The following is a 144179-nucleotide window of genomic DNA, read 5'->3' on the forward strand; positions in this document are numbered from 1 at the left end:
TTGTGGTTACACATCACAATAGAGATCATATAAGGCCCAAACAGGCAATTCAATTTCGCTACCACCCCTCTACTAATTACCACATGGTACCTCCCGGAACTATAAAATGGGGCTCATGTACCCTGGGGACTCTTTCAGGCCGAACACCCTGGAGAGGAGACACAGCAGAGGTAAGTGATTTGACAGCGCTATTAAACAACACTTTATATTCAATCCTTTTGGTAAAGATAACCAAACCAATAACATTTTTGCACCTCCAGGCCCGACCTTCAACAACTATACCTGAGAACATCAGAATCAGAACCACAACTGTCTGTCTGTCTGTCTGTCTGTGTGATGTTGAGGGTCTTCATTACACACATTATTAAATTTGTGGTTTTCATAACCAGAACCATTAGTGTTGTGTCGATATGGTGTCATATGAAGATAAAATTATGAAATAATTAGCTTACTGTTCAAAGGGTTGAATAGTACCGATTAGTCTGCAGTATATACGTAGATCCAGTGAGCCTCATGTGGAAGCGAGTTGGCAGCACATCAGAGGTCATTGTCAACCGGCTTCTCATCGCTGTCAGTTGTGAACTGTTGAGTGAGTCATTTTGGGCCAGAAGGGACTGACACCCCATAAGTTTATTGTTCAGATGGATGGCTTACTGTGTCAGCTTAGTGGGTCTGAAACACTTTGTCACATTTTTGGGTTTGATTTTGGAATTTATCACACCGCGTAATTACAACTTGAAAACTGAACCAAATGACTCATAATTATCTTGTTGGCAGAGTTTTGGTTACATGTCATCTCAGCGGGGGGGGGGGATTCAAAACAAAGTTCAACTCTTGCTTAGCACGACAGATGATCTACTCTGTCATAATTGACCTCATCCTGTGTTGGTACCACTTAGGACAGCAATCCATTTCTTCATGCATACAAAACCTCCCAATCTAGACCCATCTCAGTGGTTTGATCAGCTATTTTCTCGTCCTACAAAACGTGGCACCACACTGCTTTCTTGAAAGAGCATTGAGACGTTCTGCATGAAAGAGCCTGAATACAAAATTCTAAACATACTTGGTGTGAATGCTATCTTAATCAAGGGTGAGTGTTGGGTTGAAAAGCCCTGGGGTGTTGGTGTAGAGGGCTTGATTCTTGGATGACTTCTGGAGGTGCTATGTCATTTATTGGAACACATGTGTTGAACATGTCTGTGTATACCTCTGGGGTTATCAAGCAGTCTTCCAGCCCCTCTTCTACCAGCCGAGCTTGGATGGATTACTTAATGGGGCCTATAATGCACTGGCTGAGGGGCTCGACTGTGGAGACACAAGTGACTACAAACAGATGCATAACGAGCAAAAAGAGACTCAAAGGGGCACAACTAGAGAGATGCAAAAAAGACAAAACGTAGCCACGTTTGTAATTTTCTTTCAGTCTGGGTGCTCCTATGTAGGAGGGCTGGGATGTCTGTGCCCGGGGGCCCATTTTCTTATAATCCATCCATGCAAATGATTTTTCTGAGCAAGTATCACCGGATAAAGCAATATTTGCTTTACATTCTAATAGATTTGCATACTGTAATTGAAGCATAAACTCCAAGGTTGGCAGTCACCGTTTTCAGTATATCTTAGTATTTTTTTCATATTTGTATTCAAACATGAAGTCACCTGCTCACGATGTAAGACGATACCAGCAGCCAAGGTCTGACACACCATGTCTGTACACTGTGCATGAAAGGATAATACATAGAACTCTTTTATTGGGAACTCCTATGGAGCCATATAGCTCCACCTGTATCATTAATTCACAGTTATGTGACATCTGTAGGGCCTAATGGATCCGCAAGTGCCACAACATTGTCACCGATTACACAATGTTGCTGGATTGACTGCAAAGAGGAAAACATGCACAGAGCAGGTTTTTGCAATGTCAAACTAACGCCATGAAAACAATAATAACTCAGCAATGCAATTCATTTGACTCAATTTATTCATGAAGTTGTCCCCATTTTCTTTACTTGTTTACAAATGCATCTATAGGTTTGGTAAATCCAATTTAAAGGTTGACTCGACTTGTGCCTGCTGAGAAACTGATTGTCACGTAGAGCTCATTTCCCATAAAACAGTCTCCCACAGATTATAATCCACTTGATTAGAAAGTAGTTGTTCGCTCAACTACAAAACAAACCAAAGCAATCTGAAGTGCAGCCCTGTTGTATAACTACAAGTGCTGTTGACTCAACTAAATCAACCATGCGCTCCTTACTAAAATCAGACTCAAACAGCTTCAGTCTGTTTTGCTGCTCATTCATCCATGTAGTCTTTATTCTTGAGCTCATGCAATTCTATACAAAACATAACATGCAGCAGTTTGTTCACTTCAATCCATATTAAAAAAATATCCATACTATACTGAAGTTAGCATAGAAATCTTGATGAAACAAAATCAATGAAAAGTTCATGTATGTATATAACTTCCCTGAGCTTATGCACCCATTAACGGATGGGGAACTTATCTAAGAGCAGCAGAAATAAATTTACAGAAAAATAATTAGTGCCGGCTTAAGCCTTCATTCATTTGGAGCCATAAAGATTCTTTGATAAAACACAGTGTGGGTTGTCACTCATCGAGCGGAAGAGGACTTGGGCAATTAAATAATTTTGTTCATGTTAGATAGACACTGTCGACATAATGGTGGATGTGTCAAACACAGTAAAGGAGGCAGAGGTAAAACTACTTAGACAACAGACAGGACCCTGCTTATGCCAGCTATTATTATTTAAAAAAATATGAAAATGTTTATTAAAACAAAAAAGTAGCAAGAAATTTACAAAAAAACAGATCAAGTTCCCCATTCAATCCATCTGGTCTTTTGGTGGCCCTGATCAAAAATCCATTTGGCTTCTGCCTGAAGCAGAACCTGGTTGTGATCAAACCCTCATCAAAGTCTTTGGACCATCATCTTGGTGTGAGCTACACTTTAAACTACTTAAAAACAGGATAAAGGACTGTTTCAGCACTGAGCATACAGTACTTGTCCTGACACTGAATGACAATTTCTTTGATTGATGCAATTTGATGTTTTTGTTGTTTGTATTTATGTCTGTTATATTTGGTGTTTATGTGCTGTCACCTTGGCCCAGGACCCCCTTGCAGAAAAGATTAAAAAATCTAAAAGTGATTAAGCTGGCTAGGTTAAAAAAAAAAAAAAATTAAGAATGCATCGTTGCCTGTGAATTCCTTGTGCGTGTGGAGGCAATTTGAATCCTGCAAGGGGAATGGCGGACTCTGCCACCAACAATGAAAGACACGTTATCACAGAATATAAATATATTGCTGAAATACAAAAAGTGTCAAACCTGGGGTTTGGTTTCATGAAATTAAGGAATATACAAATCTTTTGTTCGACAGAAAAAAGCTTATGTCCCTTTAAAAAAAAATTCCAAAAGAAACCAGTACAAAATCTGCAGTTTTGGACTGCAGATTTTCCAAGGTGCTTTTAAACAAAATACCAATCCAAACAACACGAACAAACAATGTGGCGCTCCTCATGCAAACATCCAGTCATATTCAAATTAACAGGTGCCAATAGCTCCTCGGGCTGTATGCGGGGGGTTTCAAAGTACACCTGCGTGGAGCAGCTAGATTGTGAACTTTCCGTGACACCAACGTGTGAATGCACCTCGGCATCCATCCCTGAATAATGTGTGGGCTGCCAGCTGAAGCGGGCTAAATGGTCTCCGAGCCCTTCAGAGATGCACTCTGCTCCGCAATCTCAACTGGTCCACATTTCATGCATCTGGGGCCGCCATGATGAATGAACTGCATAACAGATTTCACAAACATGTACGTGCTTAATAAATGATATGCCACTCTATGGATGTTTTCTGCTCTGCAACCTGAAATAGTAGCACTTGTGAATATTCCAGATATCATGGCGACATTATGATTTCCTTACGCTGCCGTGGGGAGGAAGACATAAGAGCGGGGTTTTTAAAAGGGGAGCAGCGGGGGGGGGGGCTCAGCTCAGAGAAATGCGCTCTCCAGAAAACTCTCATATGAGACATTTAGAGGGAAGGATTGGTTGTCCCAGGCTAGATAAGCATTGTGTGAATTTAAATGTATTGATAGTATATATTTTACACGTAGGTAGGGGAATTTACGTATGAGGCCAACACAGAAGTGCCAAAATCTGTAGCTCTTCAAATGGCCACTTGACCCCAATGTGGAAATGCCCAACGTTACAATAGAAATCAACATGTTTACAGCTTGGTACAAAAACAGTTTTGCTCTCTATATGTCTGCATTTCCCCTCAGCTCTAAAGAGCATTTTAGAGTCTTTCAGCTCATTGTTTCGGTTTTATGACCCGCACCGTTACCGTTTTGATTCACTCTCACCGCTCTCATCAACCTTGTTCCCAGCCACAGCAGACATAGCTAATGTTTCCATTAATGACAACTGTTGGCAGGTTGAATGTTTGTACAACTAGCCCGTTAAAATGATGTCAAGTCTTAATGTTATGCATGGCTGCTTTGAGTGACAAGTGGGTGTCACCCAGTCGTCTCAGCACCACCAAAGTTCCACCTCTTTGCCCATTTATTTTGATTAACCAGGAGTTAGACTGTGTCGTCAACTGCCAAGATGGCAATGGCCAGAGCTACCCACTTTGAGCCTCTCAATAGCTCTTCCCGGAGCAGGAACAGGAGTTTCACGAGTTCCCCCTCGCAGCATACTAGATCCCTCCCTGATCACAGACTTCCACCAGGCTCATCGGGACCAACCCAGTGGGACGTCAGGAGCCGTCCCTAGAAGGGGAGGTTCTGTCACGAATTCCACTTAATATTAGATTGTTTTCATCCTGCCTGCCTGTTAATTTAACTTTACTATCATTTCAGGTCCTGCCATTCACACCCTATCTTCACTCATTTCCCGTCAACTGGTCTTCCACGCCAATCTCACCTGCAGCCCATTCCCTCGTTAATCCCTCACTATTTAAGTCCCCTCACTTGCACTTGTTCCCTGCCAGATTGTCTTGTGTGTTATTGCCAAGCTCTCCAGCGTTATCGAAGTATTGTTCCTGATCTGCCTGTTCTGACCCTGCCTGCTTGTTGTTTCGACCTTGGATTTTGCATGCCCCTTTTTGGATTTGTTCGCCTTCTTGACTGACCTCCCGGTTTTGACCCTGCCTGTACCCAAGTAAAGAAAGTTGTATTCTGTCTCTGAGTCGTGCTTTTGGGTTCCCGTACTCATAATCACTTACACTATCGGTGCTGCCACGGAGACTACGTCCATATACAGTCTCTGATGATGCATGTGTACAACACCCATCCAACCCCCACCCCCCGAAAGACACTGATGGAGAGGTCTATTAATTATATAAAACTGTGCTCTAGCCCCTGGCAAAAAAAATATCCTTTTGTCCCTCCTACCTGCATCAATAATTATCTTATCATATAAGTTGCTGAATTGTCCTTGGAAGTCTCCAGATATTTTGTCACATAAGCACAATTTCTAAAAAATAGTAGACTGATGCACAGTGCATGAAAAGCTAGAGAAGGACATTGGAAACATGATAAGACACAGGGGGTGATTTTATACAGAAATCAAAGAAAAGTGTTGGCAAGCAAGGTTGTTGAAGTCAGGATGGTGGATTGGTGGATTTCCTGGATCCTAGTTCAAAGTTAAGGATCTCTAGAGTTTTATCTCTGTCCATTTCTCAGTTAGATAGTTTTCCCTCGTCTCACCCAGTCAAGAGTTGCCTTCACCTCCAACCAAATATGTCTTTTTAGCGGCTATATTCTTCACTGTGTATACTTTTTATGTTGCTTGTCCGCTGTGGCTGGGAGCAAGGTTGATGAGAGCGGTGAGAGTGAATCAAAACAGTAAAGGTGTGGGTCATAAAACCGAAACAATGAGCTGAAAGACTCTAAAACGCTCTTTAGAGCTGAGGGGAACTGCAGACTCGGGTGATATATTTTATCAAGCGACACCTTTCACATTACATCGCACATGGATCATTTGATCTACTTATAATATAAAAATATTGACTTGTGTAGCTTGAAGCATAGCACAAGCGTAACACTAATGCATCCAATTTGTGGTATTTCTATCCACATAGACTGGTCTGTGGTGCTGGAATATAATCATCACATAATTTGTGATGATTATATTTCACATATTGAAATGTGCATTTCAGAGTTTGTGTTCAGCACCAGTGCCACCTAGACACATTCCAGTCCATGTAATGTGCTTGGTAAATAAAGTGATTTATTGATGTTATTGCAATATTCCCTTGAGGCAATAACACAGCAATACTTCATTATTGTTATTATTATTAATATACTTATTGTTAGGGAACTGTGGGCAAAATAAATAAAAGGAAAATTACTGATGCGTGAGAAGAGTGGTTATCAAAAGATTTAGGTGCCCGGCAGGATATAACTCCTTGGTAGAGTATAATCACAGGCAGTTTCATCTCCACTGAGTATACATCACAAAGACGTAAAATGCTGGTGCATTTATGCTTTGTGAATTGTGACACATTCATTGCGAGAGCCTTCTCCGCTGAGATTACTGATGCTTGCTTAACCAAGTAGGAACAATGGGGATATCAATTAGAAGAGAAGGCTTACCCACCTGTCTGGGAGCCCGATCAGCCTGGGCCATCTGTAGACTTTAGCAGTCTCACACATAGATCTTCCAATGAGCCAAAGCTTAGGGGGAAATGTTGGATTCACACCCCATTTAGCCCAATATTAACATAAATCATTTCGGGATAAACACTTCTACCAGCCAGAACTGCACTGGAGCCCAGCAGTCTATGGTTTCCCCCCACTTTACTACTTCCATATGGTTTTCCATTTTTCCTCATTAATGATGCTATTTGTAATTATGAGGAACCGTTTCACTGCTCTTAGGAGTTTATTGCTCCAATTCCACCCAATCTCGTGTCACTTAAGGTAACTATTCCAGCTCTTCCTTCGTACACACGGTTGTAACTAAGGCTTGAACACCAGTTTAATTGGCCTAAACATTGGGATCAACATTCACTCCGAATGCATTTGGCAAAAGTGAAAAGAGATGTTGCTCATCTTTTATTGAGCAAACAGGCATCTCATGCTGGCAACATATAGTATACTGCTTCAGAGGCCCCAATTCACCCAACCTAACACAGTGTAAGGCAGCGTAGGAACGTTACAGATAAACAAGACCAGACCCACTGCGTATATGGTACATGCACTGTGTACTATTACAGTACATGTGTATTACTAGGCCAGCATGCTCTGCAGACTCTACATTTACTGTATTATTAGTCTTATACTTGAAACTATACTATCCTATAAAATGTAGACATTAATGTCCTTTGCAATGCCACGTACACAATAATACATTTGAGTTATCTGACTGAAACCCTGAATTATTCATGTCACGGAAGGTCTAAATGACAACATAGTCTCTAAAAGCATATATGCATGTATCGGCTTTCCACAGGAGCAGGAATAGCCAAGGAGGAATCATGATTTTGCAAAGTACGGTTTAAAAACAATATAAAGTTCTTGTCAGGGTTCATCAATGATGATAAATAATAAAAAGTCTATAGATTATGAAGGTTTAGAGTCTTCAATATTTGATAAGACTCAGTAACCTAGCATTTCCTTGATACCATTGGTCTGAGATTTGCATGGTTTCTTTGATTAATCGTTAAATATTTCTGAGGGCAAATTCTTTTCTGTTCTTTTTCGCTGTGATTTCAGACGGCAAAGCTAAACTGTTATTTTAAATTGCGGTTTTTAAATGGAGACAAATGTCACATTCCCTCTGTCAAAGTGGATCAAAGAAAGTATGTGCTGATAACACCATTTCAATAATTCACGATTTGATTTGAAGTGTTCTTACTGAGAAGTTGAATGGTAAATGTATGTTTGGTAGAACAGATTAGCTGCCAAGTAATGGGTACCCTTTTATTTCAGTTAAGGCTATAAGTTGTTATTAAATGTATGGACATATCTGCTGATAACCTCATTTCATTCATAGATCTCTATAAACAAAGTTATAATGTGGAGCCATTATTCGGCAGAGGTATATTTTATTACCTGCCAAGAATTGCAAGCTCCTTCCTCAGACCAGGTGAGTGTTAAATGTATGAAACTAACACTGTTCCAAGATCAATGGTATATATATATATATATATATATATATATATATATATATATATATATATATATATATATATATATATATATATATATACACACACACAGTATATATGAAATTCACACTGTTCCCTGAAAACAGCCAAAAAAAAGCAGCTGCTTACATTGTTTGATCCTAACGTGTATGGAAAGGAACTTAATAGGTGGATGCATTATGTGGAAATATTGATATTCTTCTTGCCAGGATTTGCATCCCCCGGTTATTTCAGCCAAGATTAATATTACATATAGAGGTTAATAAATAAATCTAAATTAATTTCATTCATCGTTGATGTGAATAGGTGCCATTTAAAGAGGTTAAAGACACAAAAAGAGGAGGGAAGAGTAAATCATGCCTCCATGTTTGTTGACTCAGCAGAGATCACATTAAATGAGAAAAGTCTGCAGTCTAAAGATCTACAGAGAATACATATTTGAAAGCAATACAGAATGACTTAGAGCCTTACTGCATTATGTTCCATTATATTTTTAAATGTCACTTGGCACCTGAATGTAGTGTCTTCCTTAACAAAAAGACTTTTCCACCATAAATTGTTGCAGAAAAATCACCAGAGTGCAGGAAATAAACAGTTTGACGCTAAACATTTTCCAGACCCCCTGCATTATTAATATGCGTCCTTACCAATGTTGAAACTAAACCTACCCCCTTGGTAAAATACAACCTTAAAATAGATTTATTACATTCAAAGTGAATAAATAAATACAGCAGAAAGTGTTATATTGGATGCCTATATAGGTCAATAAAGCAAAAGCCACTACTTCCACATAAATAATCCTCATCATAATATGACTACAAGTGAAATGGATTTATTGTTCTGAACCGAAATGACTTCATTCCACTGTAAAAACAACACATTTAGAGAAAATATCGTCCGTCTTTAACGCGAGGCGGCGTTATCAACAATAAGCAAGATGTCTGGAGTCAGAATTACTGCCTTCATTGAAACACAAGTTTTTCAATTTCCCGAGCTATTCAATCTTGCGGGCCGCAGACTGTTATTGTAAAACCTACCACAGCTCATTGTGTTCATCGCGGGCATATTTCCTCATATGAGCACCTGGCCCTCCGTAGAGCTCTGTGCATCCGCCAGTCCTGCTCCTATAAACAAAAGGGTTCAATGCATTCAGCTCCTCATAAACACTTTTCTTATTGCTCTGCCCCGAGAAAATCAAATCCTGCCACTAATATATTCATATCTCCCCGTTTCTCAGTGGCCTGGCATGGAAAACAGAGGAGAATGGAGGACGAGGAAAAGCTGTTTTTTTATTTTCCTTTTGAAGGCCGCCCATTAAAAATAAATGGCCCTCTGATTCGGTGGAAAGAAGGCTGGGATCGGGATTGTCTCCCAGATGGAGACGGGCAGAGTGAGGCCTTAACGGGTTCGACTCAAACATCTTCTCCTCTCCCCTCTCTGTCTATTTTAGGTGTTACTGGAAAAGAGGATATGTGCTCGGCAAACCCTCTCTGGTTATAAAAATGTAGTTGCTTAGTGACGACCGCTCAGATTAAAATCTCTAAAATCTACATGTGTGCATCGTCAGTGACAAGCCAGTAGATCAGAGAGTGAGAATCTCCACAACATTGTGCTTTGATTAATTGTGCTTTAGTTTCCACTCCTCCCCAGACACGGCTTCATCTCCGGTGCAGGGGGAGAAATGCTGAAAACAGTCAAAGGAATAATCACACACTAAAACCTGGAGAACGTCAACACTGGGTAGAAACAGTGCAATATTTAAGTTTTCTGGGAGCAGGAAGGCTTGAAAAATAACAACTGACTAAACTGAAATATTTTAATCCGCAAGTTTCTTTTCCTCTGCTCTGGTTGACCTTTGGCAGGTGCAGCATGAACAAAGACCTACATGGGGAGCACAACACTGTGAATGATTTGGTGTGCAAGTATTTTCTTCAGCAAGTCCTCCACTAAAAAGATGTCTTGAGTGACGCCCTTACAAATCCCTGTTGTATGATGTTATGTTAGACAATATGGTTGAGGTTTGGTTAGGTTTAGAAACCTGAAATGTTCTATAAATCAGGCTATGAAGGCTGTACGAACAACCCCTTCAGAAAAACCTTGAGAATCGATAAGAATAAAACTGGTCAATGTAAGTGCTACTGAAGTGGAGATTTCTTGCTTAGAGTCTGAAAAATCTCAAAAATGACCAGCGCATGAAAAGACTGTCTTTGCCTGATGTGTCTCACCTTAAGTCTCTGCAGCTCAAACTACTTGTGAAGAGTAAACATATTGGTATCTATTCTTGGTCTATCACCATTTATATTAGCCATACATAAGATTATCTTTGTTCAGATCAGTACCTTAACATTCATTTCTTTGCAGATGATACAATATTTCATGCCTCCACTCCAACCCAGGCTCTTGGACATTGTCAGTTTGCCTTTGCTGTTTTCCAGGTACCATTCATCAGCAGTAGACTTGCCGAGGTGATGCAGCAGAGGAGACAGCTAGCGGCAAGCCACCTGAGACGGCACTCACCTGTCGCACAAAGCGACAGGTGAGTGCCGTGAGTGCTTAATCATGGATAACTTTAAGCCATAATTTAAGTTGAACGGGTGAGTGACATGAAAATTTGCCCTTTGTACAGTTCTCTTGAACGGGGAAACCAAATCCGTTTGTTGAACCAGGCTGCAAAACATTTCTGTTGGCCACATTAACATGGGGGTCAATGGGGATTGACTCGCTTTTGGAGCCAGCCTCAAGTGGCCATTTGGGGAACTGCAGTTATTGGCGCATTTTGAAGTGGGCGGGGAAAGGTTGGAAAAACAGGTTGTAACATATACCTCCCTGCACCAATCAATATCCTGCAACATTTTAATCAAAATCCGATAATACCCGCTCATGTTGCCAGGTCAAATGTGCTCAAACTACACTCACACCGTCCTGATGATGCAGATAACCTGAGCTTTTGATTGGTAATATCTTTAACCTTGATTGCTGATGATTTTGTCATTAATATTCAATGTTATCTATTATTTCCTTCTTGTGTGGACAGTCTCAGCATGGTGATCTCCACCACAGGCATTCAAACCTATGGTTTCTATGATGCAGAGTGAAAGTAAAAGCACTGAACGTACATCCCTCTATGATTCCTCTCGGAAACAGCCTCTATTATTATGAATGCATAAAGTGCTCTATATACCATGAACATGCACGCTCCTAAATGTTGATGCACACAGGCATAGACACACCGTATAATAACAATGACATGCTGCTATAAGGCATTATTTGTAGCTGTGAATAATTCATATATTTTGAAGATTTAATTATGTGTGCATCATGGTGGATGGAGTAGGTCCCAAGCCCCCTGCCTGCATCAGGACTGCAGCAGAATGCCTGGTGGGCTGAGGATACCGCTGTTTTGATGTGTGTGTGTGTGTGTGTGTGTGTGTGTGTGTGTGTGTGTGTGTGTGTGTGTGTGTGTGTGTGTGTGTGTGTGTGTGCGCGAGGGAGTGGTCCAAAAGATCACAGGGCGAAGGGCTGCAAGCAAAATGCATCTTTAATTCTGAAGTTGTTTATCTTTCCTCCTGTTAGAAGTGCAAAAGTCTGTATAATGTCGGAAACCTCAGCGATAATTACACCCCATTTCAGTTGCAAAGGAAATAGCTCTCTAAATCCCGAAAACAATCTTTAACGCCCTCAGAGAAAAGCGTTTACATCAAAGCAATAATTCCACGCTGAGACTAATTTCCTACAGGTTAAACTGGTGTTTGTCCCTGACAAGCTCAGGAAAGAGAGTGCAAGGGCAAATCATGCAGAGAAGCAAACCACATCCCAGAGCTTGATATATTGTTATATTTGTCTTCATCTATCTATCTAAAGCTCTCTTCTCGGGGAACTTGCACTCTTTGCATCAGCAGAAATGCTTTAAATGCGCTTGTTCGCTGTCTGTAGAGGCAGCAGCAAGCAGGGATTGCAAGGATAGAAGGCACTGTGCCTGTAACTGGATTTACCCTAAATTTGCATGAGCCTTTTCTACACTGCATTAGGCAGAAAGTGGAGGAGACCTAATAATGTAAGCCCCCTTCTTTAACGACAGTGATGAGCTAAGTTCAGCCATTACCCTTGAGAAATCTTCTTTGTTACCTTTAGGGAGAGTCTGCTGAGCAGGCATGCCCTTCTTCACTTCAACTTTTTGAAGAGTCAAACTTTGAATCATGTTTTTTTATGTTATTTTAAGATCACTTCCTGGCATTTTTAACCTTTTTTTTGACAGATGATAGCGTAAAGGCAGACTGGAAATCTGAGGGGGGGGGGGGGGGGTATGGCATGTGGTCCCAAGGCCGGAACTGAACCTGAGACTTTGCAGTTATGTCATGCGCTGTAACCATTGGACTTATGGCACTTACGTTATTCTTTCTTAGATGTTGTGAAGCAATTCCTCAACGAGCATACGCAATCTTAAAAAAAAAAAGAAACTCGATTTCAACCACATGTATTCAATTGATATTCCGTTTTTCCGTTTTGCCTCTCTGCACTCTGTGTTTCAGGCCAGACGATTAAATGTGTGTCGTCAGTGGCTATCAGACGTCATCGCATTTAAGAATACAAGAAGACTAAGTAGGCGCCAACGTCTAGTCGACACAGTAATTATGACAGGAGTAAAGGAGGCAGTCAGGTGACGTACTGTAGTATATAGAGTGAAGAAGTCCATGTAGTTTAAACAAATAGGACTTTCACTCAGGAGACTGTTGTTTGTGTCCTGTGTTGAAAGTTAGCTCGCGTAACATAACGTACATACATAAGACTTATTTTAATCCAAACCATGATCTTTTCCAAAAGCTTACAATGTGGGTTTTCTTTAAATCACACGGTTAACCGCGTGTTTAAAACTGCAACCGCTTAACTTTCATAAAGTGTGGGTAGATGTGGGGTTTGCCCTGTCTGAGGCATTAAGTGCTCTGAATGAATTGGAGTATATGTCGAGGGCTTTTATTGTGAAGAACGAAATTAGTGGATCTGGGCTGCCTTTGTCAAGGTTGAAAAGGAGCAGTGGTGTATAAAGTACTCAAAAGCCATACTTGAGTAAAAGTAAAGATACCTTACTGGAAAATTACTCCAGTAAAAGTAAAAGTCACCTATTAGAATACTACTTGAGTAAAAGTCCTAAAGTATCTGATATTTATTGTACTTAAGTATCAAAAGTAATTTTCTGATTTTAAATGTACTTAAGTATTGAAAGTAAAAGTACAAGTAAATGCTGTTAATAAAAAAGCAAAGGGTCAGAATTTTGAGAATTATGAAGTTGATTCTTTTAAGTGCTGTGGCACCATGACCAAGGACATGGAGCTGTGTTGAAAATAATTGGGTTGGCTGTGATCCATCCAGGAGCAACAATGTTCAACATAATATATTGTACATAAGTATACTTTTGCATCTACTATGAACTTATCATCATAATTCTCCGAAAAGCAATATGACACTATGAAGGAGTTGTAACAGTGCGTTTATAAGTATGCTCATTCCGACTAGAGGATGTAGAGGGCAAATGCATAATATTGTGTTCAGCAGAAAATATCCACTTGATGCATCAGGTCAGTGTTTTGAGAAAGGACACCTGCCTTGTAAACTCCTATGGGCCTGATTTGAACACAATAGGCAAAGGTTTTGCTCAAGCTGAATCTGCAATTGGGCGACTGCTACCATCATAACTCCATCTGATCATCCACTAAATGACTCAAATATCAAAACATGATCGATACTAAAGCAGCACCGAAAGTAACAACCCAGTCATTACTTGAAACTGAAAAATGTCCTGTTCATCTTCAAAAGACAATTCTACTACAATGTAGCTTCTTTACATTCTATTAGAATGTAAAGAAGCTACATTGTATAGAATGATTCTATTGAAGTTATTCCTTTTTTAAATGTTTTAGACGAGTCACTAATCACTTTAAAAGAGTGATTATAGCTGATTTAACTTACAGACATGAGATTGATCTTCTCATGTCACTCTCTTTATACAATGATATAAATTCATCCCCGTTTTATTGATATCTTACGAAAAGTTACTCCTCATTTTTCGTGCGTTTTTCCTGCAAAAGTCCAGCAACATGAGTCTGTTTTCGCTTGTTACATGCATACTGTCTTTTCAAAATAAACTTCCATCTTCACAGGAAACAACTAAGGGTTAGGCGATGAAACTACTTAGTTAGGTTTAGGAAAAGTTCGTGGTTTGCGTTAAAATATCTACGGAAGTGGCGTTGCTTAAGTACGGAAGTCACGTCATAAATAAATCAACATTGGCTTCTCGTTTCACACACGGCACAAACTGCGGCCTCCTGGAGGAAACACCAGTGTTTGTTTGACCCATCCACCTCTCCTCATCCCACCCGTCCTGTGTGTGTAGTCGCTCGCTAGCTATAGCATGTAGCATCCTGGGCATCACTGGGAATCTAAACACCGCGGCTTTGAGAGCACTTGTTTTGCGCATTAACGTGATTAACCAATGATTTAACTTGTAAACTAGGACCACTGATTCACCAAACCTGCTTGCTTGCAGTCTCTGTTCCACCACAGTCCCCGACGCTGGTCTCATGATTCATTTTGTTTCTAAAGATAGATTTGATTTTGTAGCGAGTAACGAAGGTTTCAGGGGAAATGTATCGGAGTAAAAGTATCAGTTTTCTTTGCAAAATGTAGTGAAGTAAAAGTAAAAGTCATCAGAAATATAAATAGTAAAGTAAAGTACAGATATCCAAAAAAACGACTTAAGTACAGTAACGAAGTATTTCTACTTCGTTACTGTACACCACTGAAAAGGAGTGATAAAGTTTGCCGTCTTCAGACTAAAGAGCCTCTGTGTTGCTGTACAATATAAGGTTACGTATTGAATATGTTTATTCGTGGTGACAAGGCCTCAAAGCAATTGACCTTGCTCCAAAAGAAACCCGTGTAATATTCTCGTTCAGTGTGAAAGTGCTCACTCTCGAAAAAATATTGACTTGCTACTTAATCGTGTGTAAAGGCCTTTGGAATGGTGACGATAACTGATAACATTTTAAATGGATGTTTGAGGAAAAATAACCTGATGAAGCTTTTTTTCAAAACTGCTTATTCATGGTGACATATTTTGCACTCTGCTTTGTTCATGCTTATTGCAAAAAACATGTCATCCAGCAAGCTGCCAAGTCTGCATGCTAGATCCACTTATCACCATATTAACAGCATGTCAAGGTTGGATGCGTAGCTGCAACTGTAAGGCCTCTTTGTCTCAGTACATGTGAAGAAAACAGCAACACACGAGCGCACACAGACACACAAGTGCACACATGCTAAACAACAAGTTCTTGGGCATTTTTTTTTCCCGCGAAGTGCAAGATGGATTTGGCAACAATTTACAATAAACAAAACTCTATCACTCCTGGCACAGAGGGTGCCAACACGGAACGATGGATGGATGGAGGGCTGCTCATGCGTCAGAAACTCACCCTTTCAACTTAATCGGCTCAAAATCAATCCAGGAAAAAATTATTGACAGCTGCCGCACACACATGCCCCAGGGCAATTGTTCACAGGAGTAGATAGTGGCGGCAGCGTAATAGCTGAGAGACAGCAGTATTTACCAGGAGTCACATATTTGTGCCGATATGATTTGTGTTCTTACTGGTCACAGCCGTTGTGTCTTCATCAGTCAACATGTCAATGGAGGGGGATGAGAATAGGACCCGAAATATCTGTTTGATAAATGGAATCGGTTGTTTTAACAGACTTTGCTCATCGTGAAATCGACAGATTAAGAAACTAATCCCAGCCGTTGATTGAATGTAATGGAAACTAATGAGATCCAGAGATGCGCTTATCTTTATTCACTGTGTGTAATCTTAACTTAATGCTTAATAATTGCGTCATTACATGCCATCTGTTATTGCTAATGGAAATCAAGAGGGGCTTCAAAATTCTTCGCCGAAATCATTCACACTATAACTAACCACCATGTAATTCCCCCCAAAAGCCCTCACTTGATGCAGCTCTTTTCAGATAGGATTAGTTTAGCAGGTAGAGAGGTGAGGGTGATGTAATCATTACCAGAGCGTGTCGGTAATATCCGTCCCTTCTGAATCTGCCATGGCAGTCATTTTTATGGACGTCTGTCCCCCTTCTACCCTCTTTATGATATCCAGTGAAAATAGTCCAGCTCTGACACCTCTGTGATTATTGCCAGATATTGGGTCATTTCTTTTGGGAGAGCGCTTCCTCTGTATAGTGGCGGACCATCTGCTCCAATTGCAATTGATGGCAGGGCTCAGGCCAAAGAGAGAGCTGGCCCAAAGTCTCAACTTTGGTTTGGCTGGGACTTTTCCTCTGCTTGTCCTCCTCTGCAAAGTGGACATTTGATGTCCTCTGTTGGCAGTCGACGTTGTGCCTAAGTCTAGAATAATTGCACACAGCTGATAAAACCACGTGTTTTGTGCACATACGCGACAAAGCACATGAAAAGGGGAATCTCATATTTGTCAGGCCTCTTATTTATTTAGAGTCACTTTGGGGATTTTAATGACTGCAGACAGCCATTTGATCAAGATGAATTCAAAGCTTTGTAGATGTTTGAATCTATTTAGTCTCACAACGCTTGCCGCACAATGTACTGAATGTTCAGTCTTGTTTTTATAACGTACTGTTAACTTGCCATCTCCTCGCTAAAATTCCAGCTTCCATGGAGAGACCCAGACAAGACCTAACAAATTGCTGCGGACAGCTTCATGCCTGTCAGACTTGAGTAGCCTAAGATGTAATTATTCCACTTATATAGCATACCGGCGCTGTTGTAATTGAAGCCATAATAGACGATAACTGTCGGAGAGGCCTTCCTGTCACACATTAAGATCAGATAAATACAGTGAGAGACAGGCAGCGCTGAGGAGGTTGGTGTTGTTCATCAGTGTCTCTTCTGGGAGGTCGGTGTCAGCAGCAGCGAAATTATAGTCATTCTCCTTATTCCAGACAGAATGATAGAGTTCTTTTATGGAGCAGGTTTATCAAAATGCAATAAATGCATGCGTATTTATTTAATGCCCCCATCCTGTACGTCCAAAGTAATAGTTTTTATGTTCCATTTGTTGTTGTGTATGGTTTTGTTGGGTGCACCGATATTGACTTTGTCTTCTGCAGATTGTTAAATTGCTTTACAGCACAATAAGAAACGGGAAAAGACTGTTTTATTGGTCTTTCAGTACAAACAAAGCTAAAAATCTCGTAGTGGCAGGAGGGAAACATCTTTCTCATTGATCCTCCGGAGAGACAAGGGACTAAAGGGAGACGGCAACATCTTCTTTGGGACAGGAAGCAATGGCGATCTTGCAAAGGCGACACGAAAAAAGACTGGCAAGAGACCACATGAGCCGTGGTCTTCATTATGCCTCAAGGTGTCTCACATGTTTTGCAGTTGTGATACATGCTGGACTCATTTTGTGTTGGTTTTGGCAGTCCAAAAAACAAAAGCGGTACTGTTTCCGAGGACCAGAATCCCTTTAGAAAACCTCTTATGTTACTGCTGCAGGGTCTGACAGTGTGCCCAGCTCAGTCCTGGTTCTCCCGTGTTTTCCCTTCCCTTCAGCCGGCTCAACAGTACGGCCTGGTCCTCCAGCAGCATGGTGTCGGTGTTGGCTCCCAAGCCAAGCGTATTCAGAAAATATCCATCCAATTAAAAAGGATGACATTTTGGAGCGTTTTGGATTGTGTCCGTGTTTTCACACCAGTGTTGTGCCACTTCTTGTAGAGTTATAGATTAAAGAAAATATAATGCTTGAGTGGAGCAGCGTCTGGAGCACTAACCCCCTACTGAGCTAAAACTACACGACTGTAATACATATTATAGATATTAGGGAGGAAATACGGTTATTCCACCCTGTATTTTATCATAAGATCCAGTTATGATCGGGCCTTTATGTTATTAAACTGTAGACAGTTCTCCCAGGTAATATAAGGGTGTATTTATCCAGAGCAGTGTGCACACCAGGAGGAGCAGAGGCGCGGGGGGTACTCGGGATAAATATTTGACTTTCAGTGTTTACACTGTTTATTGAAGATTATGAGGTTGAGATAGCAAACACCCCGATGTGACGAGGTCCTGTCATAAGCACGACCGTGAAAACACACTTCTGCATTCCCGAATGGTCAAATTCACTCTGTAAGACTGTATTTTCAAAGCTTTTGTGTGCAGGGCTGTGCGAGGCAGTAATGTGGGAGTGGTCTAATGAACACGCATACGAGGAGCAGACATTCGTCATTCATTAGCACAGACTCTACGCAATCCCTGAGGAATCAGACCACGGTGGCTCATTGGATGTAATTTGATTTTCACACTGTTTAACATACATCTATGCATCTTCTAACCTCACAAACAGGCGTATTTCATCTGTGTCACTTGTCTTCACAGGTTACTGACCTAAATATCACAACTGGTTATATTGCCATCTATAAAAAGATCTCTTACAGCCTAACAGGTACACTAAGAGATGAGTGCTAACTTCAGATATTAAGATAAGAAAGTCATTTCATCACCTTTGTTCAGTTTTTAAGAATATTCGCTCTATGACTCATATTTGACTTATGTGAAATCCTGTTGTTTTTTTAGGCGAAAGTTGTTTTCCTCAGCGGAGACAAGGGCTGGGAGACGGGGTTAAACGTGCGCTTACCTGGAAGAAGAAACAGGTAAGTATAATCTTTTTTTTTTTGCAACTGAGCAACATTCATAGGAGAGAACGTGGCCCCGCCTCTATCGCTGAATCCAGTTCTCATTATACATCCATGCATTGATGCCAACGTATACCAACGGTTCGTATGGTATCTTACGAAAAACTCATTTATTGTGCATTTTCCCACGAAAGTCCAGCAACACACGTCCATTTCTGCTCGTTACATGCATACCGATTTTGTCAAAATTAACTTCCATCTTCAGAGAACAAAACTTAAGATAAGTTTAGGCAACAAAACTACTTAGGTTTAAGAAAATATTGTGATTTTGTCACAGGGTGTGGTGGAGGACTCAAATGCAGACATAGCCAGAGTGAAACGGGTTTTAATGAGTCAAGAACACGACAGGAATCTTACAGGAACACAGCAGGGAATCCAAAGACGAGAGACGAAGGGGGAAATCCGGCAGGACGAGGCAGGGCAGGCAGACTGGGAAACCGGGAACAGGACAAGCCAAACGGGCGGGTTGACATGGCAATGATCTGGCAAAGAGTGTCTGAGAGGCAGGGATCTATATAGTGGCTTGATCAGAGGCAGGTGAGTGAACAGGTGAGGGGAGTTGTGCTGATGAGGAGGGAGTGCTTGATTAGTGATCAGAGGCAGGTGAAGGGGCTGGGCTGATGATGAGGGAGGCTAACAGGTGCACTGAATGAGCTAATAAGGTGAGTGACAGAAGAGAAGGGGCAGAGCTGTGACAGATTTGGGTAAAAAGAACTACGGAAATGGGGTCACTTCAGAACGGAAGTAAAAAAAAAAATCAACGTTGATTGTCAAACGCGACACAGAGTGGTGTTTTGGATGAAAGATCGTTGTTTTTTTCCGGCCCTCCCACCCTGTGTGTGTTTTTGCGGTCTACTACCTGGTTCACGATTACGTGGATTACATACAATGATTTTGTGGGATATCTATCAGCACATTCATTTTTGTAGTCATAGCTACGAAAGCTGTATGAGAACATCCTGTTCAAGCAGCTATTTCTACTCCCTCCATATTAGCAGGCACGACACAATGTAAAAACTCCAGTCACAAGCTGCCTAAGGGGCCCAACGAGGTCAGGAGGCGCATGCTTGTGTGATTATTTGACAACATAAAAAAAATTTAACTGGGTAAAATGCAAAAAAATTAAAATCCTCCCTAATTACTGAGGCATTTCTTGCCTCATTTTAATTGTATCTGCATTTTGTGAACTTGCCCTCACTGCCCATTAACTTCTGACCCTAGTCATAGGCCATTAAGCAGTATTTATTTTAGAAGATTTAAAAACTCAACTACCGAGCAGGATGACATTTTAAAGGGTCGGATAACCATATCCAAAAACATAGAGCTAAATAAGGTTCGGGTCTGGCAGAACTGAACAGCACTTAACGAAACCATGGAGTGAAGAGAAAAAAGCAGAACTTAAATGCAAACTAATCTGACGAGCGGATGACCTGTGGAGAAGCTCACATGTCAGTTAAGAGGGAAGGAGGTGATTAGGCAGGAGAACGGGCAAGGAGCCAATTGACCGGTTAAAAACACTGGGAGCAGGGAAAGGAGCCGATTGGCTGGGAGGGACTAACAATGCTGATTCAGTGCAGGTGTGTGGAGGGGCAGGACTCTGGGAGCAGGGAGGGACTAACGAGGATGATTCGGTGCAGGTGTGTGGAGGGGCAGGACTCTGGGAGCAGGGAGTGACTAACGAGGATGATTCGGTGCAGGTGTGTGGAGGGGCAGGACTCTGGGAGCAGGGAGGGACTAACGAGGATGATTCGGAGCAGGTGTGTGGAGCGGCAAAGGAGCAAATAAATTACTACCGCTTTAATATTTTAAATGTTATCTGATGTAAAGAACGATTATATGTGATGCTTCCTAAATTCTCTTGTAGTTAACTACTTTAGATTTAGCAGTGCTGTTTGGACCGCCGATCTGGTTCTACTATTAAGTCTCATATAAAATGACTACAGCTTTTACTTATAGTACAAACTCTTAGAAAAATGACACTGTTATGAGTGTTATACTGATGTACAGGACAATTTAAGATCAGGAGAATCCTGTTTGGAATTACATTTTATGTAATTTAAACTGGGAAAAAAAGCAGGGGATTAAAATTAATGTAATTGCTAAATATTATTTATTTGTATCAGACTATTATTTCAGCATTCAATGTATTGTGCATCATACAGTTTTCTCCTGTGGCCTTGCTATCCACACTTTGCCATCCATAGTTTTTGTTGAGAAATATTTAAAAGGTACAAACAGTAAAAAACAATCCACGGCAGTAGTAATGTGTCATGCTTATGGTGTATGTCTAAAAGCATCAAATATAAGTATCAGATGGGAATAAAAGAATCAAGTTGCCAAGAACATAAATACAAAAGCACCAGCACCTCAAACAGTACTTGTGCAAAACTTGATTAAATGTACTATGTTGCTCTCCACCTCTGAGCAAATGCTCCCAGAAGAACTGTGCACATCTGATAGAGGAGCAAACTGCTTTTCTCTGCAGGATGCAGTCATAAAAAAAGACCATTTCCCATTGGCTGTGGGTATTGACTGTGTAGGCCTGCCTTCACACATGATCTATAGCAATGTATAATGTCTGCTCTCCGCCGCGCTTAGTAATGAGCCCCAAGCACAGCCAAATTCTCATTTTGTTTGGCTTTGAAAGAATCACAAGGTTGTTAATTACAAAGGTTGCATTGATTAATATCCCTTCTGGCACCTCAATGGATGACTAATGGAACATGCTCTGCTCAAAGAATCGATCGAGGTTCATGGAAGTGATGTTAAAGAAATATCTGGCTGTTATCAGAGAAATTAATTAGAGGACACTCACAAGGGGGTAACAAGCTCCTGGATTTTCCAGACATCTTATATTGATTGAGTAGAAACAGAAATAACGAGAGATGTAAAGATAAATAACCAATCATGCATCAACAGTTGCTATATTCTGCCAAAACTGAAGTAGAAGTACACAACTAAAGCTTGATGTACGTAGATCTACTGTATGCAGCACCTTGCTTCCAGCCCACATCCTGCTTGTGGAAGGATTTATTATGACTCATTGGATTTGTTGCCAGAGGTGATCATTTGGCTAGTGCGTGCTGTACCTTCAGATACAACCTCTGCCACACATGCCAAGTGTGGCATATATTGTTCAGCTGTATCCAAACAAAGAATTGCACTTTTGTTTTTAGCTGGGTAGAAAAGATACATTCTATTTTTGGCTTCCGTGTGGCATCCCTCTTGAGTTGATCATCTAATCCCCACCTCCTCCCCCTCAATACGCCACTCCTGCCTGTCTCTGTGACTGAGGCCGACACCGGCGGAGGGCCAGATGGCGCGCGTTACACTTGTTTTGCTGTCATGCGACTGTTATTTATACGCTGCAGAGGCAGCAGCAGCGGGCCCCCTAGACGATAGCTTTTGTTTCCACGGAGCTTGAGGAGGAGAGGGGCGAAGATTGAGCGGGAGACAAAAACAAATGTCCCTATTAGATTATCACCTCAGCCTCTGTGGAAGAACGCTCTCCCCCTGTCTTGTGTGTGTAAGCGCGGCCCACGTGGGTGTGTGTGTGCCCCCCGCTGCCGGGGAACAGAAAACAGCGGTCTGATATCTCAATATCAGTGGTATTAGCGCGGGAAAGAGGCCATGGATCATTTTAATGCTGCATCGTGTACAGGAAGCCCCGAGTACCGGATCGATGATACATGTCCCCCAGCCACCCGTGACACCAACCAGATAACACACACATATCGCACAACCGGGCCCTGCGTTCCTGCCTTTTTTACTCTGCCGAACACACCCCTCCCCTACCCGCTCAATAAACTGTGAGAAAAAGCAATATCTCTCTTGAAGGCAGAGGAATATGATTAAAGCTTTCGCGCTGCCGTTATCATCCCATGAGCCGTTAACAGCGAGCAAAAATAAAGCAAAGTGAATTACCTCCAGCTGTCACCGTGTAGCCTGCAGACCCAAAGTCAAGGGCCTGTAATGTTCAAAGCGTTGTTGAAGCTTATAATGAGAGGTAGAAGGCAAGAAAAGCACATTGTGCCTTTGAAGGAGAAACCATGTTACTGTGGCGATAAAGTTTCTGCCATTGTTTTGATCGTTTCCACTGAGAAGTTGCAGAGGAAATACTATAAAGCCTTTTATTGTGACAGTATAGACAATATACAGTTGTGTGAAAAAGTGTTTGCCCCCTTTCTGATTTCTTATTTTTTTGCATGTTTGTCACACTTAAATGTTTCAGATCATCAAACAAATTTAAATATTAGACAAAGATAACACAAGTAAACACAAAATGTTATGTTATTATTAAGGGGGGGAAAAAATCCAAACCTACATGGCCCTGTGTGAAAAAGTGATTGCCCCCTAAACCTAATAACTGGTTGGGCCACCCTTAGCAGCAACAACTGCAATCAAGCGTTTGCGATAACTGGCAATGAGTCTTTTACAGCGCTGTAGAGGAATTTTGGCCCACTCATCTTTGCAGAATTGTTGTAATTCAGCCACATTGGAGGGTTTTCGAGCATGAACCGCCTTTTTAAGGTCATGCCACAGCATCTCAATCGGATTCAGGTCGGGACTTTGACTAGGCCACTCCAAAGTCTTCATTTTGTTTTTCTTAAGCCATTCAGAGGTGGACTTGCTGGTGTGTTTTGGATCATTGTCCTGCTGCAGAACCCAAGTGCGCTTCAGCTTGAGGTCACGAACAGATGGCCGGACATTCTCCTTCAGGATTTTTTGGTAGACAGCAGAATTCATGGTTCCATTTACCACAGCAAGTCTTCCAGGTCCTGAAGCAGCAAAACAGCCCCAGACCATCACACTACCACCACCATATTTTACTGTTGGTATGATGTTCCTTTTCTGAAATGCCGTGTTACTTTTACGCCAGCTGTAATGGGACATACACCTTCCAAAAAGTTCAACTTTTGTCTCGTCAGTCCACAGAGTATTTTCCCAAAAGTCTTGGGGATCATCAAGATGTTCTCTGGCAAAACTGAGACGAGCCTTTATGTTCTTTATGCTCAGCAGTGGTTTTCGTCTTGGAACTCTGCCATGCAGGCCATTTTTGCCCAGTCTCTTTCTTATGGTGGAGTCATGAACACTGACCTTAATTGAGGCAAGTGAGGCCTGCAGTTCCTTGGATGTTCTGGGGTCTTTTGTGACCTCTTGGATGAGTCGTCGCTGCGCTCTTGAGGTAATTTTGGTCGGCCGGCCACTCCTGGGAAGGTTCACCACTGTTCCATGTTTTCGCCATTTGTGGATAATGGCTCTCACTGTGGTTCGCTGGAGTCCCAAAGCTTTAGAAATGGCTTTGTAACCTTTTCCAGACTGATAGATCTCAATTACTTTGTTTCTCATTTGTTCCTGAATTTCTTTGGATTGCAGCATGATGTCTAGCTTTTGAGGATATTTTGGTCTACCTCACTTTGTCAGGCAGGTCCTATTTAAGTGATTTCTTGATTGAGAACAGGTGTGGCAGTAATCAGGCAGTAATCAGGCCTGGGTGTGGCTAAACCACAGTTAATTTATGTTTTAACAGGGGGGGGGGCAATCACTTTTTCACACAGGGCCATGTAGGTTTGGATTTTTTTTTCCCCCTTAATAATAAAAACCATTTAAAAACTGCATTTTGTGTTTACTTGTGTTATCTTTGTCTAATATTTAAATTTGTTTGATGATCTGAAACATTTAAGTGTGACAAAAAAAATAAGAAATCAGGAAGGGGGCAAACACTTTTTCACACAACTGTATATGGGAAAGCATATTGACATTGAATAATGGCCATGACCGCCTCCACCAGTACTAAAAAAGGTGTATACTGCACACATCGTAATTTCTCAAATTATTTAGTGTTTTCATGAAATAATTGTATCCAATCACCTTCATTTTGCCTTTTCTTGATCACTGTTGAGTCGCTGTCAATAACACTTCCTGAGCAGATATTTCAAACTGAAAGTCTTCCAGCGGCTTGGAAGGCAGAACCTTTCCCATTCCTTATAAGCTTTTAAAGGGGGAAACAGACCTAACAAGGTAGTCCAGACGTCCCTCTCTCAAGCAACATTTTCCTAGGGGATCCTGAGGTGTTGCCAAGCCAGATGCAATGTATAATCTTGCACTGTTCTGGGTCTACTTTTGGGTCTCCTACCAGTCGGACATGCCTGGAAAACCTCCAAAGGGTCTCGCCCGGGAGGCTTTCTGATCAAATGGCCAAACCACCTTGACCAGCTCCTTTCAACACAAAGGAGCAGTGGCTTTATTCTGAGCTCCTGACTCCACCTCTAAGCCCAGCCACCATATGGAGGAATGTTATTTCGGCCACTTGTATCACATTCTTTTTGTCACTACCCAAAGCTTAGCATAGGCGAGGGTTGGAACGTAGAATGACTGATAAATCAAAAGCTTCGCCTTCCCGCTCAGGTCCTTCTTCACCACAACAGCCCAGTCCAACCACAAAGTCGATCATCGATCTTTGGCCTTAGGTTTTCTGCTATCCTGGATTAAGCCCAATGGGTCAACGCCGCAAGACGTTCGTCGACGAGTTACTGTCCAAAGTCTGGCTCCTGGAGGATGCTGCAGCTCCCTCTTGGTCGATTCACGTGGGGTCTGTGATTCGTTCTTGGTGTGGCAACTCCCCTGAGACCAATTTGATTGGGAGACCCTTGCACATTGATGTTCTACATAAATCCAATTACCTTGCCATTGCTAGTAGTGTGGTCATTTAGGGTGGTTAACTCAAATGATCAAAATATCTATTTTTTTCCTCACTTACCTGTTTGTTAGTGTTGGTAGTATTTGTCCAGGTCGTGGAAGTACATTCTTAAATTTCTGCTATCGTGGAGGTGAATGGAATTTCATTTGTTCCATTCCAAATGATTTGTTTCATTTAAAACCAATGGTATTGCCTGATAGTCTTTCTTTTCTTTTGTTGGACCATTTAATGTCTATTATCTCTTCTAGTGCTGTTTTGCCAGGACAGGTATTACAATTAAGACGGTAACCGAGTATACTCAGAGCTTGCTTCCTGATATAAAGTTCAGGTCATAAGGGATGGATGGTTAGAGTTGGGAGAGATTCCCAAGACTTCAAAGCAAGACGGTTGTTTGATTAGAGAGTTGGTCGTGTGAGGTTTGAAATACATGTGCACTGACATTATGGAACTGAAGCCATTACATTTGTGGTAATTACATTAAACTCGTGGAGGTGAATGGAATTTCATTTGTGGTGATCACATTATTCAAAAGCACGTTTGATTAATTCAATGGCAATTTCTTGCTGAAGTGTCCCAAAGACTACACAGAGGAATATCTCAAAACCTGGGCAATTAAAACCAATGGTATTGCCTGATAGTCTTTCTTTTCTTTGGTTGGACCATTTAATGTCTATTATCTCTTCTAGTGCTGTTTTGCCAGGACAGGTATTACAACACATTGATTTTCATTCCCTTTGACTGACTGTCATCATCCCGGGTGTCGGGTTAACAATAAGACTGTGAGATCTGTGAGTAAAGGATAGTGTAAATCATTTTTCTGTCATAGCACTGATATATCTGTCTGCCATGCCACCTGTGGTTTGTTGAGTTGTTAAATTCCATGTGAATGAAAAAAGACATCAATGCAAGGGGAAACATATAGTTATTTCCTCTGTCAGACCCATCCTTTATCAGTTCTCTTGCTATTTCCGAAGTGCTCTTTTATGTGGTGGGGTGGAAACATCGCAGAGAGAAAGACGGGTTGTAAACACTGTCATTAGAAAATGTTCACGCTGTCCTCCTGGAAAGCCGAGGATTTTGCAATCCTTCAAAGATAACACTACGACTCACCCTCAAATGAAACATCAGCATCTCTGGCTGCTGCTATGCTAATCGGTAGCAACAGCAAACGGATGAGAGGCGACCCAGACAAGAAGAGAGAGAAAACGAGATAGAAGGAATGAGAGGAGCAAAGTGTGAGTAGGAGACTGATTGCAGCCGGCTGTCTGATCCCTGTCGGTCTCCCCATTTGATTGCAGCTCTGTCGGCGTGCCTTAGACTGTCAACGGACAACATAATGGTTTACTCTGTGATCAGTGCCGAAATGTAGGTGTCTTGTCAAACCTCAGGAAGCATTAGGATGTAAAGTAGTGCGTAGGCAGAAACCAATACAACGGCTGTCACAGTGAGCTCACACAGTGAATGGAAAGGCAGCGTGTTGATAAATTAGGACAGGGACTCATTTTGTGCCAGACTGACAATTAAAGATGCCTTGGGATTCACCCAGTGATAACATCCATCTCCTCTTTTACACCCATTAAACAGGAGCAATCATCTAGATTGACACAATGAGTGCTTACGGGGGAAAAAAACAAAGATTATATGACATCATTACTTGACTTTTCACTCACTAATCTTCAATAATCTAGTTTTCTCAAAGGAAAGAGTGTCCCAAATCCATAGTGCATTGTAATTCTCAACAGGATTTGAGTGGTGGTGTGTTTAAGACGGTAACCGAGTATACTCAGAGCTTGCTTCCTGATATAAAGTTCAGGTCATAAGGGATGGATGGTTAGAGTTGGGAGAGATTCCCAAGACTTCAAAGCAAGACGGTTGTTTGATTAGAGAGTTGGTCGTGTGAGGTTTGAAATACATGTGCACTGACATTATGGAACTGAAGCCATTACATTTGTGGTAATTACATTAAACTGTAATGTGGCATCCCCAGTTGAGATTGTGACTTGGAAGTTGATGTGAACGCTATTTATAAGTTGGAAAATTGTAATAACGATGAAGATGTGACATGAACCCACCACTAGTAATATTAGGAACCCGTTCGTTAAAAAATGTCTACACAATATTTCTAAGTTCCCACATTGTTACCCCATTACTCCTTAGCTTCACATCTGGTTCCCTTGTACACGTATGCATCGTACTGTTCAAATAATTAGACTGTGGATTGGAAGGAATTACGCTGCACATAATGTAAAGCATTACTAAATAGTATCTTACCAACAAACAATTTTATTAAACATGAGGGGATTAGCAGCCATACAAACTACTTTTAAACAGATTATGGAGAAGAAAAGTCTCCTCTCTCCCGCTATGAAGTCTTTCAAACGATTTTCCAATTTAAACTACAAAGCACAGGCCACTTGAAGGTGTGTAACCATGGGGATCAAATGAGCAGTTGTAAAACGGTTTATAAACAAATTTAATTTCCTATAAACTCTTCATAATAAAACGCCTCTGTTATCTTTGCTGTGTGCTCTTCCTCCCTGCAGTATTAGTCGATTTTATTGATGAATAGCCAATAACAAAGCTTCGCTAATTCCGTGATACAAACTAACTTATGAAGACTCCTATCAGCTGAAAGTGAACATGAAACAGTCCAATGAAGCAGCTATCTGAGAGAACAAACAGGGACACAGGAGAGAAACTAAACTTCAAACCACAGAGGGTCAGTTGGAAGCTACAAAACGTACTGAGAACATTTTTTAAAACGTCTTCCTCTCTGGTCTCCTGCACAGACGGTGCGCTATAGTCGGTAATGAAAAGGCATGGTTTGACTTGGCACAGCCAAAAGGGCCGAAAGAAAAGCCTTTTAAGACTGATATTTATATATTAACAAGGGAGTAAAAGACTTTGTGTAAAGTGAAAGGTGTTGCTCGTGGTGACGAACCAAGTCAATGGGTTTTTGGTTAGATGCCTGAAATAAGGTCTGTGGTAAAGAGATTTTAATGTTTTGATCTTTTTTTTAAGCTTTTACCTGCCTTAAAAAACCTGGTTGCTAACATGTGGCTAAATTACTACAAAAGGCCATCACGCCGAACACAAGTCCGCCTTTAGCTCCGTGGTGGTGACGTGAAGTCATGCAATCGTGGTGTAGTTTGTTTATAGCCTAAATCTTAAAAGTGGTGTTCATTTGTGAAGATTATCTCGCTGAACAAAACGTTTAAGTATCATAAACGGTTGTTTGCCACAGAGCATCTTTTCTGCAATAATCCATAATAATCTATCCCATTGGCTTTTTGTCGAGGGAACCGGCGCGATGCTAACATCCGGGTTGGCCTACATACGTCATCCCTGCAGCGCTCTTTAGTTTTGGTTTTACGGCCATCGACGTTGCTGTTTTGGTTCAGAGACAAAGCTCGATTGACACAAAAGATAACAGTTTATACTGCTTTAAGGCTGAGGAAAAGCCCTAATCGTGTTTAAAAGAAACCAGTTTACTGTTTTTAGACAGCTGCAGGTCTCCTATGTGAAGATGATCTCTTGGATACTACACCACAATCTGAGTTTTTCTAACGATCAATATGCAATTTTGAGCTTATGTAAAGTCGAAATGATGCAATTATAACAGTGGAAATGAAACAGAGTTTTACATGAATATGAAAATGTTGTTTCCATTTTGCCCTCGAAAGTGTTCCAGCAGATTTCACAGCTATACTCTCACTGCATGGAGCGAAATGTAAAACCAACTGCCACCCCCTTTAACAAACAAGAGGTGTAAGATGTAACACAAAGTGTCATGTAACAAACCAGACGAAGCTTATTCAAAAGGGCTAAAGGTAACACTTGACTGGACCATTGTCCACCGGCAGTATGAGACTGACTGCAGCCGAGCGATTCACCTTTTCATTTTTTGCTCAGTCTATGTGGATGGCATGTGGCTCGGCCCCGGAGGGTGGCCAGACGTAGACATAGGTGTTTATTCAGCATGAAATGAGGTGAAGCCTAAAAATACATGTGCGTCGAGGGGGGGGGGGGCTGGGCAGGGTTAAATGGTTGGCCTCCCCATTCAAGGAACCACAGAATGAACAGTGCTGCCTCATTAGCGGCCTGATATGGAAGCAGGTCCATCCAGGGAGAGACTGAGACTCGGCACCGAGAGAGAGAAGGCCCAGAAATAGCAAAAAGATGAACAGACTGACCGCAGCAAACACACACATACACACACACACACACACACACACACACACACACACACACACACACACACACACACACACACAATAGCACAGAAGCAAGCAGACAAAGAAGGAGGTATAGAGAAGCTCACACTCAGATGATCACTGTTAAAGTCAAAGACATACACAAACAAATACCCACACCTTGACACATACAGCACTGAGACGAAAACACACATGCAGTTTTTACCTTTTTACCTCACCACTGTCACACACATTGTCAGGGTCTACTGTATCTTTACCCCTTCTTGCATCTTTTACATTGTTGCTCAACAGCCTTTTCCAAATGTAATGGCTAATTTGGGCGAATGGGCTTTCTCATGGAACAGGACAGATGTGTGTTTGTGCTCCAATTTGTGTGGATGCATCTATATTTTAAATGCCCACAAGATGATACAGCATGAATACCGTATACTCAGTGCGAGTGTTACTGAGTGGTCATGATTGCATTGGGTATGCAATAAAACCAAGCAAACATTTGGACAGTTTGTTCATTGCTTACAGGGGTACGGCATTCATCAGATACTGCTCTTTATTACGTTGGGGGACTCTGGGTCCTACATTTCTCATGACCCATGTGTAATGTAGCCTATAAGCATAATAAGACGACTCTCCTTAATTGGTTAAAGCCAATATCTTTCTAAATCCTGCCCCAATATCTATATCTCCTGTGGACTGAAACTATCAGAAAAAGCTCATTTCATTGTTGTACCATTTAATATACACGATCTCTAGATATTCTGCTTCGATTGGCATTTTTGTTAACATCCTCCACTATTTTTAGAAGAATTTGTATTTTAACGATGCATGTCACGTTCAAATCTCAAGAACCTTTTGAAGAAAAAAATGAATTACCGTCCAACTGCTTTTTTACTTGTTTATGGAGACAGCATGCAGTAGAGAGAGAGGTCACATTTGAACACAGAGAGAACAAAGGTCAGGTGAAAGTGAATACAAATGGTTATAAATACAAGACAGCCGAAAAGGACGCTTTATGATTATAGCGTTTTTGTTTGGGAAATATGACAGGAATTATCATTTAATCAAAGATTTGATGCTCCCTTTATTCACAGTTGATGACATGGATGCAAACTTGCAGATACTCTGCACCAAAGAATGGACAAAAACAAAGAGTCCATTTACATAAAGAGACAAAATGACACTTGGACAGACTTGCAGACGCACGCAACCGGACACACACATTAGCACAGACTTGCGATCACACTTGCCGTAAGGACAAACAGTTTGTTTGCTACAAAGCATAAAGCACGGGGAGGAGTGGAGTTGCGGTGACATGTTGCAGCAGATGGCTCATCTCTTCATCCTTATCCTCCTCCTCCTCCTCCTCGTTCCTCTGCCACCTGTGGAGGAGGACGCGCTCTCTCCGAAAACTGTCCGCCCTCCCCGAAATCAAGGACCCAGGTCATTTATCATGAAGGGAGCGGGTCACCTCAAACTAAAGTTTGTTGCGCGAGTGCACCATTGTTCTTGTGGGCTGCGCACCTCACTCTGTAGTCGTCAGACTGAGTGAGCCTGAAAGTCACGATGACACCGATGGGAGTTTGTCTTTGCGGGCAAATTATCGCCAAGATCCATTTTAAACAGCTTTACTCATGACACAGATCTTTATTCAATTTAATTTCCCTTTTCTTCAGACATATTGAAAGGGCTTTGTTTTGCAGAAACTCTCAGCAGAATTGAACCTTTTTTATTTTTTTATTTTGTCAATATAGACTTTTTCTTCTGTATTCGCTATGTGAGAAATCTCAGCCTCAAAAGTCATCTGAACCAAAATAAATCTGTGTGTAAAACTGGTGACAAAGATGAAAACGTTTTACTTTTTTGAAAAAAAAAGTCTTGATTTCCATTTAATGCCGGCATCCCAGAGCACCGTGCCTTCTATTCACTCTCTGTTCTTTTGTTGTAGAGTCGGCCGAAGCCACGCATCGGCTTCACTTCTCTCCGGCTGAGTTGACGTTGTGACAGGCCTTGAGAGGCAAGGATACACAGTGTCCTTATTCTGTCACCTCCTGCCATTGGCTTTGACTGGCCCCCAACACATGCATTCAAGCCCCCTACAGCACAGCCAATAAATCACTGTCTTCTGATACAATACCAGAGAAAGTTTGCTCAAGGAGCTTGGCGCAGACATTATCGGCGTTTGGTCCCGATCTATTTCGGTCCTCTCATTTCCAGCCGCTGGATGTCTGACATGAAAGGATAGATATGCTAGCTGTGATGAAAACTGTGAGGAACACTGTAATGTTTCTCGTTGCATTAATGGTTATGGTAATAATAATAATGAAACTGATCAGGATTTGTGTGTCGGCTCCTTTTTGGCATTTCATTCACAGATACTTGCTCTCACTTCTGAGGGGTGTCTCCGAACAATTATTCACATGAGGCACTTAGTCATTCATTGTTCGTGGTGACCTTTCGTCACGTGACTTTGAGAGGAAAGTGACACTTCATATTCTATCTTCAGAACGTCACTGGGGAGACATTATGGCTGATGCATGTTCCCCCGGGTACACGTGTCCTCCTCAAAGAGCCACCCATTAATCTTTGAGCACTCCCTATCAATGCAAACCGTTCCCATATCATCGGCTCCCTCAATCAGCCTCATAATATCTGCAGTGACAAATTGACAGAGCTGCAGGATGACCTTACGTCATTTCACATCGCAATGTATCCACGGATGAATTATGAGACAACGGGCCCCAGTAGTTTCTTTGTGTGCCTTTTTGCTAATTTATTTGTCTCTTTTGTGGTTGTTTTGCGTCCGTTTGTAGCATAGTTGTTTTATACCTCTTTCTGGTTGATTCGCATATCTCTGTCAAATAGTTTTGTTCACTTTGTGGTTGTTTAATTTCTCTTTTTGGTTGATTTGCATCCCTTTGTAGTTGTTTTGTGTATATATTTGTGGCTGACTTGCATCTGTTTGTAGTTGTTTTGCATCTGTTTGTAGTTGTTTTGCATCTGTTTGTAGTTGTTTTGTGTATATATTTGTGGCTGATTTGCGTCACTTTGTAGGTATTTTGCATCTCCTTGTGGTAAATTAGCCTCTCATTGAAGTTGTTTTGCTTCCCTTTTTGGTCGTGTCTCTTAGTGGTCGATTTTCTCTTCTGTGGTCGTTTGGCTTCTCTTTGTTGTAGTTTTGTGTGATCATTTTGTGTGACTTGTGTAATTAAGCAGTATTCTTTGTCATTTTTTCGTTTCTTTGTCGTCGTTTTGCATATATTTGCAGTCGATCTACGGTTTTGTGTCTCTTCTCAGTTGTTTTGTGTCTCTTTGTTGTCATTTCTTGTCTTTGTGGTTGTTTTCTTTCATTGTTTTTTTTTTACAGGCTTTGGTTGACTTTCCAACAAGAAATGTTGCAACAACAATTGATAATCAATTTAAACTGAGTCTCTGGTCCAGTGCGCCCTTGCCCGCTTGGGCCCCCTGAGCCGGTGCCAGTAAGTAATCCATCCATGACTGTATCCCACTGCACATGCTTGTTAAAAGGTCAGGAGGGAGGTTGTGATGTTGCAAGAAACAGAATGAATGAGACCTGGCTGGCATACACCATCGAGGTGTCAATATAAAGCTCCTGTGCCATGACGGATATGGCTGAGTTAAAAGAATGGTTGTCAGACTGCAATGATTGAAGGCTTCCGGCGCTCGAACGTCACTGAGAGAAAACCGGGGACTGGAAATGATTGCATAGGTAGAAATGAAAACTGATTGGATGGCAAAATAAAAAACATTTTGTCAGCAAATCAAGCACTTTTATTCAAATTCCTGCAAGCAATTTTTCATATATTCACACATCTGTCATCTCAGTCAGACCTCAGACATCAAACATGTAAAAAAAAGGGTTTGCCAGACTGCGAGGAGCCAAAGGCGATGATTTGCATAGAAAAAGGCCACGTGTGATTGGCTGAAAGTAATACATAAACAAATGAGTTGGATGTGAGGCTTCAGAGTTGGACCTCCGCAGAAAACAATTTCTCCGAGCGAGATTGAAATTTGGACGGTAATGAGTTAATAGAATTTGTCAAGTAATTTCTCCCCCAAATATTTAGCCAGCGTAGAGCAACAACAAGTACCGCAGTGTCCGAGAACTGGCCGGCACTCTGTTTTTGTTTGTTTTACGCATCTTACAATAAAAGTCAATGGGCTGTTTTACTGAGAGAGAATAATAATAGAGGCAAAGTAGACGCTTTGTTGCGAGGGGGAAGGCTTGCTTCTAGCTTTGGTAGGGACATTCCTTGTCAGACGAATGGTGTGCACAGCGGTGTTTGGGTGTACTTGCTCTCTCTCTCTCTTTCATATGCACACAGAGCATGACTCAGCGAAACATTTACTTTTTCAATATGTATTTGGTTATATAACCTTTTTGTACATATTTAACGTTTTATTGTATTAATATAAATCTGAGACTAAAAGGAATATTTACCATTTTTATATAACTGTTTTTCAAATGTTATGTACATGTTAAAATAAGCAGTAAACAGTGTGCTACTAACTGTCGGCTGACAGTAATTTTCCAAACCTCACTTGAGACTGTCCTCTCCTTCAGCCTGCTCAAAACTCCTATGAGGATATGCTTCAACATCCACTAATATGCATAATACTAATACATGTACTCAAGTACTGTGCTCAAGTACATTTCTTAGGTACTTGTGCTTTTTTTTGCTACTTTACTTTATACTTCAACCGCACAACATCTCAAAGGGAGGTGATTTTCAGTCAACTGTTAACTAAATGTAACTTTGTAGATTGCAACTTTATACACAAAACATATACGCTCATAAGATATTTTGTATTGTTCTAGATTAAATTAGCCAACAGTAGTTGTTTAAAGCAGTTCAAATTAGCTCTACCTTACATAACAATGAACAATCCAATAATATGTAATTTTTCAGTTATGAGTACTTTTACTTTGAATACTTAAAGTAAATTTGTATTTCAATACTTCTGTTATTGTACTTAAGTTACATTTAGAAAGCAGGACTTGTGTGACTGAAGTAAACACTGAAATTAAAAGCCTGTGATGAGACAGAAAATGTCTGAAGTTCATGCACGTGCTTTGCGAATTAATTTCTGTATTACAATCAGCAATTACCTCGAGTTCACTGAGGTTAAGTGTTGAAACACTCCAGTATAATCGGTTGTTTTGTGAGGCATCCGCAGCTATGTGCTACAGTTCAGTCAGATAGAGTAACTAAGAGAAAAGCCGGTCTCACTTAATAACTTGTGATACCACGCAAAGGTATTGCTCCGTAGGGAAAGGAATGGAGGGCTTTGGAGCAGCTATGCTTTTCAGCTTTACAAACAGTTTAACACTCTCTGAGACCAAAACAACAACGTGTGAATTCTTAAATTGAGTGCTACAACCTTTTAATCTCTTTACACTGGTGAATATTTAATGTGGTCGTCGAAATAAGATCCCACTCGCACTTGACAAAAAAAAAGAAAAAAAAAAGGAAAACGAGAGCAGGACAAATGTAAATTTATTGAGGTCAGCTTGAGTTATTAATTTTTTTTCACTCTGGAGAGATTTCCTATTTTCTAGTAAGAATTCTTCCCCGTTTTAATGTGAGAACATTAGATAACCCAGGAGACCGGGGTGCCGGAGCTCGCTCCATCTGGTTAACTCGGAGCCTTTTTGCCGTTTTGTGTTGGAGAGAAAGAAAGAGACCCAGAGGGAGAGCGAAGAAAGGGTGGCGGTAGGAGGCCCGGGTCGAGTCCTCAAAGTGCCGGACTGTTCTACTTAAAAGATCTTAAATAGAGTGATTCACTAGAATGCCCGGCTCTCATCTGTCTCCGCTCTTGTTGAGGCACCACGGGATAAACCGGGGACTGAGCATCATGGGAAAGTGGGTTAGGGTGTGGACAGTGGGGCGGACTTACCCAAATTGCCCACAGGGATCAATAAAGTTTCTTCATCAGTGAATCATTGTCCTACAGAGCAACCATACGGAAGAAAAATAAGGACACAAATCTTAATAATTGACCGTCATGCATAAAACATGAGCCAAAGTCAAGCCAATAAGATAATGGATGTTTTACGCGCCGGAGCCCGGAGTTGCTTTGAATGCCGAGACCCATTCATGTGGTTAGTGGACTCATTTACCTTCCGTCTGAATTCTTCAGGATTTTCCCGGTGCGGCTGATTGCCTCTAATTTCGTCCGAGCATCTGGGGAAGGGGATTCATTGTGGAACAAGAGCGGCGGCTGAGGGTCTCTGTGTTTTGCCGCGCCGCCAGCTAAATGATCTCCGGTGGACGTCGGCTTAAATGGGAGCTAAATGGCGACGCCGAACGCTCCTCTATCTGAAGCTCATTACCTGCCTCTCCATTCCCCAGAGAGCTGGCTCAGCTTCGCGTCGAGCACTCTCCTGCCAGGAGGAGGGTGATTACAACATTTTGCTCGACAAAAGCTACCCCCCCCCCCCCCAAGCGCTTTCCTCGCCGTTTCCTGCCTCCCCCCCCCCTGTGTTTCTTTCAGGCTGCCTCTCTCCTGCACCTCGCAGGCACCTCGGGCGATTCGCACTCCGTCTGATTCGTCTTTGTGTCCTGCCAATGATTACAACACTTACAGACAGGCAATCCGTGAATGGTACGGCGGAGTGTTTGCTCGCTAACAGACAACAGTGAATAAGCAGAATTATGAATCATCACACCAAGTCCAGACAACAAGCACAAAGGCAGTAACAACAACACCAAACTGTTATGGGAATCGAGAGCTGTTTTGAAAGTGAATCACGGGAGAGCTGCAGAATGGCAAGCAGATGGGATCAACACTGATGCACACGCAGGGTTGTCATCCAGCCTCGGAGGAGCAGAGGCCTACGCATTCCTCTGCCAGGGCTCGATGTACTCGAGACCCAGATGGGCAAAGATGTCCTTTTCAGTCGTGGCTGCCAGGAACTCTTTCTAGAGATAGAGGGAGAGAGAGTGAGGGAGTGAGAGAGGGAGAGAGAGAGAGGCAAACAAACAGAAAGAGGGTGACAGTGTGCAGGAATGTGCAGGAATTTTGTCTCTGCAAAACCAGTGCAAATCCGCAAATTCTCAAATTTGAGCTTCGCTATTCCTGAAGGTGTTCATGTTTTGCAGCCTTAGCAGTGCTTGTACTCCTATCTCCACTGCAAGCTGTCAATATCAATTGAGACTGCGGCTGTGCCGATTTACATTTGAACGCCCACCTCCCTTCCGACCCATAAACGCTCCAACCTTGCTCTAAGTGATTGCACTTCTCAGCAGACCAGTATTTTCCCTGACAAACCACGACAGGGGCTCCTACAGCCGTCTACCGGCGGCCATGTGATGGGTTGTGTCTCCATAGGAGCGGTGACGAGGCCTGACTCACCTTGAGAGCGAGACAGCCTGGAGAGGACGAGAGAGAGAGAGAGAGAGAGAGAGAGAGAGAGAGAGAGAGAGAGAGAGAGAGAGAGAGAGAGAGAGAGAGAGAGAGAGAGAGAGAGAGAGAGAGAGAGAGAGAGAGAGAGAGAGAGAGAGGACTGTGATTCTGACACATCCTGCCTCCAAGTGTTAAACTGGACCTGACGCGGCTGCGAAGAGATGGCAGGAAAAAAAACGCGAGCGCGCCGGCTCCCGCTGCCAGCCGAGAGGCAGACAGAACTGAGTGCAACTAGTCAGCAGCCAGGAGAGGGGAAAACCGCCACCAGGCACGTCTCCCAACATGCCGCCTTGTTATTTAAAATGCAAATGACAGGCTAGCCAGGCGGCGGAGAGGTTCGGGGGCACGGTGCATTAGGCTTTGTTCATATCACAGGTCTTCTTAACCGCTGCATTTGGGAGTAAAAGTTAAGGTGAGCGCACTCGAAAGGTCCATAGAAATCCCCCAATGAAACAGGGAAACACGTTAATGTTGAGTGAGGTTTACAATGGACCGTCTGGGTGATAGTTTTAGCGTTGATCTTTTGTTTTTGGCTTCCAAATATGTTTGTCTAATTTGTTTCCAAGCACATTATGCAATAAAAAATAATAAATATTTTAAAAAAATGGCTGAGCGTGCGTAAAAAGAGATATATATATATATATATATATAACTATATGTAGTACTGAGCTCTAGAGTTAAAACATAGTCGTATATACTGTAACTGTACATTATTACTGCTACTACTACTATTTTGTGACCATCCCTGATTCCAAGCTGTTCTGCAATCAACTGTCACAATCTTTAAATTGAGCATCTCTGTATTCTTCACTTTGTTTTGTCGTAAAGTGCTTTGTGCTGGGAGACGAGCGAACGAGGTGACTCAACATCATTGACAGAACTTAAGGTCATATTTATCTCTGAACAATTTGCTGATGAAAAGAAAATGGATTTGGGGTGCAAAGGCTTTTTTTTTTTTTTTTTTACATTTGGGCAAACCTGCACCCTGAAAGTCTCGCTGCGTTTGGTGCTAGCCGTTCTTGTTTGCACTCAGTGGGATTAAATGAAATGAAGTAACCGGGTTACAGTCTTGAATGTCATGTATACGGTCAAACTGGTTTCTGTAAAATGGGGTAGAGAGTTATAGAAACCTGGAGGCAGATTTCTATTCCATGTATACGAGTAACAGTTTCTTGTGATGGAAATAAGAGAAAATCTCCTCAGAGACCAAGTTGCAGAGTTTTAATGTGCGATATCCGTTAGTTCTTTTTCTCATTTTCTCTTGTACACAAAACCATGCTGTCCCTTGAAGTATTATTGCTCTTTAATATAAAAAAACAAAAAACAATATTATATTTGAGCAAAACCATCCCAAGGCCCATTATGTGCTCCTCCACTGCCTGTATCTTTCATTGTGCTCATAACCCTGAACCCGTTTATTGCCCTCACCGCTCAAAACACAGATCGCTGCAATTTATGATGCAGCAGGCCGCACTGTATTGAACTTGCAGGTGATAAAAAAAAAAGTGGCGGCAGGGAGGAGTGAAAGAAAAAACAGGAACCAATGGAGACAAGGCTGATGTGCTTTGGAGCAAATCCACATTTCCAACAACACAGGACTTACAGGAGATCCAACTGAAGGAGAGACACGGGGAACCGATGAGATTCTCCACATTACCAATCTAGCCTGTCCTGGATCAGGGCGAAAGCCCTCTCTCCGCTTCCACTGTCCACTTTCATCAATTCCTACAATCCTTACGAGCCCTCGGGGAGAAGCCGCTTTATTTACTTAGCACAACACAGTGAGAGAAAAATCCCCAAGCCTTATGTACTTCTGAGTTCTGCCCCTTCAGGCACACCACACAGGGAAACTATACTCCAAATGGCTTTTTTTGGTGTATCAAAAGGAGCTTAGAGTTTACGAACAGAGCGGCGGTTAATTAGACAGAGAGGTTATCTGTCGGAGACACGGAGGTTCTCAGTGACTGGCACGCCAGGATGGAAGCCGCGCGTGTTACTGCGAGCCAGTGTCCTTGACTTAATAACCCGCTAATCAGCGACATGTTTCTCTGTCCGCCGCGTAATGACATCCCTTCGCCAACGTGAACACATATCAGTTCCTGCGGAAAACATCTGCCCCTTCTCTGCTGCCCGTCATCCTCTCTCTTTCTGCCACCCAGCCCACCGCTTGATGGATGGGGCTGATGGACATGGCTGCCTGCCCGGCTCTGGCCCGACTCAACTGACACATCAAAGAGAGAGGAGGAGGAGGAGGAGGAGGCAGGGAGACGGACAGAAAAACCTGCACCGCTGTTCAGCGCCTTCCTGCCAGTGAGCACTTGAAGGACAGAAACACGGAGGAAAGCTCAATAACAACCCAAAGCGAGCGTGACCGTTCAAATTATACTAGAAACAGGCAAAAATCAGCTCGTCTTTTGTTATCAGCTTTTATTCCAAGTTGTTTTTAGCACCATTTTTAGAACAAGCTACTTCTGTTTGAAATGATGTGATTGAATATCACCAATCTCATCAAATTCACTTTCTGAAGAAACATATTAGCTGACATCCACCTCCAGGTCTCTATAGTAAGGAAAACTTGCTCTATGCATGTTAAAATGTAGTTTTTTGCACCTGTTAACCAAAGACAATGTCTGGAGGACCAGGTCTGGAGGACCAGGTCTGGACATTGTCAGGAGTTGCCATTTAACAAATGTAGCACACAACAGGAGATTGTTTGTATTAGTCTCGTCCTCACCTACTGGAAATAGTTTTGTTTGGTGAAATAGAAGGGCGGCGCTTTAGTAGAGCGTGCGGGAGGGAGGTTTGACCTGGATTACAACGCGGTCTGGTAGCCAGTTTGAAATTTGGTCATAAACAGCCGAGTCTCTTGCCGTTCCTTGAATTTGTCTGATAAGTTGGTGAGGAATTTTCGTTGGCGTCTTTGTGTAAATCACCCCTCCTCTTGACCCTTGGATGTTTGCGTTCTTCCAGTTTTGTGTCATCAACATGGCCACTCGCGCGCTGTGAATTCTCCAGACAATGATCAGCTCTATTGACACAATCGGACATTACACAGACTTTGCGCTAGGGAGCTGGGAGGAAATCAACGGGATGGTTTATGTAAAACTTCAATCGATTTTGTTTCTGAAAGTTCGGCACGGCGGACGGCAAAAAAAAAATAATACTACGATACCCATGAGCCTCAGCCACTGTTGCCATGCAGAAAAAGGCCAGTCACATCAGGCAGGAAGCAGAGAAAAAGTCTTATTTTTTAAATTGGGAACAATACGGTATTCAAATGTGGCTGAATTCATCCTTAATCTGAAAGTAACCTGATCTAAACCGTTGAGTCTTAAGATTAGTGAAGCACCTTGGGAGTCATAGTTAAATTATCTCATTACATATTTATGTGAACACAAATCACATGTTTGACTTTTTAATCGACAAACAAGATATTGCCTACAGTTCCACAGTTGCTAATCTTTTAACGCTACAAACGGGGGACTTTCACGACATGAATAACGTCACATAAACAATGCAAATGCATTAAGATGGTATCAGGCAGAGAGAGAGAGATATCTTTAGAAACAGAAAGAAGAACAGAAGGCTGCAAAGAGAACCAAGCTAAAGGTCATGAGGAGAAGTATGCAAACACAACCTGAAATCCATGCAAATTCCCTTTTAGCGACTCTCTGGCAGTAAAATGTGTGTGAACAAAAGCCTCAGTAAGTGTGCGGGCTTCTCCCTTTCTGCTCTGCCACAGAAGCAATGACTGCATATCAAGAACTCGAGTATTGAGGTCAGACTGAAAGGCAGATGCGCATAAAGCTTTCAAAATCAGTTTCAACGTGTTGTATTTTCACCGGCACTTCATGTTTGAGGACATCCACCTTTATATAAAGAGTCCAAGGTACACTTCCATCAGATAAAGCCATACTCAAAGGCTGACAGAAGTGTGATGGTTTTTGTTTTTTTCTCACCGGAATATCAGTAAATCAAATCAGCCAATGTTCTCAGTCTCCTTTATTTCTTTATCATTATTTGGACCTTCTTCTTCTCACTGACAAGTTAAAAAATAGATTACTTTATTGCCAAGAGATCAAGAGGAAAAATCCTTTGATTGCCTTTAAGTTAATTTGTCTTTATTGCAGCACACAGGAAAAGGCTGACAGGAGCAGAAAAAAAAAAAAAAGTGGGAAGGCGATTATGCCCGTGTCTTCCTCCTGCAACGATCCACCGCACACCCACACCTCCCCTGTGATCCGGTCTGCGAGAGCTCGGATCACAGGACAGCCGGAGCAACCAGAGAGGGCACAGACACCTCACTAATCACACCAGCAATTAGTGCAAGCGTCATAAAGCACTGCCGCCTATAAAACAGCTATTGAGTTTAGTGTTATCGTCATTACCTATCCGTCCCCGGCTTGCTAATCAGCCCGTGCTTTGGGCAGAGAGGCAGACGTGGGGTGGGGGGGGGGGGGCACATAATGAATTCCTACTCGGAAAACAACGGGGTCCTCGCTCGGCGTCCCCGGCGTTATGGCTCTCTGCTCCCGTGGAGGAGTAAACATTTGCAAATCAAAGTTATTTAGTTGATTAGGCTGCCCAAAGGTAATGGGCAGACACGGCAGAGAGTCTGAGAGAAGTGTAATAAAAGCTTGGTGGTGGTTTTTTTTTTTTTTCAGCATCCTTGTGATGCTGCCAAAGCAGAACTTCTGAATGCATGTTTTCATTTGCACATCATTGTCATTGAATAAAGGGAGTTGAATGAAGCAATGACTGTCCATGACAGAGTCCTTCAGCGGGTTGCCATGCCATGGCAACCAACGGCTTCTTTCTCGCTCGCCATGAATGCGAAGAAAGATGTAATTTGTTCGCACTTTAAAAACCTCACACAAATCTCTTTTTGTTTGTGTAATAATATATATGTTTGTATTAATTCCGGTGTGTCAGTACCCCATGACATCACTGTTGGGTGTGGTTGCAGGTGCTACAGAGACGATGTGTGTTGGACCCTTTGTCACATGGGTTACACGAGTATGTTTTGTGTATACAATATGTTAACCATGTACTTTCTGCACATCCATAAGTGAAGACGAAAGCTACATACATCATATTTACTGAAGATAAATTCAAAAGTAGATCCACTGTTATTAGTTTTCTCTGAACTCCACAATGCAGATGTAACGACAATGTATTCATTTTAAGACATTACTTTAGGACAGGTACTAAAAAGTCCCTTTTTGAGGGATGTTTTGGTCCCTGCGGACAAAAGTGGTACTGTTTCCGAGAACCAGAGTCCCTTTAAAAAACCTTTTATTTTACTGCAGCAGGGTCTAACAAGCTGCCCCGCTCAGTCCTGGTTCTGGTTCTCCCGTGCCTCCCTTCCCTACAGTGGGCCAGCAATACGGCCTGGGCCTCCAGCAGCGTGGTTTCCGGTGAAATCGTTTCGCCTTATTTTGTAGAGGAACGGACCCAATGACAGGCATTAAGAATAAATATATAGAAGTAGTCAACATTTTCCCGGATGGTCTTGTTTGCTGATGTAGGTCATATAGAGGTATCAGCAAGAACCACTTAAAAGTTCCTTCCTAACTTTAATTAGTATTCCTCCTGACACACAGCATGTCGGCTTGGACAATTGTCCTTGCAAGATGTTTGTTTGTTGTCCTCATCCTTTTAATTTTCATTTATTAGCCCATCATCTTCCCTGAAGTTCGGAGGCGTCCTGTGACCTCGTGAAGTGTGAGAACGGCTGTCTGCCACCGTCGTACGAAGTCCCCTCTAATCTGTGGAGCCCGTAATTGTAGCTTGACTCTTCCTCATATGGACCCAAACAGAACGCTCTACTAATGATAACAATAAATTAACTTTCTCGGCTCCACTGAAGCCCATAAATAATTAATTGGTTTGTTGAGGAGGGGCTGGTTTTGCGTGACCAATTTGCTTCCTCGTCCTGACAGTGTGATCGGATGCTGCTGCCTCAGCACTCCTTTTCATTCTGCTCAATTAAAACGCCACATTTGCAAAATATGAGCTTAGTTTGGGAATCATAACGACGCTTATTTGTACCGAGATGAGCCAGGATCTTCGGAGTCATTTGATCGGTCACACCACTGGAGACTGGGATTGGGCGGGAGTATGCTATACCTGCAGGTTAGAAATGCAGCTTGTGACCAGAAAACAATTCCAAAAGTAAGTTGTTTTTCCCGAGTTTTGGAGACACATTTAACGGTAAAGTAAGCTGCCATTACTTATATTTTTTGCTCTTATTCTATAGGCTGTCAAAACGAATTTCAAACTACTCTTTTGAGACTGAAAAACGATTTTTATCTTTCGGAAGGGAAGATTGCTGACTCTGATCATCATCAAAATAATGTGCCTGTCTGTGAATGAATGAATTCTGTGACTTCAGTATTGGCGAGTGGTGAGAGAACACATGAACCAGCCAGCGGATTTGTTCTATAAGGGCACTCAGGTTTTCTATTTGGCATTGGTGGGCTTGATGCAGATGGCTTTATTTTCTTGATAGCAGTCATTTTGTATTTTGGTAACTCACTGTGATGGTGAATGACCCTTTGGGAAGCCGAAGGTGCAATATAGTGTGTGTCAGTAATAATCAAGCGGCGCTGGGTAATTTTGGTGTCTGGGCCCTGGACTGTGTGCTTCCAGAGAGACTCTCTCAGAGTTTCGTGGCAAAAGGAAGCAGCCCTTCTCTGTGTTTTTTTGCACGGATGCACATATCAAGAGATCCTAAAACCTATAAATAAATGGCGTTTTTTATTCGAAGTGCTTTCCTGGCTGTGCTTCTAAATATTATCATCCAACACAGAACTGCCAATATGCATCCTAAGTTAAAGGTTGGCAGATATTGTCCTTCTTCCCTATCATTGAAAAGTTTCCTACATTGGTAAATGGTTCGCTTTGGAGCCAGGAACATGTTGGCAAATGTGCCATCTCTTCCCCCGCCAATTTAACTGAAGGTACCTTCTATTTGCTTTTCGTTAGATGCTTTTGTGGCAGAGACACCTTTGTGGTGGATGTTTTTCTCTCTATCGCTAAAGTGTCAGAGCGCGGTCGCTCAAAGCAGACGGCTTTTAAAAAAGGAAGAAAAGAAGTGATCTGATTTTGTCATGAGTCATGCCAAGGCCCACACTGGCTAAATAATGTATTCCTCCTAATCGCACCGTGGTTCCAGCACAGGGTCTCTGGGGGTCACACGGAGACAAAAAAAAATAAATCTGTTACCACATCCTGTATGCCTGCACCATTACAAAAATAGCTGCGGCCTCTTGTCGTTGCTTTGCCCTCTCATATTCCGTCCAAACAAACCGGAGTTGTTGGTTCTGCAAACAGAAAACGAGTCACCTCTGTGCTGGAGGGCTCTGATCAACAGACAGTGTTCAGAATAGCTCATTTACAACCTTTCATGAACTGGGAACAGGCTGAATCATCAATGTATGACATTGACTGAAAGCAGGGTTCCTAAACAGATTTATATACAAAACATTTACATTCGCTTGTGGTTATCAATCGTAGTGGCAAATTTAATATTTTAGTTTAGTCCAGATTTGTAGTCACTGGTGCTTCTCTGTATCCATAGGTATAGCGCATTGGAAAAAGGCCCTGTTGGCATCTCCTGGTAGCCTTTTAGCGGCACATAGAATCAAATTATTTTTTCTCAGTCAATAGCATTCTAACTGGGACACAAAGAAGGCAAAACATCCTTACATTTTTAGTTTTTAATGGATGAAACCTTGACACCGTAGGAACAGTGGTCACATCACCTTTGAATCTCGCCACAACTTAACGACCGTACTTGCATTCTTCATAGGTGCGCTCCAGCAGTTCAGCAAATAGTCTTTATCACATGAGGATTGGTAAACAAGCCCACCAGTTTGTCTTCATCCATGATGCCTCTTAGCCAAATGGCAGTTTGCAAAAAAATTGTATAATCTAATGATCTGTTCTGATTTTTAGGCAAAATTACTTTCGCAAAGACTGAATGATTGACTGAACAGTAATTCGATCACTACAGACCTAAGCAGCCTGTCATTGAATTTTCAATACGGTTTCAATATGATCCTGATTTGGCAAGGGCCCTAAGATGCTGAGGACATTGTTGGGCAGCCGAGTATGAGGCAGTCGGGATGAGAGTCAGTACCTCCACATCTGAGACCATGGGTCTCTGCCGGAAAAGGGTGGATTGCACCCTCCGGCTTGGGAGTGAGTCAATGCCCCAAGCAAGGGAGATCATTTATCTTCGATAAAGAAGAAGTGATATGGTTTGATTGTTGCAGTAGTGTTGTGCTGTACCATTGCTGTGAAGAGGGAGCTGGGATGGGAAGGCAAAGCTCTTGAATTACCAGTCCATCTGGGTTCTGACCCTCACCTATGAGCTTTTGAGTAGTGACCCAAAGAATGAAATCGTGGCTGCTAGCAGCCAAAATTGGCCTCCTTTCGTAGGCTGGCTGGCTCAGCTTTAGAGATAGGAGGATTATCTTTCTCTTTTGGCTTGGGAACGCCTCAGGGTGCACAGGGAGGACCTTGAAAGGATTGCTGGGAGAGTGACGTCTGGAAAACCCTTCTAAGCCTAAACCTAAAGGTAGTTTTGTTGCCCGAAGCACATCAGGCTTGCGCTGACCCAATGATTGAACCTATTGCTGGACAGTAGTAGAAAAATGCACCAAAAACTTCGTAAGATACAATACGAACCGTTGTATGAGGATACATTGATTTTAGTAAGCCATCAACCAAGTAAGCATCTGATCTGACAAAAGTACTTAGTCCCCAGTGAGGGGAGTCACTGATTTGTTCCGTGACAGTGAGGATTAAGTACAGTCAGTTCAGTTTAAAGAGACTGTGTGAAAGACTTGTTCGTACATGAACTGAACACCTCTTGCAACATGAGCTATCTCCTTTTCCTGCTGTTCTACAGTGAGACCAGCCATGCCTTTTAGAGGACATGGCAGCAAAGAGACCACAAGATAGGCCCGAACCACCCCAATGATTGTTCAGTCGAGTGTTCCTGTAAATAAATCATGGCGCAAACTGAAACAGGAGCCCCGGACGGACGGGTGCCTGTACCACCCCAAGGGCTGTGTCAATTAATGTTACATGGCAAGCGGACACGGACCAACACCGGGCCTTTTCCTGAAACCTTCTGCCGTTCACTTTCATCAATAATGGAGCGGAATCTGTCACCCGAGTGAGCCGACACCCCCGGTTCAGTCCAACCCCTATGCAGCCCCCACCTCCAACATCTCCGTCTCTCTCATTATATTGCCTTCTTTGTCCTCTCCTTCTCAGTTCACAGAGTCAACTCATTTATTCTCTTTACACTGCAATTACAGAAAAACAGATTGCAGGATTTGTGAGAGTCTTTTATTTAATTTCTTTCTTTTTTTTGTGATGCAAAAACGCAGGCTCAATCTATAAATACTTATTATCCTCTATCTTCAGCCATTAGGCACTGGTAACAGGCACTGTGTGGGCGGATGGGAGGCTGTAGAAGTTGAGGCAGAGCTGCAGCGGGTGAGGTGTCAATGGTGAAACGGGTGACAGGGGGGGCAAAAGCGGGGGTGGGGAAATTCAAATACAGTGAGTGAATGGATAATATTCATGCAATTATCCTGAATGTCTTTCTCTTCTTTTAGAAATGTTCCCTCACCTTGCTGTGTCCATCACTCTTCTTTCCCCTCCCCTTAATTCCCTTTAATTTCAATCTATTTTTCAACAGCTCCCCATTCCCTCCTCTATCATTACCCCCCTTCTGTCAGGCAATAGCTGTCAATATGATTTATCATTGATGCTAACTGATGCAGTTGTCCCACTGTGAAGGCTGATTAGATGACCATCCTGCTGATACAGCCTCGTCAGGGATAACGGAATGGCGACAAAACCTTCCTGTCTCTTCCCGTGTCTTCATGTGTCACTCTATCTATCTATGTCTCTCTCTCTCTCTCCCCCTGTTTCATTGCCATGACTGTTTGCGTTCCCTTAGCACATTCTCACATCAAGCATCACATGCCTGCCTGCTAAAGCTGCACTCGGCAACACTGTCATGGAAAAATATACTTGTCCTGTCGACATAAATCACACATTTGCAGCTAAAAAAAACAAAACCGACCCTTTCCCTGTGATGTTTTAGATTTGCCCGATTTACCCCAGAAAAACTGTGTTGTCAGGCATGAACAGAATCTTTTTCGACTACAGAAAGTGATGAATTGAAACATAAGACTGAAGCACAAACTATCTGCCAAACAGGAATGAGAAGCACTCCTTCTACAGAAATTGGAAGTCAGCACTGTTTTTTGCCTGCTTCATCCCTTTGCATCCATCCCGCTCTCACCAAACGGCATATGAAATAGAATAGAAATAGAAATAGAATAGAAACCCTGTTTATTGTCATATATATATACACATACACGAAATTTGACTTCTGCATTTGACCCATCCCTGTATATAGGGAGCAGTGGGCTGCCAATGACAGGTGCCCGGGGAGCCGGGGGTTCAGTGTCTTGCTCAGGGACACTACGACACGTGACACATCCCAGTCGAGGATCGAACCATTGACCCTGCGGTTACCAGACAACCCTCTTAAGCCAGTGAGCCACGGTCGCCCCATATGAATGACACAGCCATCTGAAAGTGGTCCAATACGCATTTTACTTAGTTTAGGTACTTATTTTAAGCCAAACCATGATGTTTTTCCCAAACCAAACTAAGTGGATTTGTTGCCAAAACTTGACTACATCCATCACCGTAGTTCTATAGCCAAAACATTACCATGATCGTTTCACGGTGACAATGTGGGGTAAATTACGCATAAAACCTAAAATACTGAATACTGACACACTGAAATGACGGAAATGTGCTATTTATACGCCTCCCCGTGCGATCTGGTTGGAAGCATTACATACTGCCAGTTTACTGATGGCCTTTTTATATGAAACAGTTTCAGTGAAGGCTTTTTACAATAACATGTTGTTTTTTGTGTTCACAAATAACATTTTTACAACATCCATTGGCCCAATGGGGGACCGAATTTGTTCTTGGTAGCCGGCTCGAGGGATCTTTATATTAATTTGTCCAAGAGGGCTATTTGTTTCCATAGCCAGGACACAGAAACACACAGATATACATATCAGATATAAACAGTGCACAAAACCTTCATGTACTCACAACAGTGTCAGTATGGCAGATTATTGCAGAAAGAACACAACTTCTGCTGATTGGTTTCAGGGGAGACCAGTGTCATTTGATATTGTGGTTCTGTGGTTCATGTCTGATAGACTGGGTGTGGGAAGGCAGATGAATTTGGAGGCAGTGGAGATGGTTAACATGGTGGAGAAGCTAAATGGAAATGGTTGGTCCATTGCTTTGGTCAATAATTAAATATCTCAACAACTATTGGAATTGTTACCATGACATTTTGCACATACATTCCTGGTTATCAGACAATGAATCCTACTGACTTTGGTGACTTTTCCTCCACAACTATCATGAGGCTGACATTTGGGGTTTTGTGTGAAATCTCTGGACAATCTTTGGACGGTCTACCATGGAAATCCACACACGTATCTAGGGTGCCTGGAGAATGAATCTTCCAAGACTTTGGTGATCCCCTGACTTTTCATTAACCACCAACAGTTTCTTCCCTCTCCGCTGTGTGTGTGTGTGTGTGGCTCACCTTCCGGCTCCTGGATCTACACACACCTGCCATCAATCAGCTCATCAGCCCTTCCAGTTCACTCACCTGCCTCTCATCTGTTCATCAGCCTTGCGGTGTTTCGGCCCTGGCTCTTTACACATCCAGTGCCAGATCATTGTTTCTGCCACAGTGGTAGCTAATCTCCGACTCACTTGATATTCTCCGTCTCTCTCTTCCAGACTGTTTATGCAACAAAATGGAGTCACTCATGTCCATAATTGGACACTCCTCTTGCCTCTCTGCCAGTCTTGGACAACGATTGGCCTGAAGCCACATGACCATATACTCAACCAATCTATGTTGGTGCCTACAAAGCTAGGATATTCCCATCCGCCCCAGTTGTACTTCGTCTTTAGTGCTAATTAGCCAATGTTAGCATGCTAACACGCTAATCTAAGACAGTGAACATGGTAAATGTTATGTGTGCTAACCGCTAGCGGTCAGTTTAAAGCATCACTGTGCCTCACAGAGATTCTAGCATGGCTCGTATCCTTGTTTCTACAGTATTTGCTGTCTGCATGTTGTGTATTTGGTGTTGAACAGCATTACTGATGGAAGATAAAAGATATGAAACCTTCTTAATCACAACTTCAAGTAAACGCGAAATGTAAACAAAATACATGTGAAATTCAAATTGAAAAAATAAATCAAAAAAAGACCAGTAAATCAGCCAGTAAACCATTTATTAACTGGCTCTGTAACACTCGGCTATACCTCTATCACTATGCAACATTATTGCAGCAGCCCTCCCACTTCACACTCCCCGATCATTCCCATTAAAGTCCCTTAATTATGTCTCTGACCTCTATGTGGAACGACCCAATCACAAGGCAACTGTGTCCTGAAATGAATGTCCATATTTGCATTGTTCACCTGTCATGGGGGCGTCATTACTTGGGTGGTTGGAGCGAACAGGACTCTTGTTCACGGGAAGGGAGGACAAAAGAAGGGTTCTCGCACATTTGTTCTCATGAATATCTTGATGTTTTAACGACCTTTCCATCACATGGACCGACACGTAGACAGCTGATTTGAATTTTCCAACTACAACTCTTGCTTCAGATTTGCTGAACCAAAATGTGACATTTAAGCTGTCTACTATAATAGATTCTGAGGCTTTGTATCCATCCTTTTGCCACTGTTTTTGTGAAAACAACAGTGGAGCACAAATCACGACTAGGGACTGGTTAGAACTAGACGTTGCTGCACACACCTTCATATTACACTCAACGAATGTTGTCACAGTATAATCCATCATACCCACATGCTGATTTACCTGTCTGCAATCATTCCACTCGGCTTCCGTCTTACAGTCAGAGCTTTTCAAGACCAACTCGGGGACATAGCAGGGAAAATGTCCAAACTGGCGTGATCAAAGCAAATCCCTGAAGTGAAAAATTCCTTGAACCCCGTTTTGACTGGCAGAAGAAGAAGAAAAAGAAAACAGAAATGTGTGCAGGCTTTTGTGGCGAACCAGCACACCCGTCTTTGTAATACTGAGTGGCAGCTCCCTCGGAGGAGAACAGGGTTCTTAATCAGAATAAATGCGAGAAGACACTCGGACCTGTTGCGCGGTTATGGCATTAACATGGACGGAGAATCGACAGAGGCCCTCCAGTCGTGTAGAGGAGATCCTGATTATAGCGCCTGCACACAGACTGGAAGCAAATACATTACTGAGAGATAACAACCAAGCCAAAGTGCAGCAATAAATGATCAAACCAGGAGGTTTCCAACGTGTGTGGGGATTGTATGAGCAGGAATGAAAGCGAGAGTAAAAGAGCTCTCTTTGCCTTCAAACGCAGCATTTATATTGTCCCCACGGAGCTGCTTTCTTGGCAAGAATACAAAGACCTCATTTACACCTAGTAATACAATCTGGATCTGGATATGCTTTCCAGGTAATTAAAGATCTGATGGTATTTGCTGTGTTCTGTATTCCGTCTGTATTGATTAGATGCTATTTTGGGTGTGAACTGCGCAAGGCAGGTGAAAAAATGAGGACATTTAATATACATTCTTTTCCAAGGAACTTATAGTTTATCAAGCAGGATGTTAGTCTTTTGCAAGCACAGCCATAATACTGGCAGAAAAGGATCTTTTTCCAGGGAGGACCTCCATGTGTGATCGTGCCATGGTCGTTACAGTGAACAAAGCAACCAGTCCTTTCTCCGGTCTATTGTCCCACATTGTCCAGATAAGGTTTTTGTGAACAGAAGAAAGAAAACCTGTGTTCAGTGCCACTTTTGACTACCTTTGGCGCTGACATTTACTGCCACACATCACGGCAGCGACTCAGACAGGAACCAGGAGTGTCCCGCTGTTTAAACCCGATCAAGTTCATCCCAAGGTGTGCAATGGGATTGACATCGGGGGGATTGTGGTGGCCGGGGTCAAATTGGTTGCTGTATCACATAACTGCGTTGCGATGTTATCGTGCTTCTTATGACCTGAGCCAGCCGACATCTATTGTGGTCATCTTCAAAGGGCAGCTACCCACATAACCAACATTTTGAAAAAGAAAACATCTTGGAAAAGCCAAGCAGCTCTACAGTGTTGCGATAGTGTGACTGACCTTTCCGGCACACGTGATCGAGTCTTTATCTACTAGATCTGGCGCTAAACCCAGTCACAGTAATCCTTTCTTTAGTAGAGTGTGGGAATTACACGCGTTGTTGCATGTATCTGTTTATTGTACAACAGCACACAGTAGTTGCAAATAGTAAAGGATGCAGGGTTGGGTTTCTCTTTTTGGCATCTAAAACAGGACAAAGTGTCTACAGTCATAAGAGTCAATAGAGAATGCTAATATGCAGGTGTTTAGCAGATATCATGTCTACCATGTTCACCATCTTTGTTTAGCCTTTTAGCATCCTAGCATTTGCTAATTAGTGCTTGACAAACAAATTGACCTGAGTTCCACCAAATAATTCAGAGGCACAAATGTAAACCTCATGGTGGCGCGAGACGAAAAGTCAGGGCATCATCTGGATCAGACTCATACAGCGTCTGTTGCTATTCCTACAAAAAATGTATGCGCTGTAATGATGAACCAGGAAGTATAAAGTCTGCAAAACCCCATACAGGGCTGGAGGGCAAAACAACAACCGGTCTTTCACGCAGGTGATCGCTGTTCGTGCCTCGTGCGAAACGAGAAGTCAACGTGGATTTGTTTGTTACGTAACTTTCGGAGTTATTTAAACCCAAATCACAATCTTTTCCTAAACCTAACCAAGGAGTTACCTGTGAAGACGGAGGTTTCTCTTGAAAATGCATGTTAAGAGTGGAAATTGACACGTGTTGCTGGACTTATTAAGGCACGAAAAAATGAGGAGTAACTTTTTTACGTAAGATTTCATATGAACTGTTTATGGAGAAACGTTGTCTGGATACGTGAAAAACAATCCAATCAATCCACAGTTATCCCCATTTCATAGCGTTTTTCCCCGGCAGGCTTTTCTCGACATCGTGGATTGTGGCCATTTGGAACCGATACAAACACTTTTGCGTTAAGGCATGTTTGAACCACACTTTATTTCAAGCATACCCCATCATGGCATCATGAAGTAGCAAACAATAAAACTGAACAGAGAAGTCACAGCTGACACCAGCTTTTACAATTGTTTTAACAGTAGAAACCCAAAGCTCCTGGTTTCCACACCTGCACTGCCATTCTGCCATCCACATTCTCTCACTTCACTTTCCTTCCACAAATTATGACTGCAGAGATTTTCTTGCTGGCCTAGCTCCACGCTGGATTTGGGTTTGTCACAGCAGATTGCGAGAATGCACATGTTTGCAACATTCAAGACGGTCCAATTTTCCAAATCCTGTTTCCCAAATCCGAACGAATCTTGTAATCTGTAATTTCCCGTCCTCACGACTAGGTGGGAGCTTCTCTCTAAGTGAGAAATCTGGAGCGGACGGCCTGTAAATATGAGATATGTTGAGATTCCTTAAATCCTGGAGTCTGATCCCAGCTTAAGAAGCAACTCCTCATCCAGCTCTGCTCAGCGGCAAGACATCTTCATGCAGTATGTTATGAACTGCCCAATTTTCTTCTTGGAAAGCACTGACACATCGCTGTCCAACGTTTCTGTGAGTTTCTCAGGAAATGATAATCGCACCAGTTCATGAAATATGGCCAGGAATAGGGGACATAGTGTGTGTGTGTTATCACCCGAGGTGACATTTCCACCTGTAGTGATGACATTGATACCCACGGTGATGACATTTCTATCTGCGGTGGTAATGTTTGCAGCCCACAGTGATAACTGTTCAACCCACGACGAGGATGTTTCCAGCCATGATGATGACATTTCTACATTTGTTTTTGGCAAAAGACATGATGGCATTTCTCCAATCAGTGATGCCGATTTAACTTGCAGCGATGGACAAAGATTTTCCACAAAAATCCCACTTGACTTTGTGAGAGACTCCTGACCCAACGGTGCCGGGACAGAGGGCTCTGTTCTACCGGGCGAGCGAGCGACGGGGTGCTGCATGAGTAAAGATTGAAGAAGAAGTGGGGGCTTTACACCGACACAACCCGCCATGAGAGAGAGAAAAACCTGAGTGAAGGACGAGAACCGACAGACGCTCGTGAAGAGAAGGTTCTCCTTTGACACTTTCTCTCACTCTCTCTCTATTTTCCTGTGTGTGTGTGTGTGTGTGTGTGTGTGTGTGTGTGTGTGTGTGTGTGTGTGTATAAGCGCGCATGTGTGTGAGAGAAATGGCTTACGGGGAGCCAGCCTTTTGGTGACGTAATATCTGTATCGTATATGTGTGCTTCGCTATGGGCTTATAATGATTATATGACTTGTATTTGGTGCTGCAACATTCATAAAACTGCAGCCATGAGTGATGGTTGATGCACTATTTTACGCAGATTAAGTAAGTAAGGATAATACATTCATATACTGTAGCGTTTGTAACAGAAAAGTCACAAAGTACTTTCCAGGGGCATTATGCAACATACAAGACAACTCATAGAAGACCAATTAAGTTAAAGCATGGCTGATTTCTGCAGGTAGAACCAGGCAATAATTGAGTCTTGGGGTACATCCCAAGTCAGTTGGCTTTAACAGCTGGAGAGACTTTTTCATGGAGTTTGTGTCTACACACGTGTATTATATTAATATTAATAAAGACAAGCAGTTATCATCACTGCCAGAGTAGAGGTGTCTCCTCTATGTAGCCCATTACCTGTTTAACCAAAGGCATTATGTATTTATACTGTGTTCTGTGTCCTGTTTATAAGCACAGGATCGATTTCTGCTGGAAGATTGCGTTTGTCTTATTTATTCATTTTTTTGTGTCTGTATGTATTGAAATTCTGATTCTGACTGAAGTCATTATTAAATATCCCAGATTATTATCATGGTGTCTTTTGAACACTGGAAATTATTTATTAGGCTAAATGTTTGGGGGAAACTCGAAATTATGTAGCTCATCAAACCAGATGCTCGGGAACGGAAAAGACGATAAATGATGTAAAAAGTGTTTCTTGCTGACAGAAAGACTTTAATTATATCCATATCAAAATTTAATGGGAGAAAAAACAGATCATCAAAAGACAAATCTCTCTAAAAAAAATGAAGAATGTTGTTTGTGGTCCTTTTGTTATGTTCAGACCTTCCATTGACATATATTTTAACCAGATGGTGAGTCAGAAAACAAATAGAATCTAAAGAGGGGGCGTGTCAACTGTTAAAAGACTTCCGTGAAGGCCGCTCTCGTGTATATACGCTCATGGCTCCTCAGAGATCCCTCCCTCGCTCCTCCATCCTCAGAGCAGAAATAAGAGCCTCCTTGATGTGGCCCGGTGGAGGGCCTTGTAAACATAGTCCTTGGTACTACTACTAAAATGAGTACGCTTGCGTCGTAAATTGAGTACGTACGTTGTGTAACAAAAGTAAGGTAAATAAGTCGACATTGACTTGGTTCCACACAGGACACAAACAGCTGTGTAAGGTAAACCGTTCATTATGAGCTTTAAAACTGTGACCCCTCAAACAACTTGGATGCGCAACACTGCTGGCTGGCAGAGATACGATCGCCTCTGAAGGTGTCTCAACACAGTCCATTCACAACACTCGTTTTCTTACAGACGGACTTTAGTCACAAGTTGTAAATGAGCTTGAGACTGAAGCTTCACTTCCCACATGCATTTGTCCTTTATGTCAAACCTTTATACTTCCTACTGCACTGAGTTATTGACTCCTTTATGAGGATCAACATTAAAAACAAAAAAGAGCATTAATCCAATACTGAATGCACGCTCAAACCACTAACATACTGCACAAAGGCTGTAACAAAATAAACTATCAACACACTAGAGGGAGCCTAGAGGAAGGAAGGGAAGAAAAAAAAGAAACTTGAAATCAATTGCTGCTGCTGGAAATAGAACAGCCAGTGTAGCAATTACCAGTGCAATGTTCCTGGAATACTCCGCTTCCGCAGCAATAATAAACAATGACGATGATTCGACTTGTAATTCACTTAGTGTGCTTAATGAAATGCTACATATTGTTTGTACCCGTGTAACACAATGGAAAAAATAAACTTTCCCTCCGACTCGCGCTTCCGTGCTGACACTCAGCCCTCCTCAGCTACATTTCATATGAATATCATGAAGATGCACAGCAGGAATGAGTGCGTGTCTTATTGTAGCTATTTGATTTTTGCGCTCCTTGTTATTGGTTTCTGACAACATGGGCGACAAACAGGAATAATTTAAGGTTTTTCTCACTTATTATGAGCTGCATTGGATCAAAACCCTCAGCTAATGGTTCACTAATGGAAACACAAATGGTATTGAAGTAGCATGAAATTGCTGCATGTTTCGAATTAGTACGGGATCATATTTGTTCTTTTATGATCAAAGGCAGAGGTTGGGATGCTACGTTCAGTGTGACTCTGTACGCTGGAGAACGGTGCCACTATGTTCTGCTACAGCCTGAGAGAGATAACTGCAGATATTCATATTATCACCAACTAGAATCACCTCCTCGCAGTTGTACACCTCCAGCCAACCAGTCACGCTGCAGTTCACATCCATGTCTGTAAAAAATGTCACTCTTTTATCGTATTAGTGGGAAATTGGCATAATTGGCATATGAATTATTGAGCTGACCACTAAATTGCTATCAGTTCAACCACGAGAGCAAGTGGAGGTTTGTGCCAAATTTGAAGAGAAAAAAACAAAATCACTCAATGCGATTCCTGTGAATGGGACAGACGGGAGGTCACAGTGACCTTGACCTTTGACCTTTAAAATCAAATCCGTTCATCCTTGAGATCGGGTGGACGTTTGTGCCAAAGTTTGTGCCCTAGAGGCGTTCCGGATATATCGCGTTCACGAGAATGGACCGGACGGACGTACAGACAAAGATTCTTTCACCATTGCACTATATAGTATATATATATTATCTATAGTATAGTATGGCATAGTATATTGTACAAATGGATTGACTTTGGTTGAAAGCTTATGGCCACACACCAAGCACTGAATGAACTGGGTCAACTTCTGACCTTGAAAAACGTCCCAACGCAGCCCTCCCCTTTCAAGCGCACGGGTCTATTCATCTGCCTCCGTTAATTAGAATTCTCACTGTAAGAACAGACGTGCCACCAAGGTCGAGGTGAAACGTTTGCAAATGTGAACGGTAAGTGAGCAACCTTCCCCCGCCTAGTCCGCACATCACTCCATTTAAAGAAAAAAAAAAAAAGGCTAATTTCCCAGCTCTCCCAGCCTGCCACCAGGATGTTTGGAGGACGGGGGCCGCACCTTCCTCGGGCCCGCTTGTCCGTCACAAGGCGCGCTCAGGTATGTGTGTGTCTTACAGTATGTGACGCCCTGAGGGTCCTTGTGCCGCCATCCGCTAAATTAAACCTCTCCTCCCCCTTGCTCCCCTGCTTGCTGAGAGGGAGGGGGGGGGGGCTCCATTCCAGGCAGCTCCCGTCCTCACCGGGAGAGAGCCGGCCGGCCAGCCAAGGGAGCGTTCGACACCGCCGCTCCCCAAAGCCCAGTGCAATTGCCCCGTTATTGTCCACTCATCCACTGCTCAAAGGGTGGGGGGTCGAAAGAGCTGTGAGCACTCTACATCCGAGATATCGTAATTTGACAGTGAGCCTCATATTAAATTCTGCTGTTTCCCCCGGTGGACAGAGAGAGAGAGAGAGAGAGAGAGAGAGAGAGAGAGAGAGAGAGAGAGAGAGAGAGAGAGAGAGAGAGAGAGGTGGAGCACAAGAAAGAAACGGTCTTCCTTGTGATCACTTTTTAAATTAAACATTTTATGCTCGTCAGGGAAACAGCTAGCATCTGCTGTTCATTTATGTATTTTTCAAATGTTAAAAGGAATCTCCTGTGGACCTTCATGCTTCTGTAACTGTCTCTAACAGATGGCCCTTTTTTAACACACACAAAGCGTAGTATTGGTAGAAACAAACTCTATTTGAAACTTTTTTTAATGTAATGTGTCGATTTTTTTATGCGATTACAGCATATTTAATTATATTTGGGATCCCATTAACACGTGTAAACTTTATGTGCTGCTTTCAGCCCAGATATTCAGGAAGCTTTCACTGCTACGATTCAACTACACTTCACCAGCTAGAAACATTTGAATTGTTTTGCCCAGAAACTTATGAAGTCCTTAATGCAATTTTCATTTTAGCAATAAATACTATTATTAGGTTGTTAGATAAGAACAATATTGAATGCAATATGATCAATTAAAAAGGATATTGCATTCAATCTTTTGTATTTATTGAAGTGCTAAAAGGGAAATAAAATGAAAGTAATAATCCTTTAATTTTACAACTATTTAAGAATAAAAGCTATTCATCAAATTTGTCATGACCTGAAAATGCTCTTAAAATGAAGAGGAACCCTGAGGTCTCTTACGTCGGCAAACAGTAGATCAGATGACGGCAGAACAGAAACACCATCTGTTTAAGACTGATATATAAAATAATAACGTCAAGTCATGATGAAGCTATATGTATAATTCAGAATAGAGTAGATTTGTGTTTGATTTGAACACTTGACATGATGTTTCACCACTTTCTCTTTTGCATATATCAGGAGTACAACCAACAGGAAGAAAGATTTTGTTTTCCAATCACCTTTTTATGATCTTCATTCAGTCTGCTTCAGTTTTTCAGTCTTTCAGCCAATTGACAAATATTTCATCCATATTTATACATTGTAAATATAGAATGTTTTACATCTCTTATTCATTTTCTATGTCAGTTGCCAGTGGAAATATTAAGGTTTTCACACTAATCACAAGAATTGTTTTGCTAATTTAATACAATTGTTTAAAGAACAATGCGGGAGGTGTATCCTGTATATAAATCCATGTGTCTGATTTTCTATTCCTGCTCAGAGCAGACACGAGATCAATCGTGTAAAACGTTGTTGTAAGTTGCGGTACGTCACTTGATAAGTCTGTCTTTATTGCTCACATTTTTTGACTCATAAGTTGCCTTTATAGAGCAGTGTTAAGTTCAATTCTTATAAGTTTGATAATACAGGTCCTGGTTTCATTGATATATGTATATATTATACAACAAATGTTTAATTGCAATAACAAAATGGGAAAAAAACAATCAAGTGTAGAGTAGATTTGAGAATTCTAAGGTGTCAAAAAATGTTTTTTTTTATCTTCATAATTAATATTACCGGCAAAATGCTGTACTTTGTATAATATTTAGTTACTTGAATACACATCAGAGTGTGGTGTAGAGCCGGAGGAGTGTCAGGGGAGAATATGAATGGTCCTCTCATATCAGTAACTGTGCTTCAGCACTAAAGCCAGGACATCTACGCTCACTGCCTTTTGACCAGAACCTCATTAATCACACTCCTACAGATGACATAGAGTAATTACCCTCTGAGAGAGACACACACCCTCTCACACCCGCAGTACGTAGCACACAATTTATTCACACGCGGGAGCAAACGACAACGAACTGCATTTGCACGGAGTTGTTTTTAACAAGTCGTGCTTTGGTTTGCAGCCTGGGAACCAGCGGAGCCGCACCGATGAGAACTCAAACTCTGCGCACAGAAATACGCACAAAGACTGGACTTCAAGGGTAGATCCTGCCACACATGGAGGGTTTTTTTCTTTTCTTTCTAGGTGTTGGGCAGGTCATGGATCCCTCCTGCCCAGGGAGGGAGTCAGTCTGTCTGGGCATGATGAAATCCTCCACCTGTCCTCATTCATCAAGCCCGCTACACGTATTAATTATCACAAACCTTCAGACTTACAGCAGAGGACACACACTCACACACAAACCCGCCTCCCTCGCTCACCCCCCACAGCCGCCACCTCAGACCTACAGTTAAAATTCAACTGTGGAGGCCACACACTGATGCTGGCTGTAAGTGCCTGTGGCACTACAAGTCAGCGGAGTGTTTCCAGAGGACGCCTGGATGTCAGTTATTGCTCGCAGGGTGTCCCGACCCCAACCTGACAGTGGAGGTGCAGCCATATCGATCACGCCGGGGTGTGAATGATTTCCTGGTTTGGCAGTGGCCAATCGCGAGCACAAACCGACTGACTCAGTGGCTTCTTCGTTTGAAAAAAACACCCTCTTCCCCAGGAGGAGCTCTTTCTCGGAAATCCACATCTGAATGTGGGTACTGGACCACAAGACGTCATGGGTCGTCGCTATCTGATACTATGAGACTGGAGGTCATTTTTAACATGTCTCGGTAGGAAAAGCACAGATGTGAATAATAAAATCAGTCACGGCTGAATTCCATTTAGCTGCTCCAGTTTCAGGGTCCTGGTGTTACAGACACCTGAATAGAACAGAGCCAGCGTTAATGTTATCAGTAACATGTGCTTTTCCTACTATGACCAGTCAAAAATGTCTGCTGCTACAGCATTCATGCATTCATTCATACAGTGAGCATGCAGTAGTCCCCAGTGTGGCTACAACTATCAGTACTTTACAGCAATGTAGCAATGGACGATGGGAAAACAATGTGAGTGATGAGTTATCACCTGAACCTTCGGCTTCACGGAGCTCTGAAGTGAGTTTTGGTTCACTGTTCAGCTGTGCGACTCGCTGCTTTACTGTTTAAGTTCACTCTCACCGCTCTGTGTTTCTTTTGGCAAAAATCTCTAAAAACCCACGGTACACTATGTGTTTAACACCAAACAGCAGGCGGACAAAGTAAGTGGCCGGCTGGTGAACTTAGTGGAGCATATAGATGCTAAAGAGTACCTCAGGAGCTGGTTGAGACCAAAAACGGAGCAAAAAGAGAGACAATATTGGATTTGCATTCATGAGGTGGCCAGAAACACGACTGAAAATAGTTTCAAAATATTAATAACCAAAAGGCCAAGAAGACATCTTCACATTGCTTTGTCTGACCAACAATTCACAACCTGCAGACTTCACATCTCTGAGACAACGTTTGATAAATGACTGAACAATTTATCGACAGTCAAAACTGCAAGAGATTTATCTTTTTGTCAGTCGTCCAATGAATTAATAAACTAATTGTTTCAGCACTAAGTGGAAATCGTTCTTTCAAATACCAATGCAGAAATTATAAAAATGATACACAATAATATCGATTGTTGCTATTTCTGGTGTTTTCACTCTCTGTCCCGCTCTGTGTGCAACAATCGAATAACAGAAAACTACAAAAGAACAAAATGACCATGTGACAAGTGCCTCTCTGACAAACTGCCCGATCACAATGGTTCTTCAGAAACAGTGAAAACAGAAAATGGATTTTCAGTTTGTGATTTAGTTCCTTTTTGGGCCTCCTTATTACCTTGACTGTCTGGTTATAAAGGGGCCGAAGTATTGGTAACAGCCGGTTTAGAGGATTTGGCTACAGGAGGAAAAGCGGAGCAGAAAACATCGAAGGCCATACAAGCTTAGCTTAGCATCTCAATGTGACGGTTCTCTTTCAGGGGTCTGAGAGCTGTGCTCCTCGGCCCATACTCTTCTCAGCGCAGGCTGTAGTCTGTTCATTATGTTATGCGAGGCTTTACAAGCGCGAGGAACTCCAGCTGTCAACACCCGTCTCCTGACACCCATAAAGCCCCGCGTTGTGGGGTCATTCCCTGTAATTGGTTTGGATAATGTTCCCACTATGGACCAGAACCTGCACTTTCAGCTGTTTCGCTGCTGTTCCTCCGGTGTCACCTGTGTTTCGAATAACATCATTTACACCTGCGCAAGCAATCTGTATGACAGAGAGTGCTTCACACTGCAAACATGTTTGGTGCGCGTGAGCCCCGAGTCATCGTGTCTCCGTGTGACGGTTGTCCAGCTCCCTCCCACGGCGAGACGAGGACTCCCCATGAGCCTGTTCTTAATTGGGAGATCATTAGCTCGAGTATTAGCCCTCTAATCTTTTTTTAAGCATTTTATAATAAGACGGAGACCAGCTTGTATCCAGTGAGAGCTTTCTGAAGCCGACAAGATTTAAGTCCTCTAAATGACCGTCTTTTGGTCTTTAGCTGGGATGTCTCCCTTTTATAATCAGACGCCAGTCCTCATCGCTCCCCTGTCTCTCTGAGACGAGCGGCGCCCAATCTCTCCGACACCACCGGCCAATTAGACGGGTCGCAGAGAAGATGGAAGCTCCATCACCGCGCCATCGTCGAACCAATTACCGTCGGTGAGCGTCGGACGAAAAAGAAAAGAAGACAAAAAAACGGGGAGGGACACCCCTCCTCTCCTGCCCACGGAGAACAGAGGGATCGTTGAGTGCAGGCCGTGGCGGCAGGACAGTTGATTGGTCTTCATTACGTTAATTGCGACTGTGATGTGCAGCCGATGTGCGGGATTCTGTCCGGATGTACGTTAAGCTTTCTGCTGACCTTGAAACGGGCCTGTGGAAGCAATGGCCCTGGTTAAGTGAGCGAGAGAGAGAGTGTGTGTGTGTGTGTGTGTGTGTGTGTGTGTGTGTGTGTGTGTGTGTGTGTGTGTGTGTGTGTGTGTGTGTGTGTGCTTGGCCTGTTTCCCTGCACTTCTACAATCTCCGCCAGGCTAATAGCTCACTTTCAAGAATCATCTGTTCTTCTTCAAAGTGCTTGACGCGCCTTCTTACCGCATCAGACTCCAGCAAACGCGCGCAAGGTTTTTTCCGTAGGAATGTGTGTGCGTGATTTTTGCGCGTGATTTTCCTCCCTGTCCGCTCCAGCGCACGGATGGATGGCTGCACTGTCAGCAGGCCTGGCTCTGCCCTTGCATTTGAATAAACACCATCTGAGTCGGCTGGTTGTGTATAAAATCTGTCAGGAAGCTGCCACCCGGCGATCCCGGCGACTCTGACCTGTGTCCCCCCCGAGGGGACTGGCTGACGGGACACCGCTCTGACAGGGTGTCTCTCCTGTCGATCCGCCGCGCCGATACGACCCCCACCCCCCCCTTCCTCCCTCCCTCCCCGCGCTCGTAGCTCAAGACAGCACGCCGCTCTGCCCTGTGCATTGGAAATGAGCCGGGGCTAACTTGCAAGGATGCATGGAAAAAGTGGCGAGGGCGGTGGTAAAACGCGAGCCTCGGAGACACCTGCCTCAAAGATTGATGGTTCCCTGGAATTTTTGTTGTCGTCTTGTCAGTGCTATATAACTTGTCCCCCGCTAAATAATGGAGTTCTGCAGCTGAAGATGGCGCGTCTTTTTTCCCAAGTTTACTCTCACACACTGGTGCTTTCAGGAGTGTGTCTCGCTATCTGATCGCTGTAAATCAGAGAGTCGTGCGGATGAACAAAGCTGAGGCCGTGCGTCTCCAGCTGATGTACGACAAACAAACACATACAAATAACTGAGATTTAATACAAAAACTGAAAGTGGCTTCGCTGATCAACGCAATCTCAGACAAACGTTCCAGCGTTTGCTTGATTGAAACTCCCCGACTTGTTGCTCTCTGCACGGAAAAACAAACGGCTGCCGTCTTTTACTTCCCACCTGTCGTCCAAACTGGTTGGTCAGTTCCGCGCGACGTTAATTGACAAAACAGAAATAAACCCACGCAGTGGCTTGATTGAGCGGCCGATTCAATCAAACTTGCATTCTTGTGCATTCTCGGTCTACAGCTCGCTACACCAGCTCGTTAGCTACATCCTAATTATATTAACAATCACACCCCCTGACTCGCGGCTCTCTTCGTGTAGAATGCAAAAGTAGCTGCCGTCTGTCGCCGCTGCTTCACTAGCTCGTCACACCTGTTGTAAAAATAGATTTTGTCGCATGTGGAGAATGTCTTCTGTGTGTGGCTAAAATTATCTCAGGTGCCATGACTGAAGGTTTCACTTTGTGATATTTTGCCAATTATGACAGCACCTCTTAACACAGTTGCGTTACCGACCCTGCGTGAGACTTTTAACTACTGGATGACAACACACCTACAGTTCCTAAACAAAACCTAATTGGCCCTTGCATTGCAGGCAAGCAAAGACTTAATTAGTTATTAAATGACATGAGTTGTGGCGTAAAACAAATACCTTTACATCACTGCGTAAGGTAAGATGTGGTTTATTTAATTTGGAAATGTGTAAATGAACCTTGCAACTACCTTTACGCAAACATGCATCGCGCTTTATATATATAAAAAACATTAAGGTAGCTTTTGTTCACATGACTTGCTATGGTGTACTCGTGTGTACTGCTGCGATGGAGCATTGCACTGCAATCCAGCCCGCCAAACCCTGCACGCCTCCCACTGAGCGCTGTGCTATAATTAAAAAATGTTGTCCTCTCTCCGGTATCAAGTTTCTGCTTTCGCTCAGAGCGGGAGAACATTTTGCATCAAATTATTCGATGTAATTTGTGTACGTTTTCTCCTGCTGTGCTATTGTCAACACGCCAGCCCTGATCTTTCCCCCCAAAAAAACCTTGGAGGACCAAAGATTTGGCTGTAATTTACTATCCAGATTGATAAGCGCACACTCAGAGGGGAGACCAAGAATAAACTCAATGATCAGATCACTCCATCCCGCTCCTTTTCAAGATCAATGGAAGAGGAGGTTGTGGTTTTTGAGTTTCACTGGCAGTACCTCACAGTACAAAGCGTTTTGCTTGTGCCCTCCCTTGGATTGGATTAAATACCTCTCTCTGAATTGCCGCCTACAGTGCATCTCTAAAATTGTTCAGCAATTCAAATAGGTCCGGTGTCGTGTCCATCGGCTGCTTCTTTTTTCCACAGACGACAGCCGGCTGTGCGAGTTGGAACATATCCCATTCATAATGAGAAAGGAGTATTTAGATTATTCGCCATAATGTGGTAACCATCCGAGATAGACTCACCACAAACTATGACATGGTGAAACGATGGTATATGTAGAAAATATATTCTGCCGCCAGCCATGGAACCGTCTGTGGTTTCAACTTAAACCACAAAGTCTGTGTTTTGTGGCAAACTTTCAAGAGTATTTGACACAAATGCTGTTACGATTTGCAGCTCTAAATAGCCACCATAGCAAATTTTCAGTAATTCCGTCAAATGGGTACGCTTTTGTTTGAGTGACTATAACTCTTAAGGAGTAAATCTTAACTGCCTTCTTGTCCGCTATCAGTTGATGGACTCAGGAATCAGCTCCAGTGATTGTGTATCTAATGCTGCACTAAGTACCTTGGTTTTGTCGTACAGGGCGTGGTTGTCCAGAAGCATCCCTCGCTTCCCTCGAGCGAACCTCCTCAGGTCTCTCTCAAACTGCTGTGGAAGAAAAGAATCAATGGTCTGAAACCAGATATCTATTTCACTTATCTGTTTTTTTATGGCACTGAAAGGAAATAGGGTCGCCTGAATGCATATTTTCTTCCTGATAGACAAATAAGGTATTTTCATATCAGACATTAACATAACATTGTACACTTGCCTTTGCATTGACTTTTTCATATCTTTCAAATCTCCTTGAAGGTGGTTCTGTTGTCTAAAAAGTATGTCTCCATAGAGCCAGACAGACTGAAGACTACCTGGACCTCGACCTTGTTCTATTACATGGCGGTGGCGCACACAAGACATGATCGATCATAAAAGACAGCACACTTCTACATTTGTCCTGCTTTTTTTTTTACCCAATGGATTCCACCTGCAGCTACTGCTCACTGTCATTCGGCCTGTACTGTATAAATCCCTCATACCCTGGAGCCGGTCCAGCCCAGGAGAGCGAAGGCGTAATGATCCATAGGTGGCGACACCAGGTCCACGCGCACTGCCCTCCAGCCCCTGACGTCCCCCTCGGCAGTGTGGAGACCCCCTTCCACTCCGCGGCCCTCCAGCCGCAGGATCAGGAAGCACTTCGCAAAGTGGTCCATGGCCTCAAACCTCTGATTGGGAAGGTTCGCCACATCGAAGGTGGAGGCCTGGTAGTCACAGTACAGCAGAATGCCCTGGTGAGGGGAAAGTATTTTAGCATGGATATTGGAGATCGTTTTCTTTATCAAATGCTTGCTTCCACTATATCAGCCTCTCTGTTTGTCCGACACAGATCAGTCCATAAAATAATCTTGACAACTATTAATAGCAGTATTATTTGTATATAATATAAACAGAAAATTAAGTCAAAGTCACGCAATTATGGGAAGGCCTTTCTGCATGGGTCTTGGCGCGCGACTTTAAAGAGGCCAGTCTCTCAATCTTTCTCTCTCTCTCCCTCTCTCTCTCTCTCTCTCTCTCTCTCTCTCGAGCACCCCGGGGGGGGGGGGGGGGGGGGGGCCTGACAGCAAAAACCCGGTCACCTTTCATCTTTAGCCCAGACTTGAGAAGCAGCCAAGAGGAGCCCGACTGTATCTGAGGATCAGAGGCTCGCAGAAGGTAAAAAGCCCCGACGTTTAATCTGTAAGCGAGGCGTTGAGCAGCCTCATCAATTCCAAAAGACAACATCATTCGGAGTGACGTCGTCTCTTAGTCCTGAACAGAAAGCACGGGGGGGGGGGGGGGGGTTTACCAGACCTGAGTTGCGCCTCGATAGCGTTGTGGTAATCAGCATGAGAGGATTGCCAGACTGACTGGCAGGAATTTAATGTTTAAATTTGTATTTTAAAAAGACGTGATTACTGGAATACCGCTCAAACTTGGATCAAAAAGCGCAATTACAGTAAAATGTTTCAATTAATGGGCGGATGTTATAGTATTTGTTCGGCGGACTGTCAAATTCACTTCTGTCCAGGCAATTAAAACAGCTTCTCTATTGTCACAGATAAGCTGCAGAAAGTCTGATGGTATTAATATATATTTAAGTAAAAACATTTTACTGGAAGGATTGGCTGAATATCGTCGGTGTGGCAGTGATTGCCAGTCTGTCAGACAAGGACGACTGTCCCACTGTCTGACCTAGAATTGAGCCATTAAACACACCAAAGCCAGTCTTTCTTTTACTTGACAGGTTGGATGAGAGCACAGCCATGAAGGGAACCAGCTCCTTATTTGGAGCCGGGTAAAAAAAAAATGTGGGACCATTTGTGACCTAATGTTGTATGTTCTGGATTCATCCGGAGATCATTTAAATCAAATAGTTTCAGTGCTGTGGTCCTTAAAGAAGCCCGTTTTTTTTTTGCTTTCCATGAGCAACTTTCTTTAGAGCCAGGAACTTCAAAAATCTTAGAGATAAAAGGCGGCTTAGATACAGGCCTGGAGGTGTTGGAAATGGCTGAGTCGAGGTTACGTTTCTTTAAGGGGAGACATCCCAGGCAGAAAGACAGATTTTTATGCACTGGTCCATTTTGAGATGTCTTCTTTCAGACTAGTGGAAAGGAAACGTCCAAAATACACATTCACGGGTTTGTTTTACTTCTTTGTCTATTTGCGTCTGTAGATTTCTCCTAAATTCACCAAACGTTAGCATTAGATAATGCCTCCTATGCATATTTAAACATACTATTTTTGAAAAAACTTATAATAGCAAAGATTATTATCTTTATGGTGATTTCTAGTAGTTTTTTTCTATCTTAAAACACTGACTGGAGGAATTTTCCTGGGGAGGATGTAGTGGACTGGTGGATGGTCTTCTATATACTGACTTCAATTCCACTTCACGACATCTCCCCTCCCTTTACTGTGCTGTATATCTATGATATTTCTTAGTTGTGTAATATGTCTTAATGTAAAACCAAAAGCCCTCCGGGGGTAAAAATATAGTCGAAGGTGCTATGAAGCTAAGAATCTGGCTTACATTGAGGGGGTGTACTATTAACTGTATCGTATGATCACAAAGTAATTGATGTTGAAATGAAAAACAGCCTCTTTACTGAATACAAGAATGAAATCTGCTTGGTGATCAAATCAAGAGCAATATCAACTTGATTAGTAACATTTAGCGTTTAAAAAACGTGTAACTTTTGATTTGGCTGTGGACAGAGGAAGCCATATGGATGTGGATGCCAGTAAAAGGACATGGACCGCTGTGCGAACATCTGCTCAGACTTGTCATCGGTCTAATTTGGGCTGGGAGTGGTGGGGGTGGGGGGGGGGGGGAAGGGGGATGGCTGAGCATCCAATAGAGAGATGAGCCTTCAGTCAGCCATAGTAGATGGCTGAAGCCCATTCCCTGGTAAATGGTTCCACTCCTCCGATAATGGAAATCTCTGCCAAGTAAGATGTCAGCGTGTTGAAGAGAAGAGAAGGAGAGAGGGCCACTGATGAGAAACAAAGCCCTGAGTGTAGAAAAGAGAGTGAAATGGAGTGAGTCCGTTGGAGTTCCAGAATATAGCGATCAACCTGCGAGAGACAAAGTGAGAAATAGGTGGACGAGGAGATAGCGGGGAAAGACAGAAAAAGGATAGAGAGAGAGAGAAAGAAAGAGAGAGAGGGGGGAAAGAAAGACAAGAGAGTCCGTGAATTGATTTCCTCCGAGGCTCGGCCCGGCTGATTGGGCCTCCTCCCTGGATGCAGCAGCGTTAAGGAGATTAAGATCACAAATTGTCAATTTAATTCCAGCGCCCGGACGTAATTGTTGGGATGCTACTCTCCTCTCGCTGGCCATAAATCGGACGCACTCTCCTTAAAGAGCAATAATTGGGGGAGCGAGCTCGGCGAGTGGCGGGCCCTGCCCGTACGGCCAATGACTTGAGGTTAATCACAAAGCACTAAACACCTAGTCAGCATGCCCCAGAGGGCACTGGGGGAAAAAAAGGTAGTGAGAAATCCAAGGTGGCACTCGGGAAGCAGATCTCAAAGAAAATCGCCTCCTCGCTCCTCCACCTTTAGTCATCTTTGGGGATGGACTCGTTTGTTGCAGGCAAAAAAGAAAATGCTTGACGTCTGCTCCGCCTCTGCAATTACCGATAACCACTAACCTTCCGATATCGGGCGGGGAGATGGCTTCTTAAAGTTCCCTTTACGTCCGGTAATAGCCTCGCTAAAGGCAGCGACACTTCCCACTCAGATAATGAGGCCAGGAAGACGGCATAAAAAGCACTCGAACACTGACTAATCTGAAATTAAAATCCCCGCAAGCCACACATGAGACAAGTTGTGGGAGAAGGTCCGCGAGCACGAGGCCGCAAAATGTAGGTCACGTCTGGATTCTGACGGCACATATCTCCTCCTCGTGTTTCTCTGAGCCTCCGATCCTTCTGATGCCGTTAGAGAAAAGCACTAATGAGTTATGGTGACAGTTGCACAAGACCGCTAAGCACCTGAAAGCGGACGCCCTTTGTTCCACGAGCTTTGCGGCCCTCCTTCCTACACGCACGTGCACACACACACACACACACACATACAAATCCACCATGAAAACAGGATGTCATGAAGTTCCCCGTCTCAGCATCGCCCGGGGCTGTTTAGCCCTATAGTGCTCTGTAATCATCTCCCACGCAGCAGGTAATGTCAGCGAGCATCTGAGAGTAAGCTTATTCCACCAGAACTGTTTACAGAGAGAATTACAGAGGAGGACAGCGGGAAGATAATCTTTCCCCCAAAAGCTTTGCTTCTGATCGCTGGGGGGGGGGGGGGGGGGAAAGGAAAAGAGTCAAGCGAACATGACTTTTGAAATTGTGATTAAAAAAGAAAAAGCTTTCTATTCGATTATTTACTTTGTATTTGACGGGGGAGTGATGAGTGGTCGCGTCCTCCTGCGTCGGCGCAGAGGACAGACGGGAAGTTTTCAGGGACGCCAGGGGCCTCCGATCTCATCTCGCAATCTCTCTGACTCACACAGAGAGAGGAAGAGAGAGAGAGACTTCAAAAAACCCTGCCTCCGAGTCGAAGATTAGCGCGCGTTAGCCCCGGGCCGTTTGAACTGCGCTTCCACTTTGATTTCGCAGCTCCGCCAGGAATGAAAGAGACTGATTGCTGAAATTAAAGCGCAGCGGGTCCGTGCGTATGTCAAAAGCGGTCGCTGTTGCCTCGGATGTCATTCAAATCGGAGTGCGTCTGCATCGCCCGATTCAACCGGAAGAGGGGAAAACGTCTCTGCTCCGTGACTGCACAGACTCGGTCCGGACGCAGAACAATGAAGCCCGGGGCTGAATGGCATCATAATGGCGACGGTTGGCGCGCAAGGGCCCCATCCTTCAGAGAGCGGCACTTATACAGTATTTAGAGACAGCGGTGATAGATGGACGGAAGATGAAACATGGCTCTCTCCCGCTCTCCGTCGCAATTACCAGGGCCAAGCTGAATCTCATCCGTCTGCCACAGAAGCTCGGTGGCTGACCTTGCCTCTGCCCCCGAGTTATGCTTTCAGAATATCAGCAGGAGGAGGAGGAGGAGGAGGAGGAGGGGGAGGAGGGGGAGAAAGAAAAGAAGATGAACCCGTTTTTGCAAGGACGTTTCTAGATAGATGTATTTTTAACTCCCTGCAGGCTGGGGGGGTGAAGGGACTGCCTGTGATATTAGGCCTGAGTGAAGACACGTGGGCTCCACCCCAGGGTGCTTGATTGCAGATGACAAGGTTACGCGACTTAGAGTCAACCTCTAGCGACCGCCAGTTAATCATTGTCTCTTGTGTCCTCGTCCCCCGCAGACCTGCCCCCACCCCCCCCCCCCCCCCCCGTCTGCACCCCTGCACTCCATCCAGCCTGCAGGGTCGTATCTTGAAGCCTTTTCAGAAACACCTGCCCCGCCCCGCCTCCCATCCATCCTACCTCCTCCTAGTCCCCCTGCACATCCGCCCTCATCCCCGCTCACCTACAGTGAACATCGAGCGGCTGCAAGAGGCGAGAGCGGCCCGGCGACTGGCCGTGCGGCGAGTGGGCGGTAATTATCGTCAGGGATGGACCGCGGAAGGAGCGGATGCATGCGGAGGTGTGGACGGATGGAAGGATTTATTTTTAAATCCAGTTGATGACAACAACAAAAAAGCTGAGACTAGACAGCGCGGTCCTGCTCTTCATCAAACACTTGTCTCCTCTCATGACTCTTTCCAGCTACGCGTTTAGTGAGGGAGAAAACTGTGTTGACAAATCCTCTCCCTTGTTTTAGTTTTTGCCATGTACTGTACACTCTTTGTAAGGGATGTTGCCCGTAACTCATTGGCGTTGGCCTGTGGAGATCCAGCTGTGCTGTAACATTTTGTTTCGTCAGGTTCAGTGGAAAGAGATCAACTGTCTGTGTGGCAACAATAGGGACTTTACATATACCGACATGTTAGCAGCTCTATTTGATGTGGTTATCTTAAAAGATTGGTTTTAGATTTTAAACTAAATAACATATAACTATCAAACACGCCATGTGCACAGTGAGCTCCCAACCGCGCAGGGATCCACTCGAAGCGTGACGACACTGTGATAATGGGGCGTAAAATCCACGGTTCTTGTTCTGCGCAAGTTGCTTTTTCAAGTCCTGTCTTAACGGGAGGCCTTTCAGCGGTTTTTCAGGTGACCGTACGACTGAACTGCTTCTGTTTGAATCTATACGGCTGTTAAGACGCCAATGAGTTGCTTGGGCACGTGCCGCTTCGGGTACTGGCGAGGGACGATCAAAGACGATCCAGAAAGGTCCAGTTAAGAGTTACAGAGGAATGAGACTGAAGGCTGGCTAGAAGTCAAAACACTGCAGAGTGGTTTATAATACTATGAGACAGGATTATACAACTGCTGATTTTACAATGAAGTAACCATGATGAGAGGTTGTTGTTGTTTTTATAGAGTAAAATCGCTCCGTTCATGCTTCATGGCCAGTGTACACAGGAGGAATGCGTCAATGTCACCTCACTGACCTGTGAACACGTTGTGTCTGTAAAACAGCGCTGCTTTGTGTCGACGCAGTTTCAGATAACCAATTGTAATGATGAGTTAAACAATCAATAGAGAAATACAGCAGAAGCGCCTTTTGGATGCCTCTGCCGACCAATCACGTTGCATTTCACATCCATTATTTGATCCTTTTAGACACTTGGCTCCTTTGGATAGTTTCCTCAAACCTGTTACGGGTTAAATGAGATGTGATGAACATGTTTACCGAATGGTATGAATCTACTTCAGCTTCAAAGGGGGCACGAGAGAAACAGAATTACTGCTTTCAAGTCTGCTGATCTTCAAGAATCTCAAACGGCGCGGGTCATTATGGATGAAAAACAACCACTTAACATGTTCTATTTTAATCAAAAGATTGAATTCTTTACTTCTGATTCATGCTTGCCAGTTACCTAACTGCACATCCAATCGATGTTTGTATCACTGAACTTGCAGACATTAAAGTGTCTCTGCTTTTTCCTCCTCTTGCACACAACAAATCTTTTCTGTAATCGTCAGATTTTTCCCTTTCGTTTAAATGCAAACGGTGCTGATATTGAAATTTCCGTTCTCGTCTCATCTTGCAGAGACCAGAAAGCTGGACGAGGTGAAATGCGGTGGGGGTTAAAAATGAACATGCCGGACTCCTGTTTGCACAATTGTGATTAAGACCTCGGTTTAGTGTAATTAGGTAAATGTGTTTACATGCGTTGAGTTTTAATCGGACACTTCTGGAGCGCGCTGATATTTGTCCCATTACTGCGATATTAGCAGCAAATAACTGTCATCATTTGAGTGCAGCCAAAAATTAAACCATTACGTGCAAGTAAACATAAGCTGCCTTTAACATTGTCGACCACTCCGTGTGTGTCGTCTCTCGCTCAGACATTTTCTCACTGCTCTCGCTTTCCCTCTGCTTTAATCAGACGCCATCTGTCCGTCTCTCCTCCACATCCACCCTCTCCTTTTCTCTCCTCCATTCTTCACTGAGGGATCCGTGTTCCATTAAGGGGCCTCGAGAGCGGCCGGTGGTCCTTGAAAAGCCCAGCTAAAAGTTCTTAAAGTGACTTGCTAAATTGTAGCGTTTCTCTTTTACCTGATTCATTCACCTTTCCCCGATCTCCTTCCATTAAAGGCAACTAAATCAGAACCTCGGACCACTTTTCTCTCTAACTTTCATTGAAAGGCTGCTGTAGGTCTCAAAGGACGGGTCTGAATGATGGAAAAGTGACCAACCCCCGTTCGATGCCTTGTTATCGAAACATACCGAATGTTTTGGCTGTTTTGATCATTTTCATTGATTCCTTTTAATAAATATTATGGTCATTTTTACGAAACACGTCTCTGTCCAAATATCTGTAACGAATCTGTGTGCTCTTAACAAATTCTACACCATATATTAGGGTCGTTAACTCTATATTTCCCGGGGTGTAAGTCCCCAGGTGGCGTTGTTGGTTCCCTTTATTTAGCGCCATATCACGCTGCATTCTAAGCCCGCCCACTTTGTAGCAGTCCAATCAAATGCGAAGGATTTGCTTTAAATCCCTCCTGTAACTGTATTACAACTATTCCATTTCAATGGGGAATAGACTGCTACAGGGATGACGCATTTTTGTAGGCCAACCTTTTAAGTTAGCATCGCACTGGTTCCCTCAACAAAAACACAACATGCATTATTGTAGAAAATAAGATCCGGTGCAAACAAAGGTTTATGACACGTTTTGTTCAGCAAGATAATCTTCACAAATGAACATGATTTCTGAAGCGTGAATGCAATCGGCAGAAGTACAAAGCTAACGCTAGTCTATAAACGAACCACACCACAGTCGCATGGGGGTGTAATGTGTTTTGGTGAAATGTATGTAAAGATCTTCCCACTTTACATCACCGTTGAACATACTGACTGTCCTGCATATTACCTACTTTACTCTTCAATTCAAACGGGTCCCGTATTAGCACGCTAGCGTTAGCTCTGGTGGCTAGATCCTCCTAATGAAGTGCTCCGTTCATTCTATAAGGTTGTCCTTTTTACCTCATCTGTACAGCAGTTTTTTTAGTTCAGTGATTTGGATTTAAACCAGTAGTGCCTACCAATTAGATTTTATTTTCATTCTATTCATTTCGATCACAAAGGATGATCAACCTCATTACTTTCCTTAATTGCAAAAAAAAAAAAAAAAAGGAAATGACATACTTACTTTCTTTTTCAGTCCATCAATAATTTTGGGTAGCAAAGTCTCCTCCATCCCCAGCTCAGGTGTGGTCACGATAAAGTCTACATCATGACCAAACTCCTTCCCCCTGGAGATAAAGACATGGTGCACTCATTCACTGTGTGCAGGAGATAATGAAAAAAATGATCTTTTAGTCACAGCACTTAACTGATGAAGAGTGAAGGTGGCAGGCGGAGCCATTAAAAGCACAGGCCATACTAATGGCATTGACTTTCTTTTTTTTTTTTTTTTCATTATTCCAACAAGTAATTCCTCTTAAATTGTTAAGTGTAAAAAGCTCCTTTTTTTTGTTGCCTCAGCTGTCAGAGCTTTAACTTTTATGAGAATCATCATCTTCTGCTTGGATCAGTGTCATAAAACAGACCCATATGGAGCCTGGCTGCGCTCACACAATGCATTTACTCCGTCAGCACAACTAGACCGGAGTGGAAGTGATTATTAAGTGATTATCAGGCAGGAACAGATGCAATGAAAAGCAGAGAACCCCCGCATGTGCATAAGATCGTACACAAACGGCATATCAAAGCCTCTGTCTGAAATCAACGTACTGAATCAGTGACGTATAGTTTTCACTAGTGTTATTCGGGAGAGTGGTGCAGCTTGAGATGATTGATGTCTAACTATTTCAGCAGCCCGTTCACTCACAGTGGATCGATTTAAGCTGGTTTATGGTATCAGGGTTGAGATTTGTTGATCTCTTTTAAATTCATGTTGTGACTTCTTAGAGGACAACACTATCAGAGTTTATGAGGCAGAGGGAAATGTAAACATTGGGTGGTTATTAAAATCATATTCCGAAAGTCACATAAGTATGTTTTTAGCCACAGTCATGTCGGGAGGCTGCGGGCTTATAAGATCTGGAGGTGGTGCTCTGTTCATCTATGCTACCTTGTTGCACTCTCATACTGTGGTGTAACTGTAGAGCCACCCGTCTCCGAAGCTGACGTTTGTTGTCCATAACAACTAAAAGCTATCGTCATTTTCTTTTGTATTTTAATGTCCGCTTTACTTCTATTCTATTTCTGACAGGAGCTTAAACGTTTCCTATACATGGGATATCTATTGTCCTTGAAAGCATATTTATACTTCTATATTTGTGCTTTGGAGGTCTTTAGAGAGGAGCTGATTTGTTGTGCTATTACTGAAGCCCACTCCAACTCCACCTGCTGTTTATGGATTTCTCCTTCTTGCGAAACATCCATCCTGCTCCGGCCAGTTCACCAGATTGGTCCATGCCGTACCGGAGTTGCGACTGCGGTCACCCTCCAGTCATCACAATTACAAAAACAGTTGGCAACAAGCTTTTTCGACAGTCGAAAAGGGTGAAAGGGTGAAAGGGTGAAAGCGCGAGTGCGCGATGAAGTTGCCCCACAAATGACGGACGTTTCCCCCCTGCCAGGCTGTGAACTGCTCAAGGCATCATTTCAAACTGACCATTACGAAATGACAAGGAACGTTGGTGCACGGCAATGTGGCTGCAAAGAAGCCTCGGCTCCGTGTTTGAGCTGCCCTTGCCGCCTCTAACAGATGAATGATGGCAGCGAGAGCGAGGGACACTAAAAGAGGCCGCGAATGGCGTGTGGGAAAGCTTCTAAAGGTCACCGCGGCTAATTCAGGGAGCAAGGAAGTATTAGAAAACAGCCATTAGAGCTCCACAAGGCATGATAATGTTAATGGTTAGCGTTAGTGGCAGAGAGCGTGTACCATTGACAGGATGAGTGGCCGGCTTGCAGGTTCACTCAGCAGATCCTGCTCCAGCCACAGTCGTTTAATTTGTGTAATCCATTTGTTTTCTCAAATAATAGCAGACGTGGGAGTGCTCACTTGTGTTTCAGTGGTATTTATGTCGGCCTTTATGTGAAAAGTTGACACTTCCTTAATGAGTTGACTGCTAGGACACAGCTATTTGAGACTGCATCACAGATTTCCATCTGCTGACAGAGCGACTTTCCTCCGAACCCTCCAACACTTAATTGGCAAGGCTGAGCTTCACTTCCAGCTTGTGCAGGGCGCTGAAGTTGTGTAGTGAAACCTCACCGCTAGCCTCTGCTGCGCTGGCAAAACTCACTCGAGTGCACTGCATAAATGTGTGCCGTGAATAGCAAAAAAAATATTGAAATTAAAAACTTCCAATCATAGTTTAAAAACAAGCTGATTTTTAATATCAAGGAATGGGAAACATGGGAATTGGGGTTTATTTGAGGGAAAGACGCCATAGGATTGCTCCTTCTTGATCGCACCGGAGCATTAATATGTGTCGGGTCTGTGCAGATTCAACCGCAGTCAGCGGAAAACTAGACACGTTCTCTCCGGCAGAGCGGGTGTTTTTCTTCTTCCCTGCCTCTAATGGTGCACCTTCAGAACACTGTTTTTATATAGCATGAGGGCATCCACTCCTGCTCAGCGGGAGATGTGGCTGGGAAGGTTGGGCTGAAAGTATTAGCTTTGATGGTGCTGTTAGCACACTGTGCACAGTAACACCGCCAGTGTTCCTCTAAATTAAGTGCAACAAAAGAGCAGAGCACTTGAATTTAGCCAGCCTACTATTTTATTGCGTGAGGGGAAATGCTAAATTATGAATTCCTTCAGCACAAAGCCCATAAAATATACATAGTTATATACAAATTTGTGTGGACGACACGGCGACATGTATAAATAATAGAGATGTGCGAAGTGTTGCTGCTGCTGGAAATTTCACAGGATGCATTTATTTGCAGTGAGGAGAGTTGAGCGGCAGTCGAAAGTGTCTGGTCAGGGAAATGACACAAGTTTCACCTCGTATCGCACTTGCTTTCTTAAAGAGACAGTTCACCCCAGAATTTTAAAATTGATATTTCCCCTCTTACCTGTAGTGCTATTTATCATTCTAGATTGTTTTGGTGTGAGTTGCCAAGTGTTGGAGGTATCGGCCGTAGAGATGTCTGCCTTCTTTCTGATATAATAAAAAAACACATTTGGAAAACTCTACAGCAATTTGTCTTTACAGAAATCATTACCTGGTTCCTCACGATAATCCACAACCCTTGCTGTGAGCAGTTTCATGGAGGAACTATTTTCTTTCTACCGAACTACACCCGCCAACCAAACCGTGTGTCCGCGAGTAGATTCGCTTTCAGGTGTAGTTCGGTAGAAAAAAAATAGTTCCTACTTATCTTGAGTAACTGGGCCATGATTTCTGGAAAGAGATCGTGACCTTTGAGCACCACAAGCCGAGTGTCATAAAGTCCCATTACATTGGAGAGAAGGCAGACATCTCCTTGGCTGATATCTCCAAAACTAGGCAGCTCGCACTAAAACAATCTAGATTGAGTAATAGCACTATGTGTAAGGGGAGAAGCATGCACTTTGATTTGGGGTGAACTGTCCCTTTAACATTCTTGCTAACACAGAAAAACAAGGTGATAAGCAGGAAGACATGTCATAAAAATAAGAAAAAGTGCAAAGCGAATGTGGTATACCTCACGATCGGACAGATCATTTTGCTCTTTCCCCCTACAAGCTGATAATAGAGTTGTTTATAAAAATCATGGCGCTCCGAACTGAACTGATAAGGGTTATTTATCTTGGTTGTTGTTCGAGGGAAACAATGCAGCGGAGCTCAGCCCCTGTTTGAGGATGTGAGAGCAGACACCATTGGACCCCTCATCAGTGTCACTTTGAGTCGTATTCCAGACAATCTGATGTTAAATAAGATCCACTGCGGGGACTTGCCGGCTTCACGCCGAAATAAACACAGACATTCCGCTGACACCGTGTGAGCCTTTCACACGCGGTGGCGGCAGAAGCTGCATTTCCGAGCTTAATCTATTTTTAATCCTCCCCCCCCCAACAAAACCGCTTTAAGACTTGTCACCCGCCTTCCACAGCTGTCCTTTCAATAAGGCTAATGTCAGCGGCGTCAACAAATCCCCGCCACGCTGTGTCCCTCTGAAGTGGATGACAGCTTGAGTTTACTGGAGCACGGCGATTATTTCGTGGAACTTTTCAGGAGCCGAGTTATTTTCATTGTGTAGGTTATCCAGAGATGAAAGATGTGCCGGAGCCGTGTGCATCTATTTAAAGAGGTATATGGTGTGTGTGTGTGTGTGTGTGTACTCCATCTTTTGACAAGGGCTATCGGCTGGAAAGATGAAGCAAATAAGAGACTCTACATCACGCTGGAAATTAGAGGTAATTAAATCGAGCTTTGACAGGATTTTAGAAGGTAACATTTTCAAATATGTCATGCAGGAGAGAATTAGTGGGTTATTAGTGGTGCTGCTGGCATCTTAGAGAGCATATGAACTATTTTGGCGTAATAGGCCGTATAGCGCCTCCCGCTGTGTTTAAGCCATGTCTGGAGATTCTGCTTTTCGGCGAGATAAAAGTAAATTACTTACTTCCCGACTGATAACGTACAAGTCATCTTTCTTCAATTATAGCTCCGCGTGATTCCAATTAGGTCTCACATAATTCTCCCCAAGCCTGCACCAAGTATGAGATGATGTAAACTCATCTCCCTGAGTTTGAAGCCATAAAAGCTCCCTGACAGGCCCCTTTACGCTTCGCAGCAGACTCCTGGCCCATAAATCCTGCACTGTTCCTCCCTTTCATTCTTGATGTTAACATGAAGCTCTAATCGCTTTCCCCATCTCTTTTACCACATCATCCCCTTGAGGAACAGTTATTTACATAATCAGATATCATTACAGCTGTCATTTATCATTTTGGAGATTAGAGATATTGGGTGTTTTTTTTGTTTTGTTTGATACTATTTTTGCTTAAGAAAGCTGAAGACCTATAACCACCGAGACAAATCAAATATACACCACGGTCCAGGTGTTAAAGCAAGTAACTTCTGAGTAAACACAATATTCCTCTTAGAAATGACTTTTCATAAGCAGTAAAACACACCTTCATTAGATCCAGGGGGTTTCACTGCTACCTACTTGGTCTTGAATGACCAGTAGCATATGGTGGCTATAACGTTAGCTAGAGGTAAACTTAAGGTAAATATTCCTGCATAAACAGTGCTGGACAGTAATTCACTACCACTTAACACGTGGTGAGTGAAGAGTACTGTGAGCCCCAACAAATTCTAATTTAACAATTACATTACGAGTAACCAACAACGCTCCGTAACCTCGAGCTTGTTCGCTACTTTGCTGTTACAGTCTGGTCCAATAGACGATCCCCCACCCCCCCCAAAAAAGCCTCCTTTTCATTTTGTTTAGGGTGTGTGGACGGCAGCTTCACTGTAAAGGTGGAACTGCAGCGCTGTAGCCACTCACTGTGGCTACACTAAGCTAGCTGTTGGTGGCCAGTAAACCAAAACATAGACTGGGTGTTTTTTAAACCCCAACTTTGACTTGTTGTTAAGGAATAAGGTCAAGTCGGGTGTGACATCATTCCCTGTTCCAACTTTTGATCTCCAAGTTAATGAATGCAGCATTATACACAGTCTCAGTTTGACGTCATTCGGCACAAGTCTTTAGTGGTTAGTATGAAACAGTCAACTTTACTGTTTCTTGTATACTAACTGCCAAACACAGTATAAAGGTCAGCATATGCTGTCGGTAGAAAACTAAATTACTATGTAGAATGGAAGGAGACACAGCTTATGACTCATCTCCACTGCTGTTACAATAGCTTAGCATTTTAGCTTTTGCGAAAGCTAATTCACAGAGGTCGCTGTTTTGCAGGAGTTACTTTGTCTCACTTTAGTCAGTGTAAGATAATTTCGTGCCAAACTTTGACAAACTGGAATATGTTAGAATACAGCGAATAGAGAAAAAGAAGGGAATTTCACAAGATGTTTAGAGAAACGTTATGTGTGTAGCGGGCACTATTAAAGACCATCAGCTAAGCTGCGGCAGCTCTGTCACCCCTGTTGAGAGGCAAGCGCCTGTCCTCACTGCCAGACTGCTTTTGAATTATTTAACCGCACACGCCACTGGTTACGGCTGCATTTTTACAACACCACGGAGCAGAGTGCTCCGCGCTTACTCAGGCACATAAAAAAAAATAAAAATAAGAGCAACACAAAGAGGTGGCGGCGGACAGAGGCTCCGGCTGTGAGCAAATAGTTGCACTCAGTAGGTAGCTTTACAAGAGCACTCACCGTGCACTCTGAGATTGGCAATGTAATGCATTTCAGCATCTTAATGTAAATGCAATACCATGTCGGGGACTGTCTGTTGTTTTGGGTTTTTTTTACGAGCAAAGAGATGGCGACCGTGTGCTGTGTTGTCACGTCAACTCAATTGATCTACTGATTCATAGCAACTGCCGTATGCACTGAAGCGCCAGCAGCTCCGATGCTTCTAAACCACACACTGTGACTGTGTGACAGTAGTTAGTCATAAGGAGGAGGACTCAAGCAGACCTCTTGAAACGTTTCTAATATCCATTCCCATCAACAGCGGAAAACAAGAATAAATGCAGGACAGGAAGTGCTGTTCCGTACCAACAGAGCGAGAGAGTCGTGTACCTGCGAAAGCCACCTGTCAGTGCTACTACGGCGGACGGTGTGATCGCACAGGCAGCTCCGTCGATAATGGTCCTCAGGGACCGGGCCTCTGCTTTACTGACAGCCCTGGATATGTCTCCATAATGCAGAAAACCTGTGGGGACGAGAGCACGTGGTTATTAGTCTGGGAGCCAGCCATCAATCATAGCCATTTGCTCCGGAGATGTGGCGAGTCAGGGTGATTTAAAAGTAAAGTAAAATGTGATGCGTTCTGCTGGCTGATGGAGGGCGACTTCGTGGTGCACGCCTACTGCAGACACAAGAGGATTACAGCCAGTGTACATACTGAGCTGAAATTATGATTGATGGGTGTCTTTTTGATTTCATGCATCTCACTTTGTACTTTCTCTTTTTTTCTCTGCGCTACATAAAAAGCTTACATTTTCTATTTCTTCCCTTGGAACAGACGGAGTCAATTAATACCAAAATCCTTAATTATAGTTCTGTCTTCACCACAATACAATATAATAATTTCATGTTCCCGCTCTTTTAAGATTTACAGAATACAGTTGAGGGATCAGGGTTCAAACACAGTTCCCCTCGCCAAAAACAGGCATTATTTCTCGGCACGAAGCGGAGACTGCAGCGTTCCGAATGATGGATTATGACCGGTTTGATGAAGATGTCTGTCGGCCTAATACATCATCGGATGGAGTTTCTAACTGAATGGGAACCTGCGAGCAGTGTAATATAATGTTGTGAATCACCGCCTCATGCCGTGCTACAGTGTATGTATCCAGCAACATCCTGAGCAGCAGCAGAGGACGCAGACAAATGAAAAGCTGCTTTTCCTTTGAGACATTTAACCACGTACGTTAAACACTCCGGGGGATTTCTGTCACCGACAACAATTGAGGCTGATGCTATCTACATGACTGGATGCTGCTGCATCACCATCACCTCAGACAATAACCACCGCAGTTACGCTCTAAACTATAAGTTATTGTGCTGCACCTCCTTCAGTGGTGGCGTGGCTCATAGGATGACAATTTCGGTCTGTCGGTCGGTCCACCGCTTTGGTCCAGACTGAAATATCTCAACACCTACTTGATGGATTGCCATAGAATTTGTTTTTTCAGACATTCATGGTTCCCAGGGGATTATCCCTACTGACCTTTCCTCTATGAGGTGAACGCTTGTGGTTCATTGAGTGGACCGTCTCAACAACTATTGGATGGATGCAGACGTTTACAGTCTTTCTAAACTTGCGAACTATCGCTGTCATCAGGTTAAAATACTGCGTCGTGTTAACACTTTGGTTTAAGACCAAATACCTTCAGTATGATATCATCATCATCGCCTAATTAGCTAATTAGCAAATGTTAGACAACATGCTAACCTAAGGTAACCGAGGTAAGCAGTGATGAACACGCTGATGCTGATGAACTATAGGGAGGTCATAAGGCCAAATCCTCTAGAGACCATGAATGTCTGTACAAAATGGCAATCCATCCAATAGTTGTTGAGATATTTCAGTCTGGACTTAAGTGATTGACTAACCGACAGACCAATATTGCACTCCCAGGGACATGCTACTAATGAGGCTCAAAATATATCATATTTCTTACATCCCTCAAGCTCATTTTTCTCCATCTCTAGAAATGATATCATGAACTCTCACGACTCGAGTGACTCAAAATGATGACCTTTCCGCTCACCAGGCATATTTCTGTTGGAGGTTGCCAAAGATCTTCATTCTGACACCACCGTCTGGACAAGTATTACATTCACATGACTAAGACTGCTAATGACCAAATAATTCAAAAGATCAAAAAGCGAGTTTTGGACCTCAGCTTGTTATCTGTATAACGGTTTGGTTTCCTTCACATTGAGCCTCACAGAGCCGCTAGCGTGGCTGCAGTAAACATGACCGGATTCATTTACCACTGCTCTGGAAACTGTCCAAAAGCCTTCATCCAAAATCAATCTGTGATTAAACTCAATATTACACAATTCCCCACAGAGATTTGAGACAAAATCTTCCTTTTACAAACACCTCTAACATTTGAAACAAATCATAACCCTCCCACTGTAAGTCAACGACCTCTCACGGTCTCTGCTTGGATGGCCCTCTCTCTCTCTGCCCGGCTGATTGATGAGGGCTCATGGGAATTCCACAGCAAGCGTTCCCCTCCGCAGTCACTGTTCATTGATTTTTATTAAAAACACCCCTGCTGCCTTTCCCCGTTGTCTTTTCACTGTAAACTCCCTGCTGGTCACATCTCATCTCGCTTTAGAAAAAAACACTTTACAGCCAGCGCCTCGCATAAGGAGCTTCCTATGGGACCAAAGAAAGGACACAAAAAAGAAAAGATCACAAATGACACGCGGGCCCCCCCCCCGTCTCTTTGAAGCAAACTCGAGTTGTAATTTTCAGTCTGTAATTTGTGGAGTGGCAGTGTGGAAGTGCTGAGATGTTGATGTACCAGTTTCCTGCATCCGGTTTAGATGAACGCTGCGGTCTGCCAGAGCGTCGCTGAATGAGCGAAGCCCTCTGCGGTACCACTTGTCAGCCGTCTTGGGTCCAACCCCAAACACACTTGTGAACAGCTGGCAGGAAACGAGGTAAGGACATAATCAAGAAGACATGCTTTCTGAAATGACAGGCTCTTCTCAAGGGGGTGGGGGGTGAGCATTCAAAAGTTTTGAAGAGATCTGCGTCCTTAAGAGATAGCAAATTCAAATCTTGTTCGCAGCAATTTCAAAGCACCAAAAAATCGAGGGAAGCAAATCTAAGGATGGAGTTGATGTTTTTCCCGTCTACTGACCTTAAGTGTTTGATACCTCTCATCAGAGAGGAGCTTCTCCACTTCAAACGAGCGGCCACATTCAAGGACGTCCTGCAAAAATATAAAAAGGCAGATAATATCATTAAGAAAAGACGCTCTCGGTGTCAGCATCGGCGCACTATACTCTCCCCGGTTTCCGTTCTATCAGCAATTAACAAATGGCCTCAAATGGCCCATTTGTAAAAAAAAGTACCATTTAAATCGGGGGGGGCTCCTCGCGTCCTCATTTCCATTTCGTTTCAAGAAATAATGACTTTGTTGTTGTGAAACCTGGGATTAATACCGGTTTTTATGGCGTTCATAAAAAAAGCCCAAGGTAACGCTTTCCCCTCCTTTGCTGCCATTGTTTGCTCCGCAACAACTTTGTCCCGCGTTTAATTGTCTCAGCAGAGCACGACTAATTTGCCGGTCGCATTTTTTAACTGCCTCTATTTACGTGGGCGCATAAAAACGAGGCGGCGGTTATCTGGTTAATGTCAGCCGACTTCCACCGTAAAAGTCGTTTTGCAGTTGAAAATGAGCATGTGTGTTTTACAAGACGCGTCTGTGCGGCATGTTAAGCTTGCGCGCGGAGGGGTGACATCTAGTATCACCGGGCCGGTGAACTTGTGTATCGCAGTGTGAGTGCAGTGCACTTTTAAAGCAGCCTTCGCTGCTCAATGAGGCGTCCACCCGCCCACCGCTGCTTTTCAACCCCTCGAGCTAAGGCCAACCCCTCAGACGTAGGGATAATGCTTCGACACACTCCCTGCTTTAGGGGGGTGCACACACACTTTTTCACATGAGCAATGTTTCTCTCTCTCACAGACACACACACACATGTACTGACTATTCCTCCCCAACTCTGCCTCGGTGCTCCCACACTTTCATGTCAGTGGGTTTATATATCCCCAACTTCGGAGCAACTCAGCCGCCGCTGCTACCAGAGTGTCACTCCGATGTTCACAGGCACGTCATGCGTTTTGTTTTCACTCTGTTTGGTTTCACTTTGTTTCTCGTGTCATGTCATTTTTCTTGTTTTGAGCCGCGATCTGTTCAAAGAGACAACCTAGTAGAAGAAGAAGAAAAACTCACCGCTGGGTGTAGCCTACATCTGAATCATGTAAGAACAACAACAGGGAGAGGTCATTCACGGGCAGTCTAATTTAGTCTCCTGGGACGTTTATGTTATTTTGTTTAATGACTGCCTCAACGCTGACAGATTTGACAGATGTTAAAAAAACTTGCTCTGAGACCCGCCGTGTGTCTGTTAAGGTTTAATGTGTCAGAGAGTTGGCATGCAGAGCTGCACCCTGTTCCTCCTAGGGACTCTGCGTTCTCTCGGAGCAAACATTTCTCGACACATTCCCTGACAACTCGCCGTGATTTCCTGCCCTGAGCGCGACTGTAGGTGAGGGGATGATTGCCAAGTGACCCGAGAAGACTATCTTTTTTTTTTTTTTTTCTCCCAAAGACGAGATAAATCGGCTTGATGCCTGTCAGTGTGCGTGCTCATGTGTGAGCGTGTGTTACGTGAGCTTGAAAAGGACTTGAAATTTGAAAACTACTTTTGATATCTTTTGTATTTCTTTTCTTTTTCTTTTCTTTTTTTTTTTTGCCTTCAATAACTCACAGCAGACGTGTTCTTGCGAGATGAAATTCCACTTCGGCGTCGCCTGAAAGCATACGTGTATTTCTGCAGATCGGTGTTGTTAGATAGAAAGTTCAGCTGCATTCTTCTCGACAGCAACACAGGCCGCACAGAGGTTGATGGAAGAAATACGCACTCCGCGAAGAGAAGACAAGGTCAAGGAGAGCAGCTGACATTTCTTTTCTTTTCTCAAATCTCTCATGACATCTAAATGTGAAATGCTCCCGATGAGTCGGCCGATGATGAGTCGTTTCAAATTGGTGGGTAACGATGGTGGTGATGTTTTAACCGATGGCGGTTGGGTTGGGTGGTAATGGCTGGGTGTACTCCAGAATTAACGATATGCTGTCACTTGATGTTCATTGCTCCATGTGAGCTTTTTATAATGAATTTCAGCCTTTACATTACATGTCCGTCCGTGCCATTCTGGTGAATGCAACATCTCAGGAATGTTTACTTCAAGGACGAACTGATTTGATGTTGGTGGTCAAAGGTCACAACCCCGAGCCTACTGGTTCTGAATGAGGACATCAATCTTTAGAAAATGTTCCAATTTCCTAAAACAGCTATAGGCCCTCTTGCTTCATCAAACAACAGTAAAAAAAGTGCAGTTATTAGGGATTACTTACAGCGGCGGATTAGTCCACATCTGTATGTGTGTTAAGTATTTACAGCAGCAGGGCGGTGTGTGTTTGATTGGCGCCTGTGTTCATCGTATTGAATGAACACCCACTGCAACAGTGTGGCTCACTGATGTGTTTTGGGACAACAGTGGAGCTCTGGCTACGCTAAGCTATGATGAAGAAGATACATTAGGCTTTGGCCACACAGAAAATACTTGTTAGTAGGATCAATGAATTGTTAGTCAGCCAGCCTGAGAGAACATCGTCAATATAAAAACAACTTGAGAACACACTGAAGTTGATATGTTTTGACACATTTCTACTGGGACTCTTGGTCACCACAGTTACTTGCTGTGAATCCAAGCAGACTATTACTGCCACCCTCTCCGACAGGAACACAAAGTTGAGATCCTCAAGTGCATAATATCTTTAACTGATACTAATACTAACTAATACTGGTCTTAATCATTTCTCTCAGTATTGTTGCACACTTTCTATGGCAGCCTCCGATTTTAGATCATTTCACAAGAGTATGAAAATCAAGGTCAAGAGACTATTCTTGATTATCTATTGTTTACACGCACGCAGACTGATCCGAAATACTCTCCTTGTTTGGACATTTCAGAGCCTTTGGATTCACAAGCTATGTTGTCGGAAAAACAAACTTGTAGGCTGCCCAAATAAACCACTGTGGTTTCGTGCGACCGCTAGTCTCAACACATAATACAGATGGATTGGACTGGGCTCCGCATGCAGACTCTGGGCCTTACCTCCATGACTGCCTTAGTGTGTTCTCCCAGGCAGGGCAGGTCCTGTGTTTCCCCCATGCGCCGCACTGCCCAGGGCAGACTCTTCAGCACGGACGCAGCTCTCCTGAAGGCCAGGCACGGACCCTCGAGCTCGTTGAATTCGTAGTTCTCCGCCAGCACTTCAAAAGCATCCTCCAGGGAGAGGTAGAGCGAGGACAGGTCAAGGGAGAAAGAGGTATAATGTACACGCTAAAAAAAATGGTCCAGAATGGGTTCTTTCGGAATCCTTTGCTTCAGAAGAACCCTTTTTGGAAGCAAGAGTTCTTCAAGGATTGTTGAAAGCACGAGTGTTAAAAGGCAACGACCAACAGCCAGCCCACGCATTTCACATTTCTCGAGGACAAGCTGAAGAACCCTATATGGTTCTAGTTAGCACCTTTATGTCTAAGAGTGTAGGACAGAAGATAAGATAAGATGTAAAAGATATTGTCTAATAAGAACAATAACATGGGTTTATTGCAGAAATCACCAATTCTTGAACACATTAGATAAAGAAAAGATAGTGAAAACCCAAGAAAAAAAGCGAGACCTGGCACATATGTGTCAGGTGTGCATTCACGTGTGAGATGCACTGACCCGACGTTAGAGGCTGGCGAACACCAGACAGGAACCTGTCATTCCCCACTTGCTCACAGCAGGCTCCCCCAGGGGGCCAGTCTCAGGCTCTCCCTTCACAAACGCAACATGCTCAAACGCTCAAAGAGGCTGCAGTCAAGACCATGGAATTAATGGATCTGCAAGAGAGAGCACAACTCTGACAACAATCCTCAAACTTTTAAATTCTAAAGTTGGTCATTTGAAGCTGCTATAAACAATATTTTATTGTAATAATGGATCAAATGACTGTGTGTTGATTTAGAGGGGTAGCTTTCAGTGACCAGCACCAAAAGTCAGCGACTAGCTGGTGAACTCAAATGGAGCATTTAGCGGCAAAAGAGAAAGATATTTCTTTCAAAGGCTGGTGTACATAAACAGAGCAAACGGGAGAGTGACTATTGGACTGACTGTGGGTTGTTTGACCAGAAACATTACTTTTTATTGAAGACAATAACATAAACCGTGGCTCTGTTCTGTGAAGTGTGTCAGAGTAGGCCCCAAAAGAGTAACAGTGAGCCAGCATGCACAAAAGCACTCAGGCATCATCAATTGTATTATCTACACCTGTGCTTTTCTCAACATGACGAGTCGCAATGTCTGCTGTGAAAAGAGCAGCGTTGCTCTGTGTCTGCTGGGTGTGTAAAGAGGCAGCTGTTTGCTATTGTCCCTGCGGCCCCAAAGTGGTAAAAAATAATATCATTATATATTATGTCAATCTGCATCAAAATAAAAACAGTGCTAATAGTGCAGAATGTTGGAGAATACTAAGGATATACATGGAATTATGGGCCTTAGCACAATGGAGCTGTTTTTAACACTCTGAACATTGAAGAGTAACCGCACACGAAGCTATGAACTAAATGATGTAACCGATATTTCTTTCCACATATATATAAAATGGCATTTCATGGTTGAAAATGAGCGCTGGTTGCCAGCGACAGCACTGGGTCCCCTGCCGCGAAGAGACGGAGATGCTCGGGTTCACGCTGGCCAAAATCGAGTTGCTACAGCCGCGACAGTCCATCTATTCCCTCAAAAAAATTACGTTTTAAATCAGCCCTGATATTGCAAGGCTAATTCTGATCGTCTTCTAATCAGACCCCCCCCCCTCCTCGCCTCACTCCACAGCGTTTTTTATTTTTTTTGTAACCACTGTGTAGCATTACAATCACAGCACAGCAAACCCTGTTCTCTCCTTTCTGTGGACTGTACATTAAGCTCATTACAAAATGTGGTGAATCAGTGTTAATGACTATGTAAATGATTGTTTGGCCATAGCGAGGTGCTTTCCTACACTGTGAAAAGAATGTGTAAATAAAGTTGTCTTTTTTTATTGTATTTAGCAGGTAGCTTGTTAGCTAGCTCACATTAACTCGCTAATTCCACCATGTTTCCATGCTAACGTTACACTCCATGCTAGCTGAATTCAAGTTGCTACAGCAGCAATGGTCCGTCTCCGAAGCGGACGCCCGCTCTCCTTCCGGCAAACTAGTCTCCCAGCGGCGGGGCAGAGAGACCGCAGGGTCTAATTATTGTATCAATTAGGGTCCGATAAACCGTAAATCCATTAAATTCAGGGCCCCATGCCATCGTATTAGTCGACGCTGTACCGATTTAAACATAATGGCAACTTAGCTATAACCACAAGCATTTACCAACCTAAAGGGTGTTATATAAAAAAAAACTGAATAACTGAAATAATTAAGTGATTAAGTGAAATATTACCAAATTTGGTAAACGTTGGATTAAATATTTATGTGAGGAGATGTTCAACAAGTCTACAGCAATGTCAGCAGCTGATGAACAGGTATAAGTTTTGCATTATTTATGCTATCATTTTCTAAATAGCACTAAACACTAAGGACAGCTGAGGCTGATGAGAGTGTCAATAGCTTTGCAGGTATTTAGTCATAAACTAAAGTATTGGACAAACTGACTGGCCATCTGGAGCACCTGGAGTTTTCCCGATGGGCCCCTTGGTAATTTGGGCCAATACAATGCAAAATATACATATTTTTAAATAAAAAATAACCAAGTGCTGTCTGCCCACTGTGGTAGAGTATTACATCTGTCAGCCAAACACTTTTGGTCCAGTCCATTCTAACTTTACATGGACCCTTTCCTGAGACATTTGGAGAAACAGTGGAGTGGAGAGCGACAATCAAAACAAATAAAAAGAAGAGAAAAGAAGGCCCTTGAGGCGGATGCAGCCAATTGTAACATGACAAATTATTAATTTGGTGCTGTTACCAGTCAATCATCTCAGCCTAGTGAGCCTATAGGCGCTGGCAGCAGAGAGCAGAGAGAGCAGCCCACTTTCTACTCATTGTCAAAGTTTTGAAGCTGAAACGGTAAGACAGAGGATTGGGGGGATAAAACGAGCAAGGTTTGAGTTTGCATGACAGCTAGAGATTAGAGATTAGAGACGAACCACCAATGTAGAGCATTTTTCTTGCGCAAAGATTTGATGAAAGTGGGCTATTTTTCAATCTCAATCTGGTGGTGGCAGATAACCTCAAGTATGTAACATGAGTGTCTGTACACAATGCTGTGGCAATCCATCTGGCACGCCAGCGCTGCCGTGGCTAAAAATGTTCTACAACATACTCAACATATCAGAGATTCTGTGAAGGGGGAAATATGTGTGGGATGGATGGATGGATGTGTTTGAATTGAGCTTCTCCACCTTATAGTACAGGCGCTATCCTCACCAAAGCCTTTAATAGAATGAAGTGAGATAAAACACTCCATGGTCACACTGCGTGATGTTGGTGTGATGCTGTCATTAGCCTAACAGGTAATAACTCCTGTGCGGGCTAAGACAAACATTTGAAATGAGACTGCATGTCTGAATGTCTCTGAGATGGGGCAGGTTGGTGCCGTGAGGGATGAAGAGCTGCAAGTGGGCTCTGTGCCTGTACTAATATGAGAACTCCCATTATTTCTAATAGGCAACACTTTCCTGCAAATTGTTATTGAAGCAAGAAAGTGTAATTCTCTGGCATAAAGACCCAGGTACAGGATATTCTTTTTTTATTCAGCCATCAGCTTAAAAAAAAAAAAAGAACACACTGTACTGTAGAAAACTACAGTACAGTGTGTGAACATCTGACAACGCACAACAGATTTGTGCAGCACATCTAAAGTTTCATGGAACAGTGACTTGATACAATTATCACATTTCAGTCATTTATAGAAGCACATAACAGGAAATGTTAATGTGTTGCTGCATGAAATTCCTCAGGGTGTTCTTCTCGCTAAAACCCCTCAGCGTGTTGTCTTATGTGCTTCTTTACATAAGGGAAATGGAATAATTGCATTTCTTCTCTAGTTGTTGTTTTGTTTTGTTGATTTGCTATCTCAGTTTACAGTTTTAATTTGGTGTGTATTTACACTGTATGCCTACAAAAATGACTTTCCAACCTACACATTTGTCTTGTCAGCTTCAAAGAACAAACAGACGTTTTGTCGTTTGTCTTCTTAGAAATACTTTCTTTACACATTCTCGATTCTCATTCTGTGAGGTGATTTTAATAGTATGTCTGTTACTGTCCATTTCTATATAATGTAACTTAAACAATGACTGAAACAAAAATGATATTCCTGGTTGGGTCAGACGTGTCTCTTTGTTGTAATGATTCATTCCCTTCCTCCAGCTGTTCTCCCAACCTTTTCTCGCTGGTCAGGAATTGTACAATAGTCCTTTTTTTCACAGCAGACATTTGAACTTGTCATAACGGGAAAGGGCAAGTGTTTCTAAAAGCATTAATGGCTCTGTTCTATTCAAGTGTCCCAGTAAGCCCTGACAGCGTGATGGTGAGCCTGAACAACCCAGACCCCAGGAAAAAAAAGTCGAAAAGCGTTGACTTTATGTTTGTTCCATGACGTTTGTTATGTAACGTTACAAACGACACTAGTTACTGTGCTTACAGTTGTCACGTGACCTCGTTACATTATCGTTTTAACACAAATCATAATCTTTTTTTCTAACCTCAGCCTAATTTTGTTTCTTAAACCTGACCAGTCATTGAACCAACTTAAGCACGTGGCATTGTATGTTTCTGATGGTGTTATAGGAGGCTAATATCAACATTCCAACTTTTTTTTTTTCAGGCGACTGGGTTGAGCTGAAACTGAAGCGGCTAAATGGAATTCAGCCCTCTTTTCTTTATTCTTCACACCTGCGCTTTTCCTTTTGTGTATCTTAGGAAACAGCTATTAAGTAGTACGCTACACATGCCTACACTGACCACAGAACAGTTTTGCGCTGAACATTTTCAGGTGTAACTGCAACACACATCTTTGCGCTACCATACTGCGTATCAGGCTGTGAGTACAGTGCAGTGCTGCGGCTGAACGGATCCAGTGTTGCTCCCGTTAGTAGACAATGTTTGACTCTCATTGGTATCGACAGTACAAGCCACCCTTTCATCTTCCAGGGATTCATTTGATTCAACATTAGTATGAAAACATTGCTTAGTGAAGCTTTAAGAACAGAGGCAACTGAGCGTGTATCTTCCCTAAAACCTTAGATAGCACAAGGAGCTTAGAAATTAGCCGGTAATCACTCATGACATTTGGATCAGCATTTCATAGTGTGCTAAGTCTAGCATGCTGCTGCTTTACCCCTTTATGTAATGCATAAATCAGTTATGTTTAAGAAGAAGATAATAAATGGAACACAGATCGGTAAAATACCATACAGCTGACAAAAAACAGTCTGCCAGCGCACAGTGCCTGAAGGATAAAAACGGAGAGCCTCCACATGGGGCTAAAGGGGAGGAATTCTAAATCCAGGACTGGGAACTCGATGCAGCTTAGGGTGACCAGAGCTCAGGGCAGACTCCGACAAAATCATGCTTTTGTTTCCTCTCCCTTAGCCGAGGTCACTGCACCACCCGCTGTCCTGCGCAGACATGCAGCCTCAGGTCAGCGAGCAGCAGGCTTTGGTCCAGCTCACCCAGGAGACGCACTGACCCGTTTGCTACAGCACATGGACAGGGAATGACCCTTTACATCGCAGTAAACTCGCATACAACACACACACATACACAAAGATTCAGCTGGGCTCTCTTCACAGCATGCTAAATTAAGCCAACCACAGTCCATGTCTTATCTCTCTACTGAAATCAGAGTTTAAAATTGTGTTGGTTCTTATTTAAAGTTGCACTAATTAATGCATTTGTATTAACGGTCAGATGACCTTGAACCCTGAGAAAAGAAACACTCAACTCTGCAGGTTGCCTCGGCTCTACAAAGAGTTTTAGCATCTTTTTGCTAATTGTTTCGCGGGGAGCTGTTTAGGTTCAGTCTGCTCTCATCAAACTTATTTTCAAACGCACATAGCGTGCAGCTGTTTTCAGAAAAACAAAAGCTCTGATACACTCTGTTCAGCGCCAAACGGCAGACGGATAAAGTTAGCAACAAGCTAGTGGAAAAAGTGGAGCAGTTAGAGCAGAGGTATTCAATTCAATTTCCAAAAGGTCCGGAACATTACAATAATATCTAACTTGCACTATTTAGTGCCATATACAGTATATATATATATATATATATATATATATTCAAGAAGTCTAGTAGTAGTAACGTCTCTGTGTAGTCAACAACTGTCAAATCAAATAAAGAAAGTACACATCAATTATATTTTAACAATTATTATTCTCAGTTTTCAAATTTAACTGGATGGATTATAAATAATACATAGAAATACATAAATAAATGTTCTCTCATTTCATAACAGAAAGCTTTTCAAAAATGTGCATCTTAAGATAAAGTAATTCATTTTATAAAAATGAATTTCACTGAATTGTCCTGCAGCTTTAAATTCAGTTCATTCAGGTGTGAAGTGATGTCAATAAAAAAAGCCACGATATTATATTTTTCTCATCTTCTAACAAGAGAATTGTTTGTACATGGACTTTATCTGTTGTTATCAAACCACTTGTTTCAGCTCTATTCTCTCTGTTTACATCATTGTTGGACAGTGAACTAGTGTGTTATGATTCTGATCATATTGGGCTCTTAGGTTTATTTCCTGTGTTTTTTATTTCAGATGTGAGTGGGTACGTTTGCTCCAAATGAAACATATTAGTTTTAAACTGCCCGTTGGAAGAATTCACCTAAACGAGTCTGTCAATTCTTGGTTAAAGACTCTCGTCTCTCTGAACATTTTTCTCTATTTGGAAATTGTATTGTGAAATTACTTTTCTGACTCACATAATTATTCTCCTGGTCTGATATCACTTTCCTCGTCTCTCCCCCGTGTGTCACGGTGTGTGTGTACATCTCACTCGAGTCAGGAAACTTGTCAGAATACCCATATTTGATTGGCTGAGCTGCATCACGTGATGTGATTCACAACGAATTGATCGACGTGTTTCCTGCACCGCTGAACAAGTGCCGTAAATGCTGGAAAAGCTGCGCCGGTTAAAATAGAAGCGCTCCGTCAAAATTGAATAATTCTCAATTATCTATCGGTTTTAGGTCCTGGGTCCAGATACAACGCCGTCTGGGTCCGCCAATTAGTGACCCCTGAGTTAGAGGATAAAGAGCCAGATATTTCCCCCAGGAGTTGGTGGAGACCTAAACAGAGCTAAAAGGAGGAGAGTGAGTATTGGACTTGCATTCATCAGGTGGCCAGAGACAGGACTCCATGGAATGCTAATGTTTCTCTGTATCTGCTGGATGTGTAAAAACGCAACAGTTTGCTAACACATCATATCACTTGTGACAATGTTGTGCTCATTGTTAATCAACTCCTGGGAGCAAAGAAGTGAATTTCCCCAAAATGATGGTGTATTTCTTTAAATCAGATCTTTGAAGTGTAGTGAGGTGACATAATTGCATTTTTGTCTCTTGTTGCAACATCACACTCAAGCAGAACACCTAATTATAACAATCTCACCTATAGAAAAAAATTGATTTTTAAGACCTCACGCCCACACACTCTCTGCGGCCAGTCTGTCAACTGTCATGTTGTCTTAGCAGCTGCATGGAGTCAGCGCTGCGGGCCTCAAAAGCCCACCCTGCATATGCATTCATCTAATTAATGAAGCGTTAGGACTGGTGGGGGGGACTCTGTGCGCGGGGACGTTGATATAGCGCGCCGATTTACCCCCCGCCACCGGATAAGCACGGACATGCCTGCGAGTCATGTCCGCACAGCAGCCCGCCTCGCTGCGTGCGCAAAAGGACACCATAAAAGGAGGTCAGAGAGCCCACTGAGAAGAGTTTTAACATGATTAACGGCTAGGAGGTGGATGTTATCTGTCCCATATCTAATGAATAGGTAGTCATATTGGACATCACTCTGGATTTGAAGGTTCACCTCAGATGAGGAAAAGGACTTTTTCCAATTTTTGTTTCTACGAACGGCTTCAAAAGGACAGTTGACGGCATTTTAGTATGAAATCCAACAAGATGTCTAAGCAAAAGTATATAAAAACTTTCATACAGGTTTTCCAAAACCAATTAAAAGCTGAACAAGCACTTCTGATCCTGAAGGCTTTTTGTTTGTTAGCTCTTTAGAGTTGAGAATGTTAACTCTGCTGGGGAACGGAGGAAATCTATTTGATGCATTTAAGGTTGAGTGCTCCCAACCCCCCCCCCCCCCCCCCCCCCCCCCCCCCCCCCCCCCCTCACCCGTCTCCTCATCCGTGGCGTTTGCTGCTATCAATACATCGGAGGCCTTTTGCTGGGAGGAAACAAATACAAGATGTTTAGGCATTTCTCCCTGTACCTCTTCCTCTCCCTCCCCTCGTTAGTCTGGCAAACTGTGTGTGCTTGTATATGTTGGTATGTGTGTGTGTGTGTGTGTGTGTGTGTGTGTGTGTGTGTGTGTGTGTGTGTGTGTGTGTGTGTGTGTGTGTGTTAGTGTGTGTTAGTGTGTTGCCATCAGAGAACAAGCGTTCGATGCTGCACGTCAATCAGCCGAGACACAAATATCAATTTTTGTGGCAGCGTACGTTAGGCTTATAGTGAAATTATGACAGCAGAGGACTCATGGCTATTCTTGTAAAAATACAAGAGAGGGGGGGTGTAGGCTTGACTTGTGTGTGTGTGTGTGTGTGTGTGTGTGTGTGTAGACGGTGTGGATTCCCCAGTCACAGCGAGACACAACAAGAGTGAGAGAGAGCACAGTGAGAGGGGCGGGGGTGTGAGACATAACAAAAGGGCAGGAAGTAGTGATACGGGAGTGAGAGAGCGAGCGAGGCGGCGATGGCGAAGGATAAAGAGGGAGTGGGGATGAATAAATCAATAGCGCGCGGTTGTGGAATGAAGGGCCCGCTTGCTACCGGTGTGTGATTGACACCTCGCTGGGGTGCTGCTGCTGAGATGATGCTCAACCGCTCTTCCTGATCCTGACACCTCTCTGCACCACCTACTTCCCCCCCCCCCCCCCCCTTCGCCAGCGCGCCCTGCTGGCTCTGCGGATGCCCCTCCTCCCCCTCACCGTCCTCGCAGGTCATTTCCTCCTCTCACTCTGTCTGTTGAATCCATCTACACGCACACACTGAGGCTACATCCACACTGATACGCTTCCGTTGAAAGCCGGGGTTTTGAAAAACGAAAACGATCTCTGTCCACACGGGCGTTCCAGCACCGTTTTCAGAAAATGGTTTTCGTCCACGCCTGAAAATAAATATCATATGACTATTCCCGTACACTGGGCGTGCGGGAGCCAGCGTAAACAGGAAGTAGATTGGTTGCTTAGTTACAGAAAATACGACTAAATAATAAAAAGTAGTGATTTATACTTAAGATCTTCTTCTATAATCTTCCTCTGTACACTCAAACAGACACATTTCGTTGACAAAAAGTTTCATTTTTCAACTTTCAGTGTAAGAACGCTGCAGGTTTTCTTTATTTATAGAGCACCTTTAAAAACAGAGGGGCTCTATATTCACACATCAACTCATCCGCTGACTCGCCTCATTCTGTGGAGCTGGTGGTCTAAGGCTTATGGGAAATGCAACATATATATGAATTAAATAAACAACAATATTTTGGTTTTTTTGGACCATTCTTGTCTCAACAAATTGAATGATCTGCACCACCCAATAATGAGAACGGTCATGTTCTAAGGATGGAGGATTTTTTGTGTGTAATTTGCATGATATCAAATGTCCATGTGATTTTCAATGAGGTTTTCCTATTTCTGAAAATGAACTCAGACCTTCCAGTTTATTCTAGCTCTGGCTGTGTTTTTGTGAAAAGAGCTGCTTTGTTAGTACTGGGAATACTAAATGCAGTGTAATGTAAAAGAAAACACTCTTTCTGCACACATACATTTATAGAGCACGACTGAACGAAGTCAAGAGAGCTTCATTTGATTGAGCTGCCAGATCCCGATTTGACTGACTGACCTGTTCTTGCTCCCGATGAATACATCTTTTACCATCGAGGAAATAATTATCCTTCTAATAAAATGTCCCAGACAGCTTAAGGTCCCCTGTTGTGGTAGTTGTGCAGATTTGCATTCACTCTGCAGTCTGAGGTAGTTACATAAAGCGGCTCAGGGGGTCACCAGAGTCCACCAGTCTTAAATGCTACAGGCAGACGCTTGAAAGGTACAGCCTGTGAAGTTTTCAGGGATCCATCAGCAGAAAGGGAATATTAGTATACTAACTATGTTTTCATTAGCGTGTAATCACCTGAAACTAAGGATTGTTGTGTTTCGTCGGCTTAGAATGAGCCCTTCTTCAAAGTAGTGTTTTCTATGGTGAGGGTGGCCTTTGAGTGAGGTGAACAGCGTTACCACGGTTTTGCACGCGCCTGCTTACCGTCTTACCGTCCCTTTAAGAAGGGAGGAGTGAGCGGACAGGTGTTTCAGTTGGTTGCAATCTGCAACCACACCACTAGATGCCGCCAAATCCTGCACGCTGTCCCTTTAAATCTACAGGAATCTTCAAAATCTCAAAATTTCCAACAGATGTGTTTTCATCTAATAATTGTGAAAGGAGTTTCATAGCGGAGTCCAGATTTGGAGTGTAAGTGACAATGTTGGATTAGCTGGGGCTTTCTTTTTTCTTTTAAATAATATAAAAATAATAATACTTGACATATACTGGGCAACCATGGTGTGTGTGTGTGTGTGTGTGTGTGTGTGTGTGTGTGTGTGTGTGTGTGTGTGTGTGTGTGTGTGTGTGTGTGTGTGTGTGTGTGTGTGTGTGTGTGTGTGTGTGTGTGTGAGCCTGGAAGGAGTCAGAGGACAATGAACTTTTCAAGCACCTGTTATTGACAATGTTCATGAAGTAACCAGTAATCAATATCTGGCCACTTTCCAACGCCGTGTTATTCATACATGACTCTACAGCAAGGGCACCGACCAGCTAATGTCGCTATCTCTGCAAATTCACGTTTTCCTTAAGTGTTGTATCTGCACTATTGAAATAACTCATATAACTGGGAACCAGCAAATGTACAGAAAATAATGAGTTTTTGTTGGAAATGATCGGTTATCATTTGCCTTACAAGGATATCAGGCAGTGAGGAGGTTATCGTCAACCTTTTCATTTCCCACTACATCACAAAGTACATCGTCTACAACATAAAGACAGATACACACACACACACACACACAGTGTCTCTCAAAAGTGTTTTCATTAGACATGTATTCACAGGGATTGCATCATTATTGTGGCTCGCAATCAAGCAGACGGCAGGACGGATCGAGGACAGCTTTACGGTTGTGGATCAATAGCTTGCTCCTCATTAGCACCGCAACACAGTAGATCACATCCGGTGTCTGTTGGCTTGCTGTGGCTTGTATCCAAACAGAGACTTGGTTTGCAATCAAAAAGGGGCGAGGCTTAAATATCTCAAGTGGATGCATTTAATCTGCTTCAGTGGCATCCTGGTCTCCTAAAAATGATATACCCTTTTAATAAAACTGCATCGACATTTCCATTTTGACGGAAACCCTTTTTATTTTTTATTTCCTGGATTATATATTTTTTTTAATGTAATCAATACAAAGCAATTTACGTCCACAATTTAAATAACGTAACAAACGCAGTCATTTTAAGGCAAACCATGATGTTTCTACTGAACCTAACCAAGTATCCACGTTTTGGATTTCCTTTTCCTTTACAACTTTAACCACGTGTTTAGAACTGCGACTGAAATCCGGGTAAAAAATCCCCCGAAACGTAATCGAGAGATCACTTTGGTTGTATGGGAACGTACTGTAATAGGAGACGGATGGTGGAGTGTTACCTGTGGCTTCATCAAGGCCCAAACAGCCGCTCTCTCTAATCAGAAAGTCTTCTTCGATGTGGCTTTATGTGCGGATAATGAGTCAATCACGGGGATGGGGAAATTGAGTGGGATTGCTAATTATGGAGTTAATGCTGTGGAAAGAAACCAGGGGCTAAGAAACGGAACAGCAGCCGGCCCCAGGTGAGGCGCGGGTGGAGTGTGTGCACATCTGTGCGCGTCTGTCCACGTGGACCACGCACGTGTGTGGGTGAAACTGCGGCGCATGTGCGTCCGTCCATTATGTAAGTTTAGCGGCAACCGCGAAGGCAAAAAAGTCATTATGTCATAACAGATGCCTCGCAGGCCCTCGGTGAGCCGTGCTTGATAGGTCTAGAAGCTCATCAGCGGGTCTCCAGACTCCCACACAAACACACACAGATACACACACGCAGGTCTGCCAGTCACTACGCGGCAATATTACACATCTCAGACCCGCGATTTCATATCCTGTGCCAAATATGGCATTGAGACCGTGCCTCGGAGAGGGATCGAAGCAATCAAAATGGATATTAATGAAATGCAAAAGAGTACAAGAGTGTTTTTATTGCCTCTATATCTTCTTTTAGCGCGACTGTGACTGTTCCTTTCGGTGACTGCAGTGCAATTGGACTCATTGCTGTTTTAATAGTTCCGATTGTTTTATGATTCAATTCTTAACTAGATTAATTTAGTCCAGAAAAAAAGTGAGAAGTTGTAATTTCCCAGAGCCCAAAAGTGACGTCTTCAAATTGCTTTTCTTTCATGCTCATCAACACCTGAGCCAATCAGCCGATGAACCACTTCCACATTCTGTGTGGGAACTTGATGTTCTAACACACACACACACGCACACACTGCCCACCAGATGGCAGAGGGACGGATCCATCATTGCTTGTGATGAGTGTCACGTCCGTCGGCCATCTTGCCGTATCACACTGCGCCTCGGGCCGTGTCCGTGCCAGGGATCGTGGGCATGTCAGCCACAGCTGCAGATGCTGCTCATTTGCAGGTTAATGTATTTTGGGGAGAGATGTGTCAGAGCGCTGGTGAGTGAAGCCGGCCGGCCGTCCAATTAGAGCAAAACAGATTAGGAGGTGGTTTTTTTTACATTGGATCCTCAGAGCGACGGCCTCTAGTCGACCAACATGTAACAGTCATAGGCTGTAGCAGGGCTGACAACATTTTATGATATTGCATATTTTCTGGTTATTCAATAAATTAATGAATAGTCTATATTAAATAACCACATGGTTTTGTATAAAATTGTGTGAATTGATAATACTTGACACATGAAAAGTCTTCTCTTATTTAATTAAAGAACCTAAGTGCAAAATAATCAGATTTCCTGAGAAAGTTGAGCTGTTATTGTCAATTAAGACGAAGTAATTGTGCATCTGGATATATGATTTCCTCACGATATAATTCCATTGTATATGAGGAAATGGACAAAGTATATACGCTGACGTCACTCTTTGGTTTGCGGACCGCCAACTTGAAGCCCCGAGTTCGACATTTCGGCCGTCGCCATCTTGGCTTTTTTGGAACCAGAAGTGATGCGAGAGGGTGGAGCTCTATACAACTGAACTTTAGGTGACCAAAAATGTTAAAATGTACTTTCATGAACTGAAAACTCTATGTGAAAGTTGTAAGACCAAAAAACGGATAACTCACAGACCGGACATCTCCGTGGTAGCGACATGTTAATAATCACGAGGTTGCCACGCCTATTTTACTCCAAATGGGACCGTATTCTACTAATAAAAATCATGGTGCATTTTTACACATCATCTGTTTAACAAACAGGAAAAAAAACAATAAAAAAGAATCATAACAGTGAAGTTAGGTAACAGTTCCTTACTGTGAATATCTTGTTATTGTTTTCTATGCTTGTCCGTCTCTGGCAGGCGTATTGAGAAACGGCGGCCACGGGAGTGGGTGTAGAACCTTCTGGCGATGTGAGCACGGTGTCCTGTGAAAAGAACCAGAGACTTATGAACCCACACATGCACGTGTTGCCTTAAATTTCTGAGCTTTTGCAAATTGTTGACAGGCTAAACGTGTCAATGTGTGTCGGGCTGTTCCCCACGAACACAGAGCCGGGGAGTTCAAATTGAATTACATAAAAAAATGTAGCCATTTGCCTTGGAGAAGCTATTTTTATGACTGTGTGTCTCCAGGGCAACAGGCTAATGACACTCATCTCACAGTCTGGTGGCATCCAAATCCATTACGCTACCTAACCCGTGGCATTACAGATCTGCTTGCCATCATCCAATTTGCCTCCTGTAAATTGCCTTTTTTCATTCTGCGAAGAAACGGTTCCCCCATTTGTAATATATGTGTCAAACGGATTACCAGTGTAACATTAATATTCTCGCAGACAATTAGACATCACAAAAGGGAACATTGTGTCTATAAATTATACCCACGGATTGGGTGGGAGAGTGATACAGAGTGTACAGATATCGTCGGCGCGCTGTGTTGACTGGGGCTGATGCTGCAGAAGGAACGGGTGTCTCAAAAGAAAGATAATGGAAAAGAGCTCTCACGCTGCTGGGCAGAATCAATCGGTGAGGGATTTAACAAATGTTCATAATTTTCTCCAAAAAAAAAAAAAAAAAAAGCAGAATAACTTTGAATATATTTCACAGGACAATTTATTCTGCCAATCAAAAGTAAAACTGTCTAACTGTGCTCCTTCTAAATACAACAGGGGGGGGGGGGTTTCTCCAGCAGTTTTCCACGTCGGCTGCGGGTTTCTTTAATCCAATATGGGATTGTGGGTCCGTTGAGACAGCAACTGTGCATCAGCATGCGGAGGTTGGTTTCCCCCATCTGGGCTGCGTTATTACATACGGGCAAGTTAATCTACGGTGAACTTAGATGCAGCGTAGCCCCGCCTGGCCTTCTCTCCAGTGTCCTCTTCACCTTTGCTGGATGTAACCACTCCTGCTCTCCCCTCCGAAAACCAGACAGAGATGCTCCAGGTGGTGTCCAGCCTCGAAGTCAACACAGGCAGGTAGGTGCACTCAGGTGGGTTGATGAAATCCTCTCGGGCCGCTGAGCAGGGGAAAGGTGAACGAGCCTCCACCTCCTAAGGGAGGTCGCGCCTACACACCGACCCACAAACATCCTCGGAGGAGGAGGAGGAGGAGGAGGAGGAGGAGGAGGAGGAGGGCGAACAAGTGTTCACAAACCAAGATGCAAACTCTAAATCCCTGGCACTCATTCCCCGCTTTTGTTCCTTTCAAGCAGCACATTCCATCTTACCACCTCACCACTTAAACAGGCTAAACAGCCTCTCCGCAAGCCAGGGCGTAATGGAAAATATTACATTTCAACGGATTTAACACTTAAAATTCCTGTCTGACTCGGTGTAGAATATTTATGATGGTAAAACACATTGCCTTTCCAGACTATCAAGAAGCACTGCAGGCGAATGTGCCCAAGAAGTGGCCTGTTTGGGGAATAGTATATCTCTACATGGTACCTCCTTAAATGGATTTATGACTCATAAAAACAATCTACTGGAAGCGTCGCGCACATAAATGCCACGGCGCGTTACCTCGTTGGCTTCGGAGAGGAACTGCGTCGCAAAGCGACAAGAGAAGTGTCGCTCGCGGTAACCTGGGGAGATGGGTCAATAAATGTCAGCATGGCATCATTAGCCCCGTCACTTAATGATGCAGCCCACTAGGAGCGCCACGCTCACGTGGCCGCGCGGAGCGAGATGAAAGGCACATTTTGCAGGATGTTTCACGTGACGGAACGGGCAGTTAGGAGAAAAAAACGTAGATGGAGCTTGGCATAACGTGACTTCGGGACAACAACATACATCTAGATGTAGATGAAATACCTTCACTTTATTTCCTCCCTCCTCACTTGCTTCCTCACCACAAATACTGCATGTGCATGCCTACTTCCTTTCATTTTGTGGCAACATGCTCAATGAAAAGCCTCCTGTGTGGTTCGTAGTGCCATCTAGTGCTTACCCTACATCTTGTCTCTGTGTTTTATGTCTGCTTTGTGGCACACACACACACACACACAAACCTGAATGAGGTGTCTGGTCTCCACAGCAACAGGTCTCCCCTCTTTCATGCTGTCGGTGAACCAGCTGATGTCAAGCACATGCATGTCTGGTGGATTGGTCGGGGTGCACTCCTTTAGCCACTTCCACAGCGATGCAGCCTGGCTGGCCTCTGATACCACATGAGTGACCTTATCGCTGTGGACACGGAAAAAATAATCTGTCAGAAGGTTCATTGTTCACTTTATGGTTTTATTCCATTCTGTTAAAGCTCAAGGGTTGGTGGTGGGCATCATTGAGTGTAAAACTGTTCGAGTTTCAAGCATCTGTATGGGAACCACAGGAGCGCAACATAAAATCTAAATAATAAATGATGCAGTATATCAACTTTAAAGCTGTAATTATTTTTGGCCATTTGGGGGTGGTTGGAAAAGGCTGTAAACCCAACACAGAAATTTGTATCACCTTTAAAGTTGATATGACATATAGCAGACACAGAGCAACATTAGCATACTCTATGTGTCATGTCTCTGGCTACCTGGTGAATTTAAGTCCAATATTTACTTTCTTTTTGCTCTGTTTTGGTCTCCTCCAACGCCTGAGAGAAAAACCTGTTGCTGCTAAATTATATCGCTATCTTCACCAGCTAGTCGCTATCTTTGTTTGTCTGCCAAGTGGTGCTGGGCAGGTAGAGTACAATCAGTTCACCAGAGCTTTATCACTGAAAACAGCAACCTGTTCCTGTTGTGAAGCATTTCCTTCACCGCTCGATTTACCGAAAAAATAAATATCCGAGGTTTCATCTCAGCAGCCTTTGGAGAGTCCAGAGGTTCAAGAGAGGCTTTTGAAATGCAGCTCAGATCTCAGTATCATGGTCCTGCTCGTGCTGTTTGGGGATCAACTGGGTGAACAACAATCAGGACAGACCCGCTGTGCCTCCCTCCGCCGTTTGATAGCTGAACCCGCTCAACTGGCGCCTCCCCCAGCTCTGCCGAGACTTCTCTCAACACACTTTTTTATCGCGGCCTCCTCCCCTCCGCTTCCTTCCACCGAGTCTAACTACCGTACCCAATCAGGGCGCCCAGCCAAGCATAATTACCCTCGGCACGCTCCTCCTCTTCCTCTCTCTCCTGGCGTGGGTAAATCACTGGAAAGACTCTTTAGGAGAGGCCCCAGCAGAGCTCAGGCTGGGGCCTAATTGGCCAAATCACTGGCGAAACTAATCCTCTATCTGCTCAGCGTACCGGTCCGGCCACCAATGGTCCGTGTTTACAAAGGAATGAAATCCATCCCAGCACAAAGACATGGACAAAGAGCCCCTCAAACAAGACACATTTCACATTTTGCTTGGTTTTTATCTTTGCCTGTTTTAATTTATTCTCTTGTTTCTTCATTTTGAGCTACACCCCCTACCGCATTAAGGGCGCTATATAAATAAAGTTTATCATTATCGTTATTGCATTTGAGGTGTCTAAGGGACACGGCTTTTATCTGAAAAAGCTCAAAATCACTTGCCGTGAACAGTTGTCTAACCACGGTAACAGAGAGTGTGCTCTTGTGGCTGATTTTGCTCTAAAATCACAAGGAGTTGAGCTGCTCTGGTGGAACAAGATAAAGATCATAGAAAAAGAAGGGGGGAAAAAGACTCTCTCTCCTCGTGCCATGTTTACCTAGATATAATCCAGCCCCTGAAGTTTGGATCATCATCTTGCGCGTATAGCTGCACAGAATGAGAAACGGCAGATTGACATGCAAATGAGTGGGAATGCGAGCCCAGTAGCAGATTGTAGTTCCCGGAATCAGTGGGAGCCCAGACACAAGGACGGGCTAAAGTCAATGGGCTTTGATAGGGAGCGCTCTCTCGTTCTCTCTCTCTCTCTCTCGTCTCATGTCAGCAGATACCCTCCTATTCCAACAGGCAGATCAAAGACACAGTATGTCCTTTTACAGCTGGTCCCAAGAGACATCTTCACTGGGATGCTCACTGTTGGTAGTGAATGAATCATAATGAATAGATATCCTAATTAAATGACATTAAATTATCTTTAAAATCATAGAATAGGAGCTGCTTCCTGGTCAACCAAGATGTCACATCACATACAAACGACGTGAGGAATGGACCATCTGACCAGCTGATAAACCTTTTTCGGCCAACAGTGATTGTCCAGTCACAGCTCAGCTTTGGATTTCTCCACGTGTTGTTTGCAATGTGGCTGCAGTTGGATAGGCTGGTGTTTTGTTTCTTTACCCATTCCAAAACAAAAAGTAAAAGAGCAAAAGTGAAAAGAATGGATTAAGCAGTGTGTCTGTCGCTCTAACGTAAGCTGCAAACGTAAGCTGCAAATGTTAGCATGTCCAGCTAACTAGATCACACACAGTAGTACTAACGTTAGAAATAATGTTCAATGGCATTTAAACTTACTTATTATTTGGTTATGTTTCAAAATAGCTCTGTTCAAGGCTAGCACATCCACTAAGTAGTGTATATATATATATATATGTCTAGCTCTACACTGCAATACAAGAACAACACTTCTTTATTTCCTCTCCATGGATCATCAACTGTGAAGGTGCTGACTTTATGCCGGGGAGATGCAGCACTCCGATACTAATTGCCAAACATTGATGATCCATATTGGCAGATACCGTTCCCTTAATTGTTTGATTATAGCAGCTGGTCTAAACGGCTCCAGACTATTTTTTTCGCCACTGTCCCAAAAATTCTTTCAACCACTCTAAAGTCACTGTAAACCTTAAACATTCTAAATGTTATCCTTTTACTTTGCTGTAGCAATTTTGTTATGTTTTTTTTTATTTTCATCAAAACACACAATTGAAATGATAACAATTGCATGAGAGTCAATGGAGCAGAGCCGGATAGTTATCCGACTCTGGTCGGAGCTGTCCGCTACGATACGCTAGTCTGTGTTCGAGTCCGGACTAATGGCGAAGGGTCAGTTGTGCTACGAAGGCCAACGTTGTATCTGGAGTGAATGTCCATTAAATATCCAATTTAAAACTATATGTTTCACAAACAAAAAGCCATGTCAGCAAGAAGGTATTGCAAAAAAAGAAATAAAAAAGTCATCAATATTATGTCATTCAAACAGCAATTTATTGATGGACCGCGAGCTGACAGCCTTCCCACTGCCAACACGGGGTTAAACTCGAAACGAACTAAACTAACTTTACGGCAGTCATTCCGTAAAAGAGCATTCATTGCAGCTCATCAATCAGCCGGGACAAACATGTCGATATTTGGATCCATATTCATGTGCATCAGACTTGAAATTAGGCCAAGGGGAGAGACTGTGTGTGTGTGTGTGTGTGTGTGTGTGTGTGTGTGTGTGTGTGTGTGTGTGTGTGTGTGCGCGTGTGTGTGTGTGTGTGCGTGCGTGCGTGCGTGTCCGACCATATGCTCGAGGCAGTCTGCCTATACTTGTGTAGGACTAGACTGGATGTGCCGGTGTTGCCGTCAAACTGCAGCTGATATCAGTTTTGTCGGCTTGCAGAATTGATGTCAGTTTGAGGCGGGCGCGCTCCACTTCCTGTTGTTGGTTTCAAACAATGGTATCAAGCCAAGTGTAACCGTAGGAGCGCTCAAGCTGTGTTTCTGGGAATGCTGCCATGGCCAAGCTGGCGCGCGGCTGGCAGGCGCACTTAAAACACGCATTTAAACACTCACGCACGCACACACACATACACACACACGTAGGTTATACTATACCCGTGAGGACCCTTAATTAACCTAAATCACATGCTAACTTCAATCTTTTGACTTAAACGAACATAAATTTGGAAAAACTGCCTTCACTGTAAATTTCTAAAAGTAAAATTGATCCTTGCGACGATTGAAGCACAGAGGCACACACACACACACACACACACACACACACACACACACTTGAGGAGCTCAAAGTCTGAGTCTTGAGCTGCCCGGTCCGAAAACAAAGTGGACGTTTAAAAAGTCGAAGGCTGCATCAACAGTATCGCCGGCCTCAAAGGGAAAACTGACTGAAGCGTTGCGGGTGAAAAGTGTGTGTGGGGGGGGGGGGGGGACTTTATGCTGTGTTCACAGTTTGGGATTTAAAAGATGCTTCCAAATCAGAGGCAGAGAAAAAGAAGAAGAAGGCATGCTGTTTCCATAATTACAGCACACTAGACGATTCGTCGTTTGTGTGTGCTCTGTTACCTTCCTTCCAATGTTTTTTTTTGCCAATTTTTCCCCATCCTAAACGTATTTATGTAGGAGCAGTGAGTTATGGCTCAGGGGGGAAATCCACTAAGGAGTAGCAGAGAAAGGATGGATGCCCTAACCTTTTCTAATTAAGTATTCATGAGACAACAGTGGCTCTCTAATTAGATAATTGGACCTGGACTTTCTTAAGAAAACAGCACAAAGTAACACCGGATAATCTCACTGGAGATCGGCTCTTTTCAATAATGAATAAATTTCTCAGAGAAACATCCTGATCTTTGTAGGTTCAAATCCTAAATTAAATCAATCATAACATTATTTACATCTTTACAACTGCTTCTCCAGACCTAAAATGAATATTTAAAGTACGAACACGCTCAAACAGGCCTTTGTGAGTTACAAACAAGCCTTGAAAGCCGACCACAAGGTCAAACCCTACAACACAAAGACAGAAAACACTCCTCCGTCCCTCTTAGCTCTACCATCAGCACGTCGTCTCGAGCTTCAGGTTGAGAAAAAGCTTTTAGGCGCTTTTGGTCAGTGACAACGAGAAAGCGGTGAGCGTTTTGTTCCCAAACCTGAGGACGTCTTCCACAATGAAGCCCTTAGACGTGGCCAGCTGGGTCAGAAAGCTCCTCCTGCTGCGGCCCATTTTCCTCTCCACCAGGTACACTCTGACATCCTCAAACTTCACCTCTTGGCGCCGGGGAACGCCGGCTTCCGCTGGTCTCGACCTCTTCCTCGCGCGGGGCGCAACAGGGGATCGGAACATCTCTTCTGAGGCTGAGCTACCCAAAGTATGTCTGCACCTCTAGGAATGTCTGCTTTTTCTTCTTCTGTTGCTGTTGTTGTGGGCAACTTAACTTCCATCCAGGAAAAAAAAACACCCACTTTGGGAAAGCCACAGTTGTTTATTTCACAGTTGTAGCCGTTTTTTGTTATTTGCCCAACTGTGGCACAGTGTGTCAGTTGGAGCGGGGTTGGTGAGAGTTGGCAGACAGGAAAAGCTGGCAACAGGTGTTGAGGATTTGGTGTTTACCAAAAGAACTCACACCTGCCAAGATCAAATGATTGAGGATGGGGGGAGAGATATGAAAGACGAAAAAAAGACACCCTCTTGGCATGGAGTTATTCACTTCCAGTAAAAGTTGTTAGGGCAAACACATTCTATGAACGCCCACTGGTGCTGTTGGTTCTTAAAAAAAAAAAGCATCTCAAAAGTTTTCTGTGCAGTTGTGACTCCACTCTCTCTCTCTTGGCTGGAGTGGAGCTTCAACTCCTGGGACACGCCTGAATTCCGGTCACCTCGCGAACCCCTCACAGCTGTCCTGCCATGTCCGGCTCGTCTCGCCACTCACCGGCTCATTATGTCCGGACCGAGTCTGCGCCATCTGCTCCACCGCTTTAATTAGCTTGCTGCCTAAAAAAATGAGAGCCTTTGTGGGCATTTCCCCCGAGATCCCACAAGCTCATACACGGACTTTACACACACACACACACACACACACACAGGTACTGTATATGCAGGCCATTGATGATTAGGAACATTTATCTGTCGAAAAAGAATTGCATGTGCGGCGATCAGGAACATGAAAATGGATTTAATGTTTTTGAAGTCGTCTATTCCTTTTCTTTTCACAGAGGTAATTACGACATGAACCATTGCCTCGTGTTGTTTTGATTTCCTCCGCTATAGCGGTCAACAAGGCGAGAGAAAAGGTTTAAATGTCACTTTGCTGTAATTATCTACAATAATGCATCCGCTTCAGTAGACCAAATAGGAATGATTTGTTGATTTAGGTGAAAGGGGGGGAGGGGGGGCATGACAGCCTTGATTCTACTCTAATTACAAAGCCTCTGTTCATTTCTTTAATAAGCCCACCTTGCCTCTATCAGCTAGACAGAATTTATTACGCTGCTCTCATTAGCGTGGAGTTCTGAGGGTTAACGGGTGTCACGGGGCAGACGTGACTAATTGTTTGACTATTTACCCCCCCCCCCCCCCCCCCCCCACCCATCATCATCGCTCAACTGTATATGAGGGTGCTGGCCCCCATTCAAACGGAGACAGATGAAATTTTACCATCACTAAGACAAATGGCTCTTCAACCGCCAGCAGCAATCACTGCAAAAGAGCAATGAACCCAATTTCTCAATCTAACTTTCATCAGGGGGATGCACGATAACATCGTCTGGTAGCTGTTTAGAATAATCGCAGGCCTAATGGTCTGTTTGGTTGAGGTGAGGTTGTGAGCCAAACTCAAAATGCTGTCCAAAATTTGTCTGAAGATGTTCAATATGTCAGGTTGAATTTGGTGGAAATGTGTATAAAAGACCAAAGACATGCGGCTCATTAAAAGCTTAGCTTTTTGAGGCAGTAGCACCGAGGTTGTGGAATGCTCTGCCTGCACCGCTACATTTCTCAGATTCTGTGAATTCATTCCAGAATCAGCTCAAGACACACCTGTTTAGACTGGCATTTGACTAAAAACTCATGTCCTAGGCCTGCTTTTAAACCATGTTTTAATTTTGCTTTTAAACCATGCTTTAATTTTGCTTTTAAACCATGCTTTAATTTTGCTTTTAAACCATGTTTTAATGACATTGAAAGGCCATCAGTGCCTCAAAACCCACAAAAGTCTCAGTTATTTTCTCAACAGAAAAGTCAAAAAGACAAAACACAAAGTGGTCAAGTCAATATTTATTACAAAATGCAAACAATATACTTTTAAATATATACCTCTCAGCCATTCATTCATGTAAAAAAAAAAAAAAAAACAGATTCTCCTTCAGGACAACTTGGCTGGATATAAAACGTTCACATTCACTCCACTCATATGAACAGATAAATGGTCATCTAACATTGTCGTTATCATGTAACAGCTAGTTAGCCAACTGTCTCCCGGATTGCTCTATTTACAACGGAGGTGATGCGGTAGCGTGCTCCGCCTCTAGTTAGTGACTTGCTAGCAGGAAGGCTAGCTGGATACTCATCCTCCATCATGTGTCCTTGCCAGCAAACTAAGAAACACACTGACGGACATTGGAGGCCCGTCAACAGTCATTCTTTCTGGCCCGGGTCCGCTCGCCCTTTCAACTTAAGTCGGAGTTTTCCATGTGCACTTTTGTACCAGTTCTAGCGTGTAGTTATTAAAGTGTTACCCTTCCATCTTATGCTACTTTATTCTCCAAGCATTTAAGAGTTTATTTTTACTTCACTAAAGTAAAAAGTTACATTTCAGATTAAAAGTTATATACAACCCTGATTTCATCTCATTATTATAGAATAAACTACATAACAATAAATATAAAAGCTCAACCCTAAACCCGCTGCAACATTCAAAAAAACTGCCTCTACATATATTATATCAGTAATAATAATCCAGTATTATGTCATATAACAAAAGCCCCAGTCAGCATGAGTGGGCTATATAATACTTCTGTACTTTTAATGCCGGACTTTTAGTTGCAAAGGAGTAATTTAATTCTTGTTTTATTGCTACTTTTACCTCCATCCGCTACGGAAGACATTTATAGAATATTTCCATTTGATGGAGTTGTGCACCCATCAAAACATTAAGCAAACATCACATATAATACATAGCTTTTACTTGTAATGAGGTATTTTCATAGTATGGAGTTGCTACTTACGCAAAGTATTAAACGTTCAGCTACAGAATATATATACTATGGTGTGTGATACTCTCAGACAGCGTGGAACAATGTGGTTTTAATGACCCTGAAGCAGAACAAGCTAAAAACAACTCTTACAGCATTGATATTGCTAACATGTTAGCATACAGTTGCCTTTTCAAACACATCCCGCAGACACTAAGCATCAACAGTAGTCATTTGTGTTTCTGACAATTCGACGCACATCGGTTTAATACTAACCCTCCTTTTAGCTCTGTTTCGCTCTCGACGAACCCCCGAGGACAAAATATGTGACTCTTCAGATGCTAAATCCTCTACTATAGACTGTATATAACAAGCTGCTAACCCTTTTTTATATACAGTCTATACTACAGACAAGTTAGTCTTTTAAAGTTGTTGTTCATATAAATATTGATTTGTGCTGTTTTAAAGCTACTTAAAGGGATAAAACAAGCGTACACTGGATGATAAGGGGTTAAAAAGTTAACTCATCCATTGATTTATTTAACTTGAGGCAGATAAAAAAAGAAAACGTGCCAGGTCCTTTACTGCATTAAATAGTTTCGAATCAATGCTCACCAGAGCATCATAAAGGGAGAAAAACACACTCTTAAGATAATGACAGGTCTTATTATTCAGTTTTCCTGCTGAAGAGTTGTTGTTTTGTTTCATCAATATTTCAGGTTAAGAAAGCTTTCTAAAAATTCTGTGCAGAAGAAATAACCCCGCTAACAAAACAACGTGATATAAAAAGAAGTAATGGTTTCCTTTTGTTTTATTGGGTTTCAGGAAGTGTGTGGATGTGTTTTAAGGTGGTGTTCATTATCTAGGGAGGATTCAATTTGGTGCTGGGTAATGAGGGGATCAACCACATGCACACTATTACTGGAAATAATTGGAAAATGTAGAAAATAAAGTAATTGCAATCTTCCATCTAGAAAAGGCTCTATTCTAATTCTATTCGAGCTTAAGATTTTATAAACACAGTTTCCGACCACAAAGGCTCCTATTCATTATTATCGAAAGCAAATCAAGATATCTCCCAAAATATTGAAGTAAGGCAAAACTGTTGTGTTTTTGCTGGGAATTAAAATGAGCTCATGTAGTTTGTTTAGGGTTAAGACTGGACGCAGGGGGAAACAGCTGTCTCTCTCCAAAGTTCAAAAAAAGTTCTAAAGCTCACGAATAAACACATTGTATCTCATTTTTATTAAATGCTGTGGTACAATGGGGAATTACATGTTGTAACTGTTTGACTTTAACAGTGGCTAGGTGCTGTGAACTCAAAGTAGTGACAATTAAATGTAAGCTAATCCCCTCCTGGCTTTAGCTCCATACTTAATGCTCAAACATGATGTACGATAAAGTAAATGTAGCTAACACCGGCAGCGGGTTAGCTTAGCATAAGGTGTTAAAATGATGCATTGTCTTGTTACTTAATGACAGAGCCAGGGCTGTTTGCCTGTGTCGCAGTATTTACGCTAACGTTAGCACTAAAGACAGACATACAGAGTTAGCAGCTAACGTTAGCTGGTGAACATAGTGGTGTGTTTAGCAGCTAATAAGCTTGATGTTATCAGACCGTGGTGGCCAAAATCATGCCTCCAAAAAAAAAAGCTAATATGCAAACAATACATATTTGTTTTAAAGGTGCTAAACTCGATATTCAGAGCATCAATATAACAGTAAACAACTATTTGCTGTGTAAAGATATAGTGGAGTAATGCCTAAGCAGAGAATGAAGTCGCTCTCCCTCTGCACGTGTTATTATCCAAGCTTCTCCTTGCTTTGTTGAGGGCCGGCCGGGCCTGCTTTTAGTGCACGTTTGTGCACGTGAGCGTGCCCCACAGGCACTGTGCTGATACAGCGGTTTAAGTTTATAACTCTGTTGGCGCGGAAGCGTAGCACCCACCCTCCACTTCCCCCGCAGGTAAACACTGTTAGCTCTGCCAGCACTTTAGCCGTTGTTTGCACTGTTAGCGCTGTTCTTGTAAATAGCACCTTTAAATCACAAGTGAGACAACCAACTTCTCTGTCCTTTTTTCGTAGGCTGAGAGACCGGGTAGTTACTGGTACATCCAAAAATAATATTCAAATTCTCAAATCTGGCTTTGTTATTTTTAACATTATATGACTCACATTCACATGTCTGCTAAAACCCCAAGAAATCTATTTCATCTTGGGTCTTTTTATCATATTATATTTAGATCTCTGTTCCTCCTGATATGGAGATGCTACAACAACAACAACAAAAAACACCCCATTTCCTGGCTTGATGAGAATTTCCAAAAGTTGATTGAACGCACTCACTACATGACTCATTAAAGACAATGCTGCTATTATTACCACTTCAGCAATCTTTCCCCTCTTTGGAGTCAGAACAGTCTTGCACCTCAAATAAAGTTACACCTTGAAATGAAAATAAATGTACAATGAATTCACTCTCGTAAATGAAGCGAGCCCCGGAAAAGTGAAAGTCAAGTAACACTCCATTATGAAACTTTGGTTTCTCAAGACTTTTATATATACTTTTAGGAAGTCCCTGCTTCCCTTTTGTGGATGCTGCAATGCAATCTTGGGGACAGATTTTGATTTACAAAATATCATGAATTGCTACATTACTTATGGGTGACGAAGAGGGAGACGGTAGAGTATGTGTTGGTTTTGATGAGGTGACCTCCCTGTGTGTACTTCTCCCTGTTGAAGCCGGCTGCTGTGTTGGAGCCGCGGTGCGTGACGGGTCAGTCTATTACTGTACTTCGAAAAGCACACTCCTGCTCACAGGTTCCCCGTCGAGACACAAATGAACCTGCCGTCCAGAGTTCCCAGTTCCCAGGAGTGTGAAGGGTGGGACCAGGCGCAAGTAGCCTTCTTTCTGAGCAGGGTGAGTACAAGGAACAAATAGGAGACGAAATGATCGAAAAACCAACGCTAAGGGACCTATTTCCTCAGCATTTAAAAGTGCAGTAGTTCATTCAAGCTAATGTGAATCATGTGTAATCTCATGTTTCAGTAGATCTCTTCATACATACTGGACCAAAACAGCTGAAGCAAGTGTAAAAATAAAGAGATAAGATTTGTGTAGTTAAATGGGAATTCAAGACAGTAAACCAATATGTGTTTATTACCCTCAGAACAAAATGCAGGAATGTGTTCCCACCGTGAACAGACTGAGAATTAATGGACAAAGACTTCTGGTGAGTTACTCCCTCACATCTTCACCTGAATTCTCCAGAAAGCACTCGTTCTGTCCCTGTTGCAGTTACGTAATCTACTAATCTGTTCCGGTCCGGATCATATCTGGGATGTGGTTGTGCTCAGTTTGCTACTCTAATTACATGAAAATTGACAAATCCTCCCGAGCAGTTATTATAATGATATTAAAAACAGCAGAATGATTACATTCTCCTCCAGCTATTTGTGTCGGTTTTGCTAAAAAAAAAAGAAACTTGTCAAAAACACGGTTTACAATGCCAAACATTTGTAACACCCTTGTAAATCTTTTAAAGTCAAATGTGTTTGAAAGGAGTTTGTTTCTTCCTGTTAAGATATATAATCCTAAACGTCTCAAATGGCTATTTCTTGAATACATTGAAGACTGAACTTCACTGTGAATTATTAAATTGTGCTCGCAGCGCTGCGAATGTCCAAAGTTGAAAAACAGGAGAGTTAACGGGATATGAAACGTGTCTAGTGTAAACCTAGCAGCTTGTATTACTTCCTACACAGCGTGTAATCAGCCGCCCTCCTAATGTGGAAGTCAGAACATCAGTTGCAACTTCTGCTTTAAAAATTGCACCCTTTGCATTGTGTCCGTCATCCGCGCTGCGCGTCTCTCTGAGGGCCTTCCGATGTTGCAGAGAGGCCCGATGACACAATGAGCGCAGGATGTCAGTGTATCAGTGGGAGAGCGGGTAAGAACTGTGAAATGAGACTCGGGGGATAATAAAGCTGTGATCCCTACTTATAAGTAAGTATCATTAAATCTGCTCCAGTCGTGAGGGTGGCAGAAAGCTGTCTAATGAGGATTTTATGCCGTGAAATAACTGGAGCATGGGTTTATAACTTCCTAATATTTAGTAGTTTGAGGATCCATATTAAACCTCGGTAATACCTTGGCATGCCCATAGAAACGTTTGTTCACATGCATCCTGTAAGACACTTATATGCACTTGTTTCTAACTAATTAGAGCATCAATCTCTTCTATTCATTATTCACTGACCCTGAGTTGATTCCATGTTAGATAGAATATTGAATCATATTCACATATCTCGCAGGCTTATCTCCCCCAAGCCCCCCCCCCCCCCCCCCCCCCCCCCAAATATGCTCACTGTGGATATTTATGAGTCAAAATGATTAATGTTTCAGAGCATGGGGCTTTGATGTGCAAGTTACCAGTGCTGATCTGAAAAACACATATACATTCCGTATGTGTATTGACTGATAGCTCCCACAGCTATACCAGCCAGCACACCCACGCTCTATTAAGATGCAGGTAAACCCACGCTTGTACTGAACGTAAATATTTCACCGCGGCTATACACACACTTTCTATTTAACCAGCTTCAAGGCTGCAGAGATGAGCATTCACAGTGCACTCAGATGTGTGGACCTCTGTGCGCTGTATTTGATTTTACGCCTCGCTAGCACCGTGGCTCTATGGCAATGTCCACCACTTTGGGCCAGACTGAAATTTCTTCACAAATATTGGATGGATTGCCTTGACATGATGTACATTCATGATCCCCAGAGGATTGTGTGATCCCATGACGTTTCCTCTAGCGCTACCCTTAGCTTGGTATATGTGATTCAGAGTGAAATATATCGACTATTGAATGGATTGCCATGACATTTTGTGCAGACATTCATGGTCCCCAGAGGATTGTGTGATCCCCTGGCGTTTCCCAGGGTGCCACCATGATTTTGCTGTGTGTGGTTCAGAGTGAATTATATAAATAACTGCTGAATGGATTGCCGTGAAATTTGCTGCAGATATTCATGGTCCCTAGAGGATCAATACTAATTACTTTGTGATCCCATGTGCATTTTCCGATAACCTATTCATTCAATACTACAGACATACTGGACATCTTTCTTCTGTTCCTATCACACCGGTGGTGTGGCTCTAGGAATGGCAATGTTGCTCATTCGGTCCACCACTTTGGTCCAGACTGAAATAGCTCAACAACAATTGGACGGATTGCCATGAAATATGTAAATAAATTGACTTCACTTGAAAGATTTTGCAAATATTCATGGTCCCCATTTAGCACAACCAGCAGGTTGAGATATTTAGTTCTCAAGTGGCATATCTCAACATCTAGTGAATGGATTGGCACAACATTTTGTGCGTACATTTCTGATTACCCAGTGATGAATCCTAATGAATTTGGTGATCCCTTAACTTGTTCTCTAGCGCTACCATCAGGTCAAAACTTCAATTTGTCAAAAACTAAATATAGTCAGAGACCCGCAAGTATAGCTTGGGCTACACAACAATTGACCTCTGACAGACAGCTGCCATACGCTGCTCTGGGTCAATAGGATCCTGGTAGTAAGTCTGCAAGAATCTTTTCAATACCTTTACTGAAAAAGTGTTGCAATCGTTGCAAATTCCTACTGCTGCCGGTATGGATGGTTTTGATGCGAAATATTCACAGGCGAGTATTTAGCATTTTTGTTTTGTTTATTTGTCACATCCCCGGTGTGTAAATGCATCAGCATGTTAGCTGATTTAGCTCAACACACCAGCCTTGTTTAAGAGTTTGTGCAATGATGGAGATGCCTTGGTATTCATTGGGGTATTATTGTGACAAAATCAATTTACCCACATTAGCAGTGAGTTACAAATAATGAGTGGTTTTGAAACTAGGAGCCCCCTTTGTGGGGGAATAAAGCTACTGCAGGGAGGATGACCCGGGGGAAGAACGTTGACTGGACCTAAATTTGCATGATTATGAACCATGTGGTGACATAAACAAACAAAAATGCTCTGATGTCTTGCTAACCTGAATCTTTTGTTTATTTTAATCAAATTAGACTCGGCTCTTTTCCCACGGTAGGGTTAATGATTGACGGAAATAAAACCGCTTTTGCTGGCGAGGTGGTTCACCGTTTTTACGGCTTCTGAAGGACAGCATTACAAGAAAAGAGAGCCAGTGAGTTAGCTGATGGATTACCCGACCAGTATACTGTAAAGTGAGAGCCTTCTGTGTACATAAAGAGTGATTTGTCTCTTTGTCCTTGTGTGTCATTGCACCTTGTCGTTACCACATACTTCATCATGTGTGTCAGACAGAGCAGTGTTAATATTTAATCTGCCTTCTGCATCCTCATATATTTTTGTTTTGACACCCTTATCTCTTAAAGCCATTACTCTAAAGGCATTTGTCAGTTTCCGAAATGCTTTATCTCAGAGTTCAGTCATTGGCACTCTTTAACTCTATGAGTGTTGTTGCTCATTGGAACCATCCAGTTCCTCTTCTATTTCTGACAAACAGCCCTGCTGTTGCCTCTGGCAGTCAAATGGAAGATTTTACAACAGCCGCTGTAAGCGTTGCGGCTCTATTGTAGGTCCAATCACGGTGTGAATCAGAGTGAAACAAAACTATATATTTACTGACATGTATATCTTTTGACTCCGCTAACCGCTTCATTCTAAAATGTTTGTTGCAAACAATTAGACAACCCTTTTGATATTAACTGCCATTTTTAAATGTTCTTGTTAATCAGTTTGCAATATCAAGATAATAAGTAATGTTGAAATCATCAAGGCAAGGCAAGTTTATTTGTATAGCACATTTCCACAACAAGGCAATTCAAAGTACTTCACATAAAACCATTAAAAACATCAAAACATAATTTAATAGTTTTAACAATTTAACATAACATTAACCCTACCAACCATCCACATCTGGTTCATCTGCAATAAACTTAAATAATCCTGCAAATAAGACAACAAGTACTAGCCAATCAGCAGACTAGGGCGGGTTTTAGCTGGCGGGGGGAAAAAATCAATCAAACTACCATAAATAGCAGGCCGCACAACCGCCAATGGCTGTGAAAGAGGTAATTAGGCATGCGGATGAGAGGGCACACTATACCAATAAACACTCTTATTGGTATAGTGTGCCATTTGCTGTTTTTACATTATTGGAAGGGGGAAAAGTTTGTCTTTTTGTCACCTTAAATCACCGCAGAAGAGGAAGAATGTTTTTTTTTTCTTCTATTTTTATGCTAAGTTCTGTTTGACTCATCAGTAACTCAGCGTGTGTCTGAGGGCAGAGGGCCTGTACTGGGGGCGCCGAATGACATCCAGCGAGTGTGCTGCTGCTGCTGCTGAGCTTCGCCTTTGGCTTCCTTTGCATATTTCATACGGTGTTTATACAGTAGATGGAGCAAAGGTCATCGCGATCCTCGAGAACATAGGCACAAGTGAGTAGGCAACACAGATCTAAGCTGCTATCATATACAACACCACATTCCACCTACAAGGTCTCTTCGTTTAGCAGTAAGAATGAGCGGCGATGGAAAAATAGTTCTGTCTGAGCGGGTGGGTGTCGTCGCTACAGTGTGGACAGGAACGGCAGTCAGCCGGCACAGCGTACATTGATAAAGGTGTTCTCCATCTCTTTGATGACGCGTTCGCTCACACAGGTAGACGGGTTAAAAGAGAAATGTAGTGGATCAAAAGAGCTGTCATCCTCCATCTTTGTGACGGTGCCCACGCGTGGCTGGAAGTCACACTCAAAGTAAAGGACGGCACACGTGTTTGGCAAGATATATCACATGGCGGCTTTGTTGTTGGGATCAAATATGTGCAGCGGCGTGCGGAAATACAAGTGATGTTTGCTTTGTAAAACGTATGCAGGCTATAGTTAAAAGAGAGAATACAATGTAAAGAAAATGAGGTGTTAATGTATATCATACTGGATTTTGATTTTGGAAACACAGCCTTAAAGGACAACAAAAAAACCTTAAACCAGGATTGTTCCGCTCGTGGTTTTGGAACGTTCAGCGTAGATTTGTGAACATGTGGAAAGAAAAGTCTCTCACATAACGACAGTCGTGAAACTTTGCACAGCTGCTGTGTGAACGCACCAAAGCTAATTTTGTGGGCATGTTGCCGCGGAGCTGCTCTCTCTATCGTGAAATGAAGCTCATTCCGAAGGAAGGCTTTAACGAAGGCTCCACGCGTCAACACCTCCACATGCCAATTTGCCGGAACAAGACAGCCACGTGTGAACAAGAAGTCGTCATCTTTGTTTCCGTTTTTGGATGAGGCTGAGATTTCGCACTGTCAGAACTGACAGAAAAGGGCTGCACAATGTGTGAACTTGGCAGGTTGTGTGCTTTAAACTCGGTGCTGCTGTACCCGGAGCGTTTTTATTGTTTTAGGCCTTAGGTCAGCTTACCCAACATCCGCAGAGACGTCTGACAGGACATAGATTTATCCAAGGTTACAAGTATACAAGGTTCCTTTATTGTCATGGTACATTAGGGTTGCGCAGAAACATGCAGTTTATAGTCCTATTTTGTTACATAAGAAAAACACAAAAATATATATAATATGGTGGAGGGTGGAGATATATGCTAATCATTAGCATATGGAGGATATTGCAGTAGGTTGTTTTAGGTAACGTGATTTAAAGCTGCTACGTGTAGAATTTTTATGGGATTATTGTATCTTTGAAATGAAGTTGATGGCATCATTTTGGACAAAAGACACAATCCTGGCAATCTAAATCTAACTATTTTGCCATACTGGTAGCATAGCCCTAGGGATCATTTAGCGTGTGTACACGACACACCGACTTGCATGGCATGGCACCATAGTGTTCGTGCTTTGATGGAGTTCGTGTCACATGCAAAACTAAAAGTAAGGTCGACATCGGAGTTTGTAACGTGAGTCATTGGTGTCGTTAGTCATGTGACTGAGTCACTAGTCATTTGAATTTTTAGTCAAGTTAACGTCAACCACGCTCTTTTCCTATACCCAACCCAAAAGTGTTTTTGTTGCCAAAACCTAACTTCATGTGAAGATGGGAAGTTTATTTTGAAAAGTTACTACGCATGCAACGAGCGTATATTGTCAAGCTGTGCTTACGCATACTGACCAAGCTGCATTATTTGAATGAAGAATGTGTTGAATTTTGTATCAAGATTCATGGTCCCCACAGGATGACTCCTATCCTAAGATCCTGACTGTTTATCCAGCTCCAGTCAAGTCAAATTTGTACAATACTTTGGTTTTGAAATATCTGCAAACTATTTCCAGTAGCCTCAGCTGTACTTTGTGTCAACTGCTAATTAGCACACGATAGCATGTTGACAGACTAAACTTGGCATGTTGAACATGATGAACATACCCGCTATTAAACAGTATGTTAGCGTTGTTAGAGCATGCTAACATAAGGTGAGCCTCACAGAGCTGCTAGCTTAACTGTAGATTTGAAGTCCTGCTAATACGATCACCAGGTGGCGCTAATGTCAGATATCCAAATATTTCACATTTGGTGGCTTTAAGGAAAATGGCAAACAATTTCTATCAGGACCAACAAAGCATTGATTCAAATAATCTTCAGCTCAAACGTTGGCACTCACACACATTGCTATATTCACACATCACTGCAAGCAAGAAATCGAGCTTGAAAAAGATTGGACCGTGGGGAGCGTAGTTTTCGTTGACAAATGCAAATTTGACTGTATGCACGTTTTAAAAACGTGTAAAAACTTAAGATGTCATTGAGCGCTGCTTTGAGGCAGGGTTCCTGCTCCAGAAAGGAGCGGCTGCAGCTTGTAGAGCTGTTGTGTCTCATTTGAACAAGCACAGACACTCCTATAAATAATTCAATGTAGGAGCGGTGTCTGAGTATCCACCAGGGCGGACTGTTTGATATTTCATTCGGTGTCAAAAGGCTAAGTCTGATTTTATACCGATATTCTCCTGTAAGCCAGTGGGATGATCAAGTGTGTATCTGCGGGTCCAAGGTTCAGTTCTTTGAAGGAGGTAAAGCCTTTCATATTAAGTGATCTCACTCTCTGATTTACAAATGATTAAATCACAAGCTCTGCTTAAAGGGCTTTCATTCGTTCCTCAAGGTAATACATCCTGTTGTTGCTCCCGCGTTCCCACATTCACACACCGAGGCAGCGTGAGCTGCATTATCAAGTCACAAACAGCTTTGAGAAACTGCAATTTAATCAACTGTAGGCACCTTCACAGTGCACCATCACACTTGCTCCACATGAGACTCTGTGGATAAAGGGCCCAACCATACATTATTCATCTATCTAAATTAGCCGTATTTGACTCACGCCTCGTACGTTAGCCTCTTATCAGAAGCCACTTTTCTGTTTGCTAATTTTTGAACGCCTTACGCACACAGTCGACGCGAAAATATCCGAAACTTTCACAAAACACATGTTGTCACAGGATCGTCATCGCGTCACGACAAATATGAGGCAGAGAAGAGACATGGGCGAGTAACGACCCAGAGCGATGAATTATGAATGAGGAGGGGAATACATAATTTAGCGGGATTTTGTTGCATATTTTATGGTAATCATTTCCTTTCATTCGCGAATCACAATTGCCCCACTGCGGAGCAGACATTAAATGCAAACACAAAACTCCCGATGCAGCGGGGCGGCCGGATAAACTTTTTCTCAGTGCTTGATGTTTTCTAAAATTGTGTAATGTGTGTTTTCAGTCACAGGAGCAAGCGCTTCACTTGAAGGTCAGCAGCTTTAATCCACTAAATGGAAACTAAGCAACAGCGTGCAATACGCTTCTTTTTATCGTTTTGCTTTAATTCTTTTGGAGATTGTGTCGTCAGTTCTGTAAACTTTCACGGTTTGTTCAATTGTTTGTAAGTCGGTGTTAAAGAGCCACACACAGCACACCGATGAAGAATATTTGATTTTAATCTACCATCCTTGAGTGTCATGATGTCTTTGAGCCGTCGCTGCAGTTTCTAACCAACAACACTGACTATCATAAGATTGACATGCTTCTATGTGTTGTGTGTCACCATGTCTGACCCTGCAGCTCCCATGCTGTGCGTACGCGGTATGTACCAACAACGTGGTTCCTCTTGCTCTTTGGTTCAGCTTAAAAGCCAAGCTGTGCCGATGGATTGGCCCTTAGTGAGGTGCTGCCATCTCCTGTTGGCCAAGAGGCGATGCATGACCACCCTGAGTGTTTTTGTGTTGCAGCCTTCATGCACCGATGTGCTCTAAATGCATGTGTTTGGTGACAAGGTGAACAAGCTTGCAGTATCACTCCTGCAGTAGGAAATTACATGTAATTTGAGAACTCTGTAATTTTCACCCAACTTGTCGCCATGCGTTTACCATTTGATTTCTGTGATGCTTCCGCAGAGCCTGTCCGACAGTGACATGAACAAGTTCAGTTTCATCCACCAACCGTAAGTAAAACATTTACACCGCTGTCATCGCACACCTCAATCAAACCCCTTCCTGTCTTCTCGGCTCACCTCCCTCCTCCCATTGTTCTCTGACCTCCCTTTTACTTGTTGTCAAGGGAATAAAACAGAGCATGCTCTTCATATCCCATGGGATAATCAGATTATTATTATTATTATTACTACTATTTTTTTTATCAAGCATAATTCTGAGTAACAGGATACTGGAGGTAAAACGTATATATATAAAAACCTACATACATGACAATAAGAGGATACCTCAGGAACAAAATTACAATATGTTTAATGTGTGTGTGTGTGTGTGTGTGTGTGTGTGTGTGTGTGTGTGTGTGTGTGCGCGCGTGTGTGCATACATACGCTGACAGTTTCTTGTGTACATACAGCTGGGGGTAGTGTGTGCATGTGCAGATGTAAATGCAGAGGTCTGTCTGACTACACCTGCACATTAGTCTGCATGTTTCTTTGTTTCTTTGTTTGCGAGGTGTGTTCCTGTTACATTGATCCCCACGCGGTGGCTGTCACAAAAACTCGTCTGACAACAATAGAGATTAAGTGAAATCGAAGTCAGTCAAACTGAATCTTCATTTGCAATATATGTGTATGAACCCCTTGTATAACACTTTTATTTATTCTAATTTGATATACATAAGAAATTAAACTATACATTAAAAAGATATATTTTTGTGTTTGAATTTTTTTAAATTTCTATTTATAGTTAAATACAAGCTAAAATCATTAACAGATTCAAGGGCAAACTCCCCTTACACATTAATCTTTAAGTAAGCGAAGCCTTTTCTCCACCAATTACAATGAAACAATGAATTCCAAGACTATTTTAGTTTGTTTTCTATAAACAAAAAAATTAATTCAATAATTTTCATTTCAGCACTAATGGCTAATGCTTTTGCACCGATACAACTAAATTGAATATTGTCAGTCCTGGGCTTCCATACTTTTCTATTTGAGTTCCTGTTTTGTATGCAGTTATTCAAACACTTGAATCAGGAAGTAACATATCATTGCTTTTAGTACGTACTGCAGCTGCCCTTGCATAATATATCCTGTTACATGCAGTACATGCAGTATGCATTCAATTGGGACAGAGTACTTCCTCATAACATTGCACCTTGAACTTTGACCCTCTTGTTTATATATCAGCCATGCAGAGGATTGTGGGTCAGAATAACCATAAAACATGCAGGATTGCATACTGCAAAATATGACCAGATACAGGAGGACATCCTGGCATTTTTTGCATTCGGAACATATTAAATCTTTTTCTGTCATACTATATTAAATGGTATTATGTGTATTGGAACACACAGGGGGAATATCCTCATGCCCTCTTAGACAATGTAGGAAGAACTGACTTAAAATCTTCATCACAGACAGTAGGTCAGCTACTATGTCACACATGTTCTACTCTCTCACAAAGCCAGGAATAAACCAAACTTCTTAACTGGAAAACACAAACAGTGAAGTGAAAGGAATTCAAATGTCTCAGAAGCACACGTGTCCCAAATGGTGACTAAAGGCTGTCTAAAGACTTGTCGTGAGTCATACACAGCTGGTTCCTTCAAAATCCAAACCTGTCTCTCCCATGAGGACCCACGGTGACACAGTTGTCACAGACACTTTAGATATGCTGTACATTTCTTTATACAGTTTTATCCTTGATTTTAACTCCCTAAGTGACACATATACTGAACATCCTGGGGAGGTCATGTGACAGTGAGTCAATTTGTGTTCCAATGACATCACTTCCATCACTTGCCTGGCTTAGTCAGCACATTTGGCAGAACTAGCAACATTTCAAAAAGCTTGTTTTTGTTGCTAAAGGTAAGTTTCAACACGTTTAACAACTCTAATGCTTTGATAACAAGTCCTACATTACATCTAAACTGTTCTAACCGTATTTCACAAACAAATTATTATCTAAAAAGTTATGAAAATATCGTTGTGACAGATATGTCACATCAGGCTTTTAAACTTGTAATTGTCTCAGAAAAACCAATGTGACATATTTGTCACAATAACAAAAATAGTAATGAGCTGTCCGTCCCCATCTTAGCTCTTTGCAACCAGAAGTGACACAAGTGGGTGGAGCTAAGTACAACCGAACGCTGTATAAGACATTTTTAGGCGACCAAAAAGGTTCAATTTAAATTTCATGACCTGTAAACACACTGTGAAAGGGTTAAAGTTATAAGACGAAAGCAACTCCCATACCGGACAACGGCGTGGTAGTGACCTGTCAATCACAAGGTAGCCCCGCCCTAAAGCATACCCTGCTTTATAGTCTATTTGGCTCTAAATGGACCATAATTTACTAAATGAACATCATGCTGTATTGAAGAAGACTTGAAGTGATTGAGACCATAAACTCATGTTTACAATGTTTACTGAGGTAATAAATCAAGTGAGAGTCTTTTATTAATTATTAATTCGACTTTACAACTACACAATCAGACTTCTTTTTACGAGCAGAAGAGTCGCCCCCTGATGACCATTAGAAAAAAAAGTTTAAGGCACATCGGCTTCACTTTCCAGACCCGGGGGTATTGTGTGTGAAATAGCAGAGTGCTTGGGTGACCATTGTGACCAAAATTTAAAATATGCCCATATTAATCTGAAGGCCTCATCCGGTGATCTCATTCAGGTGATGCATGTATACCATTAACTATTATCAGCATTTGAGATTGGAAGGAAGTGGAATTGAAGAGGGTGAGGAGAGATGTGATGCAACAGGTTTGTTCACTGAAATCTGTTGTTGAGTATGTGTGTGTCTTTGTGTGTGCGTGTGCGTGCGTGCGTGCATGCGTGCGTGCGTGTGTGTGTACGTTTGTGTGAGAGTGAAAGACGGGGAGTGGAAAAGAGAAGTGATGTTTTTCCTGCAGAGGCTGGTCAGAATTGAACTCCCTCCTCCCCTCTATGACAAAGACGTGACTCGAAGACAGTTACGGTCACATTGGTGCAAACACTCTGGCAGCGCACAGTTAATTCAGGAGAGGACTCAAAGATGCTAAACATGAATATGGATATGTTAAGTAAACTCGCTGCTCCTGCCACGGAAAAGATTCGGTAAGGAGTTCAGTTGTATTTGATATTTTGCTCTCAAGTGGCAATGACACAATTGACCTTATAATTAATGCTTCTTAATATACATATATATATATATATATATATATGTATGGACAAAAAACAAAACACAACTTCTTATATTTTATCAATATGGTGTCAACATCTGTTAACTTTCGTCTGCGAGCAAGAAAAGGGTTCAAACTTGGGCAAAAAAAAAGTCATTTGTGTTTCGTCTAAATGCTAAATATCAATGCTTTTAACGTCATAAATCAGAACGTGAACACAAACCTTGTCAGAAAAGTGACATAGTAGAGAATTCAAGATACAATGAGGAGTGACTGATTGACCTGAACACTGCGGCTGTTTTCCCAAAGCGCCCTTTTTAAAGCAAGATTCATTTTTCCTGTGGACTTGTTTCTGAATGACAAAACATGTTTCTCCAGGCAGCTTCAGAAGATCGTCCAAGACATCAAGAAGAACGACGGCAGCTTGCTGAACAAGCTGAGGAGGTCAGTCTCTAATATCTCAAGATCTTTACTGTCCTCTTTGTACTCCACGCTAATATTTTGAGACTCTGAGAAGTCCCTGTGTGGCGCATGCACGCATCATCAGAGAATGCCAATTCCTCTTTCACAACCGTTGGAATTAGAGAAAGACGCACAGGCCAAAAATAACGTAAACAGATGGCCGTTTCGATTTCCTTTCCTGAAATGAGTCCCCTTAAAGGACAGATGCCGTAATGACAGAACCCACTCATTCTCGTCCTGTCTGCTGAAGACGCACAGCGGCCTGCCAACCGCTTTCATGGCGCAGGTGTCCAATGTATGCAAATGGGTTGCCTCTTTCACTGAGACAGAGTATCGTTGCCCTGTGAAGTCATTCATTGCCTGCTGCTGATGTCAGTGTGTCTCTCTCTCTCTGTACGGCAGACTGAAGAGCAAACCGCTTCCGAAAGTGCCTGCGAGAGATTACAGAGGTAAGACCTGAGACGTTATCGCCGGTTCCACAAGAGGATTGACACATGTGGTGCAAAATAACACATAATAATAGTGATGATATCCACCTGTGTTCAAGTCCGTCTTGTGATAGCAATCAAATGCCAATATGTACATTGTAATCGCCTGAGTGTGTCTCTTCCAAAGTTACAGTCTTTAGTACAGAATTCACTCTTCTTGCTCCTATCGCAGCAGCACACAGCTCTGCAAGGGAACATGGTTGGAAACATAGTAAACAACAGCCTCGCATAAACTTGGGTTGATCCTGGCATGGTTTTTTCTCTGTGGATTTGGTCCCCCCCCCCCCCCCCCCCCGTCTCTTACTGTGGAATCATGTTAGTGCGGGAAGAGGATCTTTAAACATCCACTATGGACAGGAGGAAACATTACAGTGACCTATGACATATGGGCATGTGAGCAAGGAGGACTTGTAAAGGATGGAGAGAGCGGAGAAGTTTGGATTTCCAACAGTCTTTCATAATTGCACATCAGCAACACCACATGTGTACAAAATATAAGTTAAAGGACACAAAGCAACATCATCCGTTGGGCCAAATAGCTACTTTCAGAGTATTGTACAGAGTAGAATATTCTAATATGTGTACCGTATATTACAGGAATATTATTACTGATGCATTGTGTTCAATGCCACAGTTAATTTGAACTCCTTTATAGACATCTGGGTAGTTTCATCTTTGCATCATATTCTGTAAACTGATCAAATGGTTTTTAAGCTAAATCTTGCACAACTAGTAACTCGAAGTCGGAACAATGTGTGAAAAGTAGGCCTACCGTGTTTCCTTTTGGCATGTAGTGGCGTAGATGTATTAAGTAGAGCATAACATTGAAATGTTCAAGTAATTTAAGTACAGCAGATGTACTTAGTTGATTTCCCCTAGATGTTAATCTTATTTCCCTAATGATGGAGGTAATGATGTATATAATACAATCACTAATCACAAAAACAGCCCGGAATCAGCTGTGTTACTGCTTACCTTGACTGTACCTGCAGTCATTTATACCCTTGCAGTTAGCACTTTCCTTATACATCATCTCGTTCTTCTTTCCATTGGGGAAAAACAAACCTACCAGATCTGTTTCATCTCAGCCTGATAAAGAAAATGACAAAAAAAACACTGCAAGTGAGCTTTAGGAAACAATTATCGCACCTGTTTCCAGATGTTGTTTTCAAGAAACACGCTGCGCTAAATTACTTGATGCTTCTGCTCAAACCGCATTAAAAAAACAGCAGCAATTATGCCACTTGTTGAGAGATTATTCAATGGTTGAAGAGGTGAGGAGACGCGCTCCGCTGGTTCCTTTAACCGTGGGCTTGGCTCTAAAATTAGAGAATGTGCTCTGACACCTGCTCGGGTGAATTTATTGCTGGTGTTTGATTATTTTTTTTTGTTAAGCAGGCTGGGTTTAGTAAAAATACACAATTTGCTTTTACATTTCTCCCTCATTGTAATGAAATCCCTTTAAATGTTTCCAGATGACAGGGAAGAGGATGAACTGTCTGATCCGGATTACGTGAGTTGAGAAATTGGTGATTTGTAAGTAATTCAAAGTGCTGTTTTTGCCTGGCGAACATTACAATTATGTTGTTCCCTAGGATAACGACACGTATGAGGATCCACATGAGGACCATGATGACAGCTACGAGCCTCCTCCCAGCCACAGAGCCTTCACCGCGACTCCCTCTGCTTCCTTTGCGAGGGGGGAATATCTCGGTCAGTAGCGGTCACCTGACACGAAGAGCTGTTTGCATCTGCACTTATTTTTCACCACAAATGTCTCCCAAAACTCCTCTCCTCATGATGAAATTGAAAACCCCTTTTCACACACAGTTTCTATTCTTCAGCAGCTTCTCCTTTACAGCGATCGCTCTCCTCCAGCTGGAGTCGCATTGCTCCATGTGACACCGCTGAGCCAAAGCCACAATACACAGAGGGCTTCAGAATGGAGCCTCATGCAAATGCTGACGTCCTGTTTTTGCTTCTGCTTCTCCTTTTCCAGGCGACGACCGCCGCAACCGGCCCAGCCGGCCGCCCAGGAAGCCCCTCCGCCCAGGCAAAGACTCCAAACAGCTGCCCCCCAAACCCACCCAGCAGGGGAGCGATGAGGTAAAGCAACTTCCCCCTAGCTCACACAAACACTCACACAAACGCTGCTGTGTCTTGGAGGGTTTCGCCACATCCTGCGCATTGCTAAATTCCATCCGATGAGTGCGGACAGCTGACCTCGTTTTCACACTGTGTCGCTTTGCAGGAGGACTACATCGATCCCGACTGCAGCAACGATGACGACAACTACGTGGAGCCTGCAGGGAATCCATCCTCCAGTAAGATACCAACCGGAATAGAGAGATTATTTGGTTAGAGTTTATGAATAGGAAACGTCATATGGATCCCACTGCTGCAAGGATTATGAAGATATAATAACAATGATGATGATGGCGATAATCTTCGTGCCCCTACACAGATCCTGTGATGCATGGTGGGGGCAGAGCAGGGAGGGACCGTCCCATGTTGCACACACCTTTACCAGAGCGTCCACCCAGTCCTGGTAGGTACAACAGTAACCACTGCCATGCCTCGACACCAGTTCACAAGGGGGTCGACCTCTAGAGTTATTGGTCCTGATAACCTGCGCTCATCACGACTCTCTTACCATCAAACCCTGTATGAAATGCACCATCTGAAGATGTACCGTAACACGAGGAGAAGCTGTCCGTGATGTACAGTCATGTGGCATTTAATTAGTTCACTTGTTTGCTGTCCACTGGACCATGTACCTCCAAGCATGGTGATGTTAGAAGAAGACATGAAGAAGAAGAAGAAAAATTTCAGTAGCTTTAAAACAACTGTTGTTATTCTGAAAAGTGAGTTAGTTAGTGGATAGTGGCCACGCTAGAGGCTCTGTGAGGCTGGACTAAGGCACAGCAGCGCTTTGAGCTAAATGCTAATGTTAGCTTGCTAACATGCTGAATTTTGGCGTAGACTGTATATTGTTAACAGTGTTAACCATCTTAGTTTAGCGTTTTAAACTTAAACCTTCATTCTTTCGAATGTCCATCAGGGGGCGACACCTCTGCTTACTAAAAAAGAAGTCTGATTGTATCGAAGTCTATGAGACAATGACTCTACTTCTCTCTTGATTTATTACCTCAGTAAACATTGTGAACATGAGTTTATGGTCTCAATCTCTAGTTTCAAGTCTTCTTCAATACAGCATGATGTTCATCTCGTAAATTATGGTCCATTTAGAGTCAAATAGACCATAAAGCAGGGTTTGCTTTAGGGCGTGGGTACGTTGTGATTGACAGGCTGCTACCACGTCTGGGAGTTGTCGGTGTCTTCCTCTGACAACTTTAGCCCTCTCTCAGTGTGTTCTCACTTCATGAAAGTAAATTGTAACATTTTGGTCGCCTAAAAATATTTAGCGCCGGGTTGTACTTAGCTCCACCCTCTCGTTTTACTTCTGGTTGCAAAAAGGCAAAAAGATGGTGACGGCCAAAATGCCGAACTCAAGGCTTCGAAATGTCAGTCCACAAACCAATGGGTGACGTCACCGTGAGTACGTCCACGCTATACAAGATCTATGGTATTTGGTCATAAACAAAAGTATTGGACAAATTAAAATTCTGACCTGATGATGGCGCTAGATAAGACATTAAGGAATTATCAAAGTCATTACGATTCATTCTGAGAGAAGGCATGTAGACGTGTACCAGATATGTGACATTTCACTCCAAACCACACGTGTCAGCATCATAAAGGAAGAGTGAATGTCTGTACAAAATTTCGCGCCAATCCATTAAAATACATACTTCACTGGATGAGTGAACATTTGTTTAGGATTCATCCTCTTGGGACAATGAATGTCTGTACACCATTCATGCCCATCTAATAATTGTTAAGTGATGGCCCGACCAACGCTGCCGTGTTGCCAGCGTGGCTGAACGCGGAAGGAGAAAAAAAAAAAGGAGGCCTCCATAACGTCTACAATAATGAACGAACAGATTACAGGCCTGTGCATGAAAAGTCTTTGTAAATACACTACAATGAGAGACAGTCAAAAGCAGTTAGTACAAACACACACACACAAAAGAAACGCCCAGGGGCAGATTGTGCTGCATGCTGAAGACATGTTTGAAGCAATGAAAACAATGACATCCGGCACAAAAAAGAAAACTAGGCCTTTGTGCCTCTGCAGTGTGTCTAATTCTGGCTTTGGTTGCTTTTCAGACTTTTATGAAGTTCCTGACAAAGAGGTAGGCTTTTAAGTTACAGCCATTCCAAGTATTTGTTCAAAGTGCATTTACATGAGGAATTCATTGTGGTTTTTCGTTTTATCGCGTCTCTTACAGGGAAACTCATTATCTCTTCCAGCAAGCAGGTCAGTGGGAGACTGGTAATTGCATAGACGTACGATACAAAATGACAGTATTTTTGGGGGAAAATCCTTTTTGACTGCAGTCTGAGACCAACCATTTCCTTTGCAGACCGCGTCCGATCCCCACAACACAGTCGCATTCTTTACCACCGAGGCCCAGCCCCAGGTAGGACTGAGCGTTTAGTCCCGAGGCCGCCCTCTGTCTGCCATGAAGTCATGGCATTGCTTTCCTACTTAACCACACTAATAATGAGTTGTGTTTCTTCTTCAGAGTGGATACGAGGAGATCTCCCGTTGCCGTAAGTGCCGTGTTTTGCAGAGAATTTGCTGCGTGCCGCGCAGTTAGGACCACGCGGCCTTACTGGTGTTGTGAAATTTTTTCCAGGTCCAGGAGCCAGCAGCAGCAGCAGCAGCAGCAGACGACGAATACGAAGTCTGCGATCCAGGTGACTGTCAGTATGAAATCAAAGGCAGCCAGCATAATTCTTTCTAGCATGATACGCCATCTAGATCAAATATACTTCCCTACAGTAAATGGGCAATAGTATGATTATAAGACTTGCCAAAGCTGGTCACAATAACTGGTAGATCGCTTGTCACCGTGTGCTCCTCTAGGTTCCAGTAATAAACCTGCAGACGGCCCTTCTCTACCAAAACCTTTGCCCAGAGAGTAAGCATCACTCAACCAAATATGTTTTCTAATTATATATCTATTTAAAGCTTAAAGAAGGGAATAACTGAATGTCCGATTATCTCTTTTTTTTTCTACCAGAAGGTCACCAAAACCACCGGTAGGAAGCGCTCTGAATACTTGTTTTTAAAGGATCAGCTGATGACAAACATGACAATATGTGTTTATGTTTATGATGCTAAAAATCATTAAATGTTTTTCTTTTCTTTTGCAGAAGCCAGAATTTAAACCTAGGGAATTTGAAAGTAAGTGTTCACATTCATCCAGATATTATGTATTGTGCACTCATTATTAGTCACACCAGAGCTTTTATTAAACATTGTCAAACTAGTTCCAATCACTTCTATGATGAAGGTTTTTTTCTCCCTTAAAACACTATTAAACCTGCATTGTCACCACCGTTGCTCTCTGGATTTCCTTCAGCAACTTTTAGTGTGCGATAATGATCTAATTCCATACAAACATACGCTGCACATACACATGGTGACTTAAAGTACAAGTAGTTCCCACATTTAAACTCTTCCAGTTAGAAGGGTATGCAGATAAAGCAGCATACAACTGAAAAGAAAAACATTTACACGTTTCATTTGTGGGATTCGTCTTCGATTTCCACTCATTACTGAACGGCGAAACGCAGCCTGATCACCATCCGTCTGGATCTCCACAGGCCGAACGCTGCCTGCGATGCCAACCGACCAGAAGCCCCCGCTGAAAACTTTTACGCTGGAAATGAAACGGCCAAAGTAAGACGCGTACAGTTTGACGCGATGCCGGGGGGCCCCCAACAACAGCCTTTAATGGCCTCTGTTTGTGGTCTCTCTTGCAGGATTCCTGTTCCACAGTTGACCCCCCCCAGTGAGTACGGCTCCTGCTCGAGTCTCTCGGCAGGTTATCAGCCACGTGCACGGGAATAGTTGTTTTACACTCTTAACAAAAACAAAAACGTCTACATTGTAGAAAAAAAAAACACCTTAATCATAGAGTTTGTGTCTCTCGTTGTCCCCAGAGCCGGCCGACAGACGAAGTGTCCCTGCTGAGAATGGGTTGACAGACCAAGACAAGGTGTGCTCTTGCAACGGTTTATCGTAAAGATGAACAAACAACTCAACAAGCTACATTCACGCAAAATCCTATTCTACGTTTACTTTGATTTCCAGGACGCAGACATCTATAAGAAACCCTGGTATGCCGGCGCGTGCAACCGCAAGACTGCTGACGACGTCTTGTGTCGCTCAAACAAGGTGGGAAATCGTATCATTATCCAAATGAGTGATCCGTGGTTTGTATCCCATTAACCCACCACACCCACTCACCCCTGCCGGGTTTCTCACTGTGAGTGCTTCTTTCTGTTTTCAGGGCGGGGCGTTCATGGTGAGGAAGAGCTCCGGTCAGGACGCACAGCAGCCCTACACGCTGGTGGTGTTTTACAACGGCCGAGTGTACAACATCCCCATCCGCTTCATAGCGACGACGCAGCAGTACGCTCTGGGGCGAGAGAAGAAAGGGGAGGAGGTAGGAGGGAGGTCTTTGGGTGTATGTCAACGGTGGAAAAAGAGCCGTGTTTCTGTCTCTGTGATCTAGCTGCTCTTTAGGGATAGCTGCAGGGTTTTCAGTCCAATGCTGGTACTGGAGGTTTTGTTAGGATTAGGATTGTTAGTTTAAAAAGCCTCAAGAGTGTAATTATATGCAGGCATCTGAAATAACAGCTAGACCAAAGGGCACCAAAACTCCATAAAAACTGTAAATGTGACACATTGCATTGTGGGATTGTTTGCAAAGAAAGTGGTGTGTACGTGCTGTGGAATTTTTAAGGGGCGCTAAATCGAGCACTTGCTCAATAGTGGTCTAAATGTTGATTTGACTGAAAATGATTACACTCACATTATTCAGAAATAACCACCTGGACCATGTCTGGACTGCGTCACAAGATCCCCTCTTCCTTTAAAATGTTTAGAGCAAACATAAAATGGCTCATTGACCTAATTTGTTGATTTCAAGGACGTTCAGACTTCCCTTCTCTCTGTTCGCAGCATTTCAGCAGCGTCTCCCACATCATCGAGAACCACCAGCGGACTCCTCTGGTGCTGATCGACAGCCAGAGTAACGCCAAGGACGCCACCAAGCTGTGCTTCCCCGCCAGGCCCTAGATTTGGCCCCTCGGCGCGTGTCCACACCTGCCGCGTTTACCCTCAGACTATTGTTTACGGAACTCATCGTGCGACGCTTCTTCTCTCCTCCGGTGTCCAGATCCCCGGCCTGCACTGCTGGCCATGCAGAGCCAAAGTAGCACCGACGCAGATGACTTTTTAAATCTTCATTTATTTCGATGTTTTTGTTTTTTTCTTAATGCTCGGTCAGTAAACAGTGTTAAAATGACTGCAAGGAAGGAGACAGTGTTGCTGAAGCAGGTAGACAATTTGTTTATGACAGCAATACGTTGCAAGGTTGTATATCTTTGTTTTAATAAAAAAAATTTAAAAAGTAAATTACTTGTGTTGTATGACTCCAGCTCACATCGACCAGGGGCCGACAAACTGGTTCGTTTATTGTCTGGTCAACAAGTAATGCTCTCATGCTCACATTTTGTTGCATAACATCAATTCCTCGGCACTTGGTGAAAACTCTGCAGTAATATTTTACAGTACCTCTATCTGGACTATGTACACAATTATAAATCTTTTCATCCAAAATGGAAAAAAACATTCTCACACACACACACAGTGAATTACTGAGAAACAAGGACACATGCACCGTATTTGTCCAATGGTCCTTGACTAACACACACACATACATACACACACACACACACCTTGCTGGGAATACTGAAGGGATCCCGGCTGCATAAGGAAACGTTGAGCCACAGTAGGACACTGGTTTGAGATTGTCAAAAGCTTAGGCCTGATAAAGGTGAGGTAATGGGAAATATTAATCCTCCTTTCATAGTGCAATTAAAAGATAACGTTATCATTTCAAGTCAAAAGAGGAAACATTGAAGACAATTGATGAAAACAACCCCGGCCTCTCAGATTCAGATTTAAAGCGACTCTGCCAGCATTTCTTTGACATCAAAAAAACACAGGTTTGCTTTTTTCTTTTTAAATTAATCGTGTCTTCGGGGACATCTGCTTGATAAAATATACCTCTTACAGATAATACTACTATTTGAACATAATTTGGAGTTTATACAAACATTCTTTTACAGATACACTGATTCTTCCAATGGCCTAAAGAGACAAAAAAGCATAAAGAAAAAAGCATATAAAAGGCTAAACCTAAGAGTCATAAATAAATGTTGAATAAAACAGCTTATTGTCTTTAGTTTTTTTTTTCTGAAACACACAGTTTTGGTATATCTGAGTAACTCTGCTGGTCTCTGGGTCCCGTTCCAAAACAAAGCCTACCCGTACATAAACTGATTCATAAAGTTGGTATGACAAATATACATATTACAGTGTTCTATAAAATATTCCATATGACAGTGTACTTAAATCACCTTAGATAAAGCTATTGCGTAGACAAAATACAAACAATACAAAAGAACTAAATCATTGACGCCGCGCCCTCGTGGCTTTACAGATAATCACTAACGTACAGAGAGTTTGTAGAGAGACGATAGGGAAATGTTTACCCTGAGAATGAACCCTCCAGGAGGCGGGATTAAGATCTGATTCTCCTCAAAACAACAAATCAGATTTAAGACTTAAAAAAGAAAAGAAAAAAAAAAAAGGTTTCCATTATTCTTTTGTCATATTGCAAAAGTCATTTTCCAGTCGTGTCTTTGCTTTTTATCCAGTGTGCGCGACATTTTAAGACTTTTCACAGTTTGGCTTTTTCCACTCGATCAGATGTCGCTGCCGATGGGCCGTCCACGCTTCCCGACATGCGAACATTCTGCCGCAGAACCAGCAGCGGAACGATGCCGCCGCCGCGTCCCCGCTGGGGGAGTCCGCGTCGACCACTTCGTACTTCTTCCTGCTCAGCCTGCGCAGCCTCATTTTCAGCAGGAACCTCTCCTGCACAGAGCTGTTGGCGCTCCCCGCGGAACCCGCCCGGGCGTCCGCCTCGCCGCTCGAGGCAGAGAGAGCGTCGGCGGTCCGCCGCGACAGCACCACCTTCTGCACCTCCCCTCTGTACCGGTTGATGACCTCCATGATCCTGGCGACCTCGGGGATGTCGGCGTCCGGGTGATTCAGCACCACGACGGGCTGGTCTCCCGCCGGACACTTCACCCGCTGAGATGGAGTTATGGCGACTAACTTCAGGGTCCTCTCCAGGTGCTTGGGGAGCGGCTGCCACCGATGGTGCGAGGGCCCCTGGTGGATGTCGCCGAGGAGATGTGGGTAGGAGTCGGCAGGCTCTTCTCCGGCTCTGGCCCCCTCGACACTCCGTTCACCGTGCTCTGCAGGGAGAACGAGGATTACGTCTTCAGAGTTCACCTTTCCTGCAAGACAAAAGGGGAAAATACTCTTTACAAATCAGACAGTACGGTGGCGTAGTAGGGCCAAAAAAATGTAATAAAATTTAAAACACTACGTAGCAGGGGGAGGGGGTAATATTCAGAGAAAAAAACTCAAGAATTCTGATTTTATTCAATTTGCAAATTTACCAGAAAAACACACACAAGCAGTTATGTTTTGTTATCAACGGTTGGGTTTTAGTTTTAGCTGTACTGAAATAAAAGACACGTGTAGTAGAATTTATGACTTTATAAGCTCTCAAATTAGAGGGTTTTTTCTCCTAGATTTTCCACTTTCATCTCAGCTAATTTTATTTTTCTGGTAAATTTACAGTTTAGTTTTTTTCTTGGAATATTACTTCCCTCCGCCGGCTCCTTCATTATTATTATTATTTTTTTAAATCTTTGATGGCCCCAAAACTCTGTCATAAGTTTGCTCTTTGTAAACTAAGCAATCATGTATGTCAAGAAAGTGCAATTGCGTGTTAAATCCCTAACCATTAAGTCTATGTGGAGGGTATAATTTGCCGTCTTACCCTGTGCTGTAATAACAGATATGGAAACAGGGGAGGACTTGGTGGAACCGCTCACTGAGCTCGTCTCGTCGTCTGATACCCGGTGGTCCGTGCCGCTGCCCGATGCTTGGAGCGGTGCATCCTCGGGCCACGTCTCTACTTCTGTGGAATCCGACCGGCCCGTCTCCCGAGCTGAACGGCTCTCGTCGACCTCTGACCCCGACCGCTGCGGCGACTGCTCTGCGTCGCCTCGCGCTTCTCGACGCGGCGACGGCAAGCTTTGGAGCACGTCACCGTCCTCATTGTTGGACCCCGGCGACTTTGCAGCGCGACCGGGGGTCTGCTCTTCCCCCGGCTTAGACTGTGGACCGGACGCGATGGCTTCAGAGGGGTCGTCCAGGTCAGCACAGGGAGCTTTGGTCCGTTCCTTCTGGTGCGCTTCGACTAGCGGCGCGTTCTGGAGAACCTGTGCCGTCTCCTCCGATGTTGTGCGAGGGCTCGGTGGTCCGGGACAGTCCGCCGCCGCCGCACCGCCTCCTGAAGGAGACAAAGAGCTTTGCGACACCCACTGCTTCTCCTTCACCGGGTTCTTCTTCAGCACTATCTTTAAGGCCAGTCCTGGTGATCTTTTCCTGACCCGTTTAGATCTCGCCCGTCTTTTCCGTCTTCGTCTCTTATTTTTTGGTGTGACTTTCAGCTTCAGCCCACTGGAGATACTGATCCCATCCTCGTGCACCGCATCCCCAGGTTTTTTACCACGATCCTCCATTTCCTGGTCACTCTTTAGTTCCCGACTCTCTCGGTTTTCCTGCATTCGAGTGCGCTCAGACGGCTCGCTCTGTGCTGGCAGCGAGACGTCGTTATTCAGTTTGGTTTCAGCCTGTGGACAAGGTGCGTGATCGCTCGAATTTGGCTTACATCCATTTTGGTCGACGACGCGACGGGCATCGTCAGGGACGCTTTCAAGGGAAGCAGTTTCCTTGTCTGACGACGTCATCACTTTCAACCTCTTGGCGTACGCGCCGCCGTTCTGAGCCACGGTTATCTTGTTCTTGACGGTGAGGACGGTGAGGTCCGTCGAGTTCGACACGATGCCGTTCTCCGACTTCGGGTGGACGTTCATATCTTGAGGGACATTCGACAGAACGGTCTTCAGGGCCTTGGTCCACTTCTGGTCGCCGGTTTCCCCGGCGACAGATTTCATCAGAAACTGCTGAGTCTCCTCCAGTGTCGTTTGCGGGTCTGACAGATGGCAGTACTTATCCAGGAACTCTCTCCCTGGCAGAGAGAGGCAGTCCTGTGTCAGCCAGCACATCTCCCTCACTGCACTTCTCGTTAATCTGGGCTTCACTTTTGGTATCGGGTCATTTGGTTTCATTGCCAAGGAGCGAACCTCCTCCTCCTCGTCCTCCTCCTCTTCCTTCTTCTTCTTCTTCCTCTGATTACCATTCTGGCAAACATGGACAGCTTTAACGTGCTTAGTGATCAACCATTTCTGAGACGCCTCATAGCCACAGTGCTGACAGCGTAACGCCGGAGCAGTCTCTTTCGGCCCAAACTTATTCTTGCCCCTCGTGTGCGGCGACAGACCCTTAGCTCCCTCCAGGCCCAGATGATGCGCATACGTGTGCTCTAAAAACACTCCGACGTCGCCTGTGGAGAATTTTGGACACGCTTCGCACGAATATTTGCCGTTTTGGCAGTGACGTGCTGTCAGGTGGGCGCTGAGCTCCGGCCACGTGCGTTGGACGTCGTCGTGACAAATGCCGCAGCTGGAAAAAGTGTCCTTGTGACTCAGCAGGTGAACCTGAAGGTAGGAGAACTCGTGCGTGCTGAAAGCACACGCGCGACAGGAAAACACGGGTGGGCTCCCTCTGTGCTTCTCCTCAAAGTGTCTCACCAAGTCTTTGGGAACATATTCTAAGTCGTCCCCGCACTGAGCGCACGCGAACCTGAGCGTGCTGTTGCCACCGCCGCCACCGTCGTCATCGGTCCGGCGCGGACCCTGCTGCGCTCCCTTGGGGGGCTTCTTCGACGAAGGCCACACTGTGCTCTGCTCCCACTCCCCCGCTATCGTCTTTGGGCGGCGCTTATCTGCACTTTGCATAGCTGGACGCTGAACGGCAGTTTTCCTGAGGTGGAGCCGTTTGTGCCAATCTCTGTTCCTCTTGTTGACATGTCGTCTGTTATCTCCCCCGGAGGTAGCTGCGCAAATGTCCTCCGAGTCCATGTCGTGTTGTGTTCCAGGTTTCTGAAAGTGCGAAACAACACAAAAAGGATTGTCAAAAACATAAACAATACAGCTTCAAGGAGAATGCGATAAAATCAAGAGAGGTTTTGTTTTCGACTCAGTTTGGGTTTACGGGGAAAAACTACCGGCCCGATTTTCACCAATTTTGGTTGGAGGGTGCAGAATGGGCCGAGGAAGGACACATTCAATTTTGCAGCGGATCAGAATCCCGGGGTGGACGCACAAATTAGTTTCGCCGTGCTCTCCCAGCGCCCTTTCTAGTTTAAAATGTACTTTTTTTCCTTTTGTTTTGAAATGCTTTCAAAAGAACCAGCACTGCTCTCTGTGTGTGTGTGTGTGTGTGTGTGTGTGTGTGTGTGTGTGTGTGTGTGTGTGTGTGTGTATTAGGACTGCTGTCTCATCATTTCACAGTGGACCCCTAAAAAAGAAGCTGCGTTCACGGTCCCACTCCACATGTTATTAATGTTGAGTCCACCTGTTGCTGGCTAGGGTTCAAAATGCCTCTGCGTGGAAGTGTATTTGTCACATACCGGGTGTAAAACAACGACTTTTAGAGTCTTATCAACAGCCAGCTGCAGCGAGCTATACTTAAACTCACCTGCCCACACACACAATAGCGGTAAACTTGCTCGTAACACAGCTAAACGCGCTACGGTGGGAGGCGATGTTTAAAACTAAAACTAACCAATAAAAAGACGAGGAAAAAGCTCGCGGTAGCGCTTCTTAGTAGCACATTAATCGGTGAATCGTTCGGCCATTGTGCAACTCGACTTGACCACAACAAAGTGATGAGACCGCTTTCGTAACGAGCTACGACCGCCTTGGGAATTGCGAAGTGACGATAAAATACTACCCCACCGTACTGCCACAAGAGACCTTTTTACCTTTCGCGTGACAAAAAAAACTCGTTCTTCGTCGTCGTCAGAGCTAACGGTTATAAAAACGTATTTTTGTGAAATAGCGTCTGAGTGATTTGAATTAACGTGACGCGGCGAGAGCTTACAAAGACGAAATAACTTGGAAGAATAACGAGCGTGGCAAACTAAGTTACACCCGGCCGTTTTGTTTTTTTTAAACCTTTTGCATCGAGTTGTTACTGCAGATAAACCCGCCGGGTGGTTTAGACGTATCATACAGCTCCAGTTGTGCGTGTAGTAGTCGGTTTTTGTTACCTTTTTTTTTCCTTTTGTGGAGAGCTTGACAGCTCAGCGAGCGGCAGCCATGATGGTTTCATACGGGGATTACAGCCTCTGAGCTGCTTTTAGCCTTTAGCCCGGAGCCTCCGACGGAGAGCCGTGCTGTCCCGGGCCTGCAGCCGAGCACGACACAGCGAGCTGTTTTAATGCAAACACTGCTCCCCTTGCAGCCATGTAGTGACTTATTAATATGGGGACAACTCACTTCTGTCAACATACGGTGAACCCTCTCCCCTCCCTCCCCCCCAAAAAATGATGCAAACTAACATCAACTGGGAGCTGCAAGTGAAAAAAATGTACCCACAATCCCCGTGCTGGATACTTAGTGTATCCTTGTAAATTAAAGCTGCCAGGCAAGCAGTTTATTCCCCCCCTGCACTGTCAGACTCCGATATTAGGACCAGATGTGCCCATTTCAACACACAAGGGAACTATGAAAGTAGAGAAGATGTTTAGCTATTAAAGCATGCTGCAATACTGTGTAAGTGTGGAGTGAAAACACATGTATCAGCCTCTAAACACACTCAAAGCCACTGAGAGTGGCTCCTGATCGAGAGGGAAAAATACATACAATGTAAAGTTATAATCTATAAACAATTCATAACCTCTGATCAGTGTGCTGTTCTTATTCTAGCTTTTGTCACAAAAAAAAGTAAAAAGCTGTATAGCGTAATCAAACTTAAGTACTAAATTTATAACAATAAGTTACCAGAGAAAACCAAAAGAGACTGGTTAGTTCAACAAAGGAGCAATGACAATATGATCTAATACAAAACTGAATTATTTTGGAATGAAACATGTTTATGTGAAAACACAAAATAAAATTTAGATTTCCCCCCCCCCCCCCCCCCCTTCACGCTCAGTTAGGGGGTTTCTCTTTGCTGATTCTCAAGCATGTGCCGTGTTGCTATTCTGGGCATGTTCAGTAGGTAATAACAATAATATTAATAATAAGGCCTATTATCTGGCAAATCACTTTGGAACCCTTAGGGTTTGCCAGGCAGTTCACAAATGGCATTAACATACAATGACAGGCTACTCCACACAGTTCAACAAGTAAACCAGTAAATGTGAGACACTGTAATAGATGATATGCTGTGGATTACTTCACACCAGTTTCACATCACTTTTAGTGATCTTTAATGAGACTCTGTGAGGAATTCGTTTCCCATAAAAAAATGAAAGAACATATTAGAAATAAAGTTTAGAGTACATTTTCTTTTACATTACATCTACCGTACCAGTGATATTATTTTCTCTATGATAACAATAGATTTTATTGCACATGAGCTTCTGACAGGGGATTTCCGGCGGGTCAGAGGGGAGAGAAAAGTTCACGTAACGCATCAAAGATCCTCAGTGCCTGGAGCACATTGGACAACGCCTAGCAGTTAAAACTAAACAAAGCTGGGGAGGTCACAAACACCGTCTGAGGGGAGTCGCAACTCAAAAAGGTTGAGAACCAGCTGTTTTAGAGTCATGTAGCGATTCTTTTTCATGTGTCATTTCATGCAGTTGGAAGCAAGTCATCTTGTATTTACTGACTTTTTACGTGTTGGCAGTTGGAAGCAAGTCATCTTGTATTTACTGACTTTTTACATGTTGGACCATACTGCTCACACGGCCCGAAGGTCACCTGCACATGTGACTTCTTAACTTTGTCAGAAATGACTCTGCATATGGACTGTCAGTCGGTTTGTCATTAAATCTTAAGTGAGACTCTATATGAGTGACCTTTGTGCTGCCAACAACTTGCAACAGAGCCCTCCCAAAAAACACTAAGATAAGGTAAAGATGAACATTTGTGTCACCCTAGAAAAAAGAAAAATAAACAATGGTTCACATTAAGAAACCGGGTGAGTCATTCTAAATTTTTTGGCGTCACCAACACAACTGACCAGAATATTTAAGACGTAAAATGGATTGTGTTCCCTGCAAAACACCGAGGAGGACACACAGGCAGAAGTGCTCCAGTGTAATATCAATAGCTGACTCGCCACTTAACACCCTCTGCTTTCTTATGGAGAAAGCACAGCAGTGGGTTGTTCGCATTTCTGTGCAAGTCAATGGCTGCCCTTCACCGAGGCTCTGCGTGACACCGGGGGGAAGAAAAGCACAGAAAGGACGGGCCACCAGCTCCCTCCACGCAGGGCGCCATTTGTTTCCTCTGGGAGACATTTTTCCGGCCCATTGAGGACAAGACTACACACCACCTGAGCTGCTTCTACCACCGAGCAGCCAGCATTACCAATCCTCTTAAGACCCCCCCCCCCCCCCCCTACTGCATGCAGCCCCAATCCCTGGACGGCTCTTTTTGTTATTATCTAAGCACAACATGGAACCAGTATGATGTCTTTGCACTGTTATGCTCCCCACAGAACATCACAGAATTAAAGAGAGGGTGTGTTTACTTCCTTTAGATTCAGTTTGTTTGCCCTTGAAAGACAGGGAAGCCATTGTAACATTGATGTCGCTTCAACCTATATGGGTCAAATTGAACTGTGCAGCGCTGCTGGGGCAAACTGACCCATTTTGAATTTGTACCACGAAAAGGACTCGATGACCCAGACACGTGTTTTATTTTTTCCTTTTGTTCAGATTTGCACTATATTTGCTACATTCAATGCACACAACACGTGTGAATTCGCGCTCTGCGAGTTTCAGTCCCTTCCAAACTGTTTTTTTTTTCACTTTGTACTTCATGATAGAGAGAGAGCTGAGGGATGCTCAGTGTGCCTCGGGGCTTATGGAAGAGAGTGAGGCAAACAGGGACAGTTATGTACTGTAGTGAGATATCAGTTCAAAACGAATAGGATATCTATAGCCGAACACCCAAACCTTGCATCCGTTTATTCTAGGATAATCATTATGTAGATATAACAAGATACATATTTATATAATAGGTATGTATCGTGCCTAGTCACTGTCATTCACCAGGGTTATCACATCCTACAATATGTAACCAACCATACATCGTATGGAGGCCCCATGGGAGTAAATAAGATTGGTTTCAAGTGATGCATGTAAAAGTGGTAAATCCCTCCTTTCTACAATTTAAGATTTTTTTCCCCTTAAACAGTCATTGCCACGATACAATGACTTCTGCAACAAGGACACAACAGTCTTATTTCTCACAGAGTTTTATTGAAAGCTTTATTGCAAGATCAACTGTAAATCCGGCCGGTATCGCATCAAAACTTTGCACAAACAAGATGGTGCAAACCCAACACTTGACTTTCAGTGCAAAAAGTAGGCTTACCAGTGAATTGTTGAATTTTTTTGTTGTTGCTGTTTTTCATAAATAATTTGAAATTTTATTGGCCACATTTTTTGTTATGTATGTTGTGTTGATGTGGCGTGTTGTGAATATCTTGCTGTAAAAAACTGTATCCTCGCCAATTCTAATTCCCCTTCATTGGCCTTTGGCTGCATCAGGCCAATTGATTGGATATTGGCGATAGGGCGATGCCTTCAAGTGCTAATCGGAAACGCAGTACTTACCGTAAAAGTTCCCTTTGGGAGAAAAAAAATAACCTGATTTTCTGATTCGAAATGTCATTCTACCAAAACTGAGAAAATAATTTCAACAATGAATGAAGCGTGTACGACGGCAAATGTAATTGTGTGGCATAGACAAGCTTGAACCATACTAAGACATGACAGTAATGTAGTCTTGAAGCAGACATTGTAGCATAAACATCTGTTTTTTACGTTTTGTTTTCCCCCACTTGCTAATACCACTGTCCGGCTTTTTCCCCGGCTTCTTTCGCGTCGGTTGTTCCTGCGCACACAACTTGAAAATGTTTTTCCGGTAGCACTCGAACGCAGCAGGGGGTGTTTGCTGAACTCGTGTGGAGCCTCGCAGCCTGACGGACTACAACAATGACTGTGAGCAAGCATGTCCGGCTAGTTTGAATCGAAGTTTACGTCAGTGAAACTGCCGGTAATATCCACTACATGTGCTCATCGGGTGAGTCCCTTTTGAAGCGTCACCATCAACCGTTTTTAATTTTACAGTTTATGAAAACACCACCGACGACGGCGGGTTGGTCCCCGGTGCCCACTTCGATCCACTAACTTTGAACGGCTGTTGCGTGCTGTTATTTGTCCCCGTGTGCACTTCAAGTCTCAGTTGAGCGATTGCCTCTCGTGTGTTCTGCCTTCAAGAGGTTTCCAAAGCACCGTGATAAATGGAGCTAGAGGACCAATGGTGGAAAGGACAACTCGCTGCAGACATATACCAGGCGCTCCGATACAAAGTGAGTGGGACACTTCAGTGATTGCTGCCAGGATAGACACGTTGTAGCAACAAGTGAAATAAGTCACTTTTAAGTGTTTTTTTAAATTCTCTTGTGTCATGCATACATTTTGTGCATATCATCTTGTTCTTGTTTCTTTATTTGTTTCTTTACTGGTCTGTGTATACACATACCACCCCCTCATGAATCTGTGATCTATTGAATATCTTTTATTAATTTTTTTTAGGCAGAAAAAAAAATCTGATTTGTCATTTGTAAAATAAAAAACAAAACTTTTTTTTAAGAATCCCCTTATTATTATTTATCTATTTTTTCTTCTTCTTATAATTAAAGAAATTGGGCCCACAATAAGTAATGCCAACATCAGCGAAAGATTATGCAAATGCAGGGGTGTCGTTAGGCATTTTAGGGGGGCTGAAGCCCCCCTAAAATGTTCTTCAGCCCCCCCAAATAATTTGGCATTATTGGATTTAAAAAAATATATATATATTTTTTTGGTGACGTCATTAAATTAAACTATTGTTTCTCACATGGACAAGTTATTTATAACTCTAACATGCTACATATGTGCGTGTGTTCTGGTTTGTATGTTTTCTCCCCCTTCAAATTGCAATCCAACAGCCTATCATCATACCTAACGATATAAAGTTGACACTGTCAGGTCCATTCTCCATCCATTGTGTGCGGTCCCTTTAAGAATTAGGATTTTGGAGTGACACGGATATGAAAGCTAGTTTATCTGTCTTTCCTTTACAAGCAGGAAAATTATTTCTCTCTTTATTTGAGAAAAGTTCATATTTGTGTTGTCAAATTTCACGATGCCCCTGAAATTCTGTCTCTTGTGTTATCATATACTGAATGCAAGCAAAACTATAGAGCAAAATCACACTCCTTCTGATTGAACCAATCTATGAACTGTCTGAAACAATGGATATCCACGGCCCCAAAAAAAATTGCCGGCAAACATTCCACTCCCCTTGGGGCTAAGCCCCCCCTTTCTTTGAATCCTAGAAACGCCCCTGTGCAAATGTAAAAAAAATCTTGTCTTTGCTGTGTGGTGGACAAAACTACAGTGGGTACGGAAAGTATTCAGACCCCTTTAAAATTTTCACTCTTTGTTTCATTGCAGCCATTTGCTGAAATCAAAAAAGTTAATTTTATTTCTCATTAATGTACACTCAGCACCCCATCTTGACAGAAAAAAACAGAAGGAGTAGAACCATCTCAAGGAGGATCAGAAGAAATGGACAGCATGCGAGTTAAATATGAGTGTCACAGCAAAGGGTCTGAATACTTATGACCATGTGATATTTCAGTTTTTCTTTTTTAATAAATTTGCAAAAATTTCTACATTTCTGTTTTTTTCTGTCAAGATGGGGTGCTGAGTGTACATTAATGAGAAATAAAATGAACTTTTTTGATTTTAGCAAATGGCTGCAATGAAACAAAGAGTGAAAAATTTAAAGGGGTCTGAATACT

At 43.1% G+C, this 144179-nt stretch overlaps 4 protein-coding genes across 6 annotated transcripts in view; 2 read left to right on the forward strand and 2 right to left on the reverse strand.

The window, feature by feature from the left end:
• Positions 1–36437: 36437 nt before the first annotated feature.
• Positions 36438–106528, reverse strand: dntt (deoxynucleotidyltransferase, terminal). Its single transcript, XM_076076973.1, has 11 exons — positions 106335–106528; positions 101582–101756; positions 99387–99497; positions 85655–85825; positions 82611–82682; positions 82269–82392; positions 79804–79936; positions 73299–73401; positions 65068–65316; positions 64556–64639; positions 36438–36767 (listed from the first exon to the last, which is right to left on the reverse strand). The coding sequence occupies exons 1-11, from the start codon at positions 106526–106528 to the stop codon at positions 36681–36683; spliced, it is 1503 nt and encodes a 500-aa protein (XP_075933088.1). The 3' UTR covers positions 36438–36680.
• A 17282-nt stretch (positions 106529–123810) lies between these two features.
• blnk (B cell linker) lies at positions 123811–132509 on the forward strand. 2 transcript variants are annotated; one of them, XM_076076707.1, is made up of 22 exons: positions 123811–123939; positions 124383–124448; positions 124869–124915; positions 126430–126467; positions 126550–126667; positions 126954–127060; positions 127206–127278; positions 127419–127502; positions 129185–129210; positions 129307–129335; positions 129442–129498; positions 129604–129631; positions 129718–129784; positions 129948–130002; positions 130105–130123; positions 130238–130268; positions 130691–130766; positions 130850–130878; positions 131030–131085; positions 131181–131264; positions 131380–131535; positions 132054–132509. In XM_076076707.1, the coding sequence occupies exons 1-22, from the start codon at positions 123878–123880 to the stop codon at positions 132168–132170; spliced, it is 1425 nt and encodes a 474-aa protein (XP_075932822.1). In that variant the 5' UTR covers positions 123811–123877; the 3' UTR covers positions 132171–132509. The 2 variants fall into 2 exon arrangements, with proteins under 2 accessions (XP_075932822.1, XP_075932823.1); XM_076076708.1 differs by having other exon boundaries at positions 129718–129778.
• On the reverse strand, positions 132323–138666 carry znf518a (zinc finger protein 518A). The gene is made up of 3 exons (XM_076076706.1): positions 138418–138666; positions 135016–137245; positions 132323–134464 (listed from the first exon to the last, which is right to left on the reverse strand). The coding sequence occupies exons 2-3, from the start codon at positions 137222–137224 to the stop codon at positions 133830–133832; spliced, it is 2844 nt and encodes a 947-aa protein (XP_075932821.1). The 5' UTR covers positions 137225–137245; positions 138418–138666; the 3' UTR covers positions 132323–133829.
• Positions 138667–142277: 3611 nt separating this feature from the next.
• Positions 142278–144179, forward strand: part of ccnj (cyclin J) — a 5312-nt gene continuing 3410 nt past the window's right edge. For both annotated transcript variants that reach the window (XM_076077349.1, XM_076077350.1), the window contains exon 1: positions 142278–142700. In XM_076077349.1, the coding sequence (XP_075933464.1) occupies positions 142632–142700 (69 nt within the window). In that variant the 5' untranslated portion in view covers positions 142278–142631. The remainder of the gene's footprint in view (positions 142701–144179) is intronic.

Source organism: Anarhichas minor, unplaced genomic scaffold (assembly GCF_050575085.1).
Source record: "Anarhichas minor isolate MPS153535 unplaced genomic scaffold, ASM5057508v1 ptg000058l, whole genome shotgun sequence".
NCBI classification, from domain to species: domain Eukaryota; kingdom Metazoa; phylum Chordata; class Actinopteri; order Perciformes; family Anarhichadidae; genus Anarhichas; species Anarhichas minor.

Excerpts from the sequence above, each read along its gene's own strand:
- znf518a (XM_076076706.1), bottom strand. The coding sequence starts at position 137,224 with ATGGACTCGGAGGACATTTGCGCAGCTACCTCCGGGGGAGATAACAGA. Across the intron at positions 134,465-135,015 it reads ATCTGTTATTACAGCACAGG|GAAAGGTGAACTCTGAAGAC; the intron begins GTAAGACGGCAA and ends TTTGTCTTGCAG.
- dntt (XM_076076973.1), bottom strand. The coding sequence starts at position 106,528 with ATGTTCCGATCCCCTGTTGCGCCCCGCGCGAGGAAGAGGTCGAGACCA. Across the intron at positions 101,757-106,334 it reads ATTGTGGAAGACGTCCTCAG|CGATAAGGTCACTCATGTGG; the intron begins GTTTGGGAACAA and ends CCGTGTCCACAG. Across the intron at positions 79,937-82,268 it reads AAACCGGATGCAGGAAACTG|GTTTTCTGCATTATGGAGAC; the intron begins GTACATCAACAT and ends TCGTCCCCACAG.
- blnk (XM_076076707.1), top strand. The coding sequence starts at position 123,878 with ATGCTAAACATGAATATGGATATGTTAAGTAAACTCGCTGCTCCTGCC. Across the intron at positions 127,061-127,205 it reads CCCAGCAGGGGAGCGATGAG|GAGGACTACATCGATCCCGA; the intron begins GTAAAGCAACTT and ends GTCGCTTTGCAG. Across the intron at positions 127,503-129,184 it reads AGAGCGTCCACCCAGTCCTG|ACTTTTATGAAGTTCCTGAC; the intron begins GTAGGTACAACA and ends GTTGCTTTTCAG.